This window comes from Magallana gigas, chromosome 9 (genome assembly GCF_963853765.1).
Source record: "Magallana gigas chromosome 9, xbMagGiga1.1, whole genome shotgun sequence".
Classification (NCBI taxonomy): Eukaryota; Metazoa; Mollusca; class Bivalvia; order Ostreida; family Ostreidae; genus Magallana; species Magallana gigas.
The window spans coordinates 34,117,342-34,261,520 of NC_088861.1; the positions used below are offsets into that span (position 1 = coordinate 34,117,342).

Consider the following 144,179-nt stretch of genomic DNA (forward strand, 5'->3'; position numbering starts at 1 on the left):
ATGCTAACTGTAGGCAGCGCAGGTTTTTTCTTTGCTAACTATAAGTTTTATTTCGCGCAATGCCAGAAGAAATGATTCCACTAGTCATAATTATATGATTCCGCAGGTGGATTTTGATTGTCGATGTTTATATTGAAAATGTAGTCATTCTCCTGTTTACTTGGGACACTGGACATACGAAATTATCTTTCGCCTTAACTTTATACATATACATGTATACGATCAAAGTTAACTGATATGCTTCGTGGAATTGTAATAATCGCACAATTACTTAAGTGACTTATAAAACAAACTAGTTTTTACTTATACTTTATAATATAAAGTCAGCAAAATATCCCAACATCCTAACTATAATGCAAAAAAGTAATAAAAATAGAATTTAATGATAAAAATACTTATTGTCCGTCAAATAGACCTCTGATGACGTATTTGCATGTTAAAATTATTATATGGCTTTGTAAAGTTTTCCTATGTTTGGAATCTGAGGAGCACAAATAAAAACATTATCAATAATCATAACTGATTGAATAATCATAAATGATTGAATCAAGGTATGGGGAAAATTAAAATAATTAGACGATTAAAGGTGAAATAAAAGCTTACAAAACAATTGACAATTTTATACAATATTTTCAAAAGGTTGGATCTCATTTTTCTTAACTATTATTGAAAAATATTGTTTATGAATCATACTATCGTAAACATCTGACGCCTATTTTCATCGGTCGAATGCGGCATCCAGGCTATTCATAGATTAAAAACTCCATATGATGACGACTAACTTTGATTTTGTATCGACGATTTTTGAAGCTATGTCTGATTTTAAAAATGAAATAGATTGAAAGTTGACTAATGAGACAACCATTAAGGTTAACATTAGTTTTAGACTATCGAAAACCCATGGCAACATGATAATATAACTCCAATTCTTTAGATAGATAGAGTTTGAAAATTGAGCTTGACAGCACAATATGTCAGATATTGCATACATGTCAGATAGTATACATGTAACACCTATGTCTATATTATAAGCAATTTATCATTTGAAGGAAAGGGGTGGCTTGACCCCCCCCCCCCCCCCCCATTTTATCTACATCATTACCAGAGCAGATACATGTAGTCTAAATATACATGTAGTCTTTATATTATAAAGTATAAGTAAAAACTAGTTTGTTTTATAAGTCACTTAAGTAATTGTGCGATTATTACAATTCCACGAAGCATATCAGTTAACTTTGATCGTATAAATGTATATGTATAAAGTTAAGGCGAAAGATAATTTCGTATGTCCAGTGTCCCAAGTAAACAGGAGAATGACTACATTTTCAATATAAACATCGACAATCAAAATCCACCTGCGGAATCATATAATTATGACTAGTGGAATCATTTCTTCTGGCATTGCGCGAAATAAAACTTATAGTTAGCAAAGAAAAAACCTGCGCTGCCTACAGTTAGCATACATCTATACGCGGATCTAGAGCCGGAGTGGTCGGGGGGCCTTGCACCCCAACTCCGCAAACAAAACTATCTATCAAACCCCCCCCCCCCCCCCTCACCACTACTCCGGTAAATTTTTCTGGATCCGCGCATGATCATGTAAACTGATTAGACTTTTCACATTTATGTATCCATGATTATGACATCTCTCTCTCTCTCTCTCTCTCTCTCTCTCTCTCTCTCTCTCTCTCTCTCTCTCGTTCTCTCTCATACATGTACCACTATTAATAACTTATTCGTCCGAACAAATCCTAATTCGTCCGAACAAATCCTAATTCGTCCGAACAAATAAGTTATTTGTCCGAACAAATATCTAATTCGTCCGAACAAATCATAATTCGTCCGAACAAATAGCTAATTCGTCCGAACAAATAACTTATTTGTCCGAACAAATCATAATTCGTCCGAACAAATCCTATTTCGTCCGAACAAATAACTTATTCGTCCGAACAAATCGTAATTCGTCCGAAAAAATCCTAATTCGTCCGAACAAATAACTTATTTGTCCGAACAAATATCTAAGTTGTCCGAACAAATCCTAATTCGTCCGAACAAATAACTTTTTCGTCCGAACAAATCCTAATTCGTCCGAACAAATCGTAATTCGTCCGAACAAATAACTTATTCGTCCGAACAAATCGTACTTCGTCCGAACAAATAACTTATTTGTCCGAACAAATAACTTATTTGTCCGAACAAATAAGAATTTTTTATTTTATCATCTGGCCCTTCCACGCCGCCGTACGATTATTACTGCAAACCTGAAAGGGAAAAAAAAACACCACGTGATCTAAATTTAAATGAAAATAACATTCGCAAGGGGTGAACTGTATGCATTTAAACAACAAGTTGTTTGTACAGGCGCAATAAAACAGTAAATGAAGTAATGATTTCTAGGAAAGCAATATACGTTATAAAAAATACCTGTTTTACCTTGTTGTATGTATAAATTTGTTATTGTGCAGTGTTTTCTTAAACGTTTCAATTACCAAACATTATATATACATAAAAATTAAGACATTTTGCAAAAAACTACAAAATATCTGCAGCAGAATAACTGCTTTCACCTTTGGTATATCAATACGTGTGAGATGGTGTCTGTAAGCTACACTGTATAATTGAATTTTAATTGCTAAGTAATTATTTAGAAATTTCGACAAAAAAGCCCAAAATAGCAAAAATTACAGTGAGGTGGTGGACACACTATAGCGTATCCAAGTAAGCGGTAGTTTGCTTCAAAATATATATTTGCAATGACATTATATTGAATGATTATGTTAAGAACGAATATATTAACTGATTACTTATTAATTAAGAGTATACATAGAGGTTAAGATTTGACAAATGTTGAACAAATAAAAAAGCAAATTCGTTTCTTGAATACGCGATTTTTGTTTTGACGGATAGAAGGCTTGCGAAGCACGTCCTCTGGTGAGAGAACAGGATTGAACTTTCCAGAACGGGGTTACCAAGAACGTTGGTTGAGTAATCAACGTCATGACTAAAAGTGTAGGACGAGTTTATCAGGCATCGCAGACATAATAGGTTATGAAAGTAATCCAGACTCTGACCAGACACAGTATGTACAACAGGGAACAAAATATATGGATCAACATATTAACATTGCATTATATTAATTTGTAAAGTGTTAATTCAGGCGCTTGCGTTGTATATCATTTATATGTAGTCATCGTTATATTTCAGACAGCTCAGTTTAGCAATACCCCTTCTCCCCGATAAATATATTTAGTTGACGCGAGTTTTAAAGGATAAACACTTTAGTATTAATGAGACTTAAGATTGTTTTGTAAAATGGAACTGACATGTCTTATGGTTGTGATAAGGCAGATCGAATGACAATATTCAGATTTGTCTTACTTCAAATCTTTTGATAGTTTTTTGAAAACCAGTCTTGTGATTATTGTTTGCCACGCGTCATTTTGTCAGTTAAATATTTTTTCGTTATTTCTTAACATATATAAGATTCGGTCTTTCTTTCCGAAAAAATGAATACTGTTAAAATGCTCAGTGGTGAAAATAATGTGAAAAATTAATTTCACATTTGTATTTATTTGTAATGCGTGTGTTTGCGGGTGCTGTCGTTACTGTAATTTAAACATCAAGTGGTCCGAAAGAAAAAAAAATATATGTAAATATTTATTCAAAAGAGTTATTAAAGTCACTGACATTCAGTGTTTCTATAAGGAAATGCGTTTTAAAATGAATACTTCAGAAAAAACTAACTTATGATTCTGTAACAATGTGAGCAAATACGATTTCAAGTTATTTAGTGCCGTTTTGAATTGTAAGGTGAAATTTATTAAACTATATAATGCACACATTAAAACTTTTAATGAGGAAGTTACTGAATAGTGTCTTTTTCACAAGACTTTTGTTGACATTTACTAAATGGTTTTTGTCGGGCTTTACATTAAAAATCCCCTATAAATGGTTGGGTATTTTTTTTAATCGTGGGATTTTATAAATTTCGTTTTTGTAAGTGTTTTCTACATGTAATTATGTGTGCGATTAATAAACAAGACATGTGTCTACTAATTTCTAAAGTAGTCATATTTTAAAAAAAATGTTTTTAATAATATGCAACTTTCCGTCACGCAAAATAAAATGTTTACCTTCTCACAATAGTAATGACGAATATCGAGGATATGCTAGCATATCAATTTTATAGAAACAAAAAAAAATAATTATGAGACATCTTTAGTTACCATGGGTGCAAAGATAAAGGAGGCGGGGGGTGGGGGTTAACTACAAGCGGAAAAAATGGGAAGAATTTTCATATCAATAAGACACAATTTGAGCTCAACATTGTAAAATTTATTTTTCCATTTCTAATGATTAATATTTTAAATACTCATGCTTCCAAAAACTTCAAAGCCGATTATCAAGTTAAAAACAGAAAACAGATTTGAAATTCTTTGTTTTGTAAATAAAGCTTGTATTGTTATTGTTCACATGTGTGTTGTATTGGTACAGTTAAAATCAATTGAATGGTGTTTATTGGGGGGGTTTTTTTGTTGATAATATTGTTTATAAACAAATTGAATCAATCAGTAAGGTTTTTTTGCCGCGCGTCATTTTTTAAAAAAAATTGTTATTTCCTTTAACCCTGTCACATAAGGGCTGCATCCTCAAAGCGACCCTGCTGCGTCCTCAAATGATGAGAAACGCCATGGTACACGCAGTATAGTCTCCTGTAGCGACGTACCACCGTCAAGTTGGGATCACCTCGAACATTGATAAACGCCTTGCGATGGCGCGAACTCCAACAGCGCCAATAGAGCTGCTTTGGTGAGTTCAAGAAGAGTACATAATGGCAGTATAGATGCAATGAGAAGTCGATTGTGCTTGCACAGAAACCTTTTGTCGGAGTCCTTCGTTATGTCACAGACTGCGTCTATACCGTGCTCTTACTACGCATCCATATCGTTTAAATGTGGGTTTTTCTTATCTTGCTGCGTTCAAAAAGAAACCCCAAAGAGCTTTTGCTGCGATCATTGGTCTCTCTTGGCGTGTATTCTGCCTTCATTAGCGTTTATGCCGCGCGTTCGGTATTTCTAGTACCAGACTACAAAAACTTGAACAGTTGCCTTACAATAGCAAACAGTATAGTCTTCTCAAAATTCATGTGTATGACTATTTAAAATTCAGAATTTACGAAAATTTTAAGACCTATTGAAGGACGTAAATGGAATAATAATAATAAAAACCCTCTATGTTTTCTAACTACCAACAGCATTTATTATATATAGTTCTTTGTCTATTATTTAGAAAACATGAAGTTACGTTTCATTTACAATGTAAATTATTTAATTTAAAGTTAACAATGTTTTCATCATTTATTTTCTATTTGTAGAAATCAAAATTCTTGTTTGTACCCGGTAATTAAAGTTGAACAAATATAAAATTTATATATCAGCATGCAAAGATCATATTTCAACGTGTAGAGCACGTCGAATACGCAAGGTAAAATCTCTTTTCACGTCATTACCGCGCTTGGCAGATCCTCAACGAGAGCGCAGTCAATCGCCATGCAGATCTCTGTGAAAATGCAGTTACCCGCCGCGGGAGCTTTGTAAAAACGCAGTGGTTTCCGTCTTGTAACTTTTAACAATCAAATTTTGCCCACTCATTCAAAATGCAAAACCATTCCATTTTATACATATGGATTAAGAAAAACAATTATGATCTCAAATGTTTACGTCACTTTAAACAAAACTCTAAATCGTCAGAAAGTGATAAGAGATTACTTGTTATACAATGAACATAATGATATTATAAACCGCATGTTGTAAAGGATCTCTAAACAAAAACAGTAATTTGAAACTTAATAGATGTTAAGCATATCAAACAAATGGCACAAAATTCATTCATTTGAAATCCGCAAACAATATCTCAGCCATACTTATATAACACTGTCAAGAGCTAATCTGATCACCTGCTCATTCTTACACGTTTGTAAGTCAATTTCCAATGTCCTTAAACAAATCAATCAAGGTATAAAGTAATTTACACTGAAAGTACTCTTAAACTAAAGGCTGGTAACAAACAAACAAGGAATACACGTCTTATGTTAGAGTGCGTCTTTGTACATGTATCCTATATCAAACATTCAAAATTCCTGAAGTATGTGTGACAGTTATTTGTGGTTTTAAAAACTCGTTGATATTCTGATAATGTCAAGGACAAAAGGATTCTTAAAATGTGTGCAAATTAATTCATGAGCGATTAGGGTATGTCTTACTTCTGTCATTATTTTTAAGGAATGCGCTAGATAAAGTTTGGCTTTGCTTCAATGAAGGCGACTAATCCGTTTAATAAAGGATAAGTCTTTCATACTGATACCAGATAACATATTTTATTCTTGACCTGTATTCTTTATACCGGCGTTTAAAACATAGTGATCTTCATCTAACAAACTGGATGGCCCGGAAAAAATGCATGATGTAATTGTTATTTTTTTCGGGGGGGGGGGGAGGTGTTAAAACACACGAAAAAATCTCAGGCATTGGTGTAAAACAAAAAAAATCTGAGGTATTAGATGTAATTTTGATGAACATGAATAAGTAGGAGAATTCATTTAGTAAACAAAGTCTGAAATAAAATGTGTATGTTTATTCTACATTGATTTTAAAAGCTTCATTTCCAGTAGATCTGTTGGAATGTTAGCTTATCAAATGAAAGTTGGCCTTACGGGTACATACATGAATGCTAAAGTAATTAAGTTTGCAGCAAAACACGCAATTAAAACTCAGAGTTCTATTTTGAATCTTTATATGTCCTTTTTTTATGAATTTTGTGTTTTGTTTGTTTGTTTTCTGTTGTTTTGGGGGTTTTTTTTGTTTTGTTTTGTTTTGTTTTTTTTTTTTGGGGGGGGGGGGGGTAATATTACATTTATTCATAATATCAATCAACATATCTATGATAAAGTCAGATTGATGTATTAATTTTTTTTTGCTTTTAAGCTGTTGGGCTGGAAAGGTGCTCTCCCTAGCCCTCGATTAACCATAAACACGCTGTGTAAGCTGACCAATTTATTTCTGTAAGAGCCATTATTCGCAGGCGAGAAAATATCGGAGATCCTCGTCATCTCGAATATATATCAATGCAACCAGTCCTAGTCGGTTATATAAACAATGGGGACTATATATGACTTACTCGCGAACATTTAAAGAGTTAAATCGACCAAGTTATTATGACACAAATCAATATTTTATGCTGAAAGTTTTTTATAAGTTTTGTTGGTTGCTTGCGTAGAGTGCAAAAAAGAATTCTTTCTTAAACACAGATAATTGGAATACTACGGGTATTCCCTTTTGGGAATTTTTTTCTTAAATTTGTTTGTTAAAATGATATGATTGGTGAATCATGCAGCCATTATTTTCAATAAATACGATTGTTAGAAATACACGCGCGGAGAACTTATAGACATATACGTAAATATAGTTGTACATACGAAAAATAACATTCGAAAAAGATACGTCGTAATTGTGATACATGTATTTTAATAGAACACGAATGAAGGAGAAAGTTGTTCGAAAATACTAATTTTATATACGATAACAGGTTTTACAAGTAAAAAATCGACATGCAACTCGGACGTATGACAAAATAATGCATGATACACATGTGTAATTAGATCACTTAGTCATTTCATGCATATCTTTAGGAATTTTATGCTGTGAGTTTAATTGCAATTTTAATGATGTGCTATGAGATGTTTATTGAGAGTTATGAGAATTATATGCTATTCTGTAAGAAATAGAAATACTGTGTTATGAGATTTAAACCAAACGACCTCTGCAAAAAAACAAAAGAATTCCAACAATTTCAAAGTAAAAAATCACTGATCTCCAATGTAAACGTTTGTTCTCTGAAAAAGAAACTTTAAAAAATCAAGTTGAATTTGTGTTGTAAGCTATACTATTGTATACTTATGAGAACGTGATGATATGCTACGAGATTATGTGATATGGGATTAGCTTTCATTGCTGTAATATGAGATTATATTGCTATGGTATGAGATTTAAATGCTCTCCTGTGGTGAATATGCTTGAATTGACTGTAGTCCTTATTACGAGAATATGAACCATTCATTAGAGTAAAAAAAATCAACTAGAAGATCATTATTGCAAATATAAGTAGGACACAGAACATTAAATACATGTAAGTTTTGTTCACTATCTTTGTAATATATAAGATACATTTTATAAATACGAGAAAACATGTCAAAAGATCCTTCAAGTAGTCGCATTGTTGTATGTAGCTACAAGATAATACATGTATACATAATACATGTATGTCGTGTCATAACCACTCATTATGTTTTTCAAACTTATAATGTCGTAATTATAACGTATCATTATGTTCTTGCGACTTTTATCCCGTTTTAGCAAACAATTATCGTAAACATTCGATTGTGTACCTTGTTTGATGACTTAGTTGAACGTATTGAAGACTTTGAAAACGATAATATTAATGGACAGAAAGTATAGTATGTTTTATTGGTGTACATGTTATATCAAAAAATGTTAGTGATAAAAAAGGCAATAAACGTCGTATTCGCATTATCACAAACAAATTACTTACACAACGAAACAAACATGTATTTTAATTTGAATAATACATAACTTACACATAAATGTAAATAATTTTATCAGTGAAAACGCATAACAAAAGTTACAATAAACATGCACATCTTTTAACACTTAGAAAAAAAAAAAGATTCTGAACAATTCGCACTTTTCACATTTTTACTACATGCTTCACACTAGCTTTTCATTCAGGTTCATGTACACTATTGAAATAACAGCAAGAAGTTGTGTTTTCACGGTCATTTACATGAAATATGCTTCAAATTTCAAAGTTTCTTCCGCTTTGACGAATTAAAATTTATCCAGAGTACCTGCAGTCTCTAAAACACAGCATATCTCTTGACATCTGCTTTCAAATTATGTTTAATTTAAAATAGGTATTTGTTTTACTTCAAAAAGACTTTCTAATGGAATGTCAAGAAAAAAAAATTATTTTCTGTATAATTCTTTTAACCTCTAAATTACGGGAAAACGATATACTTAATCAATTTTTACGCCATAATGGACCTTGCACCATAAAACACTCTTAATGTAATTTACTACATCATGATCTTTTGTCAAAATATTTAACTATATTAAGAAAGATATATATAGGTCCCGACATATTCATAAGCTATAGTTAACTGACAACGCATACAAGTCGAGATCATACAATACGAAACAAATAAATAAACATATGGGGGAGCATAATATATTTACAAGATTGTTTGAATATCATAAACTTGATTTATTGACTGAGTGCATAATAAACTTGATGAATTATAACAGTTTAATGAAGCTTAATTCAATTATCGTCAATTTCAATTCAAATATATTTTTACAAATGAATAACCTTAAGACGGTTTATGGATTTCGAGAAATGTGCTGCTCTTGTTATTTGGAAAATACATCACTTTTTTTTTATTAAAAGCCGATCTTCATGACTATCAGCGGTGGTAATATCGTAGATTTACGCTGATAGTGCTATTCCTTCAGGACATGGCCTGCCTCTATCATCGCCTAACGAACCAGCTGAAAAGTTATGTTCAAGAACATTTTATCATGTTGAAAACCAAACAAAATATAAACCTCAGTGAATAAATGAAAACTAAAGATACAATGAAATATTACTTATAAAAAATTATTCTTCGTGTCTGTAGACATTTTTACAATTTATATAAAAACGGATTTTAAATCTTCCTTTGCTGTGCTAAGGCTATCGTAATTCGTAGAAGTACATTATGGCAGAAACATACCTGTAACAAAACATACAGAAAACACGTAGAGATTTATATTACAGAGAGGTATTCGACGACTTTAAGACCACCATGGGGGTTGTTCATGCTCAAATCAAGTGCTTAAATGATTTGCTATGTATCTAAGAAGACGTACAATGGTACTTACGTTTTAGTGAAGAGCATGCATCAAGTGTTGGTCGACCAAATGAGGTTCGTGCTGGAACAATGCGTCAAAACAGAAGAAAGATAAGTAGGGCAAATAAAACCACCATAGGGACACTCAAACCAATAACTGCTGTTTTATAGGACAAAAAAATGGTACTTAAAATTCGTTCGGAATTTCACGTATTTTGATAGATGGTGCCTTTACGACAATATGGAAACTTGCCCTATCTTAGATTCGATGTGTAAAGACTCATTTTGAGCATTACTTATTTCTTTTGATTTCTTGACTTATTCATAACATTCAGGATCTGTCTATTCAATAAAAGCAATTTTCGTTATTTGATTGATTTATATTTAAAATCGCCGCATTTTAACGAGGCTGGGTCTAATTAGTTCTGTCCAAGATTTTTTAATGGAAATTTTTACCTGAATTTCTACTGATAAAATTATTTTTTTAAGATAAAAAAATAAGACATTGATGACACCGTTTGTTTAGGGGGTCATCTCAAAGTTTGTTAATCTTTAACATAGGACCGTATGGGATTTCGCTTGAAATGTATCAATTTTGCGCATTTTTTTTAACTTCTGCCCTAGGGATTTCTTTTTCTGTTCTACATATTAAAGTTATTGCTAAAAGGCATCAAATGGTCAATTAAAGAAAACCTTTTACCTCCTGGTTTGTTCCAGGGGTCTTTTCAAAGTTGATTTTTGTACGCCCAATTTCCCAGATTTGTCAGATAATGGCTATTTTTTATTTGACAAAGGCGGAAAAGGTGATCTTTATAGTATTATTAAAGCATTCAGACATATTTAAGTAATAAAAAAATATATAACATCACATATTAAGGGTCATTAATATAAAATACATGGTTACTGTCTTGAAATATATGAGTTAAGCTATATTTAGGCGGGTTAAGAAAACGTGACAGGGGGTTAGGCCTGCTGAACCCTCTTCACGTTTTCGACCCGAGCCCAAATATATAGTATACTTCGAGACAGTTATGTTTATTCCACAATATAACATTAATTTTATGCATTAAACGAGCCATTTTCAACATATTTCGCTGAATATCTGCAGTTGAAACTATCACGCCATGGCGTCAATCAAGCAAAAAAGATGACGTCACAATACAAATGAAACGCTGCGCGAAAGCGTGCGTACTCGCTCTGTACTCGGCCTCGTTAAAAAGTACCATCCATAGAAAAAACGTCATCAGGTTTATAGTTTTGTTTTCATTTGATCACTCTCGTCTTCAACCAATGAGTAACATCATAGACAGGTCATTTATTATAAAGACGAAACAATCCAGGTACATTTTTGACACTGAACATCATAATTTGATGTACTGAATCACCTCCAAAATAGAATTCTGTACATAGTTTTTATGAAATAAGAATTTTAATCATAAATGTATCAATCAATGTAACCATGCAGGACAAATTTCATTACGTTTTAAATTTTTATTCGCCTCACTTGCCCAAAATATTTTTTAAAAGACAAAAGGTACAGTGCTGCTATCCTGAAAGTTGACAAGGATAGGATAGGATAGGATGCAGGATGCACGATACAGGATAGAAATATAAAAATTAAGTTCTATCCTATCCTATCCTATCCTATCCTGCATCCTGTAGCCAATCAGATTCGAGTATAAATTTCAGAGTTATTTTGCGAAACGAAAATTGGCTAAACAATGTATTTTCAACGTCAATTTAAAACGTTTAAAAAGTTAAACCATTTAAGAATAATTATTATATCAAGAACGCGGTGGATAACATTAATGTGCGCTAAAATGTCGGCGCTACATCTTTGTCAATTCGTACGCAAGTACGGAGTTACTGCGATAATTCGTTGCAACATATGACAGCGTCAGAAATATATTTCTGTATTTACTTCATTTAAAGTCTGCAAATTAATAAAAGCTTGAATTTATAAACGACTAATATGGCATTTTAAAAGATAAACATGTATACAAGAATCAGACATTGATTCACGTTTAATATAATTTCTTCGAAGCCCAGTAACAGGGACGCATATTTTTGTCCGATATTAACCTGAACATATCGAATTAAATGTTAGCTAGCTATAAATGGGTTTAAACTATAAACGATATAAACTTCCTAAAGGAATTACTTATTTTCAGATCGTGTTTACATTTATCGCCGAACGAATCGCTCGAATAATGAGAATGACGCTCAGTTGTATGTGATATTAAGATAATTTGAAAAAAATATGTGACTAAACAGTTCCTCAATAAGTGCATCAAAGTTATTCATCTGTTTTTTATGCATAAATATAATTAAATGAAAAATCTAATCGCTTACCTGTTTGTTTACGTTATTATGTCCATCCCGCGTACGATTTAATTTTACCGTAACACAGGTAAGTAAGTTATCCCGCTCGATGAATATTCGGTTTTAAGATTTAATTATTCATTTTGAGTACTACATTAATTAATAAAATCATTTTATCTTTAAATTTCGTTTCATTTAACTTGCATTCCTATATTTTGAAAGTATGGGATAGGATAGGATAGGATAGAGCTTATTTGCAGGATAGGATGCAGGATACAGGATATAGGATAGGATAGGATAGTTTTGTCAACTTTCACGATAGCAGCACTGTAAATTGTTTTTTCAAATCTTTAACACTGCTTTTTAAAATCAAACTTAAACCGTGGTTGTAAAAATATTATAGACTTCAATGTTAAAAAGCTACATACAGCTTACACAGAACATACTTCAAAGAGGTGCATGTAATAACCTTTATCCAATCAAGTATTTATTTACCAACTATAAGATTGCTTGGCGCGCATACTTCAGCTGTTGCATTATTCCACGCATTTAAAACACATATATTTATAATACAGTACCATTATTGTTTTTATTTTATTTCATTTTTTTTTTGGGGGGGGGGGGGGGGGGTAATAGCCTTTTCCTGTGTGCTTTCGTTTAAATTTGAATTGTATACAGATAAACCATGCATCCTTATATCGATATACTAAAGTTTATATAACCAATATGAAGGGTTGACTTTGGTTCTCGGGTTATATAAGTTAACTTGTACAATAATTGATCGTGGTTAACTGACGTGCGATATTTCTATTCCTCTTTTTACACGTGTATGAATAAAAAGATATGGTAGACAGCAGATAAGGATAGAGACTGACAACCGACAACCGTAACCATGTGGGGTTTACAGCAGTCACCATGTAATTAACGTTTGCAGCAGTCAAATGGACACCAAATCACTACTTTCAAGTTTTCAAATTTTAAAATTCACATGTAATGGTTTTTCATTACATTATAAAACGCACATTTTAACCTTTATGAGGAACTTATTCAATAGTTGATTTCCTCAATTTTTGTTGACATTATCGTTGATTCTGTTGGGCTTTACAATAAAATTCCATATAATAATATGAGGCGGGGATTTTTTTTTAAATCGTGAGATTTTTATGCAAGTGTCGTATGGACTTAATAAACAAGGACTGTGTCTGTTGATGCTTTTAATGAACAAACTGTCATACAAGTATGCATTAATTGTACCTAAGTTTACATTCCATTAAAATAAAGGTTAACTCTCTTTCAATACTTAAAACTTATATTTGAGGATTTAAGCAGATCGATAACAATAGAACAAAGGAAAAAAAACATAATTTTGTAATGCATGTTTTAATAGATCTGAATGAAAAAAAAATGTGACTTATTCATTACAAGTGAAAAATATGGGAAGCATTGTTATAATACAATCAAAAACTAATTAATAACTAAATACAGATCAAATTTCTTAAAAATACTTTAGAAAAATATTTCTAAACAAAATCGTCACTCGCCAGAAAGTGATATGAGATTAAATTTAATGCATTAGACTAAAAAGAATTATAAAACCCATGTTTTTAACCGATTTTAAACAAACAGTAATGATAAAACATTGATTAGCATTATAAAAAAATCACGATTCACATTTAATTCAATTTCGCAGAAAAGAAATATTCTATAGTGCGTATTTTCGGCAGGAAGTTCCATTGATCTCAGTCATGCTGACTCGCTGTACTTGTTTATAAGTTTGTTTTCAATGTGATGAAATAAACTAATAAAGTTATAAAGTATTGAGAGCTCTCGTAAACTATAGGCTGGTGACAAATGAACAAAGGATAAATATGTTATGTTAATTAATGTGCGCGACTTTGTATCCTATATCAGAAAAGTTAAAATTTCTGCCGTATTTGTTTCATGTATCTTGGGTTTGAACCAAAGACAAAACTGTTTTTAAAATATGTTCAAATTAATTCATAAGCGATAAGAGTATGTCGTTAGACGTCTGTTATGATGGCATCTTCTTTTTTAAGAATGAGAAAGATAAATTTGACTTTGCTTCAATAAAGGCGACAAATTCTTTAAATAAATGGCATTTTTTCAGAATGATGCCAAATACTGTAATCCATAAAGCATTGTTTTTAGATCTGGAGATTTATATGAAGTAGTTTCAAAAATAGTTATCTTAATCTTTGCAAAATGCGATAATCCAGAAAAAAAAATGCATTATGTAACAGTTATTTTGTTTTTTTATATAAAACTCACGAAAGAATCTTTAGCATGTGTACTGAACTTAATCGTAAAAAATAATAAGTTATTTCTAAAAGTCGACAATCTGTTCAAATAATATCTAGTACGAGAATTCAGTTAGGAAATAAACTTTGAAATAGATTAAATATGTTTGTTTTACATTGATATTAAAAGCTTTATTTTATCAAATTTCATAGGGACTTTAGGTTATCAAACGAACGTTATTTTAAGGTTACATGAAAAAAAAAGTATAAAACAACGTTTGTGCACCAAATTTAAAACACGTAACTAACTAAGACAAACAATTTTCTGTCGAATCGTCAATATCCTGATATAACCTGGGGTTTGTGTTTTGATCTTATTTTATTTTGTTTGTTTGTTTGTTTGTTTAGTTATTTTTTGAAATTTTACATTCATCCAAAATAGCAAAAATCTGACTTTAAAATTGTTTGGCCAAAATAGTGGTTACCCTAACCCCTGCCCAATCATAAACTCACAGTGTAAACTGACGAGGTTAATTTGTGTTATAACCAGTAACTGTTACAACTAACTTTTATTCGCAGGGATGAAAAGGGGAGAATATTTACGAGAGTCTCGTCCTTGGAAATATATTTTCCCTGCAAACCACCCTTTTTCGCATGGTTGCAAAATTAAAACGGGTATATATAAATCTTACTCTAGAAAATTAGTCGTCGCAATACCATTTTATTCACAGTATACAGAAAATTATGTCCTAAAACCACCGATGTATATCCGAAGAGTACATTCGACCGAGTTATTATGACATAAATAAATATCCTATTCTAAAAGTTTCAGGTTCTTTGTTGGTTGCTCGCGTTAAGAAGATTTTTAAATACACCTCATTGGAATAGTATGGGTATTTCCTTTTTTGAATTCATTTATATTTTTATGTAAACAAGATACCATGGGCGATTTATGCAGCCCTTATATTGGATAGATACAATTGTAATCACACTAATAGATTAATGTCATTTGGTAACTGAATAATTTTGAGCAAATAGAAAACAATTGCAACATTGGATTTAAGTCAGGGAAAAGATTTACATTTAAGTTGTTATTAAAATTGAAATTAGATGAGTCATAATTAGATGTAATAAACTACCTAAATATAGCTGCATTTAAAAGAAATAACGTTTTTAAACGATCGTCATGATATGTTGCGTAGTACACGAATAGATAACAGAATTGTTCACAATTCTTAATTGTATGTAAGAGAAGAAGTCTTACAAGTGAAGAACAAAACTACATTCCCCTTGAACGTTTAACAAAACAAGTCATGATAAACATGTAACTAGATCATTTAAAGTCAGTTATTGCAGCTTTTTATGCCATGAGAAATTGACATTAAAAGCTTAATGATATGGTATGAGATAATATACTATGACATTTTTAAAACGAAACCACCTCCGCAAACGGAAGAGTTCTAAAAAATTTAAACAAAACATATGAAAGCTTTTTGGCCACTTATTTGCAATGTAAACATTTATTTTTAAAAAAATTATTATCGCGTTAAAATTATGTTGAAAGTTTTGGTATGCCAAATGAAAACAAAATAATAAGGTATGACATTGTTTGAGCTTCTAATGCTATGATATGAGCTTTCGTTCCTATTGATTAAGATTTAAATGCTTTGCTATGATGTACTGTGGAATCATTAGATTTAGTAGTGGCTCATTTTTTGTGGAATTCGTGGGTACCTCTTATCCACGAAATAGCATCCTCCAGGAATTGATAAATAAGGGTAATAAACTTTAAATCAAAATTCCTTTGGAAGATATATGAGAATACACGAAATTATGTCCTTACAAACCTGTAAAATTTAAGCCATCAACAACAATTGGTCCCCAAGAAAGTTAATGATTCCACAGTATGTTGTAAAAGATATGCTTGTATTCACTGTTGTCGTTATTACGAAAATGAAATTTATCGTTCGAAAAAAAAAAATAACTACAAGATGATGATTATAAAAAACAACCTAAAATACATAAAAGTCATGCATATCATTTCCGCTGTCATGTGTAAAAAACATTTTCAATATGTAATTACGAGAAAACGGGTCAAAAGCAAGGGATAAAGTTTTTCAGGAAGTCGCTATTGCGGTAGACCTCGTCGTTCGTAAAACAAAAAGGACGTCGTCATATGAAGCTACGAGATACTATATGTATGCTGTGTTATAACAGCATGTGCATGTATTTATTATGTTTTTCGTATTTAAAATGTTTAGTTATATCATATCAAATTGTTCTTACGACTTTTATTACTTTGTAACAACTAATTATCCTAGACATTCGACTTAGTGCCTCGTTCAATGACTTAAAATGTGGCATATTGTATGTACGACTTAGTAAAATGATAATATCGATGGGCAGAAGCATTTTATAAATTGTTGTTCTTGTATTTCAAAAGATGTTAATGATAGTTAAGGCAATGTTATACTCATCGTATGCTCATTGTCACAAACAAATAAATAACAAAAGGTAACGAACTTGTATTCAAATTTGAAAAATACATACCTTACATTGTCAAGTAATGAACAGATTGTTTCAACAAAAACAAATAACAAAACCTTCTCTTAACATTCACATCTATTAACCCTTAGAAAAAAAACGTATAAAAATCGCACTTTTTACATTCTTTTTCACATGGTTCACACTAGCTTTTTATTATTTTGGTACATGTGCACCTTTAAGAACATCTGATCAACATAAACAATGACGTTAAGGTCGGAATCTAGTATATGACAGGAACCTACAGAATTCTGATATATTTCAGTTATGAAATCTTTCAATGATGCCTAAAAGCAATAGCTTAGTTTTCAAAAATGTATAAATACAGTGAAAGGTCATATTTTAAACTGTCTTTTTAATGAAATATAAAGGAAACCTGCTTCAACTCTTGGAGGTTTATTCGATTTTGACGAATAAAAAATATCCAGAGTGTCTGCAGTCTTTGCAAACACAGCAAGTCGATTTGTCCTGAACACTTCTTTTAACTGATATTGAATCTTACATAGGTAATAGGATTACTTTTTATAGGATGTCCAATAGTATGTCAAGAAAATGTTTTATTTTCTGTATAATTATCTTAATCATAAAGTATGGGGTAAAGATATATCAAATCAATTATGGCGGCATAATGGATCTTGCACCTAACGACACTCTGAAATAATTTACTAGATCTTGACCTCATGGCAAAAATATACGAATATTGCGATAAAAGTACGTCATCACATGTTCATAAGCAGCAGTTAACTGACAAGGCATGCAAACAGAGTTCATACATTGCTTGACAAGTAAATAAACACATAGGAGAGCATAAAATATCCATGTTTTCAAGATAGTTTGAATTTGATTAATTTGTTTGATTAATTAATTGAAATATAAACTTTACGAATTATACAATATGTCTACAGTTAATTAAACAAAAGTGTAATTCAAGTTATATCAAAGATTCCATTCATTTATATATTCACAAAACAACGTGTATACATGACACATTAAATTGGTAAATGGATAAAGGTGCTGTTTTCTCTCATATGGAAAATATTTTTTTAATTAACCGATCTTTATATCAGTGGTGGTAATATCGCAAGTTTTCGTCTATTGTGTTATTTCTTTTTCAGGATTTGGCCTGCCACTTTGATCGACTAACGAACCAGCTGAAAAGTTATTTTCGAGAGCATATATTTACATGTGTGTTGCACTTTACATCTTGAAATTCAAACGATGTACATATGTATATATATCGATAAATAAACGATAAAATAGTATATAGTAAATAATATAATGTTTAAAAAATATTGATTGTCCTTTAAGACATTTTGACAATCTATGAAAGTATTTTTTTGCCTTCTCTTGTCATCCTGTCGTTATTTGTGGACGTACAGTACGGCAGAAACATACCTGTAACAAAATAAAAACACGTAAAACATATACTATTCAGCGCTACTCGACGACTTTAAAATGGCTTCCGGGGTTTGTTCATTTTAAAATCAAGTGTTGTACGTCTAATAATTCACGGTGTTTCTAGGAAGACGTGCATTGGTACTTACGTTTTAGTGAAGAGCATGCACTATGTGTTGGTCGACCAAATGAGGTTGGCCCTCGACCGATGCGACGAAAAAAAAGGAAGATAAGCAGGACAAATACGACCGCCATAGGGACACTCACGCCGATCATTATGCTGTTTTACAGGACGAAAATGTACTTGAAATTCATTTGAAATGTCAATCATTTATAAGTATTTTGATAAAGGGCTAAAACCGAAACATACCTTATCTTACTTTCTTTGTGGAAAGACTCATTTTCCTGTTGAGCAATTCTACTGATATATAACGTTGTGTTGGGTGATGGAGATTGGAAAAATCTGGTTAAACTAGGTGCTTCTCTTGATTTTTTAGTTTTATTTATTTCCCTCGATTTCTTGACGTAATCATAGCATTCAGAATCTGCTCATTAAATTAATTGAAACTATGTATTTTCTTTAACCAACGCTCAGCAATTTTTTTTTACATTCAGATTTCATAGCTTTTTGTTTAAAGCAATGACATTTGTTTTGGATAAATACATAAAATAATTGAAATAAAAGGTCCCTATTCGTAAAGAAGAAAAAGATCCAGTTACTTACAATTAAAAGCATCGCTGGAATTATAAACTGTTGGACATCGTTGACATTTTGCATCATAATGTCGCTGTATTTTATTTCCTCCAAAACTGAATTCGGCGCATACATTTCCTAAAAAGTAAATTTATCCTTAATGTATGACAATCAATTTGATATGTATACTGTATTCGGGAAAATTTCGCCTATGTTTTATATTCGCCTCACTCTGCAAAAATTTAACCCAATAGGAAAATAAATATTATTTTGTAAAGTCAAAATTTACAAAAATATTTTAGACTTTAATATGCAACATTAGCACTTCTTAGATTAAATAATAAACCATTCATGACATCGAACAAAAGCATGTAATACACTTAATGCGATTATATATTTATTTACCAACTATAAGTTTGCTTGGCGCGCATACTTCAACTGTTGCATTTTTCCAAGCATTTATAACACAGTGATAAATGTAAGTATGACAGGGGTGGGTGAAGTCTTCACAGTTTTTCTTTGCGGCCGCTTTTTCCCACTCCTCTTCTGTTTGTGGACATGATGAAACAATCTCAGCGGTTTCATTTGCCAGTGGACAACTTGCCTGCAAATTGATTCAATTAAAATATTAATATCTAACTCGATGGATTACAGTGGAACAACTATTTTGTAGAAACATTCTTTTTGCAGCTAATATATGATAAAAAGAATACTAGTATATTTACCTCTATATTTGAAACTAATCCACAGATTGCAAATAAAAGAACAGGAAAAGTAAAAAATTCAAAATTATACATGTTGATTTCACTGTATGAAAAATCTTTTAGAAAATTGAGGTTGCAATCCTACACACTAATATGAAGGTCCGCATAGGTAATTCAGAACTCAGTGTATCACAAGATGAAAATAGGCTTGTAGAAGTAGCTGAACTTTGTCAGAATTATATATCTGTCATACCATGATTGGTTAAAAGTGTATATTACATGTAACATAAATATCCTGTATCATAAATACCGTTCTATTATAACGTTATTGGTTTTTTAAGGGTATTCCCTTTACCATTGTTTTATTTTTTAATTCTGAATTGTACATGAAGATGACTCATGTTTCCTCATGCTAAAGTTTATAAAAACCAGTGTGAACGAGAAACTTTGGTTCTTAAGTTTTTTCATTAACTGGTACAGACTGATGTGCAGACTGACATCCATTACTTTTATTCCTCTGTTTATACGTGCATCAATAATAAGAAAATTTTATATTATTGGTTTTTATGTAAAAATAAAGCAATACATTATCGATTTTTTATCGAGCACATCAGGAATGCAGATTTGCAAATCGTATATAGGTGACCAATTACGTTAGTGCTGACAGGTCAATTACTGATTATTCACATTATATATCACGATGATAAGAAATTTAATTTCTTGTTTAAGAAGGTAAAACGTTTATAGTTTTTTTAACTGGGTGACAATTTGACTTTTACTTGTTTAAACTGCTAAATTTGATTTCGGAGGGGGGAGGGGGTTGCCTGTTTAACAAAGAAGCAATACAAAGTTTGCAGAATATGTATAAGAGTTTGTAAATATAGCGAAATACAGTATTTATCATTACAGAAATTCCTCAGAAATGTTGAATAAATTATTAGTAAGAATCTCTTTCATATTACAAAGTTGCATATCAAGTTAGTCATCTTTAGACTTGAGTGTGAAATAAGAGGTATGTCTCTGAATTGTTATCTAAATTATACAATGTAATATGATCTAGAAATGTGTTTTGATCCCTGGATTTAATTATTTTGTCATATAAGAAATAGGTTATAGTTTGAACTATATATCGAAAAAAAATTGATTATTTTGCGAAAATAACCCTTAAGAAGGACTTTTTAGGTGATTCACCAGCTATGTACAATGTATCACTATTGGTTACACACACAAGACTCATACAAGAATCAATATTTTATACGTAAATTCTACACAGCAGAGACTAACATGCGCGTACATTGGAAATGGAAAGTTATATCGCTTGTTATTCGTCATAAAGTTTAAATTGAATCTTTTTTTTTAATTCCTAAACAAGATGCAAAGCATTATGAGTATCGGTAAAACATAACTATCTATCTATCCAATGCGGTTGAAGCTGTACTGAACAGCTACATAGTGGCGTGGTCCTTATGATATTTTCTCCCGATAACAAGTAAATCTGTAAGGTTATGCAATCATTTCATTTAAGTTAAAACGAAAGCATACCTTACATGTAAGAGATATTTTAAATAACCTTTGTCTGTGTTGATCAATATCAGCTTTGTCTTTCTTATTCTCAAACTTCTGTGAATTTATATCTGTGGTACTTATTAAAATGTTCTAGGCTAAATTCCATTTCATTCACTATCATCTAAACAAATAATGCATGAAGAGATCATATCAAATGTATTAATGTATATTAATCACAAAACTAAATGATATAGCTGTTACAGTAGTAACATCATGATAGTTTTAGTTGACATGGATGAAGATATCAAATGGTTAATGTTACTTTAAAATCATAGCTTCGTCTGCCATGAAAATTTGAGATTTAAAGCCGTGGGGATTCGTTGAATCATATAATAAAATATTGTAATTTATAATGAATAAAGACGTGCGCTTATGTTGTATTGTATTGTATTACCTTATTTAAAAAAAAATCCTTTTAAAATACTGAATATACATGTACAGCAAAACTCGAATATAAAGAACACGGATATAGCGAATCTACGGCTATAACGAATTATTATTCATGTCCCGGCAAATTTCTTATATAAACCTATAGAAAATTTCTGTATATAACGAACACGGCTATAACGAATTTACGGCTACAACGAAGTAATTTTAAGACCCCCGCTGGCAAAGTTTTAACGTATTTTATCATTTTTATAACGAATTTTTTCCATTTCAAATTTCATTGAGGAAACATGCAATTTTAAGATGCATATATAAAATACTCAAATTCAAATAGTATACGGAATTTTTTTAAAAATTGAAATGAAATGGTTATATTGACATTTTTTATATATTTCAGTAATACTAATTTTATAACTTACGATAGTTTAGAAAACTGTTAGCCGGAAAAACCCTTAATTATTCTATAACGAATTCGCTATAATATTTTTTTACGAATTCGTTATAAACGTAAAGCGAATTACGGCTATAACGAAGTTTTTTCTATGGTCCCTTGAAATTCGTTATAAACGAGTTTTGCTATACACTGTTTGCCATGACTTTCCTCATACAGTTGACTACTAGTGTCATTGGGTTACATTCCTCAGAGTTTCTCTTTATAACGACAACCGACCTTAGAAATTAAAGGGTGGTAATTGTAGGTGCAAATCGGGACACGTAGTTTTTTATGTCAAATAAAACCCCGTTTTGTAGATGCACTAGGTTCACCTAGTTAGGTATAGCCTGGTTGATGTGCGGTTAAGTATAACCTGCACTTTGATTGTACATAATGTATCAAAACATTGAGTAATGCAAAACCAACCATTTATGAAACCACCTACCAGTTTCATTAAGGGATTAAATTTGAATTGTTGCCTCGGAGATTTCAGACGCAGTCTTCTATGAAACGAAATGATGATTAACTTTTAATATTTTTAACGTTCTTACCACGGGTAAAACTTCAGCCACAACAAACAAACAAAGGTTTGAAAGCAAAAATGTGATAATAAGGGCGACAGTCGGTTATTTATCAGTCTTTGTTTTCGATATCGACCTTTTTTTATTTTCTATTTTTTAAAATGTTCTTTGGACGACCAATTTTGTGTCGGTCAGGCCAAGGTTCTTTTTCGCCGTCGTTGACCAATTTTTATTGTTGAAAAAGTCGTTGAAAAGACAGTCGAGCAACATTTTGTCTGTTGTCTGTCGGTCGTCATTTAGGCATTTCAATTGTTCTTGAATGTTGGCTGGCACAAACTTAAAATCAATGATGGGTCGACTGGTCTTTTTGGGAGATTTTGACAAATTGGCTGGTGGACTTCTGATCGACCATGTGTATAAATTAGTGAAACATAGACCAGTCTAACGGTTGATAAGCGGCGGCCAGGCGGACGACGCAGGCTTGCTTGAGACATGTGTGTCAATCATTTTGGAGCAATGCCTTCATGGTAATAGGTAAATTATCAGCAATTTGCGAAATAGTTGATTATGTAATCGACCAACAGTAAAAATAAAATTATCAATAAGGCTCAACAATGGCTCAATGATGGTGTGACAATTCACCGACTAAGAAATCTTCCAACGTCTGGAGATATCAGGCATGCACATTATCTCTGTCATGCATGCGTAAGATACATTCTATTTACTGTAGAGTCACATATTTTCGTTGGGTCAAAATTTCGTTGTTTTTAATCCAAATAAAATTTCGTTGGCACTTAATTTCGTCATAACGTAAAAAAAAATCGTCATGGATTTAATTTTGTTGATATATACTGTCAACGAAAATAACGAAATTAAATCCTCAACGAATATTTCTGCTTTTACAGTATGTCATTACAAGAAAATAGCGCAAGGGATTTCCCAAGAAGTCGCTATTGCGGTATAATATCGTTCGGGAAAGAAACGTTTCTTCTCGTAGTGTAGCAACGAGATAGTACATGTATGTCGTATTATAGCTAAGCCTAAAGTTTTTCAAACTTAAAATGTAATTACATGTATAACATATCATATTATCCTTACGACTAAAAACCTTGTTCGTTTTGCTTTTTTGCCGTTCTAACGACCAATTATGTTCAACATTCGATTTTTTATCTCATAAAATGACTTATTATATCGTATGTACGACAGAGTAAATTATAATATCAATGGACATAACGTACTTTATATATTCTTATTGGCGTAATTCCAAAGATGTTGGTGATAGATAGCGCAATTGCCGCCGTGTTCCCATTATCACAAACAAAACTAATAAACAAAAAGAAACAAACTTGTTTTCGCATTTGTATAATACATAAATTTCACATTCAAGTAATGATTGTATCAGCAAAAACAAATAACAAAAGTTACAATGGGCATTCATATTTTTTAACACGTAGAAAAACACATTTTGAATAACAATGCACTTTTCAAATTCTGGTCTACATGCTTTCACCATGCAGGTACATGCACACTGTTGAGTAAAACAATTACGGTAAACAAAAAATATACAACGTTTTCAATAAAAGTACATCCTGACACCCATAAGCTGACAAACCAGATAAGATGAGATCATCAATAACGTAACGAATAAATTAACGAAGTGGGAGCATAATATCCCCATCTTTACAATATACTGTATACAGGGAAATATTCGCCTCCGTTTCGACTGGGTGAAATCAAATGGCTTAAACTTTTTTCTCTTTTCTTTAATTAATTCTGTATATATGTGAGTTCAATTCAGACGGGGTGAAACCGAAAACAGAAAGTAAAGAAGGGCGAAAACAACTCAGGGCGAAAACTACCTTGTATACAATAGTTTGAAATAGGTTCAGTGAGTGAGTGAGTGGTGAGTGAGTGATTGAGTGATTCATGAGCGTGTGCGTGATTAATTGATTGATAAGCAAGCTTTATAAATTATGCAATGCGTCAATAGTTATTTGAAATTTTATCAAAATTATATTATCAGATGAATGTCATTAGAATGTCATTAGAAACATTTTAGAACAAATGCAACCAAGATATACAAAATATATAATATGTTTATATACATTGTATTAAAAAAACAATCTTGAAAATCAAACATTTGTATTTAATGTGTTTTTGTTTGAGCAACATAAATGTCTCAATTTATTTAATTACATATTTGCATGGTCAATCAGCGGTTGTAATCTCGTTTCATCCGTGAGTGTTATTTTTTGAGTATCAACACTGCCATTTTGGTCGGCTAGTGAATCAGCTGAAAAATTATTGCAATTCATACACTTATAAAATTGTACTCCACATCAAAATTCATATCATGATAGTGACAATATAAAAATACTATTGACTTGCATTGTAAATTGTTAAATTTTATCGAATATGATCTGCTTTTACCTTCACCTGTCGTCTGTTTAGTAGGGACACAGTACGATAAAGGATTACCTATAACAAATTAAATAGAAAAACGCATAGAAACAGGTATAGAGAACTACGTGACGATTTTTAAAAAAGTCAAAGTTGAGAGTTTGCTTATGCTCGAATCAAGTGTTGTTATGATCAAGAAGACGCAGTGTGTTTATTGGTACATGTACTTACGCTTTACTGAAGAACAAGCAACATCTTGTGTTTGACCACACGAGGTTGGCCCTTGACCATTGCATCGAAAAACAAGAGAGATAAACAGGACAATCAAAGCAGCCGTGGGGACACTCACACCAATCACTATGCTGTTTTGCAGATAAAAAAGGGGTACTTAAAATTCGATAGGAATGTCAAGTATTTTGATATATGGTGCCTCTACGACAAAATGGATACTCACCTCATCTTAGATTTGGTGTGTGAAGACCCATTTTCCTCTTGAACATCCCCGCTGTTTTTTGACGTTGTGGTTGATGATGATTGAAAGTATATGGGTATAATAGTTGCTTCTGTCGTTTTCGGCGGTTTACTTACTGGTATTTCTTTTGGTCTTTTGACGTATTCATAACATTCACGATCTGTCAATTAAATAAAGGTAATATTAATCTGATCATGAATTTTTATTCAAATATGCAACATTTAAAAAAAGACACCATCCAAGTTAACATTTTTAAAGAATTTGTAGCTGCGTATCAAAATCAATTGTTCTTGTTATTAATCAATGAATAGCATAATACAGAGGTCATCAATCAATAATAAGAAATATCTCAGGTATTTACATTTGAATGCTGTACTGGAATTATACGTTACTGGACATTGTTGACATTTTGCATTATAGTTCCCTTGTATTTTATTTCCTCCAAAATTGAATTCTGTGCATACCTGTCCTGAAATAAGAATGTATCAATCAACTAAATCGTCATAATGTATACATGAACGGGAAAACATTTATGAGGTTTAAAAGTATCTTTCGTCTTACTTGCCTAAAATTAATATTTTACTCTATTTTCTGAAATCGAATATAAACAGTGACTGATAAATATTGAAGTATTCAATGTTCAAAACGTCACTGTGTAGCTTACACAGAACATGCTTCATTAAATTAAAAGCTTTAGAAGCATGTTACAACTTTTTAAAATCATGTATTAATTTACCGATTATAAATCTGCTTGGCGCGCATACTTCAATAGTAGCATTCATCCAAGCATTTATAACACAATGATAAATGTAGGATTGACAGAGATGAGTGATGTTTTCACAGTTTTTCCTTTTGGCTGCTTTTTCCCACTCTTCGTCTGTCTGAGGACATGATGAAACAATCTCAGCGGTTTTATTTGCCAGTGGACAACTTGCCTGCAAATTGATTCAATTGAACCATTGATATCTAACTCGATGTATTACAGTTGAACAACTGTTTCGTAGAAACATTCTTTTTGCAGCTAATATATAAGATAAAAAACATTTACTAGTATATTTACCTCTATTTTTGATACTAATCCACTAATTGCATATAAAAAACCAGAAATAATAAAAATGTTAACACTAAACATGCTTATTTCAGTGCATGAAAACTCCTTTAGAAAATTGAGTGTGAAATCCTACACACTGATATCAAGCTTTTAAGGTACGCATAGGAATTAAAAAACTCATGAGTTCACGAGATGAGATTTGGCTCAAATTACAATATGCTTGTAGAAGTTGCTGAACTTTTGTCAGAAGGGTATACCTGTAATACACTGGTACATTTAAAGTGTATATTATCAGAAATGACGTTCCATTTTGACGTTGTGGGTTTTTAAAGGGTATTTTCTTTGCCTATGTCTTATTCTTAAAATTTTAAATTGTACATGAAGATGACTCATGTTTTGTCATGCTCGTTTAATAGCCAATGTCAAGAAAAGTTTTAGTTCTTCAGTTATAAACATTAACTTGTAAAGTTATTTAATGACCGAATCGCATAACTCTGATTATTTTGTTCACACGTATATGAAAAATTAATAGTTTTATGATATTAATATCTAAGTCAAGCTCGAACAATGCACCAATGATCTGTTATCGAGCAAATAAGAAATGCAGTTCTGTAAATCGACTATAGGTGTTCCTATGCGTTTGTATTGGCAAGTCGATTATTGATGATTTACTCAAGAATATCACGATGATAAGTTTTTTAATTCCTTGTTTAAAATTGTAATCGTTTTTACTTATTTTAAACTTGTTGATAATTTGACTTTTGTTTTGAAAACTATTGAATTTGATTCAAGAGGTTTTTAAAGCAAAGAAACATGTATGAATTACACTGTATTCTATGTTAACATAGCAAAATTCTGTATATAACATTACTGAAATTCCATGGAATAGCAGAAATCATCGATAATGTTTGAATGAACTATAAAAAGAATCACATTTTTTTTATTTTATCAATTGAGTCTTCATGAGGCGTAAATGTAAAATGAGTGGTTTTTATGTCTCTGAATTTTTATCCGAATACAGTATATATAACATAATATACAATGTAATATGATCTGGAAAAGTCTTTTAATCCCAGAGAGAGCTAATGTACGCTTCGTGAGGCTTTTTTTAAAAAACATAAAAATAGGTAAAGATATGAACTACACATCAAACACCTGTTTCGCTGTGGTAAAACTTTTAGGAATTTTTAGGTGGTTTACCAGCTTTGTACCTCTATTGGTAATACATATATGCATTAAAGTTTGTATTTTATACGTTTATTTGTACACAACAGAAACTAATGTATGATAGTTTGGAAGGCGATAGTCAATTTTTTGGTATTATCATTAAATTTAAATTGAATCCGTTCGGTATTCAAAATTCCCTGACAAGAAACATAACATTATAAGCTTCCATTGCCATTGCATCGGTAATCAACTAAGTATCTGTCCAAGGTTGATTGTCTCAAATTAACATTGTTATCAAAAATATAGAATTTTACAATTTGATCGAAAATGTAAATTGCAGCTTGTGGTGCCGTCCGGATATTATCTACCTCATATTACATGTACAAGTTTTTGGTAATGCACACAATTCATTTCAGTTTGAAAGGAATGATAATTTTAAATATTAGCTGTTTAAAATATTCATTGACTATATTGATCACAAAAAGCTAATTTCAATTTTTTGGTGCATAAAGACATGCGCTAGTGTTTTTAATTGAATTGTATTCACCTTATTTCCCAACTCATTCTTTGGAAATATTACATTTGACTACGCAAACCGACTTAAGGAGTGAAGTATGCTAATTTTACGTGCCAATTGGGACACGTAGTTTTTCCATGTAAAAAAAACTGTTTCATTTTTTTGCGAATAATGTTGATGATGTACTTTCAGAGACACTAACAAAACCTAATTAGGCATACCCTGATTGATGTGTAGTTAATTAATAACTGTACTTTAATTGTACATAATGCATGTCATTGATTAATGCTAGCTCAAGCATTCATGAAAGCACTTGCCAGTCTAATTGAGAGTACATTTCAATAATAACCTCCGAAACGTTAATTTTTGCACTCTTCTAGGAAACGATATAGAGTTTATATAAGTTTTCAGACTTATTGATAGACCATAATTAATTACCTAATTGTCCACGTTATTTTCAGTTTTCCAGATTGAACGATGAGCACACGGTGGGTGTGACCAGCCAGTCCTCCACGGCACCTGATCCTACCTTCATTTTTTTAAGAGGTCCGAGTTTGCTATGATCCTGCTTTGTATTTATTTTTTCTTTAGACTTTTGGTTTTGAACACTGTTTGTTATTACTACGTCATTCTTAGCATAAAATCAGATATTTTTGACGTTCCTACCACGGATAAAACCCCAGTCACATTTCAAGAAACAACCAACGACCAACGGTTTTTTAAAGGAAAAATGAGATTACACAGGCGACAGTCGGCAATGCATCTATCTCTGGTTTTCCAATAACTACCTTTTTTGTCGGTCGACAAATGTTGTGTCTATCGGGCCAAGTTTTAATTCTGTCTGCGTCGTTGTCCGATTTACATGTATTTAGTTGAACCAGTCGTTGAATAGACAGTCGAGCAACATTCTGTCTGCTGTCGGTCGGTCGTCATTTAGGTAATGGAATTGTTCTTATATGTACATGTCGGCCAGCCCACTCCGAAGGTCGACTAAAAATCGACCGAGGGTCGTCTAGGTTTTTTGTTTGGGGGGGGGCAACTTTGACAAATAGGCTGATGAACGACCGACCATATTCTTTCGAATTACTTTAAACATACACTGCCTAACGGTTGATAATCAGTAGCCATAACTAAACAATGCTGCAGGCTTTTTAGTAAACAATTTGAAGTAATGCCAGTGTGGTAATAGGTGAATATTCAGCAATATGAGAAAGTGTTTGATATGTAATCGACCAACAGTAAAACTCAAACTGTGGCTCAACGTCCGATGATGGATTGACAATTCACTGACTAATAAATATTCAACCTTTTGGAGATATCGACCAAGCACATTATCTTTGTCATTTGTAAGATACATTTTATTCATGTAATTACAAAAAATCAAATGAAACGCAACACATTATTTAAGAATTTGCAATACTCTACATTGTTCGAAAGAGAAACGTCATTTCTTGAAGTGTACATGTAGCAACGGAATAATAATTGTATGTCGTATTACAGTAAAACTCGGTTATAGCAAAGTCCTAAGGACTAATTGATTTACTTCGTTATAACCGTAATTCGTTATATCCGTACATGTATAGCTATTGCCTTTGTTTTTAGCTTAACATGGAAGTTAAATAACGTATTATATTGTTCTTACGACTAAATACCTTGTTTTACCACTTGTACCCCGTTCTAACGACCAATTATCTCAAACATTCTATTTTGTATCTCATTTGATACCTCAGTGCAACGAATGTATGACTTAGCAAATGATAATAGCAATGGACAGAAAGTATTGTATACATATTTTAACTGGCGAAATTTCAAAGATGTTAGTGATAGAAAACGCACTTCTCGTGGTATTCTCGTTATCACAAACAAACTTATAATAAAAGGAAACAGACTTGTTTTCGCATTTGTACAATACATAACTTACACATTCAAGTAAATAACTGCATTAGCGAAAACAAATAACAAAAAGCATTCACATCTTTTAACAGGCAGAAAACACATTTTAAATAAAAATACACTTTTTAAGTTATGTTTTCATCATACAGGTACATGCACACTATTTGGATTTTCCGATCCTCATGACACAATTTCGGTAAGACGAAAATATAAATTTTTCGATGAAAGTACTCTCTGACACTCATAAGATGACAAAGCATATAAGTTGAGATCATCAAATATAACATAAAGAATAAATAAATGCAGTCGGTGGCAAACCATCTCCATTTTTACAATAAACAGTATACAAGGAAATATTTCCATCCGGTTTTTTTTTTCTCCCCTTTTACCCTTATTGTCAACGGGAGAGTTATAGACAGAGCGAAATGCAACAGCTTATTTTTTTTTTCTCTTATAAAACAACTCTGTCTGAGCGAATTCATTTAAGCCGGGGCAAAACCGTTAGCAAGTAAAAAATGGCGAAAATGACACGGGGCAGAAATAACACTGTATACTAACGTCTAATTAGAGTTAATGAGTGAATAAGTGAGTGAGTGAGTGAGTGATTCAGTGATTAATTTAGCGATAAATAAGCTTTATAATTTAAACAATGCGTCAACAGTTTCTTGAAGCTTTATCAAAACTATATTATTAGATGAATGTGTTTGGAAACATCTTAAAACAAATGCAACTTAAATACACAGAATATCTATGTACATGGTATCCAGACATCAATCCTGAAAGCCTAACATTTGTTTATATGATTTTGTTTGAGCAAAATAAGTATATCAATTCAATTCATTAGACATTTGCATGGTCAATCAGCGGTTGTAACCTCGTTTCCTCCGTAAGTGTAATTCTTTGAGCATCAACACTGCAATTTTGGTCGGCTAGGGAATCGGCTGAAAAATAAATAAAATGTATACACTAAAATTGTACTACAAGTCTTTAAATCCATACGATGACATATGTATATCAATCTTTTTTAAGAAGCGAAACAGCTGAAAAAGTATAGCAATTCATACAAAAATTGTACTACAAGTGTTTAAATTCATACCAATAAATGACAAATGTATATCAATCTTTTTAAGTGGCGATTAGATAAATAATAGTGACAATACCAAATATATTTATTAGTTTACATGGAAAATTTTTCTCATGTTATTGAATATAATGATTTTTTTTACCTTCACTCTTCGTCTGTTTTGTAGGAATGCAGTATGATGAAAGCTTACCTATAACAACATTTAATATTACATATAACGCAAAGAAACATGTATATAGAGCTACTCGACGACTTTAAAGACGATTTTTTAGTGTGTTCATGCTTTAAACAAGTGTTGTAATCATTATGATTCACGGCGTATCTAAGAAGACGTTCATTGGTACTTACGTGTTACTGAAGTGCATACATCAAGTGTTGAATGACCATGGGAGGTTGGCCCTCGACCAATGCGTCGAAAAACAAGGAAGATAAGCAGGACAAATACAACTGTCATAGGGACACTCACACCAACCACTATGCTGTTTTACAGAACAAAAACGAGCATTTTAAATACGATCGGGAAGCCAAGTATATATAGTACTTTTATTTAGATAGTGGTTACTTTACGACCGCATGAAATCTTACCTTATCTTAGATTCGGTTTGTGAAGACCCATTTTTCTCTTGAACATCACTACTGTTATTTGACGTTGTGTTTGATGATGATGATGATGATGATGATGATGATGATGATGATGATGATGATTGAAAGTATGCGGTTATAATAGGTACGTCTGTTGTTTTTGGCGATTGGCTTATTTCTTTTGATCTGTTGACGTACTCATAGCATTCAGGATCTATCCATGAAATAAAAGCAATCTTTACTTGATCTTGAATTTTTAATCAGACTCGAAACATTATATCCAAAAAATACCGTTTAAAAAGAATTTTAATAGATTTTATTTTACAGTTTCGTATCTTAACCATTTTTTTAATCAATGCATAGCATTCTACCTAGGTCATCTATCATATTGAAGTAAAAATCCAGGTACTTACATCTAAAAGCATTACTGGACATATATACTTTTGGACATTTTTTACAAGGAGCATTAGAATTTCGCTGTATTTTATCACCTCCAAAATTGAATTCTGTGCAAACATTTCCTAAAATAAGATTGTTTGTTATTAATTTATCAATCAACTCAACCTGCATAATACATTGGTTACGAGAACTTTTCATTTTGTTTGAGTCTCTCACTTACTCAAACTCTATCTCAAAAGTTATTATTTATCACAATTTTGTAGTCGAATATAAAGAGTGATTAAAATATATTTTAAAATGTCCATGTTCAAAAACGTCCGTTACAATCTTATAAAATTGTATATTTATTTACCAACTATGACCTTGCTTGGCGCGCATACTTCAACTGTAGCATTCGTCCAAGCATTTATTACACAGTGATAAATGTAGGTATGACAGGGGTAAGTGATGTTTTCACAGTTTTTCCTTTCGGCCGCTTTTTCCCACTCTTCGTTTGTTCGTGGACATGATGAAACAACCTCTGCAGTTTCATTGGCCAGTGGACAATTTGCCTATAAAGTGATCCAATTCAAACATTGACATTTGATTCGATGCATACCAGTTTAACAATGTGTTTGAAAAGATTTTCAGTTAGAAAAATGCTTTTTACATCGAATATATGAGATAAAAAAAATATTTACCTCCATCGCTGAAGCCAGTCCACAACTTACATATAATAAGAAAGCGGAAATTGTGAGAACGTTAAAACTTAACATAGCAACTGCACTGTAAAAAAAAGTCTTTTTCAAAAATTTAGTTTGTAGCCCTGCACGCACCAAGGTCCACAATTGTTCATTAGTTTTTCATGATGATATGTTCAATGCCGAATACAGTTGGCCGACTGGTGCATCTAGTCAACACAAAGTGGTGCTTCTGTCAGAGAACTGGCTTGTGTGAGGTGCTGGTATATTTGAGCCGGATATTAACATAGATACTCTTAGTCTTTAAAACTTTAATAACGTTATGGGTTTTTTAAGGGTATTTCCTTTTTCCGTGTGTTATGTTTTATATTTTGAATATAAGCAGATGATTCATCCAACGCACTACCTTAGAGTTTAAATAACGAATGTAGAAGAGCGACGTTGGTTCTCTTGTTATATAGGTTAACTTGAGTTGTACTGACAGATATAAATCCTGGTGCAACTGAGGTTCATTATTTTCATTCCTCTGTTTACACGTGCATGAAAAAATAAGACAGTGTTATGGTGTTGATTTCTGAGGCATGACAGTACATGTAGAACGGTACAGCACTGATCTGTTATCAAGCACATAAGGAATGCAGCTTAGCACACCGTCCACAGGTGTTCGTATACGTCAGTTTAGGTGAATTTTAAATATTTGATTATAAATATATATATTTCCATGTATACCCCGATGATAACAAATATTTATTGTTTTTATTGTTATCGTTTACATTTTTAAGTGGTAATAATTTGACGTTTGCTCATTAAAAACTATCGAATTTGTTATCAGGATTTTTCGTAGCAAGTAATAACAATCACGTTAAAAAATATATGCTGCGTAATTCTGTACTTTAAAGCATAAAAGCATAAAAGAAATTTCTCCAACAAAACAGATATTCCTTGGAATTTTTTTTACGAAATATAAAGAAGAATCCCCTATTTGATGATGCACTGACTAATTTGCACATAAGGTTAATCACAATGTGACATCGGTGTGCAATGAGGGGGTATATATGTGTCTGAATTTTTATTTGAATAAACAGTGTTACATGATCTTACAAACAAAAATATTACTCCCTGGAAGTGTGTTTGTGTGTTTGTTACAGCTGTTTTGTTGTTGTTGTTTTGTTTGGGTTTTTATTTTTGCGGTTTTTTTTCTTGGTGGGGGGGGGGGGGCGTTTTGCTTGGGTTTGATTTGGGATGGAGGACGAGGGTGCTGTGCGTGTTTGTGTGTGTCTGTGTGAATATGTTTTTTTTTTTAATTAAGCATAATCTGTAAAGATTTATAATTTTTTAGAATTATCGTTGTACTTCAATACCGTGGTTTTGATACCATTTTTGCTTTTCAGTTATGTGCAAACAACATTTCGGTTTGAACACGTAAATTTTCTTTAATGCTATATGAATTTTTCGTTGACTATGTTGGCAAAACTATGGTTTGATTATTTATATACATGTATATACTACGTACTAAATCTAATGTATTGCGATTAATTTCACGTTTCATTTTATCTTAATTAAACATTATCTAGTCTATTTCTGCAGAGGGAATTTTTTTTTATTCGATTATACGCATAATAAAATGAAATTTTTCTAGCAAACACATACATGTATGTATGTAAGTCTCAAGAGTTATCTTCCATTTTTCATTATTTACGTTTGATCGTTGTAAAAGTAAAAAAAATAATTACTTGAAATCTATGGAAGTATTCCTATGATATGGCTTTAGTCTGATACATGGAACCATGCAATGGAAAGACATACAAATGAAGAGAGAGAGAGAGAGAGAGAGAGAGAGAGAGAGAGAGAGAGAGAGAGAGAGAGAGAGAGAGAGAGAGAGAGAGAGAGAGAGAGAGAGAGAGAGAGATGGAGAGAGAGATAAATGGAGAGAGAAATGGAGAGAGAGAGAGAGAGATCATTTTTACATTAGATAAGTACAGGATACAAAAATAAAATATTTGTAAAAGGACATGACGCGACCTTCATGCTTCTGCATCTTAAATTTCTTGGGAAAATTTTCAGCTGCATGTACTCAATGTGATGCAGTGACGCCCTAGTAATACTTTCGCTTCGTAATCAGTAAGTTTAATTTTTCTAAACATCTAGGAGATATATGTTATAATACATTCATTTGATACATATAGAATATCACACTGTTGTTTTGATCTCGGCCCTGGTATCAGCCCGAGCGGTTGGCATCGGTCCAAGCCCGTCTCTCCTACTAGGTACATGATACAGTATTTGTTGCGACCTTCGCCACGTTCCTAGTATCCTTCTGTACAACTAGCGTTTTAATTGTTGTCTTTTAACAAAGTAGCAGTTGGCCATGGATATTTTAGATTCTTTCGCTTTCATATCATAGTTCACGGTTCGAGCTGGACATATAGGATACATTTACCACATAGGCGTCGGAACCGGGGGGGCTAGGGGGGGGGCTTAGCCCTCCCACTTTTTTGCAAAGTTATACCTAATCGTTAGAAACATAGCATGATAGAGGATTCAGCCCCCCCCCCACACTTTTTTTCGCAGGAAAAATTTTGGTTCCTAAATTTACCTTGAAAGATAGAGAAGTTGGATTCAGAAGCATACTAGCCCCCCCCCCCCCCCCCCCCCCGCCCCCACGGATTAGGAATTTCATGATTTTGGAAGAAAAAAAATTTTGGGTAAGTAATTTTTTTTTCGCTCGTAAGTATAGGTATCCTCCCCCCCCCCCCCCCAACGGATTAGGATTTCCATGATTTGGGGAATTACTTTTTTCTCAACATTTCTGAGGATTAGTTTAGCCCCCCCACTTTCAATTTGCTTCCGACGCCAGTGTACCATCTGCAAGTGTCACGTACTTTTACGTGAAAACCATAGCTAAATATTTGCATATCTATTGTTCTTTCCCACTGTAAGTCCATACGGAGGAACTGCAATTATTTTTCTATAGGCCTAATCGCAATTGCTCTGTCTGTATACTATGACGTCATAAAGGTGTGACTTTTCCATGACGTTATAGATTTAAACCCCTATACGATACATCATGTGTTTTTCTCCAACTCCATAAATTTGATGTATTTTAAAACTAAAACATGTCTTATAATAACATTTTAAAGGAATTATTGTTATAACATACATCATTGATTCTGTTAACAAATCTATGTGAATTAAAATGATACATTACAGTCTGAATGTTTATTTTTGATGCAATAGCTAAATGTCAAGGTCTAGGCTAATACAGGGTATTTGCGAGTGCTAAAATGCAAATATAAGTAATAAACAACGATTATTTAGTGAACATGGCGTTATGAATAGCAACTGCTCTGCTGGCATATTTTCCATGATGCGCTAGCGCGCATCATGGAATATGCCAAAAGAGCAATTACCATAGAGTCTAATCACCATAGCTAATTATATCAATGTCTTATCACCATAGCTAACTATCTCACTGTCTTATCACCATAGCTGAATATAACACTGTCTGATCAGATCTGTCAGTGGCAAGCAAGAAGAATCGATCGACTGCATAGTTTATTCCCCTATCATTAAACTTAATCTTTTAGGTCTCTGTTTTGATAGACAGATCGATTCATTCCAGATAGATTGCAATCTTTGCAAGAATGTGTTAAGCTTAGCGTTTTTTAGAGACAGTTGGTATGGGTACAACACTTTTAAAATATAGGATTTCTTTTCTTTTTTGACTGCATTAATCACATCATATCATCAGTTTTTCAAAGGTATTGTATAAAGAATAATGACCCTTAAAATGATATTTTATGAAGTATCAGCATCGTTTGTAACATATACAAAAATAGTCATGCATCTGTAGAATACCCGTATTCCTTTTTTTAATGTATTCATGTAAAAAAAAACGTTTTTTTTTATTTTTTAAAAGATCGTTGCACGGAATTGAAAAATGGTGTGACTAACAAATATGATTTCGTCTTATCTATATATATTTTAAAATCGTATAAAAAACAACATAATTATATAACTGCATATGTATTGTACTTTCGTTTTCAAGTCTATGAACTAAATCAGTATAGTTATGTCACCAATGATATTAATGCATGTTTTTAAAAAAAAAAACCGAACGAATCGATCTAAATGGTTCTCATACAGACTTCACACACAGAACAAAATCCGCGACACCAAACTATTCTGAAAGATATTTTAACGATCTAATTTTCACGTTCTCTTTTTAAACATAGCCTTTTAATAGAAAACAGAAAGATCGTTACTAGAATTTTTTTTCGCCGTGTTTGCGAAGCCGCACTTAGAATTGGTTCCCCGCCGAGAAACACAATACCCTGTTTCTAATACCTGCAGTATTGGGTCAATATAGGACGGTATGCAGGGTATAGTTTCATGCAGTCCCCGACTGTGCTGGAAACTTTGATCAACAAGAGACATTTAAACAATGGAATTTAAACTTAAGTTAAATTAAAGTTACTGTTTTTTCTCTAACGTGAAGGAATCATTAGTTCAATAAGCCGCTTATTTCGCTAAGTTACCAGAACACAAGAAGTTTGCATTCGATCGGTCGACCCGAATTGAAGCCCGCACAAAGACCGCGGAAACACTCTTTTGGCAGTGGTTAATGTGCAGTAGATGGCTCTACTCAAGCCGAAAGAGAATGAATGAAATGGTTGGCATCTGCTCATGTTTATATGTACTGTGAAGTTAAATTGAATGGAGTTTTATATTTGATATCCAATTAGGAAAAATTGTGAACTTCTCAATTTTTAATTAAACATGTCCGATCGGCGAAGTTCTAGAAGCCCGGGAGAGATTGTGTATTCGTATTCCCAGGGAACACTCATCAGATCTCGGGACATGGAGACCGATTCACATCGCCGGAGACGTCATGATCAACCAAGAGAGAAGAAGGAGAGAGTAATCATCTTGCGTCAAAATGGACGATCAGTGTACAGGAATTCACCGGAACCGGAAATAATCAGAGAACGTCGGGTTGTGAGATCCGTATCCAATCCCACATACGTGTCAGGTCCGACAGGGTACGTTGTTCGTCGGGCAACCAAGTCGTCAAAAAGTTCATATTCATCCAGAACCGGAACTGGAAGTACTACACTGACAAGCACCGGATCATCCGGTAGCTACACAGATACTTCTGAGACTTGTAGCACGTGTTCGGTTACTGATAGTACAACGTCCTATGACAGCAGGCCTGTCCGTCGCCGCACAGTGCAACGGCGATTTCCGTCGAATGAGATAGAAGGGTATGCTGCAAGACAGTTCCGGTCCCAAAGACCCGGATCCTGGAGAATTATTCAACAGAGAGAGCCTGGATCGATTGTCGAAAGAGAGAGGGGTGAAGAACCAGTCTATACAGAAGTACGCAGAGTAACAGAGACTGTACGTAGAGCACAAAACCCACAGGCCAGCAACAAGGAAGATGACGGGTCGGCAACTGATTCAGAAACTGAGGACACATACACAGATGAAACAGCATCTCAGAAAAGTGTCATTGAAAAAGGATTTCAAGACCGTATGGATGAATACAGATCGCAAAAGTATCGCAACGTAGCGACCCAAATGATCACCCACTATGTGCCACAAGAAGAAGAACCAAAGGAGGAGATCATCACCCATAATGTAAATACACAAACAGAGGAACAGGAAAGAAAGCGTCCCCCAAAACTCCCGAAAGATAGATACAAAACGGCCATTATCATACCGGAGACCCCGCAAAAGGCATACCATACGGACGATGAGATCGAAGTTGTTGTGAAGAAAGACCCGGGCCTAATAGAGGAGATAGTGAGGAAACCGGAACCTCCCCCGATACTGGTTCAAGAGATCGATCTCCGGCCTCCTCCCCCGGAGCCCGTCCCCGACAAGAAATTCGGACCAAAGAGGAAATATATCCCTCCGCCTCCGGTAAGTTTGCATTTGTTTTATTCTTTTCTAGATAACTGTTACATTTATTTGTCTTGTGGGGTGAGATAGATCTGACGGAAAGAAAAACAGAAGAGAGAAAGATAGACGAAGAGAATGAGAGATAAATATGGAGAGTGCGGAAGAGAGGGACAGAAATATAGAGATAGAGAGAACGAAGCAGAAAATTTGTGAAGTAGAGAAAGAGAGAGATGCCACGAACGTTTGCTTTAAAATACTGCTCTTACTTTTAGTAAAGAAATAGCTTGTTCCAAAGAAAGCGTTCATTCTTCCTACCAATCTAGGATTATATCCATACAATTGAGTTTTAATTCGCCTGTCTGACCTGCCACACAATGGATGCTTTATGGTATCTGTTTGCGATCTCAAAATGTTTATTCGTTGATTTAAATCCCTTATAAAAAATGAACACCTAAACCCGGACAATAAAAGGGATGAATTGAATCAATGGTTGATCTAAGGTATACTTAATATGTTGAATTTATTTTAAGAGATCCATTATAGCAGTTTAGAATTGTACACGGTCAGACGCACACACATATACACACAAACAAACAAATCACTACACACTTCTCAATTAAAAACCGCCATAGTGACATAATTGGAGTACACAGTTTAATAGAACACAACAAATCATTATTTTTCCTGCGTTTTTATTGCCCGTGTACATGTATAATATTTACTAAACTCAAAATTACATAATTATTATTTTTAAAATAGCTTTAAATTACCTAAATAAATTGATTAAAAGCAGCAGAGGCACACATTAAGTTAAACTGGACAGGAATTTGTTTGCACCAAATATACCTGGGTGCAGACTTGTGTAAGTCACTAATAACCAAGAAAGATAACGCATGCATGTACATGCATTTTACTTCCGTGTGTTGTCGCATTTTGTAAATCTTACTTTTCTTGTAGCGTTATTGCCAATACACCTTTAATGTTTAAATGTAGGTATTCGGTTTCATTTAATTACACGCAAGGCTGTACTCAATATAGACATCTTGATTAAAATCTTCTGAAATATTCCTTTAAATCATTTTGATTTAGCGATACAAACATAGTTTGCTTTAAAATATTGATTTTTGTCAACGCAGAGTAGGTTTGGGTTCTATCTGATATGCTAATGTGAGTGCCTTACATCTTCATTGTCATTGCACGTGCAAAATTAAAGTTGGACCATTCCTTCTTTTATGTAAACTGCATGAAAGTTTTTTTTGGATATTGTTGGAAAACGCTTTGATCATATAATTATATATTTTGAATCTGTCTTTAAGTGAGAGATGCCTTCGCCCAAGTCATAACCTTGGCAACAACAAAGATTTTTTTTTTTCAAAACCTATTAAATATAGTTTATAGTGGACCTACATATGTAACGAAATACATACTCAGAGCATTGACCAACTTCTATTTAAATTACGTATATCCCCATATTTCCATAATTCTTTATATCACTTTTTTCAATTCTCTCTCTCTCTCTCTCTCTCTCTCTCTCTCTCTCTCTCTCTCTCTCTCTCTCTCTCTCTCAGCGACACCTGTGTATCTGTGTATAGCTCTGAAACATTGACGACAGGTTGAATATCGATCTGTTGTTGTAAAGACACATAAAACAAACCTGTCTTCAACAGAATACACTTAAATCAATGTAAAACAAATTCCGATCTGAGATCATATCCGTTCTCCGGTGTTGTACACACCTTGTAGATCTCAATAGCTGTTAAATTGACACAATATTTCCTTTTTGAACGTCTGATAGCTACGATTGAATCGTTCTCTTGTCTGGGGACTATATAGGTCGTAAAAATCCAAGCAGTTTTTGAGAACATGCATTGACGAAGTGTGAACTCTTATTATGCGCGTCTGCCTTGGCAACATCTAAGGACCGTGCTAAACGGAAGCTTAAAGTGAAGCATTTGAATCGTAAATGTTTGTGTATTGGATACCGTTTCCAATAATTTCTCTGTGGAATATTCAGCGAATTGAAACTGCGTAATAAAATCGAAACCTGTTGTATTCATATGACCACGAGGCAGGCATACGTGATGATGTGGATGATTTGTAAGAAAGAATCTAGTGGACTCGATGTGTTAGAAACATGCTGTGGACTCTGAGTTATATTTAAACCAAAGTGATCCATGGTACACATGTATTTTATATCACCATCAGGGACTTTAGTAGAAACTGAATGAGATAGTACAGTGAGTATGTCTGGTGACGACTATCATTCCGATGATTCCTCGGGATTTTCCGTGGGAGAACATATTCAACGCCGGGCGGACAGAGAGAGGTACATGTATCATGGATCCGCTGGACCAGGATCACGTGACGTCGGAACTCAGATGAAGACCCACTATATTCTCGACCCTCAACAATATTTTGCGAGAGTTCGGGATGTTGGGACACAGACGAGAGAAAATGCCAACCACGTGATCTATAACCCCAGGATTTTGTCAAATTCATATTCCGAGGCCAAACAGCTGAAGAAACAGGATAAAGAATACTCGTTCGTATACGATCGTGATAAGGAGGAGTTATATAGAGTAAGGATAAGGTTAAAACCTCGTGATGGCGGTAGAGAATATGACTCTGGTTCTATAAGATCGTCTAATTCTGTAGAAGATTCAAAGTTTTCTCATAGTATCGACGAGTTATTCGATGATTCAGGATACACGCGTACCGTTGGGACGCAGATGAGCACAAAGTACATAGTTCAGGAATCTAGACCAAAAGCTATTGTAAGGGATGTAGGAATACAAACTAAACTGGCGAATAAATACGCGCCAAACCAAAATGAGATGGACCAGATGAGGCGTAGTCGACTGCCATTGTCTAAAAATGTTGTATGCTCACTTCCGAAAACATGGCGGAACGGTTCGGAAATGTCTGCCTCTGATACGGGTTACATGTCTGATTTCAATCGCGCGTGCAAAGTCTCTTCTGCTCCCGCTCGTTCAGAGAGACTTTATGAGACACTCAGACAAAGTAGGTCTGCACATTATGATAGAAGTGATTCTTATAGGGGCTTTGACAGAAAGAATAAAGGGTCGTTTAGAGGGAGTAACAAACGTGATGCTTATTTAGTCAACAGCAAAGGGTCAAAATTATTTAGAAATGTTACTATGGAGAAAGAAAAACTTGAAGAGCAAGCTTTGATTCCACACAGTGATTCCAACAGAAGACGTAGGGGTTCTGTGTCAGAACGCAGTGTTTCCACCCAATACTCGGTATCGAATGGAAGAAGCCGATCAAAAAGAAACTCGAAGAATCGAGAGGAAAGTTTCGAACTTTCAAATTTTGAATACTTGGGAGAGCACTCATCGGTTCGGTTAAAGAGCGAGATTTCGTCCACGAGCACACAGACGGTAACAGATCTCAGAGGTCCAAAGGTGTTTCGAAATCCTGCCAGGATTGTTGACAGTGAACAGCTGTCAACTGACTGTCAGCCGCTGACAGTGGGAACTAGCGTGACGCATCATGTCAGTGACAGTGAATCGGGTATTGAGATTTTGTGTGATCCGCCCATGCTTGCTCAAGAAAAAGGTAATATGTATACTAGAGACTTTACACCTACCCCCGTGGAAATGGTTCAAAGCAGTCGCCATCCCTACCGACCGAAAGAAAGTCCCAGACGTGAAGTTTCGACAACAGCAACAACAGTCAGCACCGATGAACGGTCCCCGAGTAGACCGGATGCTGATATAAAGGATGATCGGTCTCATTCTGTGGAGATCGGTTCAGAGCCAGATGTGATGCTGGCAGAGTTCGTAGAAAAGCCCGTCAAAAAGCCACGTGTTCGGAAAGTGAAGGTATTCAAATGCATGCGGAAGGTTTAATTATTTATAAAGTCAACGACCCTGCCGTGATATAAGTTCAAGTATTGAAATTAGTATCCAACATTCATTTCATTTCTCTTTCATATTATTGACGTTACAAAAAATTACAAATACATATGTTGGTAACCTTGCTATATTCGTCACCCATTGGTTGGCTTCCATTATGTTTCTAAATGACGACTTGTTAATTATAAGTTTTTGGGAACAGGTTTAGTATTTGCTTAAATATTTCATCAACTAAGACATCGTACCTCTGTTTTACGTCTTTAATATTTACCTAGGACATGTTTAAAGACTATTTAACCCCTCATCCCGAAAGGCCAAAAGGCTGAAGTCAAAAAACGAAAATGATATATTTTAATCATCTTTTGAAATTGTTGTTCTTAGTTTGTTTGCCTGATTACTTTTTTATTTTAAAATAACAAGGTAAATTTATTTTTTTTAACTTGTTGTTACACAAGTACATGTACACATGCATGTAATTTGAGCTTAATTTTCTTTATTATTTTTTTTTTCATTTTTAAAGTGTGGAATACTAAGTAGTCAAAATGGATGAATTAATGCTTTGTCAATATTTGAAAGTCAAAAATTGAGTTACATGCGGGTTACAGCTAGAGGATAGAATTCTGTGTTTTGTTAACAAAGCTCGAGTCTTGTTATTGTTCACAAAACAGTTGTATTGGTTTATTAACATGCATGAAAAATAATTGATATCCTTTTTTATCAGATGATGCTCAAACCAGTCATTTAGTAAACATTTGATGTTACATTGCATCTTTAGGGGATACATTCCTTACATGCGCGTCTTGTATGAATTTATAAATTTGTATACATACAGGTACTGCATGTTTTACGAAATATTGAACTCTTTTAAATTGCTTCAAGAGGCGCAACCCTGTCTGTCTTATTCAGGTTTATATCGCCAATATTTAAACTCCACAAACATAATTGTGTCGCTCACCTTGAAGAAGGTTTTTGATGCCTTTATACAATTGAAGATATATAGAAGCACATGCATGTAACCTTATTGTCCGTTCCTAATGGCAAACTATAATTGGACAGTTTATGTATAATATAGATTAAGTTCAGTCAGTGGCAGAGAGAGAGAGAGAGAGTGAGAGAGAGAGAAGAAAGAAAAAGAGAAAGAAAGAAGAGAGAAAGAAGAGAGGGGGAGAGAGAAAAAAGAGAAAGAAAGAAGAGAGGGAGAGAGAGTATATCTTTTATGTACCACTGATATAATATTATATTTTTTATCAACATACAAATCTGTTTATCAACTATAAATCTTTTTTTTAGTAATTTTTAACAGTAGATATTCTCCTTTCAGCCCCCGCCTCCTCCAGACGTTGCCATTCGCGTGGGCGGAGGGTGGATGAAGGAAGAGCATCACAGAATACAACACCGTCCCTTACACCGGAAGTTGCAGCCGACGTCCGATCGGATTCCATTTATCCGTTCTCAGTTCCGATATGCTCGGTCCAAAACCCCTGTGGTTAGCAGAGAGCGCAAACACACGGATAAAATCCGATATGCATCTTTTATACCATAATTGAACAAGCTTATAATGTGATGCTATTCCTGTGGAAAATCTGTGATATGTTACAATTGTCGTTATTCAGTTCAGTTGCTTTTCATTTATATTTTGTGATAACTGTATATTTATATTTTAAAGCTTTTGGTTTAGTGTAATGCGTGCATACAGTGTATGGGATAGTCATTCAATATAAAAAAAAATATCCAAGACGTATTTAATTGAATATTGACTTGATTTCGAGGGTAAAAAAGTCAATATTATATATATTAAATATTATCATAAAATAATCATATTGCTTATTTATAAGTTTCTGGGGTGCATGTACGCCTTTTGTATGAAGTACTTTGTTAATATTTACATAGAGATATATTATTAGTAATAAAAAAAAAATAAAGCAAATTGTACTTCAATATGTTTATAATATCAATATAATTGTGTAATTATAATGAATTACAATTGTTAGTTTTTTTCAAGAAAGTTAAAACACAATTGTATAGAGGAATGTATGGCATGCATGACTCAAATAAGACATCTTGACAATTACTTTAATGTTATAATAACAATTGAACACAAGGGATATGCATTTTATGCAGGTATGATAGTACGCGTGTGCAATTTATTTACATATACACAATGTGTATGTGCATACCATTTTAGCATGCAGTTTTTATTCTGCTATAGATAAATATGAAACTTTGTAACAACTATAATTAAACGCGCAATTTTTCATATCAACTATAGTTATGCATTAATTTAGGCAATGCAATTTAATCATAGTTCATGAATAAGTATTAATGATGAAAATAAAAATTAATTGAAATTTCGCATTTTAAGGATTTGTAAATACACGTAAGATCACTTTTCCGTAAGACCCCAAGCAATTAAGTTAATAATGAAGTATTTATTGAATATGCTTCGCGTCACTCAGGTGAAAATTACAGGTGTAAGTTTCATTCACCGCAAGCATCGAACTCAGCGTGTCACGTGTCAACTGTCTCTTCCCGTAGTCAAGGAAACATCAATATATACTAGTAATCAAATATGGCGACATGATACTTGTTTACCTTCGCTAATTTACCCACACTCGTTCGCTGTGGATTTTGTAATATGGTAAATATACATGTAGGTGTATTCGCAGACATCTTGGAAATGTAAATCTTCGGAAAAACTGGTTCGACTCGTTTTAGAGTAATTATTATTTTTGGATTTAAAGTCCTGGTGTGTTTGTCTACTTATGCTTTAGTGCTCTATAGGTAAGAATTGGAGGTTTTATTTTACGGAGTTTTAAACTGCAAACAAAATTATTCCTCCACACAAAGCCGACCGGTAAACAAGCTAGCCGATCGTCATGGGTGATTCGCAATCACACAATCAAAATGGCGAAAGTGAAGTCTGTGACTTGTCGTAGATTTATGGAGTAGGTAATAGATCCTGGATTCCAATCGATGTGTACGTTGCTTGGATCGTGTGTGTAATTTTGTGTTAACATAATTTTCAATATATGATAAAAAGAGAGGAATATTTTTGATTGATTATACAAAAATGCCTGAACAACGAGTGGTCGTACGTCGGCCCGTCACAAAGAGAGCTCTTCCCCCGACACCCAGCGAGACGGAGACAGAAACGGATTCTGAGACAGTGACGTCATATTGCAGCACGTGCACGCAGACGACAGCAAGTACCAACATCATTGATGACCGGAATAGAGTGATACACAGGAGGGTGGTGAAGAACCCCCGGGTTTTACATGCTGTGATTGAGAAACCTCCTAGAAACAAAGTACGTGAGAGGGAGTATGTGAAGCCTATAGAAAATTCAATGGAAACTAAACAGTATCTCATTAAAAAGCACCTGACTGATTCGGCAAAGTTTCAGAATAACGGAACACAGTACTCAAACTACGAAAATGTTAATGTTGTCCGGAAGCCTGGACGACGGCCGGGATCGGCTTCTTCCGTGCGTGCTGTCAAAACAATCCGAACTGTGACGAATGCTCCCGAGGAAACGGTTCGACGACGAGTCATTGTGAAAAACAACGAGAATGTTGTTCAGAGGAATTTTGATGAAGGCCAGGTTGTGAGACGAGTGATACGGCGTGTGGAGCGGGAGGAACCACAGCGGGTAGTGGTGGTGCGTCGTCCGGTGGTGTCCGAGCGCGAGGGTCGAGTGGTGCGCCGCATCATCACCAGAAGTCGCCCAAGTTCCTATAATGGAAGAGATGGTGGCGAGCCTATTATAATCAGGCGGGAGAGACCCAGTTCGTACCACGCTGGTATGGCGAAAGAATATGAACAGATTCAGCAAGATGAAACTTCCGCCACTGAAGACGAGACGGAGAGAGTAGTCCGCGAATATCGTCTACAAAACAACGAAACGAGGGCGGTCAAGCAGCTAGAGGGAGACCGCTGGGTTGACGAGTACGATGTTCCCGACAAAGAGGTCCGCAATGTTGGTGTACAGATGACCACAAACTACGTGGTTCCAAAGCCGCCGGAAAAGGAAAGTCGCACCATTGGGACGCAGACCAAACAGAAAACACCTCGTGAACCTACGCCCCCACCACCCCGTGAACCTACGCCACCACCACCCCGCGTCCCGACCCCACCGCCCGCTAAACCAAAGAAGAAAAAGAAGAAGACAGTGGTAGCTCCCCCGCCACCGCCGCCACCGAGAATCAAGACTCCCGAGCCCGAACCTGAACCAGTCAAGGTCAAACCCAAGCTACCGCCACCACTGCCTGTTATATACAGGGTAAGACAGTTACACGTGCATGCAAAGTATGCTTCTGCATGGCATATTATAGTTTTAGCAAAACGATATACAACGTAATAGTCATAAAACAATTTATTGTCGTTAAAATTAAATTATGTCAGAGTGACAGATGTCGAAGGCTAAGATTGAGGCACGGAGGGATGTATGTTGATTAATAATGGACACGAACAGTTCTTAATATTATTTGAATATGCATGTACATGTAATAAATGTGCTTTAAATGCAAGTTTGCTCATTTAGATAAATAACATGATATATAAACTTTTTTTTCAAAATATGGGTCTAATATGCGTTTATTATTATGTATTTAATTCATTGACGGGGGTGTTTCATGTTAAGTTCAATAGCGAGACAAACAAACGACTTAAAGAACAATTGACGCTAAGTAAGGATTATGCCTCATTATTAGGGATTATTAGTCTGATTTAAGATAATTCTTACCGGAATTTCAATAGCATACCTGCATGTTTTAAATAATAAAATGAAGATTATGTTGTGTTTGTTGCTTGTGGAAATAATTGTTTACAAGTATACACACAAATTGATTTTCATTGATTCGCTGAAACATTTTTGGGTTTACCTGGTAACTGTATGTAATACAAAAAGTTACCAGGTATACCCTAAAAAATTGTACATGTTTATGTATTTGAATTTTTTCTTTACAATTACATTTCATTATAGACTAGCTGCAGGTCTGTAGCTCCCGGTCTGAACAATTTGGATGGACGACCTAGGACGTCCATTCCAGGTTGTTTTTTTTTCAAGACCGGGAGCTACATGTACAGACCTGCAGCTAATTATAGACGTGCATTTTGTATTGTATTACATCTCTATGTATGTATCATCTACAGAAGAAGGCCCGGCACCAGTACGTCAGAGTGGGAGGGGGCTGGATGAAGATCGACCATTACCGCAACCATCACGTGCCCCTGAAGATCTACGAACACAGGAGGGAGGCGGCTAACAACAAGTTCCTGTCCATCAAATACCGCTACACTAAGGACAAGAAGAAGACGCCTGTAGCCTGGGCTAAATACAGATCCAGGGTGGCTCACGAATCCTGAGTATTATCGATAAGATTGGCCTCCACCTCCGCCCTCGGGAAAATTGCAAAAAAAGAACGGCATAATGTATGAAGATCCTTACGGATGGTAGTTGATTATGTAGGAATGTAGGAAGAAAGTGGCATTTAAATAATTGTTTTGTTTCATTGTTGTATACTCTTTCTTGGAAGATTGACCTACATGTATATACAAATGTAGGTGGCATTGAGAATGGTTATATGACATTGAAATGGCCATGCTTACGCTCATCGTTGTGCATAAAATAGATAGGATCTCTCTAAATTCCACTTTAAGACGGCTTTCTTTTCATTCAGTCTATTTCTGTTTTAATTAGGTATACATTTGTGTTTTGGAAATTTGGCGATTAGAAAATACTTTTAATATAAAAAAGTACATAATCAATTAATTATACTTACACATTTTGAAAATGTCTTTTGATAGCTCATGTACAGTAGTTCTGAGATTAGCATACATCTTTTTTTGGGGGGGAGGGGGGGTATTTTTTTCTTCTTTTGTTTGTTCGTACAATGTTATTTCATTATGAATGTGTATCGTTATAGATCTATTTTGTGATAAAAGAGTAATATGACAATCAAACTGCAGTTAACATAGAATTTATTACATTATTGCACGTGTTGCACGTGAAAACTGAGACACGAGCGTGCAACTCGCTAATTCATGTCCTATAACGGTAATATGTTTTCATGCAAAAACAAAATGATATATCATTATTTAAAATGAGTTTATTTTTCATACTTCCAACATTTATCATGCACGCATTATAAGAATTGTTTAACGCTTACGAAATAACAGGTTTCTTTGAGGTAGATAGTAGACAATAGTTTATAATATAATTAAATAGTGTAGTATATGCGCCAAGTATTTTGAATCAAGTTCGTCTCTGTTTTGTAGAATTTATACATAAACTTCTAGTCAGGTTTAGTAGTGTATAGTTGTGATAACGTTACACGAGAATAGACAGTATGTATCAATTGAAGGAACGTGCCTGCATGTACATAAATGTTTACCAGTTGTGATATTTTCTAACTTACAATGTTTTATAATAAATAGTTGTTTTCTTTTTTGTTGATTTTTCTTTTTTAAGGGTTTATAAAACACGGGGAGAGAAGTCAAGCATTTTTATATTAAAAAAAAGTATATAAAGTCTGTACCGTCTACCTGCATAAACCAGCATAGCATAGGCGTGGGAACCGGGGGGGGGGGGGCTTAGCCCCCCCCCCCCCCCCCCACTTTTTTTGGCAAAGTTATACCTAACCATTATATAGAAACATAGCATGATAGAGGGTTCAGCCCCCCACTTTTTCTCGCAGGAAAGATTATTGTTCCTAAATACCTTGAAAGATTGAGAAGTTGGATTCAGAAGCATACTAGCCCCCCCCCCCCCCCCCCCCCCCCCCCCCACGGATTAGGAATTTCATGATTTTGGACAAAATATTTGGGTAAATTTTTTTTCTTTTGGAAGTATAGGTATACTCCCCCCCTCCCCCCACGGATTAGGATTTCCATGATATTGGGAATTACTCTTTTTTCAATATTTCTTAGGATTAGTCTAGCCCCTATAGTGGAGGATCCAGGATACTGATGCAGTTGTACTAGGTCTGCTGACAGGATCTGACTCTGTCTTTTGTGATGCCGAACGGATCGAACAATCTTTTGGTTGTGTAAAGAGGACCAGTGTATCCAGACCATGTATAGATCTAGATTCCCTGCCTGATTGGCCACCACTCTTACAACACTGGATCCAAAGTCAGTCAACTATTAAGGTTCCTATTCTCACCACAGGTGTTTGAGACAAGACCCCCTCTACCCCCACCCCCAGTTTTTAGTCCCCGGGGTCCGGGGTAGTTGACTCTCCCTTTGATGGAAATTCAATTTTCTATAATAATAATGAAATTTTAAGAAAGATTTTGTTGCAAGAAAAGCCCCCCCCCCCCCCCCCCCCGATGCTACGTGCCTGTGTTGTAAAGTCTTTATGACCATGCGTCTAAATTTCTTCCTCGCTCAAACAAGACACCTTTTATAATCCGTGACAGTATCCAAGCTCGGTGTTTATTTCTGTGATGACCCGTGGTTAATCATGCAATGAGCGGTCTGTAAAGAGGAGAGGACTCGGTACCTGGACCATTCATTATGTACTGACCATTTTTCAAACCAATGATGTTCGTTTTATCTGGTAGTCTTGTCCCATGATCCCCTGCTCACTGGTCCCCTGCTCTTCGATTGTTGTCCCCAATCGAAGAGCAGGGGATCATGGGACAAGACTGTTTATCTGGGTGTTACTAAAATGAATGTATTTCTCTACTTTTTGCAAACGTTGTCGGACATTTTAAAAATCACTAAATTGCACTTTTCAAATAAATTTAAAATCTGATTTTTTTTTGTGTAGATACCAGTAGCCTCAGAGAGAAAAAAAATATATCATATCGATGTGAAGACGATGAGCAGATGATAAAGACAATACATACTGGGGTATTGCATGCGCAAATCTGGAGGGGTGTAGAGTCTGAACCCTACGGCGAGAGAGAGAGAGAGAGAGAGAGAGAGAGAGAGAGAGAGAGAGAGAGAGAGAGAGAGAGAGAGAGAGAGAGAGAGAGAGAGAGATCAACTTCCCTTATACAATTTAACTTATTAAATGTAGTTACTCTGTAATTATTTCAATTAACTGTAGTTCTTATCGCACGTGTATATAAAAGAGTCTTGCATGTGGGAGTGCAAGTATTTACTCTGTTCGACTGTTTGATTTTTACCAAAAACAAGAAATCAATGCAGAAGCAAGCCTTTGACAAGTACTTGTAGATTGCTGTATTTACATGCACCGTGCTGACTATAAATCGCTCTAGATTAGCTTTTTGCATTCATGCACGCGACAGTTTTGCAGTTTACATGCACGTGATAATCAGCGGATTCCTTTGTCAGCATTCAATGGCAAAGTTTGCCTATTGATCGAGCTTTTATTTGAAAATAATTTATTATATAATAGTAAACACTGGGCTAGCAGTTATTGATAAAATAACAGTGCTGGGAGAGCTCGCTATATGCATATTAAAACTTTAAATCAGGGTTTTAAAATGAAGCGTAATTGAAAACTTCCATCGATAATTTTGTCCTTTGGATCTGTATCAAAGCCGTGGGCCGCAAGATTCTTAACACATATAAAAACTTCTATGTTCAAAGTTCTTCAAATATTTACTTCTCTTGCTTCAGACGCCTATATTAGAGAGAGAGAGAGAGAGAGAGAGAGAGAGAGAGAGAGAGAGAGAAATATGAACTTAAGCAATGAAAAGTATTTCAGACAGGTCAAAATCCGATATGCAACACATACACGTCAGGCACGTAGCATCGTTTTTGAAAGTGGGGGGGGGGGGGCAGACTCATACAAAAAATCTTGACAAGTAAAAAAAAAAAAAAGAAAAAAAAGGGAAAATTTGACTTTTCTAAAATCTTCAAAATCCTAATCCGTGGGGTCGGGGGGGGGGGGGGGGGGTAGTCTTTAACCTCAAACTTCTGTTCTTTTTATACCAATTTTTTACCTACTCAAAAAAAGTGGGGGGGGGGGCAACTCAATGATAATTCAACTTTTTACATGTAAATTTTTACAAATCAGTTGCTGTGAGAAAAAGTGGGGGGGGGGGGGCTGCCCCCTGCCCCCCCCCCCCCCCCCCCCCCCCCCGATGCTACGGGCCTGCACGTTAACACAGTAATTCATTCAGTAAGAAAAACTACTTTTTGATCCACTTGTTTTATACTCAGTCTACTGTGTTCATTATTTATTTACACAATAACATATTTTCTTTAGTGATTCATGCGGGGTATGAAAGTGGCGAACTGCAGAAAAAATACATAACCCGCTATCTCGATCACCCGTATGAATCATTATTAAAGAAAGCATTTTATTGTTTACTAGTATATTTACATCTTTCTATAATATAGTGCTCGAAAAAAGTAAAAGAAATATTCACTTAAGGTAGCTCCATACTCGTAAAATTCTCTGAGGAAAGTTGAAAAACCGAACTGATTTCGACTTAATAGACTTAAATGTCATCAATTGTTAGAAAAAATATACATGTCATCACACTTTTTGAGATGCCAGATAAACATAAACTAAAGCATATTTTAGCAATAGAAAAATGTATTTTTTTTTCTGTTAAAAGTAAAATCTTGTAGGCAAAAATTTGTTTTTCTTGTTTAATTTTAATGTCAACTTTATCAGAAAACTAAAATTACAAAAATATTTTAAAATTAATCGTTGGAATAAGAAAAACTATAGCATTTAGACATACAACTGAGAGAAAAGTCAGAAAAAGAGTTATTTCCCCTTTGCATAGATAAAATATATAAAAATTTGGAAATTTAGTATAAAATTAAGTGCGAAAATATCTTTAACCTACCAATAATTCTAATTACATCCATGTGATTATATTCACATAAAATAGATAAAACTATCTTGCACAATTTTTAAAGAATTCAAAGTTTTACAAAAAAGTGTGACGTCACAGAACACTGGATCTACTTTAATTATTGCTTATGTACATTAGAACGTTAGATAAAAGAAACGGCCAAATCGTCTTCTGGGAATTTTAGTTTGACATCATCATGATTATTTCGTGCAGTCCGTGATATTTCCTGGGTTGCTGAAGGTTTCGACATTTCGATAAACGGGGCGTGTAGATTTCAGTCCTGTCATTTTTGACAGACCTATGAATTACAATCAATTTCCGTAAAAATTGTGGGAATATTGCTTGGTGGATGTAAATATATTGAATAAGATTAGGAGTTTTTTATTTAATATACGCACAGAACATATTGTCAGTTTAAGAAATAAAAAATACACAAACACAAGAATTTTCATCTCACATTTTATAACCCTGATTAAATATCAACAATATACTATGGATACACATACAAGTTGTAGCACTGATACAAATGAATGGAATGATCACAGTTCCTTTGACAAGACTAACACACTAATTCTGGGATACATATTATACGGTGTATAATATAGGGAGTAGTCTATCCAAAGGGAAATAACTCTATACCCTAAATTACGTCATGGATTTCAACCTTTTCAAAAAAAATCAGACATTGTTAAATTTTGATATCTTTACAACTAATTGGGAGTAAATTTGAATTACTGTATAGCATTGTTCACATGTCTCGTAAATATCAATATAGTTATATATTAATTTATATAAGGTATTCAAAATGCGTATGGCAGCAATGTTACATCCAACTTCATCTATAACCTTCCCTACGATTGGTCAAACACTGACTAGATTGCGTACTATACATTAAATAGATGCGGTGTATTAGATATTTTGTCTATAAGATCCCATATTAACTGTCTTTAATCCATGAATTTCCTATTGGGGTTTGCTCCATACAGAATTGTTCTCAGCTCTGGAATCATCTGAAAAGTAAATGGGAAAAAAGATTGAGAAATTAATTAACCAGGCAATTTTCATCCCAAACATCTGTTCTTACTTTCTCATTTGTCTATCATTATCACATTTTCCATCATTTCAATTATTATAAGTAAAACAGGAAAATCATTTAATGATACAAAATTTTTAAAAATGGATTTTCAAAAATTTCTCACAATTTAAAAAAAAAATCTTTTTCATAGATAAGAAATTCACAATTGTTTGGTAGAGTTTTCTCCCTTGTCTAAATTTCATTGAAGAATATGGACATTTGATTGACGGAACTTTTTACCTGTTGACTAATGAGAGAAAGACGACTTTCAAGCATGTTCTCAACCCGGATTTTCCCGTGTTGTGCTAGGAGCTCAACTCCTCCAGATCTACAATCAAAGATGCGAGATATTATGTTCACTTACGTTAAGACGTAACACACATACAAAATAAAATGTTACAAGCTTGATTTCTGTGAATATTTCCTTGATTGATTTCTTAATAACATTAGCATTAACAACAAGTATGATTAGTCAAAGCCAATATTAAAGATAACCTCATTCAAAATACATAATCATATGCTATGGTACATGGCTTATTCAAAATGTAAAATTTCAATATTGAATAATTTTAAGACATATATATATGCACTATCAAAATATTACAAGAACAGTAAGTTATTTCCTATTTTTTCTATAAATAAAAGTTTCTATTTTAAATAACTTTCATTTTACAATTGTTACATTGTTTTGTTTGCAATCACTCATACTGCAATTAAAGGGAAATAACCTATCCAACTTTATGCCAATAGACTTACACATCATTTCCGAGGAAGTTATCGGTGTCGATGCTAATGGAGACGTCATTTCCTGTCGCCTCCTTGTACTGCTGAACAGATGCTGGAAGACTCTCCTGAAAATGAGGTATAGAAATGCCAATTCATTTACCAACTGTCTGAGCAAACTTTTCATTTTCTGCTTTAATAATTACTGTATGGTTGTACAATACAGGTTGCATGTAAAAATTACCATTATAAAACAAAACAAAACAATTACTGCAGTGTAATATTACAATATTCAATTATAGAAATTGAATTCATTACAATGCAGTTTTAGTTTTAAAAAAAAAATAGTTACAGTAAAAATATAAATCAAAGGAAGAATGGTGCAAAAATCTTGATTTGAACACATGTTGATGATAGTAAAAACTTTACACAATGCTTACATGCAAGATATGAACAAAATTTAACAAAATTGAATCCAAAAATGGATGGAGTTTTAAGACTTTGTTGAGTTATGTAAATTAGAAGACAAATATTGATAGAACTTACCTTAAGCAAGTCTAAATCTTCCTGTTTACACCTCAGAACCACTGATGCCTCAATCAGTTGGAACAAACCCTGAAATATTACATTGTAAAGCCTTGCAATGTTTCATCAAGTCATATCATATTATAATAAGCCCCGAAATTTTTATTAATTCAAAAGTTGCATTTAGTGATTACATTACATTACATTGAAAGTCTTGGAGGTAAGATTTGTGGCTAATGGGCGATAACTCAGATTTTCATTGTGATTTAGCACTAAATATTTGTGTAAGTGTAAGTATAAATTACTTTTGCCATTTCATTAAGTATATGCTATTATCCAAAATACACATACCAAAAATAATAGTCTAATCTCAAGAATATTTCCTTTTGCATTACTATAGAGTATTGTTTAGAAAACATTATTTTCCATTTCCACAAATCAATTATTCAGATAACAATCTATAATTCCTCTTGTATGCAAATGCATTCTTTTAAACTTCTAGAATAAACTATGTAGTCTCAAATAAAGTAACGGGGCATTGGATAAGTAATAAGAAAACTCTACCTAACCCCCCCCCCCCCCCCCCCCATGTTACCTGGGTAACAAGTCCCTCCAGGAATTTCTTGCACTTGGGCCTGTTTTTTTTTTTTTTTTTAATACATTAAAATCGTTATCAGTAATAAGTTCCTCTGTGAATGTACTGTTTTTAGGATGTCCTTTGTGATTTTACTTTGGTACATGTATATTTACCTGGGTGATGAGTCCCTCCATGAATTTCTTGTACTTGGGCTTGTCCTTTGTGATTTTACTCAGTCTCTGTCTGGCTTCCTCCATCAAGTCCTAAGGTGAGAATAATGTCAGTTATAAGGATGAAATCAGCCTTTTTAAGACTAATTTTCTAGGGTCCAAATTACATCAATGTCTTCTGCATTTTACAACTAAAAACTGGTATTCAACTTCCATGTTTCACTTTTTTAATTAAAAAGAGAGAAAAAAAACCCTTAAGTTTCAATACCATTGAATGTGGTTGCACATGTGTCACAACCACTATGAAGTCTATTTGCATGCAAAATGTGCTGAGCACCACTAAATACCTCACTATAGTAAAGTTTAAATATGAGCAATACCAAACCATTCTGCAATAACCCCTTTCAGGTACATACTGTGGAATCATTAAAATTTGTGGGGGCCAATTTTCGTGGATTACTGAAATTTAACAGGTTCGTGGGGACGTAATTTCGTGTATTTTCTTATATCTACAGAAGGAAATATGACTTTAAAACCCAAATTTAATAATTCATGGAGGATGTCAATTCATGGTTGAGAGGTACCCATGAATTCCACGAAAATTGGGCCACCATAAAATCTAATGATTCCACAGTGGTTATGTATTTTTAACAATAACAATATAATTAAGTATGTGTTTTTCAAAGAATACCTTTAGGAGATCTTCTCTGGTTTTCAAAATCTTTAGTCTTGATTGATTGAGAAGGTTTGAACTTTGACTGAATAAAGAAATATAATTAAATTAATATACATCATCAAATATTGATCCTGATATAACATGAAAAAAGTTGTTCCACACTTTACACCAAAAAATTTAAATGGGAAAGAAACTGGCCTTATATTTTTTTTTCAATTTCAATACATGAAATGAAGTTTATAAACAGTCAAATATAGAAATTATGATATACTATATCAACATTTTTTTTTTTTTTTTTTTTTTTTTACATTTTCTTCTGTAATTCCACTTGTTTCTCCTTCCTTTCATAATACTCCATAATCTTGACCCTCTGCTGCTGCACCAGTCTTCCTTTCTCAATGTTAAACTCTTCCTCTGCCTGAAAAAAAGAGACAATTCAAATGATAGAATTTCCAAATTACCTTCCCATCTTGTACAATAACAAAATTTCCATTTCTTTAATTCATTATTCACTTTGAACAGAAACATTGTTCTCTTAGATTGAAACATCATTTAAATATGTAAGAATATTAAACTTGCTACATGCCACATTCTTAAGTGTAAAGTTCCTTGTTGGATTAATAAATCAAAATACATTTTACATTTATTTTTTAATAACTGATTACTCTTTCTTGTAAAATATTATAAATGTTCTTTATATATTTTGCTCAACATGAAAGACCAATCAAATATGTTGTATACTTATATAGTAGTGTAAGACCACCACTGTGTAACAAATTATAGCATAGCGAATAACATAAATTACAGTTACCAACCTTGGCATCAATTTCCTCAGCTTTTTCATTGGCTTCCTGCTCTATGAAAGCCATCATGTGCTTAATCTAAAGGGAGAAAAAAGACATAAGGTTTAATCCTCAACATCATTGATCAAATGAATTTCTATGAAAAAGAGTATCAACTATCCCAAGAGTCTAAATCAGAAAGAAAGAAAAAGTCCTCAATATACTATACACATGCAAATACAGTAAAACATGGTTATGGTGAACATCACGCTTAATATAATGAATTGACATGTTTACAGTGAAGCGATTTTCATTCCCAGAGACTTTAATTACTACATGTTATTGACTTGACGGATATAATGAATCAGAGTGCTGCTTATAATGAAGCAAAAAGTCAATCTCTGGCACTTCATTATAAGCGTTTTTACTGTAGTTAAATATTGTAACAGAAATGGGTGACTTGACAGGCCTGCCCAGTCTGTGATCAGGAATGCTACCACAAGGCCAAAGATGCAGACCAGTTGGGCTGCTTACGATAAGTCCGATAACCATTCCTTTATACATGTACTAACCCAGTCTCACTATAATAATTCATACAATATAAGCATTTGTTTAATTACTTTTAATACCCAGAAACCTCCCTGAAGTACCTAATGTTATGATGAAAAGTATAAATTGATAAATTGTAGGATCTATACCAGCAAAGTAAAATCATTTTAAAAATGTCATAATAAATCCATATTAATCCAAACCAACAAATAGAATGCATTGTTTTACATTTCTAAAATAGGAAAAAGATAACATAGGACATTTTAAACTTGTGAAAGGTATGAAGACATAGGGTACATCTTGAATAGCTGTGTTGTCAGGAAATCAATATATACATCGACGGCTTAATTATCATGTGAATACACGACATTTACAACAAGCAACGACATATCTAAACACAGCATTTTGATACCTGTTTCTGAACATCTTGATCACTCATAGCCATCTTGACAGCTGTGTAATAACGAGCACCGTGAAGAAATCGACAAGTTTCTGGCTAAACTCTCGTGACTGTGAGGGGAGCAATAACTGATGACGTAGTCCACACTTCCGGTGTCGGTTAGACGAAGGAAAAATGCCGTCCGAAATGTGAAAGTAGGAAGGAGTAAACATGTCAGATGATTTGATATAGGCTTAGTTAATCAGAGGTAATATCGAATGTTAAATTTATTTCAAATAATAAACTTTTACGATGATGAAGATCTAAATCTTTAAATGTGTCAAAATTTGAAAGGCATGGAAAGATCACACAAGTGACAAGAGCTGAAGAGGTTTTTATGTCTCTGGTTTTTGTCACATGCGTGGTTTTAAAGAGTTGACGGACCGTGGAGCTACACTTACATTACCATCAATACAAAAAACTTTGAATACTGTAGGTTTTGGCCACTAAAAGATAATTGTGCGCAATTTATTGACTTATTAGCCTAATTAACATGATTATGCAAATAATTCTGCAAAAATTCCTGAGTCAGACACATTGTACTTTAGATGTTTTTACTTTACTTGTCTGGGAAGAATGTATTTTAAATATCATCACCAGTCCTGTAGAATGAAATGGTGGAGTTCCTTTACATGTAAAAAAAAATAGTGACGTACTCTCAATCTCAATGTGATATCGATACAGTGACTGTGAATTTAATATACTTCACTTTCTGGGGTCGGTTAGGGTGTTTTGGAAAATGTTTGATGCAAATAAGATGGTGAATCAGTAGTAAAATATCTCAGGAATGTTAGAATAACAGTAGAATAATAGACTATCAGCTTTCAGATAAAAATAGGCAATTTAATACAAAACAACATCCTTGTAATATTGCTGTTTCAAAGCAAAATGTTGCCATTTAAAACTGTCCTTGATGTTTTGAATGACATACAAAGTATGCAATACATAAATCTCACACCCATTTTGATATAATTAGTATGCTTATCACAAAGGTACATGTATAATGCAGATTTTTATCATATGAGCAGACATTTTAACCAGGTATGAAAAATAATATTTTGTCAAATAAGGTTGTATGGTTCGTTTAAGTTCCAAAGAAGGAATATATTGTAAACCAATCTATTTGGGGTTTACCAGTGAGATATAAATGTGTTTTCAGGATGTAGATTACTTGGTATCTGGATTATGAGTAAACAGAACATTTGAAGATTGGTTCGAGATCACAGTAAGAAAAATCTTGGATGACGATTAAATTGCAAACCTCATTTTTTACCTGCCGAAAATTTCTCGGACAGGAATAACAATGATGAGCAAATTAGTTTACACTATGTTTTTTGACATTTATAGTACATGTAGTCCCCGCTCTGAAGGAGGAGTATATTGTTTTACCCTTGTGTGTCTGTCTGTGTCTTTATCAAATTTCTGTGAAATTTTTCTCACCAATTATTACCAGGTAATTAATTGTAAATGCTTGAAATATTAACACCGTATTTGTGTTGGTATGCCTTATGTTGGGATTCATTTTTGTACCAATCAGATGTCACCCTGTTAACTGATTACTTTGTATATTTTTGGCCAAAATTTAGTCATATTATGGCATACCTAAACATTTTTTTAACAAATTTGATGGCAACTCCTTGTTAAATATATGTCAACTTTGCTTATTTTGTATATTCACATTAAAGCTTGGGTACATGTATCACTAGTAAGCATTGGCTCACATATCTATATCTTGTTTTATTGTTTGTACTTAATTTGTAACACATTGAAAGTCTGAAGATCTGAACTGTATACATAAATCTACAACATTAATATATAATTATAGTCAACAATGAAACAAATACTTTTAAAGGGTCTAAGATTTCAGGTTTGATGAGAAATTTAAGATTGTAAAGAAAATACTCGATTTGGAATTGAAAAAGCTATCAATATTCTGGCCCTCAAATTTAGTTAAAGATATTATTCATTAGTTGCAAACATAATTATAAATGTATGTTACATGTACACACACTCAGACACACAATGTCCTACAAAGATAGCACAATGTTATACATCGGGTCAGTTTTGATAAATGATTGTGTCTATATATTCCAATATTAATGTTTGGCTGTAATCCAACTCTTGGCCAACACTATTTTGGACTTTAATGGAGGTTTGTCTTAAGTTTCTATTAAGCTTTTGAAGCTGGAGTGTGTATGGTATAGACCTACATATAGATGCATACCACCAAGTTCTGTATGTTTTCTGTGACACTGTATTTTGGGCATAATAATCATGTCAGTAAAACTGGCTAAATCAGGATGTTGTGAATTCTGAGATCAGCTGTACAATCTGGGGAAATAAATCCAACTACAAAAATTTCCTGGATATTATTAATATATGTACTTTTATCACATGTTTATCCCAATATACGGTGGATATCAACCATGGGATAAATTTTTGATATTCCACTGTGTGTTCTTACGCCACGTGACGTCATAGTAAATCATTACGTAGGTTTAGACGGTTGATTGATGTAGAATGAAAAATTAAATAATTAATTCAGTTGAGGGGTGTTGAGATATAAATTTGAAACATTTAATGTTGTTTCAGTTATTTGTCATGAATTCATAAAAAAATGTTCGAAAATGAATGTCTGTTTGTTGAACTTCAAGGAACTTTTTTTTCCATGCGTAACGTTGTTGACGTGTTGTAAATAATGTGTTGTGCGGCTCACAATCACAATTATTACAGAAAAAGTTGGGATTAAAAAAATACTTGGTAAAACATGTGATAAAAAGAATCTCTCATGATTTGCGATGGTATATGATTTTTATCCAACTCGTTGTGTGTTTTCTATCCCCTCGCCAAGGCTCGGGGATAGAAAACACACAACTCGTTGGATAAAAATCATATACCATCGCAAATCATGAGAGATCCTATATTTGTTTAATCTAGATCTTTCGTTTAATCTAGTACTTAAATAAATTATGCCATCAAGATTGCTAATGTCTAGTCGTTACAGTCTTTTCATGTTTCAAATTAGTGTGAACTTTACCTAAATTAACCTGGCCATTTATTTTTACATATCAAACATTTTGTTAAGCTTTTTAAGGGGGGTCAAATTTTGTCATTGTTTTTAATGTAGCTTAAAGTTTTGGAATACTTTGTAAGGATAATAAGTTTTAATTCATCAATAATTTGTTTTCCACCAGGAAAAAAAAAAACTACAAATGAAATTAATTTTGAATTTAGTGGAGAGGATTACTCAATTGGTCATGCAGCTAGAATGAAAATGTAAATTTGTGTATTACTGATCAATTTTTTTATTAAATGTTTTAGGAAATGTATGTAATAATATTCTAAACTAATTCAACTTCAAATAGCTGAATTGAATGCAAATTAAGTTCCAGCATTTGAAAAACTGGATTATTTACCAACCCAAGAGCAAGTACAAAGTATATTAAGTTAATATGGAGATAATAGAGAAATTATTAATTGGCTTTTGACATGTTTGTAATGAGAAGATCTTTATGGTGCTGAATGTCTTCTAAGCTGGGTGTCTAATTTGGTGATAAACTTTAGCCATAATTATTAGAAACTTCATTATACTAAAAATCAGAACGAGCAATCAAATTAAATGTACTATACATACAACATGCATTTTTTAAAATTGCAACTTCTTAATATGCTTTAAGCCCAATGAGGATCTATTTGGCATTAGTTAACTAAATTATAGATTGTCTTGCAGTTGATCAGAAATCAGATTGCATGTATAAAAAAAAATTAAGATGTCTTGCGTAATGAAATATTTATAACGATTTGATATTTTAACATGGTTAAGATGGTAAGAATCTGTAGAGTAAAAAGTTGTGATTACATGTATAAGAATTGTTTGATTGATGTTTGATTGTTTTTGTAGATAACAATGGCAGCTAAGACCCCACCGGAATCTTCCTACACACCAGAGAGCTTTAAGCTGGAAACCAAGCTGATTGTCCTCAACTTCATAGGGATAAATCCCCACGATTCTCCATCTCATTCAGAGAAGTCCAGGGACTTGTTCAGGTAGGATTCTCTCTCTTGTTCAGTTGAGTCCAAGGACTAGTTCAGGTTAGTTAATGTTAATGACTTGTTCAGGTATGATTTGATCTCTCTCTTGTTCCGTTGAGTCCAAGGACTTGTTCAGGTTAATTAATGTTAATGACTTGTTAAGGTAGGATTCTCTCTCTTGTTCAGTTGAGTCCAATGACATTTTCATTAGTAATCAAGAATCTGAGGACTTGTTCATTGTTACAGTAAGGACATATTTTATGACAATATAATTGTGATTATGATATTTTGAGAATTCTTGAAACAACTTGCATGTAGCTATCTACTAAAAATACAAATGAATTACACATTAAGCTTTAAAAAATCTGGCTCAGATTCTTAAGATTCTATGTACTCTGTATTGATATATAGTCTGCAAGGAGACTTGATTGTTTGATCTTTCCTTTCCGCACAGGAGATTTTGCCATTCTCTCCCGGTGACTCCAGACTTCAACAAGCGATGCAATCATACAGCAGGTCTACGCAAACAGAAGACCCTTGATCATCAACCCCTGGAAGACAGGCCTCAATCATCATCCAATATCATCACAGAGCAGCAGGTCCCAAGAAGGAAGACTAGATCCCTGGAAACTGTGAACTCAGAACATTGTGTCACGATAGATAATCATGATGGTCATGTGCAAGTGACCAAAGAAGAAATTTCTGTGTCTTGTGTTCATTCTTTACCCCAAAAGAGAAACAGTGTCCCAGCCTTCCAGGCGGATGGTGAATTGTCAGGCATTTTACCTCAATCCAATAATCTCAAGTCCAGTGATTTATTTCCTGACAATTTGGTATTGCACCCAGAGTCTTTGTTCCCTTGTCATCAAGAGCCTGCCCTCATTACACCCAAATCAGCTGGATTTGAACCCAGTTTTGAGGATTGGGCAAATTTGGAAGCCACTGAGCCAAAATCTGAGGAGAATGTTAATCTGACAGAGAATTCTAAGGAGATGGATGAGATTGTGGAATCTCTTTTGTGTGATGTGGTGAAAGCAGTAATTGAGAAAGAAGTCAAGCATAGGGGTATATGCTCTGAGGTAATGGATAGTGAAGTTGCTGTTCCCACTTACCAGCAGTTTGACAGTGAAGAGAACAGAGAAATTCATGTGTAAGTGTAATGAATTATACATGTGTATATTGAGATTTTGAGTGAAAATGTCCTTGTAATAAATTGTGTCCCACTTTTCTTAATTCATGTAATTTACATAAGGAAGTTTGATGCAAGATGTTTACATGTACAATCATGTACATTGTAAGATTGCATGCTTTACATGAACATGTATACCAGCATATGCCTTCAATTTGAAATGTCTTTCTGATCCTTGTACTTTGTACGGTAAGTTGACTTTATTGATTGTGATGATATATGTTAATTGAGAGACGATTTAGAATATGGCTGGAATTTATTTGTGACATGAATTTGTCAGTTTGTGTCTTTAATGTATAAATCAAAAAATATTCTGTAATACTTGCATCAATTATAGTTTATTCTGAGTAATCCTTTGGCCTCAGAGGATAGTGAGGCCAGCAAGAATTAAATTGGATTTATCTTTATTGTAACCTTTGCTGTAGGTAATTTCTCAATTTTCATATTAGCATAAATATGAAAAACTGAGTTGTTTCCCTTTATAATGCAGCAATAGAATAAGGAAATGCAGCAGTTTTCAATATTGCCTGGGAAAGAAATCTTAATGATTTATGTGTTTGCCTATTAAAATATTGAGTTTTTTCATGTTTTTAGCCTAAAGAATACTTGTTTATTTCATTTCCTTGCCTACAGCTACACATACAGTGACAGCGCTAGCTCCTCAGCCACAATGTCTTCCTCCAGTGTCTCCATAGACAACAGTGGCCCCTCCCCGGGGAGTGGGGACTCTGTCACCTCCCACGAGATTGATGGCTGCTGCTGTAGTCATATCGAATGCCACACCCACTCAGCAAGCGTAGCCCCCGGCGACAGGACTAAGCTCCACCTCCATATTGTCAATCAAGCCTGCCCTGCATTTGACGAGAGTGTGGAGGACTATGTGAGGGCGGAGATTAGGGAGGAGCTGTCCTCACTGGAGTCAGAGATAGAGAAAGGTCAGCTTCATTAATTGTATGTTGATAATTCAGAGAGTTATGAGAATCATGTAAATATTTAGTATATTTATGTCAATCATACTTTAGCATAATTATTTAAAATTTGCTCTCAAATGATTATTGTATCCCACAAAAGTGCGAACTTGAAATGTTTCATGTAGCAATAGAATGATAAACTGTAGTTACACCATTAGTATTGCATGTACAATGTGTAGGTAGACCTGGTATATGTATGCATTACTGCTTCAATGGTGTAGCACAATTAAAATAAAATAACATGTATGCATTAATTTATGGCATTAAACTAAATGTTTTGTCGTCCTTCCAGTCATGAAGCTGAATGGAGAGACAGTGTCCCCCCTTCTGACCCCACCCCTAACCCCTCAGACCCACGCTGCTCGCGTCCTGGCCAGGATCGGGGACGAGGTACGTGCCAAGTACGAGTTCCAGCTGGACGACGCGCTGTACCGACTGTTCCTGAGTGGACAGGAGACGTTCTCCTACGAAGTGTTCCGAGACATGGCCTGTCAAATCGTGGACCACAACCTCCCTGGGTGGAGACAGGTAAAGAGAAAGAGGATTTTATCCGACTTTGTTTGACATGTATGTTTGAATGATTAAGGAGTATATATGATTTCACAGTCATGCGTTGGAGTGATCTTAAAATAGTAATTTTGTATTTGGGATTAAAAATTCATATTAAGATTTCATGTACATGTACACCATGTTTGTACATGTTGTAGGATTGATCATGAAATACTGTACATATTCAATGAATAGATAAGTAAACATTTTTTAATACCAGTTTGTTTACTGGATTAATCATGAATAATATGAACTCATAAACTGTATTTGTGATTAATCATATATTACATTCTCATGTAATTGATATGTACATTATATACAGTCATGTATCATGTAGCCAAATAGCCCGATATTCATAATATTGTTTACTAGGTAGCATTCCTTCTGGTGTATGGACAGAGTGTCGCGTGGAGGGCAGTGGAAACAGGACACACAGGGTTAAGGAACCTGATCGATTACACCACACAGCTCCTGTCGGATTACGCCGCGGACTTCATCATCAACCAGGGAGGATGGGTAAAATTTATGTTTAATCATTAAAATTTGTTCAGTTGAATTTCATTTTGAAGGCTTTCAGAGGCAATACATGTATGAGCTATGTAAATCTGTAGCTATCCTTACTTTCTTAGAACCATTATAACAAGAGTTTGGATTTTAAGGGAATGTACATTACTATCTAGTTTGCTCATCAAAACATGCTCTCATTGATCCTCTTTCTTATAATTCACTAAAAGAAGCTCATTTATATTCATAGACTGTCAAAACTGGAAAAATTCTTTTGTCAAGATCTGCTCTTTTGTCAAAAATTGATGTTGTTTCAACAAGATATAATCCCTGGATGAATTTGAAAGAATGTCATTGCGTTCAATGTATTCATATCTATCAGCCAATGACTTGACAGTTAACCATGAGTAAACCCCGCCTTCATCAAATCAGAGGTTGTCATGTAATGTCCAAAGTCCCTCTTGTTTAAATGACTCTAACATTGAGTTTAATTTTGAACCAAATACTAGTCTGTCTGTTGGTTGAAGACAGACTTTTTATTACAGAATGTTTTATAGAATGACTTGTTATATATAAACTTATATGATATGCAAACACTACTTCTCATTTTAAGTCAAGACTTTGTCTAATTGTATCGTTTACTCATTGTCTTTGTAGGGAGCTGTAATGAATATAGATTCGTCTGACAGTACACCAGACTTAGAGACGGACCACCCCCTTCACGCCAAGCAGTTCACCGGCCAATCATATACCTTCTACGAATCAGTGGCTTTGTCAATCAAAGCCAGCGACATCTTCCCCAACCACCAGAACATCACCTGTAACAATAGCAGTTTCCACGACCCCGAGGTCATGTCCATTTACGCAGACCAGGGCGGGGGTCTAGAGTCTCTCTCCACAGGTACCCCCTCCCAGAGTAGTTCCGAAGAGCAGCAACTCAATCATGCTCCATTTGCTACATATATGTCTAGTCATGCGTCCGAAACTGATTTTTATGCAGAGAGGTTCAGAGACTTGAATGACATTTCGTATCGTAGGTTCTACAATAATGATCGTCTGGGTGATGTGGTAATGATAGGAGTTAATGTTCTTGCATTTTGTGGAATTGTCTTTCTTTCAGAAAGTATGAAATATCTCTGAAAATCCACCATTATATTTTTGTTAATATGAATTCAGTTCTTTCATTTAGTTGTTAATGAGTATATGTGGTATTTTTTGTACCATGTGGAAAGTATGTTTGTGAATGAAAAGGTTGCTGATGTTTATTGTTCCACTGTCATTGTAATCTGAATAGTTTTCCATTTGATGTACAGAACTTTTGCTGACTGTGTTTATATGTCCGTCCATTCACTGCCTGTCTGTCTTTGTGCCTGTCTCAATTTAACAATCAAAATAACCATTCACTGCTTTGTCTGAATTGTTAAGCAAATAAAATAACAGGTGTCAATATGTTAACAACATTTTTATTTAGAATTTCATAAAGATGATTGACTGTGTATTTGAAATAGAAATACATTACAAATATTTTTTTTGAATAGTAATTTTATTTTGAGTAAACCTAAGTCAATCTTTTATAAAACACATTGAATTTCAAGCAAGAAAAGATTATTTTTGGTAAATGTCTAAATGCTTGTTGGAGAATATTGTGTTGGGCTTTTTTTTTTTGTTTCGTTTCCAAATTATCTCAGTTATCACAGATCTTACATTCCAATATGATTGGCTTGCTTTACTTAACAAGTTGTTGAATTCAATAACTGGGGTTTTTTCATGATGCAGTATGGTACATGTCTTACATGTAGAAATAATGTTCCTTTGATCCAAATAAATGTATTTATGTGATAGTTTGCAAGAGACCACAAGATATGCTGAGGATGAATACAAGCTTATATTTTAAAAACATTGGGGAAAAACAGAACTGTACAGTAACTTGATATCTTAGATGTTCTGGCTTGTACAGTATATGAAAGATGTAGTTACGGTGACAGATGAAACTTCCATGACTGTTTTATGGTTTTGACGAATTTTGTACAATGTCATTTTGTTTTCCATTTCAGATCTTTATTTTGTTACAGTTTACATGTAACTGTTGTTTAATAAGTTATGAACAATCTTATTTGTTCAGTTATTTTTTGTTTTTGTTTTGTTACCATTGATATGTTTTATGAATAATAACATTCCATTTTAATGTTTATATCAAAGAAAAATGCTACTTCTGATTTTTTTTGTACATAACCCATGGAAAAGTGAACTGCCTATTTTAGCAGTAGATAGGCAGTTCTTAGGCAGTTTTCAAATTATTTGGCAGTTTTAAAGCAGTACCAAGCAGTAAGGATTTTGGTTGTAGGTCAAAACTGCTTAGGTAAAAGTATAAGCAGTTATTCTTAGCCGTTTTCTTAGCAGTCTTTGCAATATATAAGCAGTTATAGCTTAATTAATTAATACACACCTCACAGGGGACTTGCATGACTCTAGAATTCATTTCCAACCGAATTACCAATTTGGGTCACTGGCCACTGCCAGATAAACTGACCACTCAGCATCAAGATCAGAGATAACAGGAAGTTGGGTTGCACATTTTGAATGTATCAGTGCCATGAGGGGCAGTTTGATAGTGCGTGTGATATTCAGATAGAAAATGTGTCTCACAGCAAACTCAAGTGAGTTTATGGAATTTAATATGTTCTATGGATATTTATACACATATTACTCTTAAGGTAAAATATTTCAAATAAATTTTCAGTGAACAGTTTTATATGATTGCCCTAGTTAGATCACTTAAATTATTTAAGATCTGATATACATTATAAGCCAATGGAGCTGTGAAAGTGAGTTGGCCCTTTAAGTGCAGGGAATGTAGGGCCACTATATATGATCAATCAAATGTAATATATCAGAGTAATTACATGAAAACATTTTAAATCTCAAGAACAGCTAGCAAAGTAGGTCATGATTATGTCTTATTATTAATATAATTTATATATTTATGTCAACTATATGCTAATAGCAAGTTACATGCATGCATGCAGTATCAACATGCAGTGTAGATTCAAGTTGGCTTTACGTTAAATTGCATTTACCTAGTATCATTGGGAAATAATTGGTACAATGTACATGTATCAAATGTATCTCTGTGTAATACATTGTAATGTATTTTTTTGGAAAAATTTCCATCAATGATTTTGGGCAACTAATTCAGAAAATGTGGGACAGCTTGACAGTTTTGTAAGCAGTTCATATAAACAGTTGACTAGGAGTTAATGAAGCAATAAATTGGCAGTAGCTTAACAGTTATAAAGCAGTAAATAAGCAGTTCAGAAATTAAAAAATCTTTCCAAAATAACTGCTTATGAACTGCTAAAGAACTATCTGAAACTGCCTATCAACTGTTAAGGCTTATAAAACTGCTTATTTTATTAAAGGGTTTATTGTGGTTCCAGCTTGCCCCTAAGCAGTGCTGAGAGGGTTGAAAAACTGTTTATTAACTGTTAAGGTGTTTTAACTGTTAAGGTTAAGAAACTGCTTAATAACTGCCTTTCACTTTGCCATGGGAATATGTGTATCATAAACTTCAAGAGAGTGATTATTTTTTGTCAGATTGACAATGCTCAAACATTAAGTTCTAAGTTATTGAAACGATGCATTTAGTGATCAATTTGTCAATATCAGGGATGGATCAGATGTTCATGATACACATGTATTTGAAAGTGTTCATACAATTCCAGTCTTTGAATTTATATATTGAATTTTTTTTCCTTTTTGCTTGTCAGAAGACAAATTTTAACTGTGTTAATAATTAAAATGAGTTTTCTTAAATTCATACCAAGAAGTTATTTTCAATGTTAAATTATAAAAAAAAAAGACATACAGGTTTTCATCAGATAGGTAAAAAAAATTGTGATTGACCCTGCAGGTTAATAATTGCACTACAGTATTAAATTTTACTTTATATTCTTACCAAAATTGCACAACTTTAGATACAGATTAAAAATTCAAAACAAACTTCTGGAAAAAATCCTCTTGACATCTTTTTAAACAACGCTTCATTTACAATTTTCTAGCAAAATACACGTGCATCCAGCAAGTCGTGAGACTTTGTTTACCTTGAAGTTACACATGTGTTTGAAAATCAAGCCCGGGCCTTTTCACCCCCTCCGGAAACAACACGCATCAAATATTCATATGACCTCGCATTATTACAAAACTGGGATAGTTTATAGACTTCTTACACATTGTTTTTCATCTCATCAAAAAAATCAGCTCCTGTCGCGTGCGGAAATGCCCCAAATTCAAAGGAAAATTCAGGAATTATTTTGCCTCGTTTTGACGCGAACCTTCAGTGAAATACTGTTATGACACCTTTAAGGGGCATGGTTACGATTTTGGTCAAATTTATTTTTCTTCGTGAAACATTTACTTAAAACCAAATATTTTGAATATATATTTTGACTAAAAAACTACTCTTTTCTTCATTTTAAATGCAAAAATACGTTCTTAATACTTTAAATATGAAAAAATTGCTAAAGTTCTCCAAAGTCTTCTAGAGTTCTCTGTTTAGTGGTACCCTATGCGTGGCCAGTCAGATCAACATGATATTACTCTGTGATTCTTACCATGCTTACATAGAAATGACATATCTCATATTAATATTTAGGGATATTTTTATTGTAGTCTTGAACAAGAAAAAAAGATTTCAAATATATACCCTCATTATTTTTTTTTTTTACTAAATAGTCTACATATAATGACATATACGGAATGTTTTTGAAACAATACATACATGTAAATACATATAAGAGTTGTCAACGCACACAAATATTATTATCATTAATATAATAGTTATTTTGCTGATTTGCATGTCCTATTTTACCATTGAATTTACGTATCGGAATCAGTTTTCTCTACATACACATGCACTGCACTCGTTTCCGATGAATCCAAAGTACACGATGCCGCTTTTTTAGAAGATTTGATGCTAGTTTTCTCAAAATATGATACACAATCTGAAAGAAAGATCAGCCCCGCTACCAGACACAAGATGGCGGTCCCCACTCCACCAATAGCTCTGGCGCTGGGACGAGAATCGTCCGCACAGGTCAGGCTCCGCTCATAAGCATTCGTGTTATTTTTGGGAATTCTTAGTTTCGCGAACTTTCCGTCTACCACGGCTGCACTCGTAAAGTTTCCCACTGCTGTATGAAATAAAGTGAAATTATTGTCTTTTGTTTCATATCTACAATTAAACTTTTCTTTCTTAAAAGACTTACATTGTACAATGATGTGGTTTTGAACACATAGTTTACTTTGTGATGTGTGGGAGATTTTTTTTTCATATAGAAAGAATTCGAATTTAAGTAATGGAAAAGTGTACTAGGAAGAAAAGTTTTGATAATATACATGTACCGACATCAAATAAAGTTCTTCAGTGTATCTAACCCAATTTTACCAAAAAAGCCACAGTTCGATTGCTATTTTCCACTAAAAATTAAGCAATTCATGGAAAGATATGTAATTGTTTAACCATTTTAATTAACTTACGTGGCTCACTACACTTTTAAATAGTTTCCTGAATCAGCAGAAAATTACTTGATTATGATAGATAGCATGATGGATTAAAAGTATGCAAGTCAAATAGGCTAAAAATGTGCAATTTTGATAGAAAATTACATTTTCAAAACCGGAATTCAGTAAATCTGAGCAAAAGCCCCAGACGGATTCAAACTTCATACAAACAATTTAACAAAGCATGCATCGTGTGACGTAGTGTCTTAAAAAGGTGTAAGTTTAGGTGTAGTGAGGCACCGTAAATAACTTTGTATGTTTACCTATACACTGTAGTGAGAGTTGCTCCCACGCCGCCCCCACACACCGTATGGTGTTAGTGATGGTGGTGGCCGTGTATCCGCCCAGGCAGTGGTAGGAAGCGGTGTCGCCCTGGACCTTGTAGTAACCATTCGGGATAGAAGGAGGCAGTTCACACCCCTCAGGCGCTGATACTGGAGTGATAAAGAAAAAAATCTCGTAACGGGTTATAGCTAATGTTTGATGTAAAGATGAGATATCAAAGGTCGATTTGGATTATAGTAGTTTTAATTCTAATACGATGGTATTAATCCATATAGTTATTATTATCAAAGCATGCAAGGGTCAAAATTTTTTTTTTCGAGAGGAGGGATGGGATGGGATGGGGGTTAGGGGTGGGGTGTAATGACAGTTGTTTGCCAAGTGGCTTTAGCGTAGTAATTTACTAATATGGATTGTCTAGGGGAGGGACCAAGTGGACCCCCGCAAATTCAGCACCAAATTAAATTCGCAATGTCACGAAAATGAATTTATAACTAATACCTAGGGAACAGGAAAAATTAGTTAGCGTCCAACTTGTTTCGTTGCACACAATGGTATTGGCTGCATTGGTAGCTAGGTAATCTGGCAAACACGCATACATGGTAATGCTCCCGTTGTGTAGTCCGTCAGAAATCTTCAGCGCATTTGCGATATCCGGCGGTGCTGGGCAAGATATATCTAAAGAAAAAGTGTGTACGTTTGAAGACTAGGATTACGATTTCAAGAATAACTGTACACATGTATATTGATAGAAGAATAATTCATTTCTTATTTTAATTTAAACAATTCAAAAATATTTAAAATATTTTTTTTTTAAACCAGAAATGTTTGGTTAAGTTAAGTTGCCAAACTATCCTGTCCCTCCCATTAGTGAAGAAAATGCATGATAAACTAAACACTCAATACATCTATACTTCATAAGAACAGTTGTACAATGTGAGAAGGGGTGGCAGCGTGCAGTGCCAATACTATTACCCAGGCAAGATAAACTAGGCTCCTCCCATTGTCCCTGTACACAGCTGATAACGTTGTCCGTCTGATTGGCCGTGTATCCTCTATGACAATGATAGGTAGCAGTGTTGTTTGTGATTTCATAGTAAGCATTAGATAAAGCTGGCGGAGTTCCACAAAGAGATGGCTGAAGGCCCGCTACTACAAAATGAAATGTTTTGGTCAAGTAAGGAGTTTTTCCATAATTGTGAATACATTGGTTAACTTCTTTCAGTTGCATTATCTCTATTATTAATTAATTAAAATGCAAAATTACATTACATGTAAAATGTAATGCTAGGCGTATGAAGTCGCTGCAAAGTTGTATTACAGAGCGTAAAATGGGACATTTTAACTCATTAGATACTGTTTACAGGGAAATATTTGCCCCTGTTTAATTTTCGCCTCTTTCGCCCTCATTGCCAGCAGGCGAATTTAAGACTGGGTGAATTCCAATGTATCAAATTATTTCTCTTTAATCACAACTTAATGTTGGCGAATTCAAGAAGTAAAAATCAAAGTACTGATGGTACTGAAAAGTACTAACCTAGCTACTTATTGCAAGCTTAGTTACAAATGTAAAAAGAATCAATTTGATTTCTCTATATTTCAGCTTCTGCATGCGCAATAGATTTCCTTATCACTTCACAGCCCTGCAATGATGTACGTAAGCCCCGCTCAGCTATGCTTAGCGCTTTAAAATGGGCAAAAATAACACGGGGCGAAAATAACCCTGTATACAGTAATGAATTCAGCCAGACCAACCTAGACAAGAGAAATTAGTCTGGGACCAGTGTGTTCCGTTACATGCTATGGTTGACAGTCCACCAGTCGCGACATACCCCTCTACACACGAGTATAACGCCATATTCCCGGTCTGAAAACCTTCTATAAGCACATCAGCATTATGAATGCTCGGTGGTTCGTGACAAAAGCTGTCTGAAATAGATTGATTTGTATCGATGCTGAATATAGACATATTTTTAATCGGTGAACAGTTTTCAAAATATCAACTAAATTATATATCTTTGCCACTGAAAATAGCGTTAATTTATGTCAAATGGTTTGCATCTTAATCTATTTTTTTCATGATTTTTCTTGAATGCTCACCAGAACAGGCAAACAACGTTGTCGTCCAGAGTTTTCCATTGCACGTAATATATGGATCCTCTCCGTTAGGAGCATAGCCAAACACGCATGTGTAGACAGTCAAACTTCCGTTACTATATCCACCAGGTACCTTAACAGCGTTTGTTATGTCCGGGGGAGAGGGGCACGAATTGGCTAGTACGTAAAAGAAAGACTGACTTACATGTTTATGCTTTGAAGTATACATTTTAATTAAAGATTGTTCGATAAAGTTTCTAATGTAAAATTATTCTTAAAAAGGTATTACTAGCACACTTGTACTATATAATACTCAGTAACTTTTAAAAAATTTAGTTATAACGAAATGAAAGGTTTTTAAACATGGATATCTAATAATCGCAACTCACCAGTACATGTTAAGCTGATATTGCTCCATACAGAGTCCTTACAGTAGATTGCGTTGTTTGAGTTGTTAGATGTATAGCCCGGTAAACAGCTGTACACCGCTGTTGTCTGATTCTTCAGAATAGAGCTAGCAGCTGGGAGGCTTGGAGGGGACCCGCAGTCACTTGAAACTAGAGCATACATAAAAGAAGTAACATCATTTGAAATGTTTAATTTTTTTTCCCATTTTGCAAGCATCTTAAAAATTTATTTAACACACAGAAAAAAAAATTATGATTAAAAAATTAAAATACTATATTGAGCAAAACGGATAACAAGGTTGCACAGACATTTGCCAAGTTTTCAATAACTTCAAGGTTATAAAAATATATATCAGAGTAATCCGTTCTTTATGAAGTCATCGTCGGCAATTGCACGATGTGTATATTTACTTTACCAGGTAGCTTATAGCAATTTAACAACTTAAAACATATTACTGGAAGGTACAAGAAAACGCCATTAGAAATAGAAAGTGTTACAATGGTTTAATCCGTTTATAGGTTCTTAACGAATCTGTTCACTAGAATGATCAATAAATGTCAATTTTATTTCAAGAAATAATAATTATGAGCTTGGATTATGAATCAGCTCACCAGAGCAAGCAAACAACGTGTTTGTCCAATGTGTTCCGTTACAAGAAATATAAGGAACCTCTCCGTTGGCAACAAACCCCGACACGCATGCGTAGACTGTTAAACTTCCGTTGCTGAATCCACTGATTTTTTTAACAGTGTTAGGGACCTCCGGGGGAGAGGTGCATAACTGGGCTGAAACAATAAAGATTTTCGACACGTGCATTGTTAACAAGTATTATGCTTTCTAATTCTATTCTCAAACAATGTAATATAACCGCGATGTTTAATAGATGAGATATAATAAGGTTATTAAGGAATTCGATGTATAATGAAGGAATATTGAACAATTTTGAATCATTTTAAATGAGTTGAATATGTATTGCTAGATACAAATGAAAGTGAAATGAACCAAATTCACATGACCGACAAGATATAAGAAGCCGGTCATTTTGCACCTTTAATTTTTTAAAGAAGTTATCTTCCCTTGTTGATAAAAAGAAATTTTAATTTCGTCAAAATATCTGCGGTAAATAATTTATTTTACTTCATATTTTAAGAAAGGGAAAGCTTATGCATGTATTAACCAAGAGAGTTTTAACAATTTTAAGTTACTTTTTACAATATCTTCTTAAAACATACGTTGCCCATAGACTTCAATGCAAAATTCAAGGTGTAAAAACTAATTAGTTGGACCATAATTAATATTTTGAAAATTCCTTTGGTGGAGTATTTTTATTTGATAACCCTCCAAAATGATATCGTGATAAAGAATTTCGGACCATTCATTTATAAGGTACAAAATGTGGTCGTTATACATCGAATACCTTAAATACTGTAGCCCCCCTCCCCCACCCAAATATTGGTATCATGAAATAATAATAAAAAAGAATTGAAGCTTACAAGTACACGTTAGGTTGATACTGCTCCAATTAGAGTCTTTACATTGAATCGCGTTGTTTGGGTTGTTGGGTATAAAACCAGGCAAACAGCTGTAAACGGCCATTGTGTGATTCTCCAAAGAGTAATTTGCATTGGGCAGACTTGGTGGAGGCCCACATTCACTGGAAACTATCAAACAATGAATAAAATCAACAATTTTATGAAAAAAGGCTTTTTTTTAATTGCCGGTCGATTAAAACAAACCTACTTAAAAAAATATACGCACCCGATATCGAAGTAAAGTGCTTTCATGTTATATTGAATATATTCTGTTGAGATTACTGCGTATTTCTTTGTTTTAGCAGTAACAATTCAACAAATAAAGCGTTTAAATAAAAAATTAATATGGAGGCAATCGGTATCATAGTACCTATATTTTCAAAATCATTTAGGAGTTCAATTTTAAGCTCACCAGAGCAAGCAAACAATGTGTTTGTCCAGTGTGTCCCATAACAGGATATAAAAGGATCCTCTCCGTTTTCAACAAATCCTGACACGCATATGTAAACTGTTAAACTTCCGGTATTTGATCCATTGGAGATTTTAATTGTGTTTGCAATATCCGGCGGCGGAGGACAGAACCCGCCTAAAAAAGAATCGTTAATGGTAATGTTTATATTGATAACAATATTAAGTGTTTCTTGACCGATTCATTGATTTAATAATTGTTTGATTCTGTAGATTGTGTTTCTGCATCGTTGGCAATTCATCATCTATACACCACTATTTTATCACAGAGTTAAAGGTCATTGACAAACATTGCCATTGAAAAACTAGGGATGAATATTGAACAGATGTTTGAAATAAATATACATGTAAATATTTAAACTTGAAACTTTTTTCTCAACAGCGTGTTTGTCCAGTGTGTTCCGTAACAAGAAATATACGGAACCTCTTTGCTAGCAACGGACCCCAACACGCATATGTAAACTGTTAAACTTCCGTTTCTGAATGCACTGGGTACCTTGACAGTGTATCCAGATAAACACGTGTAGATGGCTGTTGCCTGATTCTTCTTAATAAAAGTAGTGTTTTGTATGTTCGGAGGAGCTCCACAGACACTGGGAACTAATGAGTGATATTCATTCGAGCCAAAATGAAGACCACACTCTTTCAACATATCATTAAAATACGATGGGTTTTTTTCTCCATATATTCTATTAGTCGTAACTTTGCTTTAGAATATTTCGATTAAGTGCTCTATATATTTTTACATTTACTAGAAAACAACCATGCAACGATTTTAAAAACCATTAAATCTTACCAGAACAAGAAAACAAAGTATTAGACCAGTGCGTTCCATTACAGGAGATATAAGAATCCGCCCCGTTGGAAACAAACCCTGACATGCATGTGTAAACTGTTAAACTTCCGTTGCTGAATCCGCTAGATATCTTGTCTGTGTTGGCAATATCCAGTGGAGAAGGGCAAAATTGTGCTTAAAGAAATGAAGTGAACATAAGTATCATTCAGAAGTAACAATCTTGTTAGCCCTTTCCTGATCTTTTGATAAGACGGCTAATAAATAAGAACGAATATGATATAACAAGTTCAAAAATTGGGGTTCTTTAATAAGTTTCCGATGGCTTATACTTGATACATGTATAACTAATTAATGACACATCTTCCTTAGTGAAAAGAAAATAAATAATAAGAGAAGTGGCATTTAACCTTTTTTTAAAACTAAAAATTTAATTTAATTATAAACGTTTTTGACATAAAGATTAAGTAAATTAAGGTGAATTTAAAGATGATTGATAAAACGAAATAATTTACTACCTGTACAAGTAAGGCTAGGTAGTTCCCAAGTTGACCCGTTACAATGTGCCGTATTGTTTTGTCCATTCGCAATAAACCCAGGCAAACAAAAATACGCAGCAGTGTTGTTGTCAATAACATAATAACTATTTGATAATCCAGGGGGTAATCCACAGTTTAGGTTTCCTGCAAAAGAAGTTTGGCGGTTTTATTAATTATTACTTAACACATAACACACGACAAGGCAATTTTTAAATCTTTCAAACTACATGACGCATTAAAGTTACCTAAACATTGAAATGTTGAACTGGACCAATGACTTCCATTGCACATAATAATTGGACTCTCGCTATTGGCAAGAAACTCAGTCAAACACGAATATAATGTAATACTGCCATTTGAATATCCGTCAGAAACGCTTATAGCATTTGGAATTTCTGGAGGATCACCACATGTTTCTTCTGAAAATGAAACGTTTTGGCATATTCCCTTACTGGTATTTTTTGAAATTATTTCCTGTCATGAATATATTTTTTTGAAAATATGGCTGTGAAAAAAAGTTTGTATGAAATTGTTAATAATTGTGATCATTATATTAAGTGTTTCTGTTTTTATACATTCATGACGTTTTACCTGAACACTGAATGCTTGGCGTGTTCCAAACTGTTCCATTACAGTGAATGGTATTATTTTTCGTTGTCCCCGTGTATCCAGAAAGACATTGGTACGTAGCTGTGTTGTTGTCTACTACGTAATATGCGTTTAACACGTTTGGCGGCAAACCACAATTAATGTCAGCTAATACAATAGTAAATATTGTTAATGTTATGCAAAATAGTTTTCAAGAACATATTTAATATCTAATTTTTATATTAAATTACGTTTCAAAATTAATACTTAAGAATATTGGCAGTGTAAATCTAAATCCTCTCCACATTTTTTTTTTGTAAAATTCTGTATTATGGTTTTCTTTTTAAACGAATACAAAGCTTAATCCATAGTACACTGTATACACATATATGACAGCATAAAAAGAGAATAAAGGGTAAACTTTTTAAAGGTACATGTGTTACCTAAACAATTAAACTGGGTAATCGACCAATGAGTTCCATTGCAGAATATTGTTGGATCTTCACCGTTTGAGGAAAATCCTGAGTTGCAAGAGTATAATGTCACACTCGCGTTGTTGAACCCGTTGCTAAGTCTCAAAGTGTTTGGTATTATGGGTGGAGTGCCACAAGTTGTATCTACAAAAAGTATGCAAGTCTCAAATTGGCTTGGAAATCTGTGTGGCACCTGGTAATCATGTACTTATATTTGAATTATCACTCGTATTATTTAATGATACATGCATTTGCTTCACACGTTAAAACTACATTTTTGCATTCTTAAAACATAACTACCAGATGCATGTATTATCAAGTAAAACAATTGGAGAGCTGTCGAAAACTTTGGGAGAAAACCGAAATGAAAGAATAAATAAAAATTTAAAAAAAAATACTTATGCATCCCAATGAGAGGTGTGTCCACTGTCCGTTGATGCAGTGTGCTGTGTTCATTGTTTGGTTCGCAATATGGCCTTCACGACAGTGATAAGTAACAGTATCGTTTTCTATTTCCAGGAACGCATCCTTTATATAAGGTGGAAGTCCACAAGACGTCGATATTATGTTTTCTAAAATACAATAAAATTAATGTTTTCCTAATTATTCGCCCACAGCTTTTTTCATGATACCAATCATAACACATTATCTAAATATCGAGGATTTTACAGAATTTAAATTGAAAAGTTGCTTTGCATTTTAATGGACAATTGGTTTTTTTTTTACTATGAATCCTTGCCTTTTGGTATCTCAAATTGTTCCCCAACATTAACTAGACAGTTAAGTCGAAATTCATGAAACTAGTATGCTCGGAATTTTAACAAAGTTCTATAAAACAATTCCGGTTTTAGATTCAGTGTATATTCTTATCACATTCAATCTGAATTTGAGCTTTTCATGTGTAAGTGTATGCAAAAAAAAATGTAATTTTCTAGGACAAAAAATGAATAATCACTGTTTGTTCGAGTCAATCACCTCTTGTGATGCATCAATAATTCTTCGATGAAATGCAACTATATGTAAGTAAAAGTTAGCAAAATGTTGATTTATCAAACATTTAAATAGATTGGCCTTAGTATGAATAGACACAAGTGGAGATATACGCGATGAACATTCGATTTATTAAAGTACACTGGGTTCAGAACCATCGCCCTTGAATAAAACATCAGTGATACAATAAAGATGTAGAGTAATGGGCCTTAGTTTCTGACCATAAAGAAAAATGTTTGTTCACCACAAGTCAAGGTTGTGTTTGACCAGTGTGTTCCATTACAGGTTGTTATCCTGTTTCCAATATTTCCAGCGTATCCCTGTATGCAAGAATACAAAGTCTGACTTCCGTTCTGATATCCATTAGATACATGTACAGCGTTAGAAATGGTGATCGGTTCCTGACACAACATCACTAGAAAACAAACACCAAACAGTGGGATAATATTGTCATATCTTGTTTGTTTAATATTCATTGATTTTTGAAAAATAATATGCCATTGATTGGATTCATATTTCAAAGGTTTACACCAATTATTAAGATTGGTCTACTTTTTATGATGAAGTTATGGTTGTTTAGGTTTAAACGTCTTTAAAAGGAAAAATAAGCGGATAATGTATAACGTCTACTAATTTAAACAAAGAAATCATCTTCACTCAGCGATGTTTGCAAAACATGCTTTTGATTGATCCTTATTTCAAAGGTTTACAATTGATCTTCTTTTTAAGTAAGCTAAAGAAATAGATAATTTATATTGCTTACATTTAATACTGGTACAAACTATGGATTGGAAAGATTAAACGAATGCAAGTCGTACTTTGATTGATATTCACACATAATACATGAGCTGAATCTGAGTCTTCATCTAAATATATCCATGTAACGAGAATGTTTTGAAGGATGAAAACCATTACTCATTGTTTCTTATTGACATGCATTGAATATTCTTTTTAAACGGGTAATTTGTATTCAAGATAAATTGCGTCATAGCTGTTGCTTTATCACAAAAATTAAAGTTTAAAATTGAGGAACGCTTTTATTTTATGTTTAACTAAAACAAGTCTTTGAAAGGTTTAACGCTATGATATTGAACAAAATCATTCGAAATTGCAGCTGTTAATGTCAATGTTTTCACTACTGAGCATGAAACTGTGCTTGGACGGACTTCTAGACTGATAAAGGAAAAGTAAATTAAACTTAATTTCAAATGCTTATCCAATAAGTTGTAGATGGAATGCATGTCTACTTAATAGAATAAAAAAGACGAATGCCTTTAATTAATGTTAGTATTATTTCTAGCATTTTTGTTGTGAAATGGCAATTGAATTAATTTATGTTCTTCATCAAATTAGATACAGGTAATGAATGTAAATAAAAAATATTTTAATCAAGAGCAGTCGAGATCAAGTAATAGCAACCAATAACAGAAAATGATAAGCACACATTACCTGCACAAGAAAATGTGATGTTCTCCCAAATGGTGTTATTACAATTAAATATATTCATTGTTTGTTTGGCTGAAAAACCTTCATTACAGAAATACTGGACTGTATCGTTACTCAAATCATAATAACCATCGGCAATAGACGGTGGAGGAGGACATGCGACTGAAAAAAAACATCAACAGATAAGATACGATAATCGTTATGTAAGATTATTGTCACCTTCTTATATTTTTTTTTCTAACTTAAAGTTGTTTGAACTGAAAAGTGAATCGCACATTCAAAATCTTTACTCGTCCTTAGTTACATGTATACATGTATATCTGGTAATGTTTTATTGTAACAGGATAATATTTGATATACTTGTACCTTGCATTAATAGACTGGTTAATGAAACATAAATAACATATATTTAATATAATTTTCTGTTTTGCTAGATCATCAAAGTTTGTCTATTCGAATTTGAAGCTTTTACTCAAAGGTACTTATCAACAGAAGTTTTACAAAAATACGCAAAGACAGACGTTTTAAAAAATAGTCTTACCGATTGCAACTATGCCTATGACCCTTACCTACAGGAATAATAAGAGCTCCAGTTGCAATTACTCTGATAGTTATAAGAACATCGGACGCTTGAAGAGGGTCTGTACCACCACCCCAGATACCATCGACGTAAATTGGTTTCCCATAGGACACATCAGAAGACCACAACACGACCTGTGATTGGCTGTATCCATACACAGTTCCTCCAAAAGCTTCATTCAACTCTCCCTGGCTGGCAGACCCAGCACCGTAAAAAGCACGCCCGTGGGCGACGGAATTGTCTTTTGTCTAACAAAGCACGTATACATTATATTATGTTGTATGTGTCATTTTATAGAGTTTAATATTTAATGTTTTTGTTTGTTTCTTCTGTATTGAATAACTGCTTGCAGAATATGCAGCTATGGGACAAGTGAACTTTGAAGTAGGATAAGACATTCTAGAAAATTTTATAAATGAATTTATAAATAGAGTGTATCAACTATTCTTTATATGTGGTTTGATAGTAAGCAAAAATTGTGCATTGTTTCAAGCAGAGTAACACCACACATAATGTCCTTGAACTTACCTCCACAATAACAATATGAAAGTCGCTATGAAATAAAGAGGTGAGTTGTAGTTCCGTTGGCAATGACGTCATACTTTGTGTATATGGATACACATCATTTTGTATGACCTCTGAAGGGGTAAGTACCCAGGCTCTTATGTCTATGCTTGCTGAACTAAACGATACATCCTCTGTACCCCAGCCATCTTTGAAGCAAGCGACAAAGTCATCTGTAACATTTATACAATTGTCATGTTTAAAATTTGAGTTATTTATTTTCTGATTTGTTATATCTTAAAACTGGTTCGATTAAGCATAAATAGAATAGATGATAAAATTAAATTCAAAAATTATAACTGATATAATTAGAGTAATCTGAGTGAGAAAAATATTGTCTTATATTGTTAAGAATTGGATGTTTCGTAGCACAAAATTTAACTACGAAATTTAGAAAAAGGAAAGAAGGACAGCTATGCATATTTAAACAGAGATGTTTATTATAACTATTTAAACCGTGTTCATCGTGATAACGTTGGAATTTTTTTATTACAATATATTAGGCTTCCTCTAATCCGACCTATGCTACCCAGAAAACGAAAGGGTTCTACAGAGAAGATTGAAACAATTGCAATAATAAACAAAATGTATATCCACTTAATCTTTTCCTTGTGATGATGTACGTTTAACGTTTGTAAAATATATATACAGTACATGATTCATTCTTTTACCTGCTCCAGCAGCCGCCCAGAGAGTGACCGAGGAGTCAGTGACACCAAATATTGTCCCACAGGAGTTGACCCACTTCGTACTATGATCAGACGTCGTCGTAGTCGTTCCTGTAAAAAACATAGACTTTTAATTATCCAACTCTTTATAACACTGTCCAATACATCGCTGAACAATATTCAATAAAAAAGTAGGGAATAGCTATGTCATGAAATTTGCTTGATATACCAACCTTCCCAAATTATATTATCGAAATGTACAGGTACGTACGCATATAACAAAGGGGACTTTTGAAACTTATTTGTAAAGACTAATTATAGCATCTTGAAATTACAAAAAAAAAAAACAACATATCTTATATAATATTTTTTTGTAAAATATGTAAAAATGTAGTTTTTTGTAATATTAAAAATAGGTTGTGAAGATTAGAAATACGAACTGCAATTAGAAAAAAAAAAGATAATTAAGAAAAGAGTAAATGTTTGGAAGCATCGAATCGATTTTTTAAATCCTTGTGGCTTAAAAACCTTTAAGCCATGTGCGTTAATGGAAATATTTTTTATCATAGGTAATAACTTTGTCATGAAATTGATTTTACAAACTACCATTTTCAAATTATAACATAAAAACGTGCAAGTCACTATGCATTTAACAAAGGAAATTTTTTTGAAACTTATTTGAAATGAGTAACGAAATCACTTTAGAACAACACAAAACATATTTAACATTAAATTTTTTTTTTTATAAAATCTGTAGTTATTTTTTCTAAATGGAAAAGAGGTCATGAAGGTATATAAATACGAACTGCGTTTCAAGAAAAACGACAGAGAATTTTTAAACAACATAAAAGAGTAAATATTTGGAGGAATCAAATCGATTTGTTTTAAACCCCATGTCCTATAAACCTTTGAACCCTGTCCGACAATGGCTATATTTCTCATCATCAGACAATTAATAGATCAAATAAAAGGCATTTTATAATACCTTGGGCTTCCGACACATATCCATCTGACAGTGTTAGCTGAACAGTCACAAAATCCGGGTAAACTCCGAGACCATGTGGTACATCAGCATATGGTGAAGCTGAAATAGTAGGGTCAAACAGACACATTTGCTTCACCTAGGACTATAACAGCAATTATTCATTTAAAATACGTGTCATCTGATTTTCAATTTTATTTCTTCATTGATGCCCATATCTATTTTTAGACTAAATATTTTTTTATCTTCATTAAATAAAGAGCTAAAATTAGAATATATACGTAACAACTTGGAAATAATATGACAAAAGAATTTTTTTTATCGTGTTTTACTTTATTGCGTCTCTACCTATACCAAAGCTAAATCATTTGGGTTTTAAAAGAAAACAGGTTGATTCATGAATGACTGTCCTAAAGTTGGGCTGTTGCAAGTAAAATTCACAGTCGGTTCATAAAAAATATTAACAACTATTTCATTGTTTTATTTATGGATGAAATACCCGGGATTTGATTGGCTTTTATTCGGTTGGATTATCTCATGATCAATTAAATGAAACAATATTAAACAGGACTTGAACGAAAATATTTAAACATATATCTGTACGTACAGAAGTTTATATATGTTTGATGTAAAATCTCTTGCTTAGAATATCTACTATGACAATCTTGATACACGTGTTCTTGAAATACACTTAAAAACATGTACATTGCATCTTTTACTGTACATGATATTTTCATTTAAAAAAATAAATAAATAAAGAGATTGATCAATCAAGAAAATTGTAACAATTCAACTGTATCTTCATTTCTGGTTTTAATTGCTAACGGTTTTAAAATGTTGATTTTATTAAAAAAAATATTTGTCCATGATAGTATTGCCAGAATGCTTAACAATATTTACATTTTGAAATGGGTGCTGATCCGACAAAATTCGGAGTAGGCCAGTACGATAGTTTCCATGCTCTCACTCTGACGTCACAGCTTGTAAATGATCCAACAAAAGGACCTGCATACAATGCACCGCCTAAGAAGGAGAATCAGAATGTTTTTTTCTTTAAAACAAATCTCACAATTGATAGATATGGATCATTAATTTGAAAATATTGTATAAGTTCCAAAAAATATGAACTAATTATATATCAAATACCAAAATTATATATCGCATACACGGAAATAACACCTATTAAAATACATTAACATATATATTTATATATGGTGTTCTGTATCAATTTAGGCCAAGACAATCACCACACTGAGCTGCGCTTAGTTGCAATGTATCATTATGGTCACCCGAAGTCCAATCGTTGCGAAGTCGTGACCACTTTAGAGGCTGATCGAGAATAAATTCATTATCATAACCTATCGCAACAGAACACCTGTGGCTTGATGCTCAGATCAGGTCGAGCTTTCATTGAAAATCCTATCTGGACAATCTTATCAGAATGTGTGATATCGTAACTAAAAGAAAAATGACATTGTATCAGATTGCATAATCTGAAAATGTGTGTAAGTCGTATCAAGACATATGAACTCGCATTAAGCATAAGTTATAAGGAAATCCACCGATCAGCCACGATTTGTCAACGTGGTGTTTGAAAATAATCGTAAAACAGTAAGAACTTAACATTACGTAAATTGTTTTTGTTTTTGCTGCTTTATGCTAGGTATTAAGTATTGAAGCTGGTACCAGCAGTAACACTAATTGAAAAACAAAATAATTAATAAAACGTACAAAAACCAAATCAGCAAGATAGATAACAATATCTGGTCTGAAAGAAACGTTGCCTAATTTGCAGAATTTTACAGTCTACTTAGCTTGAGTATTGAAACTGTAACATATCTCATGATGGCCAAACCTGTTGTTATCGCCCAGCCTGGTCCATTTCCTGAATTTGTTGCCACAGGTACGTATACCTTTACTTCCAATTCATTATACAGGTATCCAACTCCTCCGTAATCAGCGGCCAAATCGTCGTCCCTAGGCGCAGACCCCATCCCAGGAAACATATATTCTATTCCATTATATGTTACCTTTACTTGGACATCAACTTTTGCAGGAACTTCCCCTAATGTGTGGGGTATAACAACAGGGCTTGTCCCGTCAGATGCCATAGGCGTCCATGCACTTACAAAGGGTGCCTCGATTCCACAAACTATATGAAAAATGATATTATTTTATGTGGGTTTTTTGTTTTCATTATTTCCTCAAATAAACTTATAAGTATATGTTTCATTATTATAAGTAATATAAAAATTATACAATGTGCAAATATTTCTTAAAATTGAAAATTTTGAAATAATAATATAAAAGCTAAAAAAAAAAAGCCTGTTGGAATTTTGTACTTCTTAATATGTCTCTATGTGTACAACTTTCAATATTGAAATAAATTCTTAAATCTTAAAGTTATAAATGTTGAATCATGTCTTTCTTCTCTAGCCAATGGTGTTTGGTTCTCTTCGCTTCAAATGGAGGGAGATGTGTAAATCAGAAACCCTTGACTTGTAAGGATGAATCATGGCAAGACCAATTAAATATCAATGTGGGTTTTATCATAAAATATCTGACATTTAAAAAATAGGTTCCATTTCCTAAAACTAGCAACATAATCAGAATAATCAATATCATTTTAGTATTAAAACGTTACAACCATGAACAGTTTGTGGCATATATAGTTTTACAAATAATTTTTTTTTATTATCTCTTTTCATATAAAGAACTGATTATCAAAACCACCAAAACGCAGTGATAACTGGTCATCATACTTACAAACCGTATCTTTTGAAGAACATAACAATCTTGTTTTTGATTTAAATAAATGCTTTATTATCTTTTTTCAGATAAGGAACTGATTATCAAAACCACCAAAACGCAGTGATAACTGAACAAAATATATAATTTTGAAATAACACAATTAATGATAAATATATATATTGAATAATTTAGCTAAACTCCTATTTTAATGGTCTTAACTGATATTTTGTACTTTTTTGCATGTTACATCAATAATATACATGTACATGTAAATTAAGAAATTACGTACCATCATATTTTGTTGTATTCCATAGGACAGCGATTAAAACAAATCCACCACCAAACGTCCTAAATTTCATTTTTTTTTAAAATCTCTTTTACATCTTATCTTCAGTTAAAGAAAGTATCCAAAGTCAGTATACTTCTTATGCGTCACTTAATAAAAGAATACTTTCCTATTAAGTAATCCACTGACGTCTTTCATTTCCTAAGCTAATTATAACGTGGAGAAAACATCAAAGGGAAGATCCTTTCATTGCGAATCTCTAACGTTGTATGAAATTGGTTAGAGATTGATTTGGTGGGATAGATCGCACAAGCAAACACTAGTGTCCTTCGGTATCGCTTTATACGGGTAACTCTGATAAATAATGATGAATATAAATTTATACATATTGATATATTAATCTTTCATTATTTTAGGTGACCCTGCCGTGAGGAAAACATATTCTAATTAATTTATCGATTTATATAGTGCACTTATGATGTGTATATTAAAGGAACTGATCATGAAAACTGATTGTGTTAACAAACTGGTTTACACTTTATTCTTAATGTAGTTTTAAATACTGGTGCGAGATGAATTTTTTTTTTACGTTGACTGTATTTAAAAAATCCTTAGAAAAATGGCATTAATTTAAAAATGATAGTGAATGAAAATAAAAATGTGCATGTCTATCTTTAGACACATGCAATATAAAGAACCCGTGCCTTCAATATTGGAAAATATCTTTTTAACGTTGAAAAAATTGAATCAAACCTTTTATTTGTATTTATGTAATAAAAAAAAAATGTTCATACAAAGAAAAAAAAATCCTCAACGATATGTACAAATTTCTTTCTATCAAATCATGATGACAAGAGTTACAGAGCAAAATTAGGCTTTGAACAATTTCATATACACATCTTTCTTCACCAAAAAATATAACCCCTATCCCCAAGTACAAAGGTATTGATCATTAATCTAAATTAATTTTCAGACATTCCAGAGTATGAACAAAAATGTAGCACCATTAATCGATTAAGCTTTTACTATCAATATTTTTTTTAAAACTCTGAAAGAACTAAACGACGAAATTTCGATTAGTATCCTTTCACTTTTAAAGTTAAGTGTATATACTGTTTATACTGAGAATTGTTTTCTATAGAAAGCAATCTTAAAATACCTCTGAAATGGATGGATTTGCTTCTTTTTAAGTGTTTATATTCTAAAATATTTTTTTTTTTAAACTTTACGGGCGTTTTACTATACAATTTGATGTAAGCTATATATATATATATATATATATATATATATATATATATATATATATATATATATATATATATATATATATATATATAATACTGTTACTTTAACGTCTATCGAATATAGTCATTTGGATAAAGGTCTGATAAAAAGTTAAATCGGCAAAGAAGTTCGAAAAGCAGATGACAATCAAAGATTGAAACAGCAAAATAGTACAATATTGAAAACAGGAAGACTTACATCTCTCAAGAAAATAAAGATAAACAGGTCACTTAAAAGCAATTGACGAAGAACAACTTACGAGGAAAATTTCCTTCTTACCTAAACCTTTCACTGTGATGGTTAAAGCATATGTACAAACTGTACTGACAATGGTGGCAATGAAATGTGTTATATGATGATGATGTTTTAAAAACCGTTAATGTGATTTAAGAATGACTAAGAATCATTTCATACATCATCAAAAGGAAATAAATCTGCTTATATTTATGACTTGAGAATATGGCATGGATTACAATAAGATGCCCCATAACAAAATTTTCCTATTTTATATTTTTTTCGCTTTCATCATGATGTCGCAAATGTCATCTAGGTGTTTACAGTGTTAATGCTATTCATGAGTTGTTCGGGTTAAGACCATATACTCCTGAATACCTTTGCATGCAGACAACGCATCACTATATCAATTTTTCATAAAGCGGTAAAGTTACGCTTTTGCTCCCTCTAAAAAGTAAATTAAGTAACCCGCCCCTCTTTCTGATAATGGATATTGTTTTAGGATTTTTTTCAGTGTCATCTTGTGTCAGTTAAATCTTCAATGAACCTGCATGTATAAAGAACAAGCGCCTGCCCTTTAAAGCATTTCGTTTATTAAAAAGATGATTTCGTCACTGTCGCCATTTAAAATACTGACTCATGCAACAATTTTCTCTCATAAATTCTTGCAAAAAATAGTAACAATTTCCATTTTACTATTCATTATCACTATTATGATAGTAAGAACTTACGGTCAAGTGTCTGTGGTGCTGGGTAAATATAATAGATATTAATTATTAGATATTGATTCATGATTTTATTGCTTGTTTAATATCGGAACATGTACATATAATTTCAAAGGACATGATCTTGAAGTAGCAAATCTAACGACAAATTATGCTGGTAGGAGAAAACAGCGAAGAACTAATGTCTTAATTATGACCAGACATGACAAACAGCATTATTAAAATCATGCAAAGTACATGTAAACGATCGCCAAGTGTGTAAGGAAAAATACTTCCTGCAATAAAATCATTTCCGTTTAAATTTCAACAAAATTCAAAATAATCATAAAAACAATCAAAGCATCGTTAGGAAACAAATGATTTATATTTAAAAAGTAAATATATTTTATAAAATCCAAAAATATATACTTGTCTTTTAATACTATAAGTTTAAATGTGTACTATTTAAGCACATCGTTTGTATGTTAATATAAATAATAGTGGATGACAAATACTTACATAAATGTATACATCGTGCACTAACTCTGTCTTAGGTTAAAGTTCAATTTGCAATTAGTCATTAGTGAAAGAAGGAAGTTAAATAGCTGTATTTAGTAACAACCCTCTTGAATTACCAATGCAAGATATTCAATTTCACAACATTCCGTAATGTATGGTAGTTCAGTGTATTACAAAAACCGGTGGCTTGACTTGCGTGGAAATCTTCCAATCATATGCTTAATCTTACTTAATTACACTTATGCAGATGGATGTGAAGGGTAGGATTTGTTTTTCTTCATTTTTTGTATTTACTACTTTTATAAGTTTTGTTCGGTCTGTTTGTTTTCATTCTGTTTCGCTTTTGTTTTGTGTGCAATATGAAAGTTTTTACTTGCAATTAAAGGAGTTATTTTCAAAATGTTATTTTGGCTTTTATCTGTTTATTAATCAATTATGATGGCACTGGCTTTTAAAAATTTACTGCGTTCAGATTCTTTAAAGGTTGCTGCCCAGGTTCATATTGGAATTCCATATCTCAACAATGTGAAAGTAAGGCAATCCACTTTTAAACAAAATGATGAAGGAGCTTTGTGATTTAACACAATATTTCATACTATTGTTGATAGATATAAACTGTTAATAAACTACGTTAAACCAATATACATACAGTTCGAAATGAATTAAAATAATCAAATACATATTTAAAAATATCGAAAGTCAATGTAAGGTAAGTAAAATTTCGGAATGTGAATAATTTTTGATATCATTAACCGTGATAACTAAAAATGTATCAATGATGGAAGAGAGATAATCCTTTCGACAGAAATATTGATTTGATTTTGTGAAAATATGCCTTCGTTGCGTCTTACTGATGTCATTTCAGAGATTGTCCGATATTGAAATGTTCTTTTACATTTGAAGGATTTTTTACATTACATTATTGTACCATAAATTAATGTGTTTACAATTTATAATTTAAGAATGCCCAAGTGTATTTTATTCGAACAGCTAAAATGATTTATTCAGTGTAATGATTAAATAATAAAACTTAATATCTACGAGGGTTGTTCGGAAATTATTGAGACATTTACTCTTATTTCCTTGGGGAAAAAGATAAATCCTTAAAATTTCACCAAAACGTACACCAGGATAGGGTTTATCAATGTAAAAAAATTATTGTCCATAGCATGATTGGATCATTCCTGGTAAGCTGACTAAATTGCCATCGCCCAGTGACCTGGCGCAACCGCAAACTTACCGCAACGTCATTTTGACGCTTCTTATTGATCCTATGTTTTAAAAACCTAACAAACGAAGGGAAATTAGAATTAATTTTTCATTTCTCATCTTTTGTTTATATTTCAAGATGTCAACATTCGCATATTCCCTCCATTCTTGATTTTGTGGGGAAAAAATCGGGTCATTTCTAACTGAAAGTCAAATTACTGTGAAATGTCTCCTTCAGTGATTCTGTGTACATATTTTAGAACTGTTTACATCAGTTAGTGTGTAAAAAGTACTTGATATTTAGTCACTTTGTCTGAATTCTAGCTAAACAATGTGTGAAAAAAGACGATATACTGAAGTTCTTTATCCCTTGCCATCGTATAGTTTTTGTTAAAGCAGTTGGGTGGTATTAAAAGGTAACTTTCCGAAATTTCCATCAATTTGATGTATATTCGCTGCGCCGCCTTGACGTCAAATTTCTATATACTGTCGTTTTCAAATTCCTATTGCTTGGTAAATATATCTGTACCATATCCGTATTTCAACTCAAACACTCGTGAAACTTGATCAAAAGTTAGTCACAATAAATAGCAAAATGAGCATATATAATCTGATTTCTTTTAGTATAAGTGGTAAGTTTGCGGACACTTAGATAGACGATGTTTTAATTTTCTTACTCTCCGAGTTTATGCTTGCTCCGTGTACCCCGACCACCGATTTGTTAATCTACCGTTGTAAACAAAACATTAAAAAAAAAATTAAATATCACTTTCTTTAATTATTTGTTAAGGTTTCTTTAATGTTCATGCCAACTTTCACCATTCGTCTCTTGAAAATGGAAATATCCGTGTTGTCTCAATAATTTCCGAACAACCCTCGTATTAGCTAAATACGCACTTCAGCATGTGATGCATACCATGTTGTAATAACAAACATATATTATTTACAAATTTACATGTATATGCATGATAAATCCTTTTAAGGATGTTTCCCAGGCTACATAGGAGAGAAATGTTCAGTGACGTGTCCTTATCCTTATTACGGAGTGGAATGTCAAAGAATATGCCACTGTAGCAGAGACAAGTGTGATGTTTCCTCAGGATGTATGGCTGTGACTACAAGTAATTAAACTTATCTATATCACAATTATATGTTGACAAACCATTGTTTACTTAGGCTCTATGTTGAAATATTACTTCAGTAGGAAAACTCTTTTTTCAATAAGGATCGTTCATAAAATCTTCAATGATATAATTAAAATCCTTGAATTCAAACTCTCTCTCATTTTTATATTAATACTTCAATATTTGCAAATAGGCTATAGCATTGGGAAGACGAAGACAAATAATGACGAGCATTCCAGAATCTTCTTGAAGAGCACTTGTGAGTATTAATTGAACCTTTTGATGTCACAGAGGTCTCTTGCGTTTAATACCTATTTTATAATTTGAGAAAATGAACAATAAAGACATAAGAGATGTTCTGCATTGCTCATACTAAAAATTTATTATATCATTATTTTACAGTTTGTTATCTATTCTCGTCATTGTTAGTAGATACCCATACTTTAGATATTGAGGAGTCTGATAAATGTCGCCCTGGATACATCGGAAAATACTGCAGAGCAAGATGTATTTATCCTTATTTTGGAAAAGAATGTGAGGCAGAATGCAATTGTAGCGAACCGATGTGTGATGTGGCTACTGGATGTGGAGCTGTTGATAGAGGTATGACTCCATATGTTTACGATGAAACAGTCTGTTTCATTTTACTTTTCTTAAATCATTCGCAACCAATTTTATTTCAACATTCTTATTTTTGAAAGCATAAACAAATTTTGGTCAATTTAGGTTATAAAGATAACAGTTCGAAATGTCATATTGTATGCGTATATGTACCGGTTTACAATACGGTAATTTATCTACCATGTCTCAAGATGGCACAACAAGTCATAATTGGATTAACTATCGAAAAACAAAGGTCGTACAAAACTTTTTACTTAAGGCAAAATTGATAAAAATGGACGAATGAGGCTTTTAAACGACTACGAATTCAAATTAAACAGATTGCAGTTAACATTTATTTTGGATATTACGATTTGAGTTGTGAAATGTTTCTATTTAAACGGGTTTTTTAACTGATTAATTATACATGCATATACAGCCGAATTTCCTATTACAATCTTTGATTGCTCTGATGCCTGCTTGAGCTAACGTCCCGCGGCTTCTGATACAGGCCTTAACCTTGATAGTAGACCTCCGCTACACCTGACCGATAAAATTGATTAAAAATTTTGGCATAATTTCATATGACTTATCGATTTACAACAAATATGAATGTGAGTGTGCGACTAACTATCTGTGTAGGAATTACTAACATAAACCAAATTATTCAATGCACAAAAAACCAACACAATCTTGTAATTTTTTATCTTACAATAGCATTAATAGTTGTGTGCGTGCTTTTATTCTTTTTTTTTTAACTCCGATGATTCGTCATAGAGAAGATTTTTGAAAAAACTGAAGACAGGTAAAAGATGAAGAACATCCACACTGAAGACAATGAATAACAGTTATAAATAATATGAATAAAGGAGATGATGTCTGGAATGAATTCATACACACAGTTCTATATAAATATTACAATTGATAAGTTTAATATGTTTTAAATCTGTATAGTTTTGCTGAAAAAAAATGATTTATGCTCTTTAAATTTATTTCACCCTATGCCTTTATCATGTTCTCATGGACATATTAAGGTACATGTACATGTTTTTGTTTTAATATTTGTGTTTATGTTAGAAACATAATAAAACTGTAATTCGTATAAGTGTGTGACTAGTTGATATTGCGTTTAGCTTGCAGGTGTCAACTGTAACGAAACTAAAATCATGTTTTTATTTACAAAAAATACTTTTGGGGCATTTATGCGGGACATGAAAGTGGCGACAGTGTTAAAAATACCTTACCCGCTAGTTTTTTTTTCTTCAATGATCCCTACCTTCATTACCCATATGAATCGTCAAATAGAGTCTTTTATTGTTTATATCTACAATTATGTAAAATCTCACTGTTGATTTTTTTGTAATGTGTCCCATTTCTCCACCAGAACCTTGATCATCTCGGTTTTCCCTTTCTCATCTTCATTCATAAATTAATAACTCTAAAATTTATCGTAAACAGTAGAAACAGGTAGCTGAATTATTGTTGACGTAAATCGGTATGTTAGATAAAAGCTAACCGCCAACTTGTCTTTTATGAGAATTTGAGTCTGACATTGTCGTAAACATTTTGTGCAGCCCTTGAATTTTTTTTACGGTCGATGAAGGTTTCATGCAATTGATAAACGGGGTGTGATGATTTTAGTCCTTAGTAATATTTCTGAAGAAATGGAGGAAATCATACTTTGTGGGTGTGAATTAATTATACTTGCAAATATTAAGATTATAATCAACGACCACTTAAAAGTTAAATCAAAGTTAAAATGAAATATCAAAATAAGGTGATCAAAGATATTTACAGGAAATTGATAGATCAAGTGATTTATTTTCAATACCGTGGTCTGTGAAAATTTTCATTCAAACTCAACGTTATTAATTCTTATGTGTAAGTCATATTTGAAATGCATGTAGTACAATCACATATAATATGCAACTTTTCTTCGGAATTTCCAAAAAATTGAAGGTTGACAACATCGTGCATTTTATATCTTTGTTCCATTAAATCACAATTGAAATGCTTAAAGGGGGAAGTGTCACGTTTAATAATTCTAATATTAGATCAATGTGTCCTACATAATAACTCATTTATTTTTTTAAACAATATATCCTTCATAAACACAATAAAAATAAAAATAATTTCAGCTGTTGGTATACGTTTGCGTATCCATGTGATGGTAAAATTATCTAACGGAATTTAGAATGTTTCGAAAACCAAAAAAAAAAGAAAAAAGAATCAATTTCTACATTTTGTACGTAAACCTAATGTTACTCAAGGACGCTAGGTATTCAACAAATGAACCATCTGATCCGTCTTTAACTTTGATATATGATACTTTTGGCTATGAAATATTATTAAGTAAAGAAAAATTTAAATATTCCACTTCTAAAATTTCAGTAGTATTCTATATATTTATACAGAACTCTTCATTTGAGATGGTAAATACAGTCAAAGTGTCACGACTATCCAGTCCTTTTAAATTGTATAAAATTTATCCTAGTTGAAAAATATGTACTGGGAATATGTACAGAAAACCATAAGATGGTTATTGGCTATTACTTATTAAGACACTACTTCACAAGATGGTTAAGATATCGCAAAAGCCCAAAGGTTAAAGTATTGGGCCTGTGAACTGCAGATCATGAGTTGGTATCTGCAAGGGGCATTTGTTCATATATACTGAGTTAAATTTTTGAAATATATAATTGTTTATCCAAAATTGATCATTTTTTGCCCGATTGACTTAAATACTTCTTAACCGACATACTATTTACCATCAACAAGTACTTTTTAGCTGATCTAAGAAACTAGTTTAAGGTGTAGTGAGCCATCCTAATGAAACGGTTTCCAATTTCTTTGATATTTAAATTAACACACAACTTAGTTATTGCAACAACACTAAAGAATGAAACTCTTTAGATGTTTTATAGGTTGATGTCCAGGTTCTGGCCCAGGAGGTTTTTTAATTTGTTCTTTTTTAGTATGCTAAATATACGTTTTAGGCATGTGTTCCTTTTTAGGTGTATTTACTTGACGTACACACTCACTGAGTCAATCATATAAAGGTTTCACCATATGCAAACTTTTGCAGAGATTTTAAAAAAATGTTTTATGTGTCTCCTTTTCATTTCAATTTATTTCTTACATGATGTGGCTGTAATACTAAAAAAAACCACATATTTTTTGTAATTCCTCACCATTTGATCAATATGAAAGCATGGAACTAGCTTGTAAATTATCCCCTTATCTAAGCTATAAAAGAACGAAAACACAATCTAATCGGCAAATAAAATTATAAGCGATTTCTTATTACAAATAACACAGATGCTTGATCCACCTCGACATTTATTGCGGAAAATCTAGCGCGAGTTCAGTGTGACGCCACGGAAACTTTATTTTACTTTCTAACGTATATCGATGCAACTCGGAGGAATGGAGGCGTAAAGTAGATCTCTTGATTGTCACCAAATCTTGTGCGATACTCTACACAAGCCATAAAACGCTATGGAACCGTAAATTATAAGCCTCGCTCGCTAATAATAAGGTTTATCAATATTCAATGATCTAATCAAGCTTCTTTTTATGGTAAAATTGTAAGACATACAAAATAATTATTGATTATGGATTTCAATCCTACAATTTAACATACTTCCGGTATGTTTTTAGTCAACTTATACTATTTTTCAAATCATTTATCTATCAAATCCATAATGCCACAAGGAACTAATTTAATATAGTAATAGCAACAATATACATGTAAGTGATTAAAATTTAGTAACTTAGCCCGGACTTTAATCCCAGTTCACAGGCAAAGTATGTTATGTTTTCATTGTGTAAGCCATTATGTCGACGACACACACGTAATATTTGTTTTCCGCAAATTTAAAGAGCATTGAAAGTCCCTTAATTTATGAATTCATCGCGCATCTATTGTCATCATCAATTCCCAATGTAAGCAAGTTTAAAGGAAGGAAATTAACGAAAGCAGTTTTTATATTACCGCGTGTTGTTTTGATGCATACGATCCAAGATGGCAAACATCGAGCTGAAGGCGTTGATATGCATTTTCATCACTAGTTACACTTCTGCATTGCGATGTGAAGGGTAGGATCAATTGATTTCTTAACAAAATAAGTGAATAGTTTTTATTACATGTATATGGTGTGAAGGGTAGCATCCATTGAATTAATTCTTAATAAAATAAGTATAATTTTTTTTTATTGAATTAATTAAATGGCTAAGCAGTCCTTCGATTTTCATTTTACCGAGTATAAGCATTTCACATATTTATTACAACGACAGAGAAAAAATAATGTTGCTTGTTCTCGATAAAAGATGTGACGTAGATTAATATACTAAATATTTACTCATAGAATAAACTTATTTCGTACCTCATTAAGATTGTTCTTGTATTTGAATATTATCCGTTATCAAATGTTAATAACTATAGTACCATCAATATTATCAAATTAGTACTTTTTCAATACTTTTCAAAACTTTTTAGGTTTTACAAAGGTTGTTGTCCAGGTTCATCATGGAACTCAACAACTCAGCAATGTGAGCGTAAGTTTACCATTAATACGAGTGTTGTTAGAAAAGTTCGCGGACAAAGTTATTTACGACAAAATTACTGTGTACTTTGTAGGTTGGCGAAATAATAGTTAATGTTTCATTAAATGACTACCAATGGAAAATAAACCTGCAAAAAATCGTATGATTTTGAAGTTGTTATCAAAAGATACAGCAATTTTTATTTTGCATTAATTGGATTTACAGAGCATCATTTCATGTCATTAACCCATTTATAAAACGCATGTTCACACCATTATTTGTCAAATTTTTAAATAAGGTATTTTGTGTCATATCGTTCGTAGATCATTGAGGTCCGAAACTGTACATTTTCTTAAAAAGGAAGATGCGTACAAAATATAAAACCATTAAAAACCGACATGCTCCGTGAAGCATATTTTATCAAAATAATTAATCTGTAAAATGTTTAAGGTTCATTTAAAATAAACAAATCTTTAGATATTCTCTAGAAAATACGTGAAAATTATGAAAAATTTCGCTGGTATTTTGCGAATAGTCCGCTCACAGTCGAAATTGTCCGCGAACTTTCCTAACAACCCTCTATATCAGATTTGATGTTTAGATACTCTGATTTTGACGTTTTAAATCTTGTTTCAAATTTTCTCATTTAAAAAAAAAATCCCAATATTGCTGAAATTCTTCTAATTTGACTTATTATAGATATGGATCAAAACAATATTGAATACAATTTAATTTTAATCGTGAACAAGTGCATTTACATTGTTTTAAATAAAAGACATATTTTGTAACAGAAATGATATTGTTTTTTTATAAAAAGATTTATTATACTTGAATTAGACTGAAAAAGGCTTCCCGCTGCTTTCCGTATTTACATAGAATTTGAGAAAACGTAAAGTTAAAAAAATCAGCTGTAGGTTATAAGATTTTCATTTTACACTGCTGACTAATGTTTTTTAAATGTAATCGCAATTGTATTAAAAATTAGCTTTTTTATTGATATCTTCAGGATAAAAAAAAAGTTAATAACATGCATTTTTAAACAAATGTTATCTGAATTTAATGCACGTGAAATCATAAAACGCATTACAGGTTAAAGTTTTGACTTCTTCATTTGTTGCACATATTAGCTACGGAAACGTAACTATATAATTGTCTACACTTGCTGTGTTTCAGCTTATTGCCTGCCCTGTTATCTACATAAATGTAATATGCACGGTAAACTCTATTTATGCAAAGTGTTAAGATTGTATCTTGTAATTTTTATATATAATAAAGTATCTTATGAAAATCTGAAAAGTTTGATGTTATTAGCTTTGCTGACTTAACATCGTAATGAATTTAATATATTGATGTACAAAATGAGATTTAGATATGCTGATATAAAAAAAAAAGATAGTGAAAGAACAATATAAATTATTGCTATACATGCGTACCAATGTTTTCACTTCTTAGTAACATATTGCAAATATAATGTCGAATTCACTTCACGTGGGCGGCGGGAGTTCTAATGTTACGTCACGTCACTCTGATCAAATAGACTGACATGGGATGTTTCATATACATCATATCAATTAAAACAAATTCTAGTCATTTCGTCAATTGTATATATTCTTAGTAAGTGTATTTGCATTTAGTATCGTAGTTAGAGGTCTGATACATAATCTATATATAAGCAGTTCGATCCGATATTCTTAAATTGACAAACACCAATTCTAGGACTGCCCTTTATTACATACGCCTCAATTGCATGTAAAAGGAGATTCGAGAACAATAATAGAACAGCTAAACTGCGCGAATTACTTTTTTTCGAATATTTACCGAAATTACTTACACACTTGTGTTTTATGAAAAATTAACCAACTTTAAATAAAGATTGGTTTTCATATTTATTTTCAATAGACCTTCCTAATACCTTGAAGTTCTTATTATAGACACATTATAAAACATAATAATATCATCTTCATTCTATGATAATAAACATAACTCGCGAAATCTTTCGTTTCTAGAAATTCATGGAATATAGCACATACACGATTCACGTAGATAGTCAAAATTTAGTCTTAAATTCTTCACATACATTCTTTTTTTTTTAAATATAGTTTTAGTTCATAACTATTCCTACAGGAACTATTCTAATGTCTCAATAGCTTTACTGACAGCCTTTAACAGATAAACATTACTGATGATACTAAAATTGTGACAGCATAGCTTTTTGAATGGAGTATCATCATCAATATTTTTAATTCACAGATTATTAAAATGAAAATTTTTATATTATATTTATTGCAAATGGAAATGAGTCTTGTTACGACTGAGTTATCTAGTTTTTTTTTTGTTTTTTTTTTACGTGTTTTTGAAGCATGCATGCCAGGTTTCATTGAAATATACTGCTTATGCCTCTTATTCCTACCAGCATTATGAAGTAGAATATAAAAGACGATGTAAAGGTTTAAAATAATAAATTATCTATAGGATGTCAAAAGGGAAATTATTACTACCGGTACATGCACACATGTTCTAAACAATTTTTTTCTTTTCAATAAAACATCAGGTTATTAAAGATTGTCAGTGTTGCAAAGTCTAATACATCAACTAAGTTACTTTATTTTTGGTAAAAATGAAGGATACATATAGATATATTTATTAATAGAGACAATTAAAGGAAGTTTTAAAATGAAAAACTGACTGGGTTTTTTTTTTACAAAAAAATAAATAATAATTTCCAAATTTAAGATTCACCGCACAATTTTACATTGATTAAATAAAATGCTTTTAAATGGTTTGTCAATAGATTTTAACAGCTATTTATAGAATGAAATGATCATTTATAAACAAATATAATGTAGGAAAAAATGAAAGGAACGATGAAAGGAATGAATGTTTTCTTCAATTTTAAAACGATTTCTTATTGGCCGTTCATATGTTAAATAAATGTTGTAAATATTTAGAGACGGTAATCTTAACTATAACATGTACATGTGTGGGTCTTCAAAGTGTTATATCAGGTTTTTCCGTTAAAAACAATATTGTTAAGGTTTCTATCAGCACTGCTTAAGTATTAAGTATATAGGTTCATGATTCTATATGATATATTCATTCTTACATTAATATATTATGCAAAATGTTAACATTATTTCTTATTTTACAGAAACTACTGTGGTTTCATCAATGTTCGTTGAATACCAATTTTCGTGGATTTCGTTGTTAAGTTGATCCACGAAATTTAATGTTCATTGAAGTGCAATTTCTATTAACATATTCTATTGTTAGGGTCATTTTCCACGAATTTACGTATCCTTGAAACTGTGATTTTTACTTTATCCACGAAAATTGATTCCCTTGAATATTAATGAAACCACAGTATTAGAACATGTCTGACACTAAAGAATTATATTAAATAAAATAATAATAGAATGTCTTAATTTTTTTTATTCTTATATTCAAATGACTTGTTTTGCTTTGATCTTAAGACTTGTCGTTTTGCACGTATCATCAAAGTAAAATTGAAGATATATTCATACATGTATAGCGGAATTATCAACGGAAAATTTGTTGGTAATTTTACCTCAAAAGGTTGTCATATATTTATGTACTATTTAATACAGGAGTAAAACAAGTTTTCTAGATTCACCTTGGACGTCATATTGATAAGATCCTTACTTGATTGATTAGATATTTTGCTGGTCTTTGGAAATCTAATGAAACCTGTGAACTTCTTATTAACATATCGTGTTTTCTTGACTTTAAAAAGGAATCGTATAACTATAAATAGTTTGCCCAAATTGATTCTTATCTAGATAAATCTAGATATCCGTACGGTCCATGTGTAATTAAAACTAATAAGTATTGTCTGAAAATAAGAAAAAAAGACTAATCTGCGTATCCTAGCGTCTCAATCTTGTCCATCGAAGTAGAATTCATAGAAAATCATGCATGATGGGTGTACTTTTAGAACAGGTTATCGAACTCTTCCTTTTTTAAAATTGTGATCCCTTTATTTTACCTTGTATGCCAGGCTACAATGGGGTGAACTGTTCAAGTCCGTGTCATTATCCATTGTACGGAGTAGAATGTCAAGGGATTTGTAACTGCATCCAAGATTTGTGTGATGTATCAACAGGATGTATAGATTATAACAGAGGTCAACACTTAATAATATCAGATACACTCTTAATCAAAGTACTGAAGAACTGATGGGAGTTGATTTTGTCGATGTTTATTTATTTTAAAATCAATGATATGTTATTTTGCATGACAAGTACATGTATGTAGTTTCTAATTTGAATTACGCATTTTTTTATAATATGAATTTTTTAACTTTTTCGATTAGAATGTCGAGAAACCTCCATATGAATCATGTTAAATAATATTTAAAGATAAAATTAATTCAATCAAACTATGTATCAGTGGTAAAAATATTTCTCGAAAATTGTATGGATCCAAGCAATATTGAACTCTAGTCTCGTTCAACCAAACGCTCGGCTGACACCGTTAATCTCCGACAAGGGTTTACGGAGACAGCCGAGCGTCGAGTTGAACGAGACTATATTGAACTCTAGCGTAGGAATACATACGACTACAAAAAATATTTAAATTGTTCGTACCATTTAAAATCTGACTATTTTTAAGGTATTTGTAAATAAGTTTCCTTGAAAAACAATGCTTTAGCATACATTACATCGAATTCATCAATGATTTTCAAGAACTAAGTCTTGTCAGGAGCAATGATTTGTGCTGAGGTCCAAACACTGTTTCACTTTCGGTTTGTCCGCGTGACTGCATAGGAGAGTTGATTAAAAATCAACTCCCAAAAATCGATAGAACTTTTTTGATAATATCTGAACTATACAATGTCTTTTACTTAGAATGTATGCCAGGTTACAGTGGACTAAACTGCTCATATCCGTGTCCTTATCCATCCTACGGAGTACACTGTCAAAAGATATGTGACTGTAGCAAATATGAGTGTGATATGTCGGTAGGATGCCTACAAACTACCACAGGTACTAGTAATTTACTTATTTTTTTATCAATTGCTTAACAAAGCTGACGTGCTACAGTTAAGTTTTAATACAGTTTTCTTGTGGTTTCTTTGAGAAAATTTGTGGAGCTTAATGTAAAGAGCAAAATTCTTGAGATAAAGGTATCTTTAAAGTTAACCTTTTATTTCTTGATTTTAATACATTTATTAACGTTTAGATATAATAAAGGATTTAATTTCTGACTACTTTTAAAAGTCTTCTTTAATCTTGAAATATGAAAAATAGCCCAGACAAGATGCATATCCGGGTACTTTGGAAAGTACTGTAGAGCAAGATGTATTTATCCTTATTACGGAGATGAGTGTGAGGCACAATGTAATTGTAGCGAACCAATGTGTGATGCAACTATTGGATGCAAAGCTGTAGATGAAGGTAATATTCAAATGTCAACTAATAGAACTAAAAGCTTTTATTGCTGTTTAAAAAATATTGCTATGAATTTCTGCTCCAAAAAGGTTTATCTATTGATGTCGTTTTTATTAAGATGTACATTTTTAAAAACATTAATTATTGTTGTAATGTGCCATTTAAATGATTAAGAATAAAATTAAATCAATATTTCATTGCATGTTCATAGATTTCTCATTATTGTTAAATTCTTTTCTTAATTACCAAACTATAAATGAAATGCAGAAATTTAAAAAAAAACATAACATCTGTTGTTTGAAAATTGTTAGATGGTGTCATTTTGTATGGTTTATTATAAATAATTTGCGACGCTCGTAATGCACATACAAACAACATCGTGTATTTTATGCGCGAGAAGGCTTCCATTTCAACATACTTAAAATATATCTCTGCAAGAAATCATCTTATCATTCACCCGGAACGACAAGATATATAATGGTAACATACTTATAAAATTTATAAATAACGGTTCGACTTCATGAATAAGAAAAAAAAGATATGTATTTGAAAAAAAAAGCTAATTTAAAAGAAAAAACAAAAAACAGAATTTTATACCAAAATGATTACTGCAAAAAGGCAATATGACAACAATTCTTATTTGATGTTATATTTTATAAATTTCATATAAAACATTTTCGGTTCTCTTTAGGATGAAGAAATTGTTGTTTGATTTTTTATGTTTTTTTTAAGTTTTATGTTTCATATCAACACATGATGTTTTGATGTATACAACCAAAATGGCAATCGTTGAACTGCAGGCGTTGGTATCAACTAGTTACGCTTTTGCATCGCTGTGCGAAGGGTAGGATCTATTGATTTCTTAACAAAATAAGCAGAAATTTTCTATTTTTCGACTGACTGTATTAAAAAGAGAGGCATATCTTAAACTTATATTTAACCGGATATCAGCAAATTATAGCTATATAACAACGTCAGAGAAAAAATACGTATTGCTTGTTCTCTAAAATAGATGTATCGCAGATAAATAAAAGAAACATTTATTTGTAGATCCTTCCTATTTCCATACTTCACTTAGCTAGGGCATGTATTCAAACGTAAACCATTATACAATTTCCAAACCTGAAGTTCAAATACGTTTCAAATTTTTCTAAGATTGTTGTCCAGGTTTATCATGGAACTTTAAAACTCAACAGTGGGAGCGTAAGTATACTAAAACATACCAGATTGTTTCCCTAGTTTGTTCGATTTTTATAGTAACACCGATAGTGCTGACATTTCTATCATTTGCAATATCTAACTTTTTAAATTTGTACGTAGTTTAAATTTGTTGCAAAAAGGGACTTCGAGTTTAATTTCAGGTGTACATTGAATTTGAAATATCACAGATGTTATGGAAGTTACAACTGTCGTATTTTAAATTTTGACTGTAATTTTGTTGTAGTTAATATTGGTTGATCATTTTTCCTTCTTTCATATGGCTAATCTATTTTTAAATCAGGATTTCACACGTGCATGGTGATCAACTCTTTAACTTGAAAACTCCTCATCACAGTTGCTTATTACATCAATCGTGAATGTAAATGTTGACACATTAAACATGCATTTTTAAAAATAAAAAACGTGTTACTGCTTGCTCCCAATACATGCATTGTTTCGGAGAAGGCAACTTTCAAACCTTAACTAAATATCTGTTTGTTGGTTTTTGAGTCCTAATGTCGGACATATGGCACATCTGAAGAATAGGATTCTATAAAACAGATTGATGCAAGAATCCTGTGACTCATGTTTGTCTTATACATGAGTATTTTTACATCACTAGATCAGCTTTTATTTGTCAAATACGAGGGCTGTCCAAAAAGTTCGTGGACAATCGCGTTTTTGTCATTACGAGGATTGTTCGGAAATTATTGAGACATTTACTCTAACTTCCTTGTGTAATAAGATAAATCAGGATATAAACCAGGATGTCCTTTATTATCGTAAAAATGTTGAAGTTGATGACATCATTTGTGTATTCCTGGTAAGCTAACAAACTTGCCTACATCCAATGACCCGGCGCAACCACAAAATCATCGCAATGTTACTTTAAAGTTTTTCCTTGGCCCCATTTTTAGAACACCTTACAAACGAAAGGAAAACATAAACAATTCTTCATTTTTCTTCTTTTCTTTTTAATTTAAAATTGCAACAGTTAAATATATTTTCCATTTTTGATTTTTTGTGAAAAAATCAAGTTATTTCTTCCCAAAAGTAAACTTACTTTGAAATTGCTCTTACAATCAATTTGTATATATCTTTTAACTGTTAAAATCAGTTTGTGGGAAAAAAATAAGTACTTGACACATGTATTTAGTCCCTTTGTTTTTAAGTCTAGTTAAACAATCAGTTGAAAAAAACTCGACTTACTGAAGCTTTTGACCCTTTTCCATCGTATAGTTTTTATTTAGGCAACTTCTTGGCAAAAAATGTCTTTTTCCGAGGTTCACACCAATTTCATGTGTATTCGCTGCGCCGCCTTGACGTCAAAATTCAATGAACCATCTCAGTCAGATTTCAATTGCTTGGTAAATATATAAGTACTTTTCTTGCATTTTAAGTCATACACCAGTAAAACTTACACAAAAGTTAGTCACAATAAAGAGCAAAATGAACATACATAATTTGATTTCTTTCATCAAGAATTGTAAGTCTAACAACACTTAAAATAAAGATGTTTAACTTTTTTTTTAACTCCGAGTGTGTGCCTGCGCCGGGTACCCCGACCACAGACTTGTTTATGTATTGTCATAAACAAACTTTTAATTATTTTGTAGCATTACTTAGATCATTTATTCGGTTATGTTTCTTCAATGTTCATACCAATTTTCATTAAAATCCGCCGCTTAGAAAGAGAGATATTTGTGTTGTCTCAATAATTTCCGAACAACCCTCGTATAAACGGGTTTATATATGCATATTGTATACCAAAATATTTGTCATGAAATTCCAAATCAGATTAAAGTGGTTTTGAATGTTTTCATTAACATTAAACTTACATTTCACTGTATTAAAGTGTCGCGAAAAGCACGAACGGCCCAGTGTCAAAATTGTCCAAACTTCGAGATTAAGTTTTAAGATATGAATGTTTACAGTATTTTTAAAACAGATAAAACGTCAAAATATTCAACTGTGACGTAGTCAGAATTGTGTACGTCATTTTCATACGTCATTTAAAGTCGTTTTTAATTGAGCAGAGGATATTTCAAGGAGTTAACAGCAAGAACATGTCTTTGAAAACGCCAGAAAAAGCGACGTCGGCGGATTGCATGGAACAGCGCACCATCATTTAATTCAGTGTAGACTCGGGGAAAACACCTATCGAAGCTAAACAAATGATGGAGAACACAAAAAGGCATCGACACATATCAAGATCACTAGTTTACAAGTGGCACAAACGATTTTCGGATGGAGTTTGCGATTTAAAAGACGCTGAAAGAAGTTGAAGGCCTTTGATTTGTGACGATATAACGAAATCCCGCATTCATGAATTGTCATGAAGGACAGACGTCTGGCGTTAAGAGAAGTCGCGTCAATAAGTAATGTTAGCAAATCTTCGGATTTTAATATCCTCACTGAAGACTTCTGTATGAGTCGTGTTTGCGCAAGATGGGTGCCCAGACTTTTATCCGATGAGCACAAAAAAGACCAATGCAGACAAGTAAGGCGTTCATACAGAATTTCAGAAGAGGACGAGAGAAGTGGCTTGACAGAATCATTACTACGGACGAGACTTGGCTGCATCATTTTGATCCAGAAACAAAAACAGAATCCAGCATTTGGAAACACCGGGGTTCTCCAGCACCGAAAAAGGCAATAGTTGCAAAATCCGTGGGTAAACAAATCTACATATTCTTTGCTGATCGGCACGGAATGATTTTGTCAACGCTGTATCCCCCGGTCAGACGGTGAATGCTGCATACTACTCCAAGGTGGAGAACTACCCATTTCATCACATTTAAATTGTAAATACAGATTTCAAAACATCCATTTCGCTACATTTAGCATATCGTAATTCATAAATTTAAAACCCGGACATTCTAATCTTAATTTATTTATTTAATTACTATATATGAATAAATTCACATATTCTAATGCCACATACAATGTACCAAACGAAATATTGGTTTTATTTATTACAGGTGTTTCGCCGCGACTTAGTTAAGGCAATTAAGAAAAAACGCCATGCCATGGCTGTGGACCTTGGAAATATCATCCTACACCAAGATAATGCACCTGCACATACGGCAGCTTCCACGTGTCTGGAAATCGAATTCCTAGGATTCGATCTTCTTGAACACCCGCCATACAGTCCGGATCTTGCTCCGATGGATTTTGCAATTTTTCCTTTCATCAAATCACAGCTAAGAGAAGTAAGATTTGAGGATTCTGATGAACTTAAATATGCAACTCGAACCATTTTATCTAAAATCGACAGTAAATGGTATTCGGATGTGTTCGCTTCATGGCTAAGAAGGTGTGAGAAGTGGTTGCAGTGCAAAGATGACTACGTTAAAAAGTAACAGAAACCAACGCGCTACGTACGACGTTATAAAAACCTCGTGTAACCGTCAGACTGGGCAGTGCGGCCTGTAGAGGCAATGTTTTTGTAGTGATAACTACATTATAAGAATGTACATTGTTCTGATTTTTATACACATGCATTATGATAGTCTATATTAAAATATTTTTATACTTTTCTAAATATAGCGTCGTTATTTAGAATGAAATTACATGTGTCCACGAACTTTTTGGACAACCCTCGTATGCTACTAACTTTCGTTAAATGTATAAATAACAAGAGCCCGACCTTTAAAGAATAGATAATTTCGTCATTATTGCCATTTTGAATAATGGATATGCAAAAGTTTTGTCTCATAAATTCTTGCAAAATAAATAGTAACAATTTCCTTTTCACTATCATTATTACTATTAAGATATTACGAAATCTAATATATTGATGCAACATAACATACGTATGTTTCCGCGCAAGTGTTTTGGTGCTGTGTAAATATACTGACCAACATTTCTAACGCTTCTCTTTTATTTTTTTTATTATTTACAAATATTTAACATCAATTTTTAAGTAGTTGCGACTATCGTCTGCTGTTTAAATGCTAAACATGTCAACAATTGTAATCGAGTAAGTAATAGCCCGACCATGACCATTTTTTATTGAAAAGCGCGAAATGCGTGTTCGATATGTTTCTCTGATACGATTTTCAAAAGACCTCGATTCGATCTATTCACTATTTTTAATTAATTGTAAAAAAAAACCCCATAAAAACAATACAGAAAAATGCGGCGCGCCTCTGCTCAAGAACCTTCAAGGTCAGTTGGCGTGGTCCAAGCAAAGCTCGGCTCACAATTGGTTTGTTTCCTTTCACAGTATTTGCTGTAATTACTTTTAACCTTTAAAATGGAGGTTCTAAACAATATACCATCTTTTCCTAATTCATAATTTTTATCACAGATCGCCAGATTTTTTTAGACACCGCTTAATCATTCTAAGGCTTGACAGGAAGTTCAATACAACAGGAAGTGTTAAAGACTCTCCATGAAGGCCAAAACGTCATGTTACAACAGGTGAACATTACCTCTACATTAGGGTAACTCACCTTTCCGATAGACATCGTACAGCACGCGCAACTGCTAAGCACATTTTAGACCAAATCAATGGCCTTCATGGGCGGGACGATAAAAATCCAAGAGTGAGATAAGTCCTCAGCATCCGAATTGAGCAGAATTAGACAACAAAATCATATGGACTAACCTTCCACAAAGGTTTTTTATTCAATCATGGGATCTATATGAGATGATATTATAAGTGCACATGGGAAACATATGGGGTATTAATGTTGCGATTTTGATATCTTAGGGTCACTGTGCCTTTTAATAAAATGCTTTAATATTCTTTGTTTTTTTATATTTGATCATTGTCATGATCAAAATGATTAGAATTATGAACAGTATAATACAGACACTTGCCTGGGGCGTTAAAAATTTTAACTAGTATATAATAAATATTAGAATTCATGCCTTTATTACTGGTTTCACAGTGGTACATTTACATATGATTTCAAAGGACACGAGCTCGAAGTAGCAAATCTAACGACAGAGTGTGCTAGTAGGAGAAAACAGCGAAGAATGTCTTGACTATGACCAGACATGATAAACTTAATAAAAATCATGCAAAGTACAAATAAACGATTGCCAAGTGTATATCCAAAATACATCCTGCAATAAAATAATTTCCGTTTTACTTCCAACAAAATTCAAAATAATGACAAAAACAATCAAATCGTCATTAGGAAACGGACGATTTATATTTTAAGGAGGCCGATTTGGGTTTTTTTGCGGAAAAAACTACAATAGCATAACTCTTTATTTTTTAACCATATGTAATTTAAACCAACTCTAGTTTATCTGCGAAGGTTCATGAAAATCGACCGTCTGGTTCTTTTTAGGGACCATCTCAAAATAGAGGTACATTTACTATAGAAATATATAGGAAACTGTCATTTTCCGCACATCAAAGCAGTTTAAAAAAAATACTACAATAGCTTTTTTTCTCAAATTGTTATATATGATTAGTAATATCATTTCCCACCTTATATGTAAAAAACACAAAATTCTACCGTCTGGTTTTTAGTTGGGGCCATCTCAAAATATTAAAATGCACCAAATTTTGCTATATATTTGGATCATCATGAATGATGATTGGTGTAATGGATTCATTCCAAAAAGTGGGGGAAATGTCCTCGAGGATAGCATCATTCTGTATATAAAATTTCAACAGCGTACAATGTTTACTTTTTCTTTTATGTTATTTCTTATAACGTACTCCTACAAAGCTTCATTTTATCATTACGTCATAAAAGCGCAATGGCAATGCTCCCCTACCGCACAACGTAAAAATCGTGTTAAAAATAAAAATTTCCTTTATAAATCTAAATATTTTTATCTGTATTTTGTTTATTGTGTTCAATTTTATAAATTATATCGAAAAAAATTCAGAAGAAGTATATATCAACTGTATTATATTAGAATGCGCAAAAACATGCGCAATGCAAACTAAAGTCGGCCTCCTTAAAAGTACATACTTGAATATATAGTATAAAGTATAGAACAAAAATATCTACTTGTCCTTTAATTCAATAATATTTGTAATATGTCAAGCTCATAACGTATATAGTATTATAAAAGTGTTATGACTAACAGAGGCTGATATATACGTACTTATATGTATGCATCGTGCACTATCATAGTCTAAGGTTTAAGTTTAATGTGCGATCTGCAATTAGTTATTAGTGGAAGTTAATAATAACCGTACTTAGCAATAACCTTTTACAATTACCAGTGCAAGATATTTCATTTCCCAACATCTCGTAATGTATGGTATTTCGATGTTCTACTAAAAACGTTGAGTCAATTTGCGTGGAAGTCTTCAATTCATATGCTTAAGCTTGAACTACACTTAAGCAAGAACTATACTGGCTGCCTGTAAAACAACGTGATATATTGTATGTTCAAAGTACTGACAACCATCCACAAATCATTACATTCCTCTACAGCACCAACATACACTTGTGCAAACTATGTTCTGTGTACCAACCTCTACAGGACAACGAGATCATCATCTGACCAATGGAAACTGGTATTGAAGAGGTCATCAGAAAAGTACGGCGCAAAAGCTATAAACATTCTAGGTGCCAAATTGTTGAATGAACTACCTTTGGAACTTCGTAAGCTTGAAACACACGAATCATTCTGCAAGACCCTCAGAACACTGTTGTTCAAGCGTGAATATAAAACATAGACGAGTAGTGTGTAGTGACTTCGTATGTATATATCCTGCTTATCCTTTAATCATGTTTTAGATGAGCATCTATTATTTCATCATTACTCTACTTATAGTTTTAAGTACTTTTAATAACACATTGTACAGCACACAGAAACTGCATGTATATTTTGCGCTATATAAGACAATACAATTATAATAAAAATAAATATTGATTTGATGCTGTAAAAATATACTTTCATTGCGTTTTACTAAATGTCAATTCGCGGAAAGAATGGATTGTCCGATATTGACATCTTCTTTTACGTTCGAAATTTTTATTTTTACATTAGGTTCTTATTCCAAAAGCAAATATGTTTACAATTTACGATTTAAGAAAGTCCAAGTGTATTTCATTCGAACAGTTAATACAATTTATTCAATGTCATGAGTAAATATAAAAAAAAATGTTTTTTGTCTAAAATTGCATTTTACATAGATTTGTAATCACACCCATATTTTTAATTCATTTACACGCTAAAATATCGTTTTTAATGATGTATCGCACGCCATACAGGGGAGAACTGTTCATTACCGTGTCCCAATCCTTATTACGGAGTGGACTGGCAAAGAACATACCACTGTAGCAGTAACTTGTATAATGTTTCATCGGCTGTATAGATGTTTCTAGAAGTAATTCATTCTTTCAGTTACCTTGTGTGAATAAATTATATTTTTGTAATTGAAATGCACCATACAGTTTCTACATAACATTAACTGTCCTCTGTATCTCAATTTCCACTTCGGATATTTTAGTAGCAGCTGTCATAACAGCATCATTGTAGCGAATGGTCAATTTCCATGGCAAATTCAGTTATATAGTAAAATTGCAAAGCATACAAATTAACTATTTAATTTGCATTTCATTCCTACATTATAACATATATCCGGTATATGTTTAAAGTCCACTTAATACAAACATGTACAGCAATAACATAAGTGGTTTTAATTCAAAAACATATCCCGGTCTTAAATCTCATTGCTCAGAAAAAAAGTATTATATTTTTTCATCGTGTAGGCCATCACAAAATCAATATTCGCATATGATTTTTTCCGGAAATAAAAAAAATGATATTATTTTCTTCATCTTCTATTCTATTCGTTAATACCCAATGTAAACAATTTTAAAGGAAGTAAATATACAAAACCATTTTGATATCAGCTGTTTGACGCATACAATCCAAAATGGCAAACATTGAGCTGCAGGCGATGATATGCATTGCTATGACTATTTACAGTTCTGCATCGCGGTGTGAAGGGTATGATCCATTTATTATTTAACAAAATAAGCAATTAGTTTCTAATTTTTAATTGAATAGAGTTAACATTGATTAATTAGCAAGCCAGTCATTTGAATTTCATTGAACCGATTATTACAGAATGACAACAACGACAGAGAAAAAAATACTTATTGCTCGTTTCTATATTTCATTTAGCTAGTGCATGTATTAAAATGTTAACCATTATCAAGTTTTAATTGCCATCAATACCATCAAAATAGTGCTGTTTCTAATACTTTTCAAAACCGTTCAGGTCTTATAAAGGTTGTTGTCCAGGTACTTCATGGAACCTAACGACTAAACAATGTGAGGGTAAGTTTTTCAAAACTATATCATATTGATTCCTTTAGCGTATTTGAAACCTGTTTCGAGCTTTCTTAATTTCAAATAAATAATAAAATCCCAATATGGCTGAAAATTTTATAATTTGAACTTTTTAACACGTTGGGACTTGTAGCTGCAATCAGCATTTATTTGGAATTTGGAATAGCTTTGATATAAACTAGTATCAAAACAACTAAAATTTTCATTTTCCGCTCAAAACTAATATTGCTAAATTAAATGGTGCTGCTATTCAAATTGAGAGGTCATCTTTTTGGTATTGTTATCTTCATGGACTTAACAAAGTTAATATCAGCCATTTTAAAAACAAAATGTAAGTATAATAAATTCAAGTCGAAATAGGAAACACAGCACAGTTTAAGGTTTGGGCTTCTATATATGTTTCTTTGCGTTACCTACCGACGCACATAGTTGTCAACACGTGTTGCTTTTTAGCTTCTACATGTCCTTCTTTTTATCGTATTGTCAACATATCCGTATTATGTATGGTGAAATCTTAGTTATGCTAAATGTTTTAATTGTATCTTGTAATTTGAAAAAATAATAAATCCCCTTATAAGAATTAAAAAGTTGTAATGCTACCTACTTTGACCTGCTTTGACGACTTAACATACTAATGGTTCTAATCTATTATTGTAGAAATGCGAGTAAGTTATATTAATATAAATATACAAAATTTGACAAACAACAATGAAAATTAATGAATCATTGTCATACCGATATCAATAATTATGGGTTGTTTATTTCTGGGACATATTAGAAATAATGTTATTAAATTTACTCTAATGTTAACGTCACCTCACTTTGAACGTGTAAGCTGGCATTACAATTTTACATACATTCATAAAAACATATCAATAATGTTTTATTCAAAAATGTATTTGCATTTTAAATTGAAGTAAGAGGGATGCTAGATAATCTATTTATAAACAGTTTGATCCGATCTTCTAATACTGACTTACCCAGTTTCAGGGTACATATAACCATTAAAAACAAATATTTCAAGGATTTTTTTTCGCATTTTTGTAGCATGCATGCCAGGATTCATTGGAGTGAACTGCTCCGTTTCTTGTCCCTATCCGTACTATGGAGTAGAATGTCAAAGACGATGTAACTGTTCAAGAGTCCTTTGTGATGTATCTATAGGATGTCAAACTAAAAGTATTGCCACCTGTGCACTGTATTTCCTTTTACAAAACACACATGTCTCTTTTTATTAATAAATTAGGCTATTGAAATCAACTTTCAACTTTGCAGCGTTTAATACACAATATTTTTTTTAAATAAAAATACGTGTTATATATAAATATATAATCTAGAATAAATCCTTCGAGAGTTTAACAATGCCATTTATCTCCCTCAGAACTTACAAAAAGAAAAAAAATAATATTCGCTGCAAAATTGTGTGCTAGAAAGTAAAAAATATTTTAGAGTGTATGTTAATAGGTTTGAACCATTAATGGAAAAATAAAATGAAAATCATTTGCTTAAAATACGATATAGAATACAATAAAAAAGAAAATTGATCAAAATGTCATGAATGTACGCTTTAAAAAGTTCTAAACTTCACATACATCATATATCACAGAAACGGCATCCATGACTTCACATTTGAGGCTCACTTAGTCTGAATTAACAAAGAACTATATATGATATTAGTCAAATTTGGCCCCCATAATTCGCTATTTTTAAAATGATTTAAGTACATTAATTTGTTGTGTTAATTTATAAAAGAGTTGATATAAAATATGTTTTTCACCTATTCATTTCATTTATATGCACTCACTGGCAGAATATGACGTCAGAAGTGACGCTATTTTTATAATTCAATCAAAATCAGTCAAAAATTGACATTTTTCTTATCTTTTTTCGAATGGGAAATATAGAGCGACTCTTTGAACAAGGACGAACTTTTTGTCACTTATAAGTATTGGAGAGAAAATATTTTGTTTGTTCAATCAGTCGCTCAATGTTTCCTTTAATAAAAACTGCTTCCAAACAAGTCGGTTTATGCTAGAAATGAGGTAAACTTTATGATGTCATATTTTTAAATTTTGGGCACTAAAATCATAATGAAAATTATGAAAAAACTTCAAATGTATATTTGTACAAATAAAACAAAGAATTACAGTAAGATGACAATGTTCATTTAAGGGGGCCATTTTAGGCTCTAACCATATATAGAATAGTCCTTTGAAAAGTTTAGACCACGACAGGTTAGTTACTGTTAAATAAAAAGTATCCTGATATCACTCACAATAATAAACTTCATGTATATTCTTTATACGAAATGAATTTGCTTTTTTCAGTACTAGTTTGGTCATGCTTTAATAATTTTTGATTTTGATAATCGGCTAAACAAAAAACAAAAATATAAATGAATGCATAATTTTTCTAATGTTATTGCCACGATATTATCTAACGTAAACATTTCAAAAGAACAGATATGGTTGTAAAGGTATAATAAAAAAAAAACCCACGTGAATGAGAATTGCGTTCCGCTGCAAATTCATCACTACGTCAGGTTATAAACAGAGACCGGTACTTGAGTCAATAAACCGCTCGTCATTTACTTCAGTTTAATGGAGATTACTATTTGACCGTAAGCATTTAAGATTAATTTTCTATGTACTCTTAACTATATGATATGCATGTAGATGTCTTCTGCACATTATCTCAGATTTATTGTTTAATCAACTTTGTAAAGATCTCAAGCAGCACTGTTAAAGTATTAAATTTCATGCTTTTATATCATGACTGAGTCGGTCTTAAAGTCAAAGAACTGGGAAAGTGTTAAGCATTTTCTTTTCATAGACGAAGCTGTTCGATACCAAAGACTTATATTTGTGCTTGCTGATTTGAGAAAAACAAAATCAAAAGAACGGTATAATCATGACGGTAAAGAGTAGCATAACAGGCAATTAACATGATATGTGGCTTAAAATTGCCAATTTCATTATCCAAGATACCTGATGAATAAACTAAGAGAGATTGATTAGGACTAAATACTTTATTATGGTTTGGCGTTACTGGCCGCAGTGACTTTAGGCTACCAATGGGCTGCCTCACAACAATTCAAACAATACAACAATACGTGACGGCCCATCAATAGGCTCATTGCGCAGTGGGTGAGCGCAAATGCGCAAACGTCACAAAATATAATATTCTGTACAGTGGGTAAGTGCAAATGCACAGACATACAAATGACGAAGTTATACACAAGGTTTGTGCGAATGGGTAAACGCAAATCCACAAGTTTCAAAGTTCAAAACACATTAAAATTGTCAAAGTTCTTGTGCAGCAAGTATGCGCGCGAATGCACAAGCATGAATACACAGCATTTTAAACACATTAACAGCATTATAAACACATTATATTGACAGTAAAAAACTGTATCCTATGATAATTTGAATGATTGCACTCTTCCATTGGAGTTGGGGTGCGACGATAGCGCCACTTGCAAGGGTCATGAACGTTTGTTTATGACACTGCAACCGCCACCAATGGAGTGCGCCACTTTCCAAAAGTAACATTGGTGACGGCGGCAGGACCGCAACTCCAATGGTCACCACGAGCCAGTAGTAGTTAATTGTGATGTGGTTAGTCCGGAAGGCCAACACCGCCACAATTTAATAAATCTTGCAACGCACCTTTAATGGTATTTAAAAGGATATCATTACCCAGCTGGGACAGGTGAACTCCATCAGGGCCAAACAACGTAGGTGGTTTTTGGGAAAACTGAGGGTATTTGATGTAATGACCGCCCCTGGATGTTACAAATTTTATCGCTTCTCTATTCATTCGACCCCTTTTTTATTCATTGCTTTAACATTCTCTGAAAAGCGCCAAGCTAATCTAGGCAGGGCAGAGGACCAAACTATGGTTGTGGTAGGGAACATGTCACAAATTCGGGACAAGGTTGTGGCAAGGAGCTCCAGCAGCTCTTCAGTGGTTTTCTGGCCAACATTGTTTGCTCCGCAATGAATGATGAGAAACTCAGGACGATCTTCTAACGTTAGCAACGTTGATAGCCTAGTATTAAGGTCTTGTAGCTTCATGCCACTATATCCCTGCCAAAAGACTGAAGTATTCTCGAGATTAAGATTAAGCCCCCCTGTCTTGATACTGCGCTCATATCTGCTCGTTTGATGATAGAAGATCCGACAATCCAAACTCTAACAGGACCTAGAATTATCTTGTTTATGGTTAGTAAGATAGATACTGTTGGAATGATAAGGTTATCGAATGTATGTACGAAATGCATTAGAGCGCCATCGTCCTGACCCTTGGATGACGTCACTATGAACGCCTTGAATAGCAAGGGTTGTAGCTGCACCTATTCTAAATGAGTGGGAATTATAATTGGAGCTATCAACCCCTATTGCATTAAGACAACGCTTCAATATGGTGATAAATTGATAACGGATCAATGGTTGACCTTCAAAATGAATAAACAATTGGCCAGTTTGAGATGTGCGCATGTGTAAGTAGGCATGCATGGCGGCAAAAGGACAAGCAACACCATTTGAAGCAGGAATCTGCAAGTTTGCCCCCACACCTAATTGGTCTGTTTTTGAATGAGAAATTGTCAATTGAATGTTGGTCTGCTGCATTGTTATGTCATGAAATTGGATGATAGTTGCTGGTGTGTTGCCTTTAGACACTGTGAATTCCCCTATGCGCAAGAGGGCGTGAAATGCTAAAGTGAAAGCTGCAGTGAATAGTTTGGTTTCGTATATGGTGTTGCATACAGTTTGCAATGTTGGTATAATTTTGTTTAAGAGCTGTAATGTAATAGGCAACCGAGTGTCCTCGTGTAGTGTTGTTCTTTGCATGCCATGAAGTAGCTTTCTTATAATAAAATGATTAGTAGGATCTACATTGTAAATTGCTTTGCTGTAAAAACTGATGGCTGCAATGTATGACTGAGCTGTGGAGTATTTGTAACCTGAAAGTGACAGGTAAGCGATAAACCTTGTAATGTGAGTGTCGAGAGGTGGCCACAGACTGGGTAGGTTATGAAACCGGCGAAATGTTTCAAATGAATTGATGCCTGCTGTGTGTGTTTGCCTAGTGTTTACAGCAACTGAAGCGTTGAACAATGATTGGATGTGACTTGTGAGAGTAATGTCTGAAATAGGGCTGGAATGGCCTGCGGATGAAGGTCTGTATAAGGTGCTGCTGCTCGAAAGACTTCCCACTGTTTGCGAGATATAGAATCAGCAATAATGTTTGATTTTCCCGGAATATGTTGTGCTTTAAATTGTATGTTGTGTTTTAAAGCCATTAAGACTAACGATCTGACAAGTACCATTACTCTTGGGGACTTGGCTGACTGTTTGTTGAGATTATGTACAAGGGAAATATTATCTACATGGAGGATGACTTTTTTGTTTTGCAAACGCAATCCCCATATCATGAAGGCTAATACAATAGGTACTAATTCGAGAAAAATTATGTCCCGCAAAATTGGCTTGTTTAACCATGAAGATGGCCAGGTAAAATGAACCCACTGACCCTGAAAGAAACTGCCAGAACCTGCACTATCCGTGTAAAGTTGCAAAGTATCTAGTGTAACCCATTCAGTGTCTGGGAAGTATACAACGCCGTTAAAGTTGTCTAAAAATTGTAGCCATGTGAACATGTCTTCACGGATAGGGTTCATAATTCTGATGTGATGATAGGGAGAGGGCACTCCGGACATAACATTGTAAAATCTCCTATTAAATGCACGGCTACCTGGAATGGCTTTACTAACGAAATTGAGCTTGCCCACTAAAGATTCTAACTGGGAAGGAAGAATTTTTTTCTGTGGGACCCAATGCTGCAACAAAAGTTTGAGTTCTTGAACCTTACTAACAGGAATTTGGACCAGCATATTCACAGTGTTGATTTCTAAACCAAGAAATGTAAGCTTAGTGGTTGGCTCAATAGTTTTGTCTTGGTTCAGGGGGGCCCCTATTTCTGAACAAACGTCCTGAAAAGTGTGCATGAGAGCTGAACAATTATCTGAATTGGACTTGCCAATAAAAATAAAGTCATCAAAGAAGTGGTGAACTGTATCGAGTTGTGTTTTAAATTTGACAGCCCATTCTAAGAAAGTAGAAAAAAGTTTCAAATATTTTGCATGATATTGAACACCCAAAGGGGAGGCATTTGTCGATGTAATAAGCCCCATTAATGTAAATTCCTAGAAGTTAAAAGTCCCCTGGGTAAATTGGCAGAAGACGAAAAGCATTTTTAATGTCCACCTTAGCTAATAGAGCCATAGGACCTAGTGTGCTTATGGTTTGGACCACTGTGTCAAATGATGTATAGGTAACTGTAGTGAACTGTGGGTCTATGTGTTCATTAATACTGAAAGAGGTTGGGTAGGATAAGTGTGTTATCATACGCCATCCTCCGTCAGCTTTGGGTACAACACCTATGGGAGATACGTGTAAATTAGGCATGGGTGGGAGTAAGAATGGGCCAGACATTCGACCTGCCGTAACTTCACAATATATTTTTTTTAAGAGAACCTCCTGACTGTCGGAAGCTGAACTCAAGTTTTTTGAGAAAACTGAAATGCGTGGTCCAGAGTATTGCAATTTAAAGCCATGTTTTAGACCATCCTCTAAATACCTTGCCGAGACCCTATCTGGATATTGACTCAAATAATTGCTAATTGCGCTAATGATTATGGGAGAATACCCTAGGACCCAAATGTCTCTGGGGTTGACGAGGGTTTCCCGCCCAATGTTGGTTGGTGTGTGTTTGGTGTGCTGGTGTCTGATACCTGAATGTGGCATATGAGTTGTTGCGGACTGGAGTGGATGCCCAAAAGGAGTTATGTGCATGACTCGGGGGTGGGTTAGCACTGTGGCACAAAATAGATGGATGGGTGCCATTGCATTTAAGGCATCGGTGTATGTACGAACAATGTGGCTTGTAACAGTTTGCTTTGAGATTGTAATCGAAGCACTTGTGGTGTTGGGTACTAGAAGATTTATTTGAATTGGCAGTCATGTATAATAACCAAAGCTCATTATCTATGATTCCCCAGTTCTGTGACGGGTTGTGCACAATCCTTAGCCTAAATTGTTCATCGTACGAAACCCACCCATTAGAATTCTGTGCCCCTAAGCGAACGTCATGCATATATTTAATAAGCTGTTGCGATCTAAGTGGGTGCACTGCATTGTAAATGCTAAAATAAATGAGAAATGCATCAGTCTATTTTTCGATAGATGTTATTCTGGTTGTGGGTTTTGGTTGTGATATGATGTTACCATGCGCATCAATTGTGAGAGTAGATGTTGCATGGGCATTAGTGGGTTCCCTTACCAATAATGTTCCCAGATTGACAAATTCGCCCGTGATGATTTTTTGCTTAATTGGTTGGTTTACATGATACCCATTGGGAACTGTAATAGAGTTGATTGGTTCAGGAGTAGGCTGATGGGTTGAGGTGATAATGGAAGTTATCCCTGTATCTGTGCATGTAGATGTGAGACTAGAATTGACAGGCGAAATGAGGCCGGGCATTGGAGTGGTGTTTTGTTGTAATGTTGCTACAGGGGGATTAAAAATCACATTACCCGCCTGACCCTGGGCTTGCTGTGGTGGGGCTGCCTGTTGTAACAGTGCCGCCTGATGCTGTGGGGCTGCCTGGGGTAGTTGGACTGCCTGGGGCTTAGGGGGTGCCAGTTGAGCCTGGACATCTTGTTCGTTATTGTTGGTCTGTTGGCGTTGAGCCCTGCGCCGGCCTGGCCTGCGTGCTTGTCCTGGGTCTTGAGTATCACGGGCAGCCTTGGGCCTTGGCATTGACCCCGTTGATCTCGTGGTATTTTAAAACAAAAGCGAAAATTAGTACGTAATTAATTTGTAAATAAATTAATGTTAATCAATTTCATAAAATTCTATTGGTATATTGGTAGCTAAGCCGAAGAAAGCAGTAAATTTAAGATCAAGCTAAAATAATGTGCGCCATTGAAGATTGCACACAGGAGATTGTTGCATCTAAATCCATACAATCAAAGGACCTCAGTGGCCATCGAGCGGAAATCGGTGGCATAAATGCCTTTTCTCGACTTAATAAAATTGATAAAAGTATTTGAACGATTAAATTAATCTAAAGAGTATACTTTATTACAGAGAATTAAAACATGTCTTACCAGTTTCAAGAAGAATCCAGAAAATGATGCAAAAAGAGGCCTAATTTTAAAGCGAGTATATTCAACCGGAAAAATTCCGGAAAAACATAAACACTTTTTATAGGTCCTTGGATAAATTTGCATATCTTTGACAAGCCAAGATATGCCATAATATTGCCATGTTGTATTCCTCTTTCATCGTTTGATTAATAATTTTTGAACGTCATCATCAAAGTAAAATTGAAAATATTTTTATCAAATTCCTATGGAAAACAAAATGTCAAAGTATGTTAAATATTTTTACATGTATGATATACAGTACAGAAGAAAAACATGTTGCCATGATTCCCGCCGTAATTTGGTATTGATTAGATATATCCTTACTTAAAAAGACAGTACAGCTGAAAACACATATGTGAATAACTTCCGATTTAACTATTATATCGTTAGGAAATAAGAAATAATGTTGATTGTAGAAGTTGAAATACATAAAAATCCCTTTCACATGCCTAATTAACGTAATTATTAGCTTCCGGAAATTTAAAGGTCGTACAAAACGGAATAATCTTATATTGTTTGTTTGTACCACGTGAATTTTGATTGACAGTAATTGACACCTCCTGAAAGCTACAAAATCTACGTTCATTATGGTATATGAGATAAAACGGAACACATCACAACTTTCTAGATAATTTATTAATGGTTTAACAATTTCGGTTTATTTTGAAATGAAGAGACGCAAATATGTCTAATAACCCCTCAGGAGGCCTCACTTACAAAAATGAATTTAGGATGTAGCAACTCCTGTGATAAACATGCGAAATACATGGTTACAAAAATAAAATTGTGGTTATTTTAAAAACTGCGAACAATCATTACAGAAAATACGCATGCGTAATAGTATAAATGGCTGAACCCTGTAACATGTTGTGATATAAATATGTGATAGGGTATACGTAATTATTAATTTTAATGAAATAATTCGATTTATTTCATGAAGAAATTTGTAATTTTCTGAAAGTTTATACATTCATGAGTAATACAAAAATACCGAACCTGATCTGAATTTGTTTCAAGTCGGTTTTTTGATAAAATGTTCTGTAATGTCTCTTTAATTAATTGAAACTGTATCATTGGCCATTGGCTATAAAACTGCTAATTTCTTACTTGCAGATTATGTTTTGCATTTTTCTTTTGATTTTTTTTGTTCTGTTTTGTTTTGTTTTAACTAGTTTTATTGAAAGAATAGATATAAGAGTAGAATAAGAAGAATATGTACATATTTATCTTTTTGTCCCTGTCCTTTTTGCCAAAGTAAAATCATAGAAAATCGACGAGACGTGTATTGTTATTATAACTGTTACAGTTTATCGATATCTCATTTTATAAAATTTTATATACCTTTATTTTAGCTTGTAAGCCAGGTTACAGCGGAATGAACTGCTCCCTTCCATGTCCATATCCATCATACGGAGTATACTGTCAAGAGAGTTGTAACTGTATCCAGGATTTGTGTGATGTGTCGACAGGATGCTTACAATCCACCACAGGTAATTAACATATTTGTTATTATCATCTAAAATATCAAAACTAGATTATTAAACAAACCGGTATTTAAAAAAAAGTTATTGCTGTTAAAGTGATGAAATTGTTGAGTACGTTCAATACCTTAAATAAACAGGATTTGCAATATCAAAGTCTATATACAAACGACAGAGTGTTGAGTTTTCCCCTATGTGCGAGCAAATGTTTCCATTTCAATTTTTGTATCATCAAAGAATAGATAAGAAGCGAAATATGAATTTTTTCAGGGAGGTTTTTTAATGTTTTTTCCAATTCTTTTAAAGAGACAATCTTATTAATGCCAAATGATCAAATCAATTTTGATTTGACTGTTTTTTAAAACCAATATGAATTAAAATTTAGTTCTAGTTATTTTTTAAAGCAGATATATCAAATGGGTGAATATCTCTTTCAAAATGGCATTACTTTGCATTAACTACACATTTTTCATGAAGATGCATAATTATTTTTCATTGTTTTAATGAACTTTCAAGTACACCACTGGCTGTAGATAATTTTAACTAGAATTTTATCAAAGTCATACAATTTGACTGATCTATCTTATTATACCAAGTTTTGTTAAGTTTATAATCAAAATCTTATATCTTGCATATATGAAAAGTTTTAAGTAACCTTTTTTTAAAAGGTGTTACTAGTGTCAACTAATTTACCTGGCTAATGCTATATAGCACCACGATGCAAACAGATAGAAATAAAAATAGTTAAAAAGCTTACATTTAATGTGTAAAGACAAATGTCTTAAAAAAAGAGTGTGCATGTATGTATACAATATGTTAAGCCTTTAGAAATAAAAATTCAAATGACGTGAAATAGTTTTAAACTTGTATCGCTGCATGTTTCTGTTCCATCGTCGATCGTTTTGAGGAAAAAGAAAACTTTTCAATTTTATCCTAATTCTTTCATTATTTAATCATATGTCATTTCAATTTCCAGGAGATTTTTTTTTTATAATATTGATATATTTATGCAGTTAACACAAGGTGTGATCCTGGGTTTATTGGAACAAATTGTCGTGCAAAATGTTTCTATCCATATTTTGGAGTAGATTGCCAGGAACGGTGTGATTGCACCGAAAACCTCTGTAATGTTTCCATTGGATGCCTCACTCTAGCATCAGTATCAGAATCTGTTTCTTATACTACATGTAGGTATTCAAACTGTAGGTATCTGAACTATGATTATCAATCATGATTTTATATTAACAGAAATATACCGTATTGCTTTATGTTAACAGCTTATCCGAAATGCAGTCCGGGTTATCTTGGTAAAAACTGTAGAGGTAAATGTACCTACCCTTATTACGGTGAGGAATGTCAAGGTCAATGTGACTGTGATGAAGACAGCTGTGATGTCTCTACAGGGTGCAGGAACTTCTCGAGAGGTATAGTTCTTTAGAAATTATAATGATTTTTTATCAATCGTATTTAAAGTATAATCTTATCAAGACTACGTGAACAAATGCATGTGTAATGGAATAATAATTTGATTGTAAAAATTATATCTTCTTTTCGTAGGAACACATATCAATTGAACTATACATTTCGTCGATAGTAGTTTTGAACATAAGCTTGTTTATTTAATGTTTAACTCATTAATTGATATGTCTTAAAACGGGGATTTTTATGAAAGGTAAGTGCATGCTTTAATAAAAGATTGTGATAAATATGTTGAATATGTAGACATTCACAGAGAAAATTAAAAAATATATAGATCATTATGGACGAGCGATTTGATCTTGTTAACCTTACTAACAAGTTGAACAGCTAAGCAATTCACAATGGCTCAATTGGAAAAACACACTCACTTAAGCTACATGTAATTGCTACTCATTAAAATTTGCCTTTCTATAGTATACAATGTAAACATACAGTTGTATTAACTTTTCGCATTTGTAACATGTGGTTGCACCCTTGAAACGTGAAATCGGCGTGTATAATATTTCTATTTTTTTTTTTTTGCGTATTTAAACAATGTATCTTTTATCGTTACGTGTAAAAACCCCATATATTTCATAGTTAAGATGCAATAAATGAGCAATGCTAATGTTAGATTAACATTTACATAGATGGGTCTATGTAGTAAATTATATGTCTGAAGTCACGAATAATCTTTTTTATGGGACGGAAACACAGTGATTTTAATAAAAAGAAAATCAAAGTACCTATATACAGGCTCATTTGATTTTTGTGGAAAACATTTTTATGGTATGGCATTATTACAGATTAAATAGACACGTTGAGTATTACTGAATTGACAGTCTGAAAGTATATCAGGTGCTTGAGGACAGGATCAACCAACCAACCCCCCGCCCCAATATATAGACCCCCAGGACTTTATTTTTCCTTTTTATTAAATTATCCTTTTATGACATATTTCTAATCTAATTTATTCATCCATTGCCCAAAATTACATAAAACAAACATTTTTGAAAAAAAAATCAGAACCTCTGTACATATAATACAAGAAGGTTGCTAACTTCGTCTGCCAGCCGAGAGGCACTGCCGATGAATATTTGTTAAAATGTACTATCAAACTACATCTACCAGTAAAAACGGTGACCTCATGTCGTAGCCTGATAATTCCCTTCACTGAATATCTGCATGCCATGCCCGTGTAAATACATTTATTAGGTAAATAGGACAATTTTCACCGACAAGTTGTAAGTTTTGAACCGATTCATCTAGAACCAACGGAAGTGAGGTTTTATTGCAAGGAAGACAACTCCGAGAGATTTATGAAATTGCATGGCAAACTCGAAAAAAGTACAATTCATAAGAAATATGAATTCTAATCAAGCCGAGAAAACTTTTTTATCGTCTTGGGAACTGGAAAATCTAAAAGACGGCACTCATACTGAGTGTATTACAATGGAAGACATAAAAGAAAAAAAAATAAATTCCGTTACGAGTTATCTTCCTTGCGATAAACCTTTACCTCCGTTGGTTCTAGATGGACGAAGTTAGCAACCTTCTTGTATTATATGTACACAGGGTCTGATTTTTTTTTTTTCAAAAATGTTTGTTTTAGTTAATTTTGAGCAATGAATGTATAAATTAGATTAGAAATATATCATAAAACGATAATTTAATTAAAATAATAATAATTAAGTCCCGGGGGTCTCTAATCGAGGGGGGGGGGGGTGGGGGGGGTCGATCCTGTCCTCAAGCACCTGTGGAGTATATAAGTATTTCATACACTTTTATACCAATATCGTAATAAACTCTCGAACTAAGTTTAACTGCTGTACAATATCCGCAACAATTTGAACTATCAGTTTGACACATTCGATTTTAGAATAGTTTCGGCTATTCGTGTAAAAATATCAACAATTGAAATAATTTACATTGTAATCTGGAGGCATTTAAAGTGTTACAAAGAAGAAAATTACGTTTGGTACTGAAGAAAAAACCAATCTTTTTATCTTGAATAAAAGTAACGATAGTGCAGTATTACTGAATGATTTTACTTTATAAATTCATGTGTCCATTAAAAATGTTTTATTTTATCAATATCCAGCTTTTTCCAGTAAACTTACCACAAAAAAGTAAAAATCTAATTGTCAATTCTATGTACAACAATCACAATTATTACGATTATCATTTATTGTATCGGTTAATACCATTAATGAATACATTTAGCAAAGGTCAATGAAACTATCTATGATATATATGACAGTGAATTAAATGTATTGCAAGAAGGAAATTGCTAGCAAACATGCTTGTAAATAACTTTGTAAAGATTGAATCCAACAGTTGATGTCCTTGCTCAATTTCTGACAATGCATGTATCTATTCCTTAGATTAGCTATATTTATATCAGTGTCGTTTGATTTCCCTACCATTACTTTATTACATGTATATAGAAATTGTGCATACTCTTATTATGATAGCTTTCTCAACAGAACCCAATGCATTGGATTGATCAGGACATTTTGAAAAACAAGCAGATCACCTCAATGGTTTTTGATGCTGAAAATTATGAAAGAAATGTTATATTTCTGTTCAATCAACTAAAAGTTAAAGAAGTTAGTATATAGTATGTCATAGCCAATGCTTGCCAAATATTTGATAAAAAAAGCTGTGTATACTTTATTGTTATTGTATTATAAGTTTACAAGGATACAACGACCATTTTTAAAGGACCAAGACCAAATAATCGATGGATAATAAAAAGAATTGAGAGTTATAATGTTGTTGTCAACAAGCTTCTAAACATGAAAATATTACTAAAACCGATTTGGTTTGACTTTTCCGATCGCGTCGCGTTTAACTTTTTCAGCTACGTCATACATAAACAATACCCGCACCTTAACCACAGTTTTTTTTATTGGTGGATTCAGCTTACCGCTGATTGGCTGCTGGTTAACTAAGACTAAATTATGCACGGACAGAACAACAACATATCAGAGAATGAAAAATTCACATGGGTACTCGTGACTGTCGAAATTGGGCTATTTTTCGTACACTTGTGATTAAACAATACATACGGTACATAACATATATAGCTGTAGCTCTGTGTTTAAATTTTGGGTTAGAAAATATAAAGCTACAGTGCATACAATACTTACATGTACAAAAAAACTTTACGGCAATTTGCCGCGTATAAAAATAACACTATTTTTTAAAAATATTTACATCATACCATACCACATTTTTTGCAAATAATCCATTTAAATAATTCTTCATTTAGCAGTTTAGTTTACTACTGTTAATAATTGTAGCTTTACCCGCCCCAAACTTTCTCCTATTAAACAACCTTTAACCGTACTCGGAAAGCGGATCAAGAACTGTATTTTTTATGCATGTAAACAAACCAGTGTTCATGTATGGAGCGGGTGATCGGGGGTTCAGAGACAGGTAAAATAAAGAAATCTGCAGTAAATGGTTTGTGGATATTTTAGTATATATATTTACACCAAAAGTGATAGGGCAACAGAAGAGAAACGAATCGGACACTTGACTAATGAAGACGCACATGTACACACCTCCTTGCACTCTCCACTTCCGTCTCGTTCTTTCACACCATCGTTCAATACTTTTATTGACTGTCGATTGCCGATCGAAAGGTGTAGAAATCGAGGAATTCATACATATCACTTTGACTGGCAAGTTAGTAGGTAATACATGTGCATTATACATTTACGGTATTTACATGAAATGAACGCTTAGCACATGAAACTTTTAAATATTATATTTTTTATAACGCCGTACTCTGGACCGTAGCTTGAGGCTATGGTTTAACGCTCGTTTACACACAGAGAGAGAGAGAGAGAGAGAGAGAGAGAGAGAGAGAGAGAGAGAGAGAGAGAGAGAGAGAGAGAGAGTTTAGCACAGAATTTAAACATACGGGATAGTCGATTTTGAATGAATAATATTGGGGGAAATAAACTGTTCTGAGAAATCCTTCAGCTCTGGCATTGCATAAGCGTATACTGTTAACTCGGCCTAAAAATAGGAGTTAACCAATCATATAGTTTTCACACCGGCGGCGTGTATAATTTATGCATGACGTAGCTGACAGAAATGATCGTGACGCTTTAGGAAAATTCAAACCAAATCGGTTTTGATAATAAAGGTAGTTTTCTTTTTAATAACGATATGATTACAATATGTCTTGATTGTCGTTGATTTAGTACTACCACAATAAATTTCCACACACAAGAAAAAAAAAAACTAGGGAAAAAACTTAACTTGCAAATCAAATCTACCTGTTGGTAAAATTAAGATATTTAAAGTGTGAATAAAACCTGTAACATTAATCGTTCAAAAACTCAATTTGAATTAGAAAAGAGGGAGGAGACAGTTGAGTTTGTCAACAGTTTCCGGTATCTCGCCCATCAAAATTCTATGCAGGTCATTGCAGTAATGATAACGACAACATAGAATAAGGAAAACTTTCATTATCTTCTAATTAAGCCCTGTGATGTGAATTTTGAAATCAATGCATAATTTATTTATTTTTTGCGATGTTACAAGTATCAATATTTGCATAACCTTTGTCCATTCTCATTTCCTCAGCAGATAACAAGTGTCATAAGGAAACAGTTTTATTCAATATATTTTTAGAAATAATTAGATAATGAAGTGTGTGAAAATTAAAATGTGTATCTTCCCATTACATCAATATCAATAACAATCGAGTTTGATTTTCCTATCTGTAGGCCATCGACTTTTATTTGAATGATACTTTTTCCGATTTTAAAATAATACTTTGTGCATTTATAATACCAGACTAAACAATACGTATTTTTTTTAAAACTCAAGCGGGAGAGTTAAGAGTACCGTCGTGATTTGTGTGTGTGTGTGTTTTTTCTTTTGGGGTGGGGAGGGGGGGGGGGGGAGGTTGCGAACACAATTCTATCTATTGCTGTACAGTCACTGGATTTGCAACTACTTAATTGTTTTAAAATGTTTTAAAAATGCTATTGAAAAACTGTTTGATCTTTTTTAATTCCCAACTGACCGATTATGAAGAGAATGAGTGCCTTAATCTTGGGTGTTAGTTTATGATGTTACAGCTGACACACCACCAATTTTATGTTTCCCCTCAGATGTGTATATTGTGTGTATATTATGTGTGAAAATATGTATAATTAATAAAAAAAATCGTATCAGGCCGAGATCGTTAGTCAAAAGTTGGAAGAGTAATGGCGCTCAAGAATGAAGTCTTTGTATAAACAAGATATATATTTTTATATATATTTTTTTAGAGGTAAAAATTAAGTAATAATAAACTATCATGAAAATAATTGGATTGATGAAAATTAATGCGTAAATCTAATTGTAAATAATAAACGGAGAAAAGTGTGAAAAACAATTTAATTTTAGTGAACTAATATGTGATGTAAAGCTTTAGATAACAAATATATTCAGTTCATAATATAACAAATTTTATTTCTTTTTATAATTAACTTTAATTTTTAATTGACAGTTCAGGGACTTATAAACGTCCCATGACAAATTAAACTGTTTGTTGATGATATCAGGGACGTTCACACTAAAACATGTATATACGTCAGTTATAACGAGTTATAGCAAAATTTAAAATTATTGAACTGTTCATTCCGTTTTGACAAAGTACATCATTATTGATCTCATTTAAATAACAGTCCATTTTCATCAAACCACGTTTAATTAAAATAGCAATTGCAATTTCTGGACTCTTGCTAAGCTCTACCAGAAAGACAGTGCGGCAAGCGAAACCTGACCACAAACGGACAGCAAGTGTTTTGGCGATCAACGATAATTACGATTGTTTTCTATGATTTATCGTTGTAGATATACCAGTATCTTGTATAAAATTGGGTTTCAACATACAAGTACCATTGACAAGCAAAAAATAAAAAAATAATCAAAAATGAACTGGCAAGTCATAGAAAATTCTATCCCATTGGAAGAGCCTATACCTATTCCCTCCTGCGAGAAGGCTTTGCCCCCCCCCCCCTCCTCCTCCGATGTTACATATCTGTTCAATAAGTAGCATACTCATGGATATAAATAATCACAAATGGAGAACTATCGAACTTTCTAATCATGACACTTGAAATATTTCAAGGGCACATCTTCTACATCCGGAAAAATATGTATTCAAGCTATTAGTCATATGCAAAGTCATCATAAATTGTCCGAACAACAAGCTTTCTCTCTTTCTATCCTTGTCTGTCTGTCTGTCTGTCTGTCTCTGTCTCTCTCTCTCTCTCTCTCTCTCTCTCTCTCTCTCTCTCTCTCTCTCTCTCTCTCTCTCTCTCTCTCTCTCTCTCTCTCTCTCTCTCTCTCTCTCTCTCTCTCGTCTTGTATTCATTTATTTAATGAAAATCAGAAAACAAAAACTATAAGGACTTATTAACATGAACAGCTCGAGTGGAAAATATTAATTTGTACACATTTATATTTTAAAATTTTAAAGGCATAGTTAGGAAGATAAAACCGGGAATTTGTAGATACGGATGCAGAGATACTATGCAATGAAAGGTGTTTCGGTCCCTTGTAGAAGACTTTAGACTGTGGTGTTGAAAGCTGACGTCTACATTTCAGTATACATTAGGGATGGTTTATTATCAATAAAAGTACTATGCAAGTAAGGAAATTAATTTTCTTTTTAATAAGAAGAACAATAATCAAATTTTTCTTCGGTTTATGTCCTAATTTATTTCATATTATCAACGGAAACATTACACACAAGGAAGTACTTTCGAACTTGATTTATTGCTGAATCTATGAAAAAACAGGATACACGATAAGTCGGAGTGTCATTAACGAGAGTCGGCAATATCAGAAGTTGATATTGCATAATTATGGAAATAAGCCTCGAACTGTCTTGAAATTGTGACGTTCTGCGTTTTAATTTGGCTGCTTCTCTCTGCTTCGGATAGTATTATGGTTTTTTTACAACTTAACGTAAGTTTCATTGGCAGATTTAATCTCAAATTTTCCAAAAAGATTGAAATATATGGCCACGAACACAGCACAAGACGCCGTTCGATGCAGCATGTGCACGGAGGTCGTCGTCTTTCTATGCGGGAGTTGTCATGTTAACCTTTGCGGGCAATGTTTACAGGCACATCTAGACAGAAACAAATCTTTGAAGCATGAAATTCTTTCATACACCTCAGAGTCTGTCCAACCGAAACCACAGGCACCGGAATGCCAGGACCATCACAGGATGAATGACCATCTTTAAGTTCTCCTTAAAGATAGCTTAAAGACGATCTTTAAGCCACCTTTAAGCTACCTTTAAGCTGTATGTGTTGCTTAAAGATGGCTTAAAGAAAGCGTAAAGATGGCTTAAAGGCAGCTTAAAGACTATCTTTAAGCCACCTTTAAGCCACCTTTAAGGACAACTTATAGGTCCTTAATGTCCAAACTTCTTTAAGCCACCTTTAAGCTACCTTTAAGCCACCTTTAAGCCATTAAAATTTTTTTTATTTCAATATTGTGCTTAATTTCCAACAAAATGTATTAACTTTATGAAAGAAAAGGTATTAAAACGGTTTTTGTTCTAGAAAGAAAAATGAAAAAAAAAAAAACACCAAAAAAAAAAAAAAAACCGGCCACGGCGAGAATTGAACCCGGGACCCTTAGTTTACTAGCATCACCGCCTTCCTCTGCGCCACGGCAACTTACATATATATGAGTGTTTTTATATCCTATATATCAGTGGATATATAACAAACAAAATTACCAATTACCGGTGACGTATTTACTGCATGTGGCAATTGCAAATGACTTGTATATACAATTGTATGATGTGCCAGGCCGGGTATATTTGACATATTTACCCTTATACATATATTTAAATAATCAACCCCTATTAATGATCACCGGTACATTAATTAATTAGCCTCAAGATTTTACTCTTACATAAATGTATCGTTAATTTGTAGACGTAACATCTTTGAAACCCAGAGCTAGGAAATAATACTTTGAAAATGAATTACAAATGTAAATTAACTTTTATTCACTAGACTTATCGTATACTCGAACATACTAAGATTCAACGCCTTTAGAAACCCTGACGTGCACCTGGGCACACGACACACCTGTTGTGTATATCTTGTATATTCTGTGTTAGTTCCAGGGGTTTTCTTAAGTTGGACAAACAATAGACTTTAATTAGATATACACAAACATGCACCTGGGCACACGACACAACTGTTGTGTATATCTTGTATATTCTGTGTTAGTTCCAGGGGTTTTCTTATGTTGGACAAACAATAGACTCTAATTAGATATACACAAACGAACAAAACTATGTCTAGACAAACAAAGCAGTAATATCCTGCCCGATATAACAAAGGTAGTTGAGAGTCTTTTCATCTTTAACATGTATCTAGCAGATCTAGAGTTAGAAATAATGAAAATTGAAAAAAAAATCCAAACCTAAAACCGATTATCAAATTAAATCATGCATTTTTGGTTCATTATCTTTATTTTGTTTAATAACCGGAGGAACAGAGAGAGAGAGAGAGAGAGAGAGAGAGAGAGATTTTTTTCACCGATTAATTCATAATAGGAAACAAACACTTTAATTAGTTTTATGCACACATTAAGATAGCGCTCATCCCTACAATAATTTTGAAACCCCCAAAAAATTATAAAGAATTTTATAACGGCAATCTGTGTCCATCGGAGCGGTGCAGATGATAGCGATCTGTGTTTAATGGAGCGACGATTAAAACCGCCTGGAACTACCCCCCCCCCCTTCCTTGGAAATTATATTATCACTCGGATGACCCCCTCCCATCTCTATAAAAGAGCTTTTGCATTTAATATGTGTTTTTATTGTTCAGCTTGATCAATATTGACTTAAAGGCCAATTAAAGACAGTGTAAAGGCAGTGTAAAGAGAGCGTAAATGCCACTTAAAGATGCTTAAAGATGGCTTAAAGGTGGCTTAAAGGTGGCTTAAAGAAGTTTGGACATTAAGGACCTATAAGCACTTGCTTAAAGGTGACCTAAAGGCGACTTGAAGGTTGTATAGCCTTTAAGCTCCTTTAAGTCACCTTTAAGCCACCTTTAAGGACTTGCTTAAAGATGGTTTTTCGCCCTGTGCATCCTGGAGAATCTCGAAAGCTTTACTGTCAGGACTGCAACGTCCCAATCTGTTCGCAGTGCCTGATCATGACGGAAAATCACAATCGACATGGGGCAGTGAAATTTGCGGATTTCTGGGAAAAAACCCGGAACATTATCATAGAAGATTTGATAGAATTGCATCATTTTGAAAAAGAGTATTCAATGATTGTCAAAGACCGGGAGAATAAAATCAAGAGGTACACCGAGCACAGTAATCAAGAAAAGAGTTTGTTAAAAAAACGAGGACAAGAGTTGTACCAAATCCTCACTAAAACAATGGAAACAATTGAACACCAGCTGACTGATTTGGTGAATGAATATCTTCAGATTTTACAAAACGATAAAGACAAAGTGCAGAATACATATCAAGTAGTAAAAGACTACATTGAACGATACGAACATATCTTGAATGAAGAAAATTCCTTTGAAATACTTGAGTACAAATCAATCGTAGAAGATTTACGGCTTGTACCACCTATGAAAGACATAAGTCCACCAAAACTGATATTGCCAGACGTGAAAAAAGAAGAAATCATTAAACAAGTTTTGTCTCTCCAGTCATCTGTACACTCCACTCTTCCAGGTTTTACCATAAGTAAAACGGGCGATGTTCCGATGGTTTCAACACTAACGATGATGGAAGAGCCAACTCTTCTTGCAGTTCTTTTAACGCACTGTACAAAATTAAAAGGAATCTGCTGCGAGTCTGAGGAAAAGGTTTGGATTTATAGAGATGACGAAAAGATTAAACAGCTAGACAGATCGGGTAATGCGTTAAATTCCTTCAATGCCGCATCTGGAACCAGTCAGAAAGATATTGCGATGAATAGTGATGGCAATATAGCATTTTCTCACAAAGAGGATGCATGCATTTATTTAGTAAAGAAGACCAAGATCGAGAAGTTAGTCGATGTATCCGGCTGGATACCCTATGGCCTCTGCTTTAATTCAGACGGAGATTTAATGGTCTGCATGAGACGGAATGATTATACAGAAATCAAAGTGGGTGTGTTTTCCGATGGTAAATTGAAACAGCAATTTCAATTCGACGTAATAAGGAAACCATTATTTTCAATAAGCCGGAACAGCATGTATATCTGTGAAAACGGAAATGGCGACATCTGTGTTTCTGACTGGAACGCTAGCGCAGTGATAGTGATGAAATAATCTGGAGAATATCGCTTCCGTTATACCGGGTGTCTATCGCGCAGCTTCAAAGAATTTTATCCTCACGGTATTGCAACTGACAGTTACTGCCGTATTCTGGTTGCAGATCGGGATAATAACAGTGTTCATGTTACCGACAGAAACGGAAAGTTCTTCCGGTACATCACGTGTGGTTTGCAGGATCCAAATTGTTTTGAGCATGGATACAGAGGAAAATCTTTGGGTTGGAGAATGCGACACTGCCTGCATCAAAATCATCAAGTATCTTGAATGACTTGACAAAAAGAATTTGTCTTTTTTTCAACAAAAACTATATATATATATATATATATATATATATATATATATATATATATATATATATATATATATATATATATATATATATATATTTTTTTTTTTTTTTTATTTTTTTATTTTTTTTTGAATGTGTTAAAAGCTGTTGATAGAGTTCAAAGGTGAATATGGCTTCAAAGGTTCAAATTGTAGTTTATCATGTACATTCTTATTAAATAGCGTTTCACAATAGATATTATTTATTTTTTCAATAAATATTAAAATATTTGACTATTTTATAACATAGAAGAACCATGAATCGTCGAACACGGATATGTAAAGTCTGGGTATGCGTAAATATAAAGAATTTAACATCCATAGGAATTGTTGGTGATCCTCAACTATAAAAAAAAAATGGTAATTGAAGGAAAGGTTGATTTAAATTATCAAAGACGGCATTAATATTACGTCATTCTCTCTTTTACTTACTAGCATCAATTAAGTAAAATTCTTTACTATCAATCTGACCCTAGATTATTGGTTCGAATGTGTAATGCGAGAGCGTATTGCCTCTCGGGCACGATAAAGCTCAAGCTATCAACGTATTTTAAGAAACAACATTCCTCAGTCATATAAGCCAAGCACACTGCCTTGGGAGAATATTAAAGGTCATCAAGCCAGAAGAGAATTATTAAGTAATGGCAGGAACTCGACGATAATATAGCAGTCGCTGTACAAGGAGATACAAGAGGCACATACATGCACGATGAAATCAAAGAGCAATAGGAATTCCAAGAGCAAAACGGTTCCCACCAATCATCTCGATCCCGAGGCACTTTTCGATAGGAATCAGGTGGTGAAGAGATAGGTAGAACACACTACACACACCTGTACTCAGGACAGAACACAGTTGCTGCCACAGCCCTTTGAATGCCTACCAACAATGAAGGAGCTTAATGCAGAACCAATAGCAGAAGAACTTAGCAAAGGTATCGGCGACCTGCCATATGCACCTTCTGAAACAGTGCAAGGTATATGTATGACATCCTTTGTTACGCAGCACAGTTAAGGCTGTCAATAAATTCCGTTCAGACAAAAAGTACGGGAAATGTTCATTATGGCACCACAGTATATTACAAACCTCGAAAGTACTTATTAAATTATTTATTAGCTAAATTAATTTTTACTAATCTTTTAATTGAAAACAACAAATTCTATTACTTACAATTTTGATGTCCGTTAAATCGTTCACACTGAAAAATAAGCAAGATGTAGTTCTCGCTGTACTACAAAATATGACGTCCTATGCTTCAAAATGACGAATTAAGTTAAGTCAATGAAGGCTATTATGCAGTTTTTTTAGCGAAGAAAAATAAATGCCATAGATTAACGGAAAATTATAAATGAATTTTTTGTTTAACATTATTATAAGTAGTCTTATTTTCATTTTGTTATTAGTATGCATCGTATGAAGAGGCAACCTCGGTTTTGTATAAAATATCGTATATCTTAAAGCTGAGTACCTAAATAAATTGCTTAATTGCAAGGGCATACACTTAAATGATTCTGACAAACTTTTACACGTGAATTTAATTAATATGCTATGTAACTTAAAAATTTGTAAGATCCTTATAAAGTCTTACAAATTAATTATTTTTTTAATGCAATTAACCCTGTGACCTTTCAAATTTTATATGAATTACGGTTTCTACTGACAAATAATCTTATCTTAGAAGTTTGCAACGATTTTTATAATCTACGATATAACATCAAATAATTTTATAATTCAGTTGTGAATTTTGACATGATTATGCCCTTGCAATATTGAATTTTCTAAATGACATCAAAACCACAAATACATCTGCTTGTACCATGCGACTGCCATATCAAGTGACCACTATTAACACAAAACAGTGTACTTGTATATATATATATATATATATATATATATATATATATATATATATATATATATATATATATATATATATATATATATATATATATATATATATATATATATATATATATATTGCATTTAAATGACTGATTTTAAAAAAGGACATTCCAGTTGAACTAACGTAAATGTGTTTTTGTCAACAAAATTTGCCGAGATTTTTTTTGGCCGAATTACCTGTACTGCGCAATGCAAAGAAGCAAGTCGCAGGAAATAGAGAATGCAAAGACTCATTTTTTTTATTTGAGCAAAGGAGAGAGAGGCGACTACAACAGCTACAGAAACACACCCCACACGAGCATCCTCGACCTAGCATTTGTCCAAATTATCCTGCTCAGACTGCAGAAGCTAGCTATGTGTCTATACTCATACGTCGGGTAAGGTTTGGTCCTCCTCCCAAGCTGTTTTGGTTCTTTTATGCCCTGTTTTTTTTTTTATATACTTTTACACCCTATTTTTGTCGTTCATTGTTATTTTGTTTGTCTGGGATCATGGAAACTCGGAACTAACAGACAAGGCTCAGACTGAACACGTGTAAGCCATCTGCCTTCGTTATCGCCACTCAAGCGTAGTAGCCAATTTGTCCAATAGTTCTTTCACAAGCAGCTTATTAACAAGCGTGATCGTATAGTCAAACTTACAACATCAATTGGAAGCAGCCCCCTGCTTTACATCATTTTACTTGGAAATATATAACATTTTACTTATGAATGACAGTCCCGACTTGTTAGGCCCATCTACGATTATCATGAGTGAACATTTAGTGTGAAAATTTCAGAGTTATATTTCATTTCCAAATAAAGCAATAAAATTGTCAGAACTGTCTATCAAAGAGTATGAATGCAGGTTTTGTGTCCGTGTCCGGAGTCTGTGAATCCCCCACCATTGCTATTTTGTAGTATCATGGCGTTCATTGCAGACACATGATTGCCAAATATGACAATTTGTTGTTAACTTGTTTATATATTTTCAGCTTGGATTTTACTGTGCCCGAATTTCATACCTGATTAATTAACGTCATTTAAGACTAAGATTATTGGGATGCAGGCTTTGAGTGTCCCGCCTGAGAATGACGCGTCGCATACGTACAATTCAAAAGGTCATATATAAAAGTATACATGAGTTCGTGGTTAAAGGTTTCAAAGGTTATATAAAACACAAAATACATGAATTAGTATAGAGTACCAGAGCTATCGATGCAGACACAGAATCGCCAAATATGACAATTCATTTATAAATTCCCAATTTGGATATTTGTACCCGCATTCTACACCTGGTTCCATAACATCATTTATACAATATTTAAATGATAGTTTTTATGAGTTACGTGTTGATAAACAATATCTCATTGATTAACCTCTGCAGACTTTTTTTAGGCGTTCATTATAATTCAGCTGCTTACGGACAGTTAAGTTGCACATTTTTTTGCTATGAAACATTATATGTTTCATAAAATAAAGTTAATTTTAAAAAAATCATTTTTTTTCAATTTGTTTGCAATTATCCACCCACTTACTTTATTTGTAACTGAATTGTTTATACAAGGAAGTAAATGAATTATTATAATAGATAATGGCTTAAGCATACCGGATATGTAGATATCTGAATTTTTTATTTACCAATATACAGTACACTTTCACTTGATGTCTGAATGCCTTAAACACGTTGACACGATGTTTCAACTTTTTCTGCGAATGCTGATATTTATGATCATGTCTAGGTACAGCGCTGGAGTCTCGAGCCAAAGGTATGATCTACCATTTAGATAAATTAGTAATAATTATAATTGTTTGCACTGAATTAAAATGCAAAAAAGTTTTGATATTTTATTACATTGACTAAAAAGATTAAATTTTATTTTTCAAAAAAATATGTTCACACTTTATCATTCGGTTTTATTATTATTTGTTTTATTTTCAAGAAAAACTAAACATACATCTTTTATTCACTTTTTTGTAAATTCCATCTACTAAACCGGAAATAAAATTAAGACATGCATCCATTTCTTGATCAATAATTGGCAAACAACTAATAACACAACAAGATATAATGCCAAGAAAGCTTTTCTTTCGTAAAAAAAACAATGATATTGATCTGAGTACGTTTTAGGTTGTCTAGGTTTCTTTTGGAACTTTCATACACAATTGTGTGAGCGTATATACACATAAATTGACATAGAAAACATGTAGTTATATTTTATTTTAGAACGTGCCTCTGAATCATTAAAACATCTGTATTGATAATTTCCTTTACATTAGAATAGAATGTAAGATAAATGCAAAAAAAAACAAAAGAGAGAACGCTATAACTGTTACATGAAATAAAATTAATATTTCAAAAAACAATCATCTTGATTGATAAAACTCAAAAATATACGTATATTATTACATTTAAAAACCAATAATAAACACTAATTTTGATAAAGGAAGGAAAAGGGAAGTTAACAACTCGTTAAGGTGATAAACAACGATTAATTGTTAATTTCTCCGTTTGTGTGCTTTCACTTTTTAATCAGTATGGCCACTAATCTAAATCATTCAGAAAGATGTTACTATGAAAAATGAGCATCAATTATATTAGTATTATTGAAAATGAGCTCAGTATGAGAAGATTTTATACGATAAGAGAAAACAATTTTAATATGTTTCAAACAAAACAATTGAACGTTAAAACATTGTTTCCATTAAGATTTAACTTATCTTATATGCATGATTTGAACGTTCAACAAACAAATAAAATTAAAAGATTTTTCTTTTAATTTGCATACTCTAATAAGCAAAAAAGCCACAATTTTATTTTGAATTGCAGTATTTTCAAAGATTGCTTCTTACACTTTATCTGGAATTCAACAACTCAACAATGTGAACGTGCGTTCTTTTATGTCATTGTTTCTACAAAAATATTTCACTATTAAGTAAACCAACAATAATCATATTTACAAAAACAAGGATAACGAACATTGTATTACCGATTTTTCAATACTAAGGGACGAGAGAACATGGTTATGTATATAATATCTTTATATTTACAATCATAAAAAGGATGTATGGCAGGCTACTATGGTTGGAACTGTTCAATGCCGTGTCGGTATCCTACATACGGAGTGTGGTGTCAAGACGTGTGTAACTGTATCGAAGACTTGTGTGATATTTTTGTGGGATGCATTTTTCGTACCACAGGTAAACATTATCATTGATTAAAAATATTTAAGGTCTTTCAATTGTGGCATGACGTCATCGAGAGCATTCCGGATTATTTTACTGTTATCGGTTGTAACATTAGTTTTATGTGATGCATTTTTTTGCCAATTTCTTGATTTTAACTTGTGTTTAACATACTTTAAGTTGTGTAAAGTGAAATGACACTAATGTTAAGCAATTTATAGAAGAGTTATTTGAGTTGAAATCGATTGAAATTGCTAAAACCTTACATAGGCAAACTTGACAGAATCTTCAATTCATAATATTTTACCTCGCAAGGTAAAAATCATGGCAGATTTCGATAGGATATATAATGAATGACAAATGTACCAATTGTCAGTGAATTTGAACCATTATTTCAAATGTTAAAGACGTTTTATGTTGCTAAACTGTTCAGTTTTACGATTAAAAAATTGCATCAAAATGTTCTGTTAATGTGATAGCATCCATACTGGCAAGTTTAAATGACCTTAAAATATATAAAAAAAATCATAAAATAAATGATTGCGATGCTTTATTATATCTAAATCAGTAAAAATAAAGGTGATGTTTGATTGGAAAGCAGTCGTTGCTACAATTGCCCTGATGTGTTAGCTCCTCCAGCATCAACAATATATTTGAAGCATACCAATATTTAATTTTAATTTGATTGTTTACATATTAATCTTTAAATTACACGGATAAAACCATTTAAATTCGTCAAGGGTGGAGAAAGCTTGATGTGGCAAAAAAAAATGTTATCAGAGGTACATATGTTTGATGCTATATATTACTCAACACCACATATATTCATGTAAAGCATATCAAGTTATGATTAATATTACATGTATTATGATTATCATTACCATCATCATCATTTTTTCTTGCATTTTCTATGTATTTCAGCAGCTCAGGAAAAATGTAGCCCCGGATTCTTTGGTAAAAACTGTCGTGGAAAATGTTCTTATCCATATTTTGGGAAGACTGTCAGGAACGATGTGATTGTGACGAAAGCCTGTGTGACGTTTCTACCGGATGCCTTGTTTTCACAACAGGTGATCAATCAGTTCCATTTCCTCTACTTCAATTTACTCTTATTTACTTAATTCCTTGACAAGTTTGAGTGTGATCATTATTACTTTTCAGTACAAACATCCCGTAGTCCAGGATACTTTGGTACAAACTGTAGGGGAAAATGTTCCTGATAAGGACTTATGTGACGTATCTACCGGATGTATCGCTATTACAACAGGTAACAACTGATGTTATTATACTTTCATGTTAAATACTGAAATCTGATTGGTTAAGACACAGTTGACAATTATTACCCTCAGCGTTAGCAACACACGTAAATTATGCAAGTACGGTTCGCCGTAAAACTCACGTCATTTCTATATAAAAGCGGTAAAAAAATTTCTTATATAAAGACATTCAGTATAATTAAATAAATAGTGCCTGTTTGGGAGGATACCAGTTGAAATTGACACCCCTCGAAAACCATTGTCAATCTCCGCTTCGCGTCGGTTTACAATGGTTTCCTCGGGGTGTCAATTTCAACTTTTACCCTCCCAAACAGGCACTATTTATATAATGTCAAGTTATTCAATTGTTTTAGCTATAAAATCTATAAGCAACAGTTCACAACATTGAAATGAATTCTTTTCTCAGTTCAAGCAGGATGCATCCCCGGGTACGTTGGTGAAAACTGTAGAGGAAAATGTACATATCCATATTACGGTATGGATTGTCAAAATCAGTGCGACTGTGATGAGAACAGATGTGATTTCTCAACCGGATGTACAAATTTTACAAAAGGTATTGCATCACCTTGTACACTAATGGTTATTAATAACAAACTCTATTTTCAAATGTTCATAACTTTTTTACATATCTAGAATTATTAATATTTGATGATGAATCTTTGCCTATAGAGATGTCTTTTACAAGTATGACATAGCAACATCCTGAAACCAATAACACAAAGAGTGTTCCAGAAATGAAGGGACCATAAACCATTCATATAGTGTATATGTAAACAGTTACAACAAATAATTTATCAAAACATCCATTGTGATTATGTCACTTATAGACAATATGGCACTAATTAAGAGGACGTGATGGTCGTGGTATTTTTCTTAGGAGAAGAGCTCACTATAAAGATCTCGAAAATGTATGATATTTCAATTATTAGAAATTGTTTTTCTAAATGACAGTTTGTGGCAAAAATTATCATTTCTAAAAATTAAAAGCAGATCTGATAGAAAATTTCTCAACAGGAGGCTTCCTTAAAATTAAGGTTATTTGATTTCACATAAAAAATGATAGTAACTTATTATTTAATTAAAAGAATATTGTTTATATGCTAATTAATTGTGTTTTGTTTTACTAAACACTTTTAATTACATGCATGAAGATCACAGTATGAATGCTGTATCAAAGTTGTTTTTTGATATCCTTTATCCTAGGGATATGTTGGTAAGCAAATCAAACGCATTGTGAAAATTATATGAAAATAAATAACATTGACATTATATACATGAAAAGCAAAATTGTTACAAATCGTATCAATTTGCTAACTAGTACATTGTTTTTATTAATAATCAGTAGCGAGGCTTTTGGGTTTAGACTTAATTTGAATGTGAAGAAAAAATATACTGCAACAATAAAAGTTCACTAACTCTTATTTTGAAGGGTGAGGCTTCGAAAAATTACTATACGTTGACCATATGCATTGCACAGCATTTACGTGCATTATGCAAGTAAAAAAGCTTTGCTGTTATGCTTTTAAAAAATACTGAACCTATGAAAGTACTATCAATGGATATTGTTCAATGATCACGATGCTATTTCAGTCTGTGTTAATCGTCATCCGTACCGGATTTTTTATTCATACCTGCCTGGTACCCCTCAATTATCTGTTTATATATTCATTTGATGTAAGGGTTTGAACTCTTTGGACCGTGCTAAATTAGCTATCAGCACGACTTTAACAATCCGTAAAAGAGAAAATGATATAGCATTGTTTCAAAACCTGTATGAGTTTGAATACTGTATTGCATACCGACACAGCTTCTGAGGTGAGTAAAACATATTCGTTATCAATTTTTTTCATTTTGTTTTGTGAATTCAATTGTTCTGGTTTAACTTGGTTGTTTCAAGCTGTTAATTATTGTTTAAACATTTTATTCGTTTGTTATGTTTTGTTATCTGTGAGTTATGTTCCTTGTATATTTTATGGTTTTTATAAATTTATATATTGTTTATCTGTAGTAAAGTGAGAAGAGAGGGTAGTTAATGTATGTATTACAACATAACATCATAAAATAACTTTAAACAGTGTAATTTAAAGCTAATTTTCGTCCAAGTATTTAAGTTAAACAAAGCAATCTACTGTAGTTTTATCTTATAAATACAAGTAAATATGATACAGCGCTGTCACTTATACAACATTGTCTCACTGTTATGTGATGGGTCGTATAGGTCATTACTTGTATTAAAATACATGTGTATGTGGAACTTAATGTGTATGTTTTGTATACGCAGATCCCGAATGAAGTAACCTGGTGTTATGAATGTTCCTACCAGACCTACATAATTATGTATGGTGTTTAACGACTGTCAGTCGAAGAACTGTCCAACTGTTATAAATGAACACAGATTGTGAAAACGTTGATATTTATTTTTGATTTCTGAGATTTTAATAGCCGATTTGATGAGCCTATATTAGTTATTTTCTGTGATAAGCAAACAAACATGTAAATATATATTTTGAGAGGAGATATTAAAAGATTGTTTTGTAGGATTTTGTAATTTGTTGATAAAATTGAGACATATTTTCAAATGATGTAATATTTCTGTTTGTTTCATATTTGTTAGATACGACGTCTACATTCATGTATAATATTAACTTTTAAAAAAGAATTGTCAAATCCGTGTTACACCATGTGATTATCACTTACAAACACTCACCAATAATCACGGCATAGTCTGTTATGTCATTCATTTGAATTCACAAATGAACATGTATTGAACATACAGAAACAACATAAGATTATGGAATGCCTTGTATTCTGATACATGTATTTATCTATTTCCGTTAGCGAAAACTGAGTTAAGGTTCATTGCATTGTATTCATTTTTAATGTATGTGTCTAATCAATGTTAACTTTTGCTCTAAGTGTTGTATATTTAGGTTCCAAATGAAACCCAAACAGCAAAATTTAAAAAAAACATCTGCTATTTATCGAAATTAACATAAACAACTAACATAATTGTCAAAAACCAATATTTTGTCATAATATTTTGATGTGTTATTTATTGCTTTACAAATTTCTGATCAATAGAGGATTTCATATCCTAAACTTTTCCGGTTTAATTAATAGGATATAAATAAAAAAAGGATAAAAGATAAAATGAGTTAAATGTTTGTGTATGTTCAGGTTTGATAAGTTTACTAAACCCTTTGATTAACGTAAAAATCATTGATTTGAAGGGAAAAAAAACTTTTATGCAGTATAAAAATTCATTTGCATATGAATTCAGTTTATACATGTTTTTATTACTTGTTTATCAAATACTGATAAATCATTCTTACTCTTGTCGTCGGAATGCAGTGGTGTACTTTGGCATGATTGTAAACATTAGCATTCCCAGGACAAGCTGCAACACGGTTTAAAGAGTTTCGTTTAGCATTCAAAGGTCAGGTTAAAGAGTGTTTTATTTTTGTAAATAAAATTCAGATATATACATGTATATATCCGGTATTTGTACGCTTTTGAAATAATTTAAATATTTTTGGAGTGTTTAACAATAAAAGTTCGGCATGTTTACTGATAATATATTACAGTAGATTCTTTGAACATCAACAATTTAATTTTTGATTACAATTTCGTTTTAATGAAAGGAATACTAAGCCCTCGATTGTTTACAATTATATTGGTATTGAAATTATAAACAAAATAGTATTATTTTTAGAAGTGTACAATCTATACTTGGTTTTAATTATGCTTATCCCCTCTATCTGTTGTTAGTCGTTTATATGAAGTTTTAAGTGATGTTTAACGAACACAGACCATTCAAAATGATATTTAAAATACATATAAGTTAACAAGAGTTTTTGTTACATTTTGTCGCAAATGATAATTTCATCTCCATCAAGTCGCACGGGTATCTGAGATGGAAACTTCTGTCATATGGTAAAATTGATAAAGCATACAACTGAAATATTTATTAATCATGTCATTTCTATATTGTAACATTTATCCAAAATATGTTTTTAATCCACTTAGATTATTTTTTAAATCCTCTTTTTATCAAGTCTATATTGCCACAAGGAAGTAATTAAATGCATTTTTAGCAACAACATATGTGATTTGAATTTAAAAACAAAGTCCGTCCTCAATAATAATTAAAGAATATGTGAAGGGTAGGATATGTTTATCCTTAACGCAATATGTAAATAGTTGTAGCTTTGTAACTGAAAAAAAAATGAACTTTATTTATTTTACAACGATTGATAAGCAAGTTCTACAACTTATATTAATATCTCTCGTTAACACGGATTTTAGCGCGAAGGGGTCATTGGTGTGGGAAGAAGCCGGAGTACCCGGAGAGAACCCACGTGTCCAAGCGGGCGACCGCCATACCCTATCACATACAACCACTGTCGATCACGGGAATGGAACTCGGGTCGCAGCGGTGACAAGCGAGTGCGTTGTCCACTACGCTACTTAGACACCACAAAAACTTGTAGCTTTGTAACTGAATTAAACTGAAACCGATTAGAATACAAGACATTCCTTCGGCTTTCATTTTAC

The 144,179-nt window shown here is 33.0% G+C and overlaps 9 protein-coding genes and 2 long non-coding RNA genes across 14 annotated transcripts; 5 read left to right on the forward strand and 6 right to left on the reverse strand.

The window, feature by feature from the left end:
• Positions 1 to 18,271: 18,271 nt before the first annotated feature.
• On the reverse strand, positions 18,272 to 20,178 carry LOC109618789 (uncharacterized). The gene is made up of 6 exons (XM_034460778.2): positions 19,903 to 20,178; positions 19,583 to 19,781; positions 19,208 to 19,315; positions 18,854 to 19,028; positions 18,633 to 18,763; positions 18,272 to 18,483 (listed from the first exon to the last, which is right to left on the reverse strand). Exons 1-6 carry the CDS (start codon positions 19,972 to 19,974, stop codon positions 18,410 to 18,412), a joined length of 759 nt encoding a protein of 252 aa, XP_034316669.2. The 5' UTR covers positions 19,975 to 20,178; the 3' UTR covers positions 18,272 to 18,409.
• A 3,870-nt stretch (positions 20,179 to 24,048) lies between these two features.
• Positions 24,049 to 27,487, reverse strand: LOC117686128 (uncharacterized). The gene is made up of 7 exons (XM_066071914.1): positions 26,721 to 27,487; positions 26,397 to 26,595; positions 26,022 to 26,129; positions 25,643 to 25,820; positions 25,420 to 25,550; positions 25,219 to 25,266; positions 24,049 to 25,081 (listed from the first exon to the last, which is right to left on the reverse strand). The coding sequence occupies exons 1-7, from the start codon at positions 26,790 to 26,792 to the stop codon at positions 24,981 to 24,983; spliced, it is 837 nt and encodes a 278-aa protein (XP_065927986.1). The 5' UTR covers positions 26,793 to 27,487; the 3' UTR covers positions 24,049 to 24,980.
• A 2,782-nt stretch (positions 27,488 to 30,269) lies between these two features.
• LOC105333424 (uncharacterized) lies at positions 30,270 to 33,419 on the reverse strand. The gene is made up of 7 exons (XM_066071913.1): positions 33,034 to 33,419; positions 32,706 to 32,904; positions 32,368 to 32,475; positions 31,958 to 32,168; positions 31,721 to 31,851; positions 31,515 to 31,562; positions 30,270 to 31,229 (listed from the first exon to the last, which is right to left on the reverse strand). Exons 1-7 carry the CDS (start codon positions 33,106 to 33,108, stop codon positions 31,129 to 31,131), a joined length of 873 nt encoding a protein of 290 aa, XP_065927985.1. The 5' UTR covers positions 33,109 to 33,419; the 3' UTR covers positions 30,270 to 31,128.
• A 3,870-nt stretch (positions 33,420 to 37,289) lies between these two features.
• LOC105333407 (formin-E) lies at positions 37,290 to 44,793 on the forward strand. 2 transcript variants are annotated; one of them, XM_011436374.4, is made up of 2 exons: positions 37,290 to 38,958; positions 44,137 to 44,793. In XM_011436374.4, exons 1-2 carry the CDS (start codon positions 37,813 to 37,815, stop codon positions 44,356 to 44,358), a joined length of 1,368 nt encoding a protein of 455 aa, XP_011434676.3. In that variant the 5' UTR covers positions 37,290 to 37,812; the 3' UTR covers positions 44,359 to 44,793. The 2 variants fall into 2 exon arrangements, with proteins under 2 accessions (XP_011434676.3, XP_065926945.1); XM_066070873.1 differs by lacking the exon at positions 37,290 to 38,958 and adding an exon at positions 40,591 to 42,782.
• A 513-nt stretch (positions 44,794 to 45,306) lies between these two features.
• Positions 45,307 to 49,263, forward strand: LOC105333402 (titin). The gene is made up of 2 exons (XM_011436355.4): positions 45,307 to 47,094; positions 47,967 to 49,263. Exons 1-2 carry the CDS (start codon positions 45,886 to 45,888, stop codon positions 48,177 to 48,179), a joined length of 1,422 nt encoding a protein of 473 aa, XP_011434657.3. The 5' UTR covers positions 45,307 to 45,885; the 3' UTR covers positions 48,180 to 49,263.
• Positions 49,264 to 53,042: 3,779 nt separating this feature from the next.
• Positions 53,043 to 58,227, reverse strand: LOC117686095 (V-type proton ATPase subunit E). The gene is made up of 9 exons (XM_066070737.1): positions 58,087 to 58,227; positions 57,159 to 57,224; positions 56,652 to 56,761; positions 56,359 to 56,425; positions 55,671 to 55,760; positions 54,942 to 55,010; positions 54,429 to 54,523; positions 53,913 to 54,000; positions 53,043 to 53,607 (listed from the first exon to the last, which is right to left on the reverse strand). Exons 1-9 carry the CDS (start codon positions 58,117 to 58,119, stop codon positions 53,545 to 53,547), a joined length of 681 nt encoding a protein of 226 aa, XP_065926809.1. The 5' UTR covers positions 58,120 to 58,227; the 3' UTR covers positions 53,043 to 53,544.
• Positions 58,219 to 67,574, forward strand: LOC117686094 (uncharacterized). Of its 2 annotated transcripts, XM_034460782.2 has the most exons (8): positions 58,232 to 58,321; positions 59,273 to 59,338; positions 62,015 to 62,160; positions 62,600 to 63,295; positions 63,968 to 64,269; positions 64,598 to 64,833; positions 65,227 to 65,370; positions 66,016 to 67,574. In XM_034460782.2, exons 3-8 carry the CDS (start codon positions 62,021 to 62,023, stop codon positions 66,496 to 66,498), a joined length of 2,001 nt encoding a protein of 666 aa, XP_034316673.2. In that variant the 5' UTR covers positions 58,232 to 58,321; positions 59,273 to 59,338; positions 62,015 to 62,020; the 3' UTR covers positions 66,499 to 67,574. The 2 variants fall into 2 exon arrangements, with proteins under 2 accessions (XP_034316672.2, XP_034316673.2); XM_034460781.2 differs by lacking the exon at positions 59,273 to 59,338 and having other exon boundaries at positions 58,219 to 58,321.
• A 2,460-nt stretch (positions 67,575 to 70,034) lies between these two features.
• On the reverse strand, positions 70,035 to 79,532 carry LOC105333511 (sushi, von Willebrand factor type A, EGF and pentraxin domain-containing protein 1). Its single transcript, XM_066072467.1, has 17 exons — positions 79,332 to 79,532; positions 78,496 to 78,669; positions 78,068 to 78,241; positions 77,628 to 77,792; positions 77,282 to 77,455; positions 77,016 to 77,180; positions 76,501 to 76,674; positions 75,649 to 75,822; positions 75,198 to 75,365; positions 74,316 to 74,489; positions 73,686 to 73,853; positions 73,300 to 73,473; positions 72,955 to 73,128; positions 72,175 to 72,351; positions 71,701 to 71,877; positions 71,181 to 71,351; positions 70,035 to 70,547 (listed from the first exon to the last, which is right to left on the reverse strand). The coding sequence occupies exons 1-17, from the start codon at positions 79,498 to 79,500 to the stop codon at positions 70,234 to 70,236; spliced, it is 3,066 nt and encodes a 1,021-aa protein (XP_065928539.1). The 5' UTR covers positions 79,501 to 79,532; the 3' UTR covers positions 70,035 to 70,233.
• Positions 79,533 to 80,255: 723 nt separating this feature from the next.
• Positions 80,256 to 86,670, reverse strand: LOC117686101 (uncharacterized). The gene is made up of 9 exons (XM_066072468.1): positions 86,368 to 86,670; positions 85,183 to 85,479; positions 84,228 to 84,350; positions 83,331 to 83,429; positions 82,349 to 82,456; positions 81,642 to 81,850; positions 81,103 to 81,361; positions 80,537 to 80,695; positions 80,256 to 80,260 (listed from the first exon to the last, which is right to left on the reverse strand). The coding sequence occupies exons 1-9, from the start codon at positions 86,435 to 86,437 to the stop codon at positions 80,256 to 80,258; spliced, it is 1,329 nt and encodes a 442-aa protein (XP_065928540.1). The 5' UTR covers positions 86,438 to 86,670.
• A 4,632-nt stretch (positions 86,671 to 91,302) lies between these two features.
• LOC105333488 (uncharacterized) lies at positions 91,303 to 92,278 on the forward strand. Of its 2 annotated transcripts, none has more exons than XR_010708965.1 (3): positions 91,303 to 91,435; positions 91,632 to 91,697; positions 91,868 to 92,278. It is a non-coding gene; the product is annotated as an uncharacterized lncRNA (long non-coding RNA). The 2 variants fall into 2 exon arrangements; XR_010708964.1 differs by having other exon boundaries at positions 91,871 to 92,278.
• A 45,953-nt stretch (positions 92,279 to 138,231) lies between these two features.
• LOC109619133 (uncharacterized) lies at positions 138,232 to 139,566 on the forward strand. Its single transcript, XR_010709547.1, has 3 exons — positions 138,232 to 138,363; positions 139,270 to 139,418; positions 139,510 to 139,566. It is a non-coding gene; the product is annotated as an uncharacterized lncRNA (long non-coding RNA).
• Positions 139,567 to 144,179: the final 4,613 nt, after the last annotated feature.

What these genes read in the sequence shown, in the direction of transcription:
- LOC109618789 (XM_034460778.2), bottom strand. Translation starts at nt 19,974, where the DNA reads ATGTATAATTTTGAATTTTTTACTTTTCCTGTTCTTTTATTTGCAATC. An exon ending in TTCCAGCGATGCTTTTAATT is followed by an intron (nt 19,029 to 19,207) that starts GTAAGTAACTGG and finishes TTTAATGAGCAG; the next exon opens with ATTCTGAATGCTATGATTAC. An exon ending in CACAAAGAAAGTAAGATAAG is followed by an intron (nt 18,764 to 18,853) that starts GTATGTTTCGGT and finishes CCTGTAAAACAG; the next exon opens with CATAATGATCGGCGTGAGTG.
- LOC117686128 (XM_066071914.1), bottom strand. Translation starts at nt 26,792, where the DNA reads ATGTTTAGTGTTAACATTTTTATTATTTCTGGTTTTTTATATGCAATT. An exon ending in GCCAAGCAGATTTATAATCG is followed by an intron (nt 26,130 to 26,396) that starts GTAAATTAATAC and finishes TTCTTATTTCAG; the next exon opens with GACAGGTATGCACAGAATTC. An exon ending in TTCCAGTACAGCATTCAAAT is followed by an intron (nt 25,821 to 26,021) that starts GTAAATACCTGA and finishes TTTAATTGACAG; the next exon opens with ATCGTGAATGTTATGAATAC.
- LOC105333424 (XM_066071913.1), bottom strand. Translation starts at nt 33,108, where the DNA reads ATGTTAAGTTTTAACGTTCTCACAATTTCCGCTTTCTTATTATATGTA. An exon ending in GACTGGCTTCAGCGATGGAG is followed by an intron (nt 32,905 to 33,033) that starts GTAAATATTTTT and finishes ATCACTTTATAG; the next exon opens with GCAAATTGTCCACTGGCCAA. An exon ending in GTCCAGTAATGCTTTTAGAT is followed by an intron (nt 32,169 to 32,367) that starts GTAAGTACCTGG and finishes TTTCATGGATAG; the next exon opens with ATCCTGAATGCTATGAGTAC.
- LOC105333407 (XM_066070873.1), top strand. Translation starts at nt 41,181, where the DNA reads ATGTCTGGTGACGACTATCATTCCGATGATTCCTCGGGATTTTCCGTG. An exon ending in CACGTGTTCGGAAAGTGAAG is followed by an intron (nt 42,783 to 44,136) that starts GTATTCAAATGC and finishes TTCTCCTTTCAG; the next exon opens with CCCCCGCCTCCTCCAGACGT.
- LOC105333402 (XM_011436355.4), top strand. Translation starts at nt 45,886, where the DNA reads ATGCCTGAACAACGAGTGGTCGTACGTCGGCCCGTCACAAAGAGAGCT. An exon ending in CACTGCCTGTTATATACAGG is followed by an intron (nt 47,095 to 47,966) that starts GTAAGACAGTTA and finishes TATCATCTACAG; the next exon opens with AAGAAGGCCCGGCACCAGTA.
- LOC117686095 (XM_066070737.1), bottom strand. Translation starts at nt 58,119, where the DNA reads ATGGCTATGAGTGATCAAGATGTTCAGAAACAG. An exon ending in AAGATTTAGACTTGCTTAAG is followed by an intron (nt 54,524 to 54,941) that starts GTAAGTTCTATC and finishes CCTCATTTTCAG; the next exon opens with GAGAGTCTTCCAGCATCTGT. An exon ending in AACTTCCTCGGAAATGATGT is followed by an intron (nt 54,001 to 54,428) that starts GTAAGTCTATTG and finishes CTTTGATTGTAG; the next exon opens with ATCTGGAGGAGTTGAGCTCC.
- LOC117686094 (XM_034460781.2), top strand. Translation starts at nt 62,021, where the DNA reads ATGGCAGCTAAGACCCCACCGGAATCTTCCTACACACCAGAGAGCTTT. An exon ending in AAGTCCAGGGACTTGTTCAG is followed by an intron (nt 62,161 to 62,599) that starts GTAGGATTCTCT and finishes CTTTCCGCACAG; the next exon opens with GAGATTTTGCCATTCTCTCC. An exon ending in TCATCAACCAGGGAGGATGG is followed by an intron (nt 65,371 to 66,015) that starts GTAAAATTTATG and finishes TTGTCTTTGTAG; the next exon opens with GGAGCTGTAATGAATATAGA.
- LOC105333511 (XM_066072467.1), bottom strand. Translation starts at nt 79,500, where the DNA reads ATGTTGTGTCAGGAACCGATCACCATTTCTAACGCTGTACATGTATCT. An exon ending in GCCAAGCATTCAGTGTTCAG is followed by an intron (nt 77,456 to 77,627) that starts GTAAAACGTCAT and finishes TTTCATTTTCAG; the next exon opens with AAGAAACATGTGGTGATCCT. An exon ending in TAATTTTTCCTGTTCCCTAG is followed by an intron (nt 71,352 to 71,700) that starts GTATTAGTTATA and finishes TTATCACTCCAG; the next exon opens with TATCAGCGCCTGAGGGGTGT.
- LOC117686101 (XM_066072468.1), bottom strand. Translation starts at nt 86,437, where the DNA reads ATGAAATTTAGGACGTTTGGTGGTGGATTTGTTTTAATCGCTGTCCTA. An exon ending in CTGGGCGGCTGCTGGAGCAG is followed by an intron (nt 81,851 to 82,348) that starts GTAAAAGAATGA and finishes TAAATGTTACAG; the next exon opens with ATGACTTTGTCGCTTGCTTC. An exon ending in TTCATATTGTTATTGTGGAG is followed by an intron (nt 81,362 to 81,641) that starts GTAAGTTCAAGG and finishes GTGCTTTGTTAG; the next exon opens with ACAAAAGACAATTCCGTCGC.